The sequence below is a fragment of the Vitis riparia genome, chromosome 8, assembly GCF_004353265.1.
Source record: "Vitis riparia cultivar Riparia Gloire de Montpellier isolate 1030 chromosome 8, EGFV_Vit.rip_1.0, whole genome shotgun sequence".
NCBI lineage: Eukaryota > Viridiplantae > Streptophyta > Magnoliopsida > Vitales > Vitaceae > Vitis > Vitis riparia.
The window spans coordinates 11,098,623-11,220,518 of NC_048438.1; the positions used below are offsets into that span (position 1 = coordinate 11,098,623).

Here is a 121,896-nt window from a genome sequence, read left to right on the forward strand (position 1 = left end):
CGGTCGACTCAGGGTTCTCTTACTTGGTTAGGCTCCATATGTGCGAGGTTTTTGATAATTTCACCAAGATTAATCAAAGGGTTTTTGATATCTTCCTCAATAATCAAACTGCATTTGGAGGTGCAGATGTGTTTGCCTGGGCAGGTTCAAATGGAATTCCCATATACAAGGATTTCGTGGTTGTTGTTCCAGTGGGAAGTGGACAGCAGGACCTGTGGCTTGCGCTTCATCCAAACACGACTTCGGATTCCAATTATTATGATGCATTCTTAAATGGGGTGGAGATATTGAAATTAAGTAATTCAGATTATAATCTTGCTGGTCCTAATCCAGTTCCTCCTCCTAAACAGAAAGTTATTGATCCAGAACGGGTTAGACCGTCATCAAAATCTGGCAATTCAAAGAACCAGACAGCAATCATTGGTGGGGGTGTTGGCGGTGGGATCTTTATTTTAGCCCTTCTAGTTGGTCTCTTTGTTTGTGTTGCTTCCCGTCGCCGTAGGCAAGGAAAGGAATCAAGTGCAAGTGATGGACCATCTGGTTGGCTTCCTCTTTCTTTGTATGGAAATTCACATTCTGCAGGTTCTGCGAAAACAAACACTACTGGAAGTTATGCATCCTCCCTTCCTTCAAATCTTTGCCGCCACTTCTCATTTGCTGAGATCAAATCTGCAACCAAGAACTTTGACGAGGCTCTACTCCTTGGGGTTGGAGGTTTTGGCAAAGTTTACAAGGGAGAAATCGATGGCGGAGCAACTATGGTTGCAATCAAGCGTGGGAACCCTCTCTCCGAGCAAGGTGTGCATGAGTTCCAAAATGAGATTGAAATGCTCTCAAAACTTCGACACCGCCACCTTGTTTCACTGATTGGGTATTGTGAAGAGAACTGTGAAATGATCCTTGTTTATGACTACATGGCTCATGGTACCCTCAGGGAGCATCTATACAAAACACAAAAGCCACCTCTACCATGGAAACAAAGGCTTGAGATAGGCATTGGAGCTGCCCGTGGTTTACATTATCTGCATACTGGTGCAAAACACACTATTATCCATCGAGATGTGAAGACAACTAACATTCTCTTGGATGAGAAGTGGGTTGCGAAGGTTTCTGATTTTGGGTTGTCTAAGACTGGCCCTGCATTGGATCACACACATGTTAGCACTGTTGTGAAGGGCAGTTTTGGGTACTTGGACCCAGAGTATTTCAGGCGGCAACAACTGACAGAAAAATCTGATGTATATTCATTTGGGGTTGTCCTTTTCGAGATCCTGTGTGCTCGGCCAGCTTTGAATCCAACACTTCCAAAGGAGCAAGTGAGCTTGGCAGAGTGGGCGTTGCATTGCCAAAAGAAGGGCATTCTGGATCAGATTATCGACCCATATCTGAAGGGGAAAATTGCACCAGAATGTTTTAAGAAGATTGCTGAAACTGCAGTGAAGTGTGTGTCAGATCAGGGTATTGACAGGCCATCAATGGGTGATGTGCTGTGGAACCTTGAGTTTGCTCTTCAGCTGCAAGAGAGTGCAGAGGAGGCTGGCACAGCCATGGGTGGAATGGAGATTGAAGATGGTTCATTTGACATAGCCTGTGGAGGAAAGAAGGATCCAAATTCATCCCCTGGATTTGACGGCAATGTTACTGATTCAAGGAGTAGTGGGATGACCATGAGCATAGGCGGGCGGAGCCTTGCTAGCGAGGATTCCGATGGGTTGACACCAAGTGCAGTGTTCTCACAGATCATGAACCCAAAAGGACGTTGAGATCTGAAGTAATTGTTTTTGCCACAGCCTTCCAGAACCCAGCAATCAGATAAGCTTTTCGCTATTACTAATCAGGTAATCAAATTTAAATGTTCTTTACATTATTCATTTATTTACCACTATTTTCTTTCTTCCCCTTTTTTTGAGTTGTGTTATGTTTTCGATCAAAGTAAGTTGTAATTTGTATCTACAATCTCAAGAAACAGTGTAAAATAATGTGTTTGTACTTGTATTTGCTCCCAGATGAGAAGTATTGATTTGGCTTTCCTTAATGCTTCATGCTACAGTTCATACAACCCTTGTTTATCTATCACAGATGGATTGGATGAAACAGTGGTCAATATCCTTATATGCTTTCAATAACCAAAAACAATAATACTACTGTATGCATTACTATGAAATTTGGTCTGCGACACTTGTGGGTGGTGTCTAACTTGATTGTTCAAATTATTTGCATATCCTAGAAAATGGGCAACACATAGGAAAGACTTAAAAGTGCGTTTGATAGTGATTTTCAGAAGTGTTTTTAGTATTTCTAATACTTAAAAAATAAAAAATTTCAAATGTTAGAAGATCAAAAACACTTTTCAGAATTATTGTCAAATGCATTCTAAGTGAATGGAGCTGTTTGCTACTTCATTTATGCAGCTCCTTAGGCTCTTTAATGATTGACCCCAGAGAGATACAGATAGGGAATATGTACAAGATGACAACATAGATTAAGAAGTTTCAATTTTTCACCTAACATGTATTATTCTTGTCATTGTATGTATGTCCCAGTTAAGTCATTGACGTGCGATCCTCAAATGGGTTGCTGGTTGGTCCGGGTCTCACTCAATAACGTCGAAAGTGACCAATAATAGATTTTAAAATTGGCAAGCATATGTTGTGCTGGTTCTCAGTAGAGAGCGAAAATTTCATGAGATCTAAAGGCCATATCAAGTAATGACAAGTTCTTGCAACTCCCTTGGCTACTAACTTTGTGCCCCAAAAAAATGATAGAGATTGGACAACTGTTGTGCTTTATCTTGGTGGTAGGGCTCTTCTATGATCTTCTGTGAAAGATGAGGAATGAGAAATTGGTGAAGCTCCTTCCATCATTTGACCATGGATATGAAAGCTGTTCCGCGGAATCTTTTGGGAATACATGGGGAACCATGATCTGGAATAAATAGACTTTGGCCAGGTCTATTTCGTGGAATAATGCTTCCGTTGCCTAAATTCATACGGTACATGATCTTCCTTTCCAGCCCATGAATGATATTAATTGTGGCACCAGCTAAGAGGAAAGCAAGGGTCCACACGGATTCACAATGGAGGGTTGCACAAGGACCATTTAAACAGAGCCAAAAGGGAATAGGCAACATGGCCTCCCACCGATCTGTGCTTTGTCCCTTCAACTCTAGTTGGGCAAAAGCCCCACGAAAACATAAATAAAAGGAAAAAAAATAAACATAGGAAGATATGGAAAAAATAAAAGGAAAAAAAAATAAACATAGAAAGATATGGAAAAAAGTGCAGACAGCAGCACATGTTGGTTAACTAGGATGGGCCAGTCCATCAAGTGGTGGTGGGGGGGACCATGTGATATTTTCCTTTTCCATTCTGGTGCACCAACCCTGCCATCCTATCCTATCTCCTATGGTGTTTCTACTCCTTTCTCTTATATACTCTTTGATAGAACTTTGGGCTAACTCATGTGAGCCAGTGCTGTGGACGACTCATCAACAATTAGAAGATAGTCTTAACCGCTCCAGGGGCATTTGCCTCATTACCATCCATCCCTATACTATGAAACCTAGCCATGAGCCATGCACAAGGGCTCTCATGGTTTTATTACTTTTGCGGATGTAACGGTGGATGATAATTCAACTCAAGTGTAATCTCGAGTACCAAAGATACAGAGAAATTGGAGAACAGGTCATGCTCTTATTTGATGGAGTAAATGGCCAACAACCAGGGGGAAAATAATTGATGCCGACACACATCGTCCACTAGTGAACCTGCCTACTAGGTTGGGTAAAAATTGGTTGAGTTGTCTATCATTTATGAGTCCTGCCAAATCAGTATATTCCGAGAAACACAGACTAATAAGATGATAATATGATAATATATATATATATATATATATATATATATGTAACTATGTACATAAGATTCAATCACATTGCTTTGCACATTAAGTCTCATTATTTATACCTTAATACAACTTAAATTTTATCATGCATTTTCAATGATTCAGATTCCATGTTCCATGTTATATAGGTATCACCCTAGAATTTTCCATCGTTTATTTGGTGATAATAAGCCAAGTAGGCTACCTTGGCTTCTGTTGTACGTCCATAATCAGCCTAAACATACGTTCAGAAGCAGGAAGAATTGGGAGAGCTACATATTGAGACCAGCATGATAGAAAGAATGCCTAACATTTCTGAATCTACAATTTTTTTTTTTTCCAAACAAGAGAGTTGCTGTCATTTCCCAGGCTTTAGATCTTAAGATTTTCAAAACAGAACACTCATGTCCTCAGTCAAATTTTTACATGCCAACGCAAAATATACACTCAAAAGCTCTAAATACAGCATCTGGAATACTCACAACGAAAGACTTTTTAGTGCCCTCTCAACCAACATGGATCATCTTAGCAGTCATTTATTACACTGGGTCATGGAATCTAAAATAGCAGTTATCTTCTTCTGTAGCTCAGGTTTGTTCGCCCCCACAAGCTTGTCTACCTGTTGCCCATCTCTGAGGAAGAAAAAGGTTGGAGTGGCTTTGATATCCCATGAAGAACTGAATTCCTGCATTATACCATAAACCATTTCAATATTTTTTCTAGATATTTGGTTGATATTTTTCATTTTTCTTTTATCTTTTCCAGGGCATGTTGATTATGCTGCTGAAACCTATGAGTTGCAGGCCGGATCAAACCATTAACATCCATTGGGCATTGCCCAAGATAATGAGACTCAGTAGAAAGCCATGTAGCTAAATTTTATTTAACTCAGGCAAATGGTCAGAGCCAAGGTTTTTGCCAAAGAGCTAGCTTAATGTGTCTGAGATGAAACCTTTTGTTCTTCAGTTCAAAGCTTCCAATATGATTTATTACTTACACTTAGTTCATCAACATCAACAGTTAGAAACATCAGAGAAGGGTGTGCCTCAGATAGTTCGCAGTAGAATGGTGCAATCATTTTACAAGGACCACACCATGTTGCACTAAAATTTGCAACCACCTGTCGAATATGCAGCTCCAATTAGTGAAAATTGGAAAAAGATTGTACAACTGAACTCACCAGATAAATCAAATTGCAATGAAGAGCAATTCCTCAAGCAAACAAGTATGTTATAGGCTAATAATAGCTGGACTGCCTGATTCCCATTTGTGCATATGTGTGCATGCAAGTGCATGCGTGAAGAGAGAATGGGAGTGATACCATATGACATGGCCCACTTCTTCCACCAGAACAAAACAGGATTGAAGAACTTACAATCTTTCCATCTTTGCTTGCTTCTGCCAACTTCTCCTCCCAATTTTCTTTGGTAGTGATAAGGTGTACATTTCCACTAGCAAATGCAGCATTGTGATCGGAATCATCATCATCATTGTGATGCTGCACCATGCATGTTATACCTTCTTGTCAAATGCCTTAGCAAGTTAAGAATATAAAACTGACGCTATAGTAAGAGTTTTGAAATCATCATGTCAAGGCAATATCATAGTTGACAAAACTGATTAATTGATGTGGACGAGAGTATTCTCTTTTCCCGCTACGTGGATAAATACTAAAGGGTTACAAAATAAAAATGTATCATTATAGTTTTAGGCCATGGTTTGACTTCCCATGGAAAACTGGATAGGTGTTTATTAGCTAGTAAAAAAAACCAGTCACTAAAATGGGTCCCCTTCCCAGAAAGAGAATGAATTGAAGGGAGTCTCCATAACATATGACATGGAAATGAATGGGGACAAAATAAGAGAAGAAAAAAGAAAAGGACACTCTTTTAAAGGAAACATTCATTTTTCTTAGATATCATATGATCAAAATAACTGCCTCACTGTTGGTGGATTCCTGCTATCAATAAATAAATAAAGAAAGAATACAACTGATTTTTGAAGAAAAGCATCATAAAAAGGGAAATACTGGTGTTTCTTAGAAATTATATGAAAGAAATACAAAAGGATTTGTCATAAATTTTCCTCAAAAATCATATATCTCTCTTTTCTCATTAACTTCCAATCTGAGTCATGAAATAGCAAGCAAAAGACAACATCTATATCATGGCTGTTTGTCTCTCTATTTTGGAAAAAATTAAATCAAATTATTTTAGTAGCCAGTTATTCACAAATGCACACATTTCTAGCCGTGTTATGTAATAGTACAGGCACAACATGTTTCAAGTTTTAACGAGTAAAAAAAAAAAACAAATTGAAACCACCTGCAGCGATCCAGTTTGGGAAGATACATGGTAAGGATCAAGGGGAAAACCTTTTGCAAATTTTTTCTTTTCTGCCTTTCCATTTTTCCCTTTTTATAAGAGGGAATCCACCTGATAGAGAGCCAAGACTCAAACTTGGGACTTCTGGTTTGTTGCCAGAAGGCACTACCTTGGAGCTACATCCTAGAGGTTCTTCATTGCAATATTGCTATTCATCCTAAAACTGGAAGTGGAGCTTTCTTTGACAGAGTTCTCCACCTCCTGGCACCCAATCTCCTGTCAATAAATAAATTCCCCTAATCTAAGTTTATGCTTGCTATAAGTATATACTCATGTATAAACACACAGTAGCACAGATCTAATTGAGTAACGTATTCCAATCTACTTGGAATTAGTTAAATAAATCTTTTTCACTATTTCCCTCTAAATATGTCCACACAATAGTGGGTGGGAGATGGTGTGCAAGTGACCATGTTCTGGGATTATAATTCCAGAGGGTTCGAAGGTGGTGCGTTCAGGGAGGGCTATGAAGAGGGGCTATGGCAGTTTTCCCAAGGGTTAGCTATGCCTGGGGCTTTTTGTTTAGTTAGGCTGTAGGGTGAAGCTTTTAATTAGGGAGGCTGGTTTGTTGTTTCTCTTCTTTTTCGCTTGTATTCGACTACTTCTTGTATACTCCATGTGTACTCTTAGGGCCTGTTCCAAGTGCTTTTAATATATTTGCTTTATTTACCTATCAAAAAAGAAAAAAGAAAAAAAAAAAAGTCCACACAATAGTCAAAAGATGAGGCACCATAATTTCTTTCACAGACTTGACCAATGTTGCTTTTGGTTTACCTTGTCCTTGATTCTTCATAGCACCTTCAACTTGAACCACATACATATATGATATGTGGAAATACAGAGAGTCCAGAGAACTTTAGTTTCAGGCACTTAGTCCTCATTTTAATCATTTATGACATAAAAGGAAAATTTAGAATTGGGAAATGGAAAAAGACAACACAACCATTGCAGAACTACTCTTCAAGAAAATAAAATGGGAAAAAAAAAAAAATAGATGTCTATCTGAAAACACTTGCCTTCATAAAGCACTGTCCCATTTGATGTTTAGTCTGTGAACAGCAATATGAATACAGATGTACCCTGAAATTTCAAAACCCATCCCATTAACCAGATAATTTACATAATGCATGCCAAGTAGTCATCCCAACAGAAGAAAGATCCAATAAATTCTGGTTTGGAGAACCAATAAAACTTTCCATACAACCAATTATTCATTCAAAACCTCAATTGGCAAATTTAAACAGTAAATCAATTACTTTAACTTTGTTTGATGATACAAACTAGTAAATGTGATCAATGCATATGCAGGTAAAATTACATATTCCCCCAGATGAAAACAAATGAGAAATAAAACAGCATCACTACAGCCAACATGTAATTGAAAGTGACCGTAATATCAATACTTAGAACAAGTACCCTTGAGAGTAGAATCAACAAAAAAAGAAAAAGGAAAAAAAGAAAACAGCATAAATTGCACTTTAAGGAACACAAGAATATTAAAAACAGATTCCATGATGTCTATTGTCTAATTGAATTATAGTCCCATATGGGTCTTTCCATCAATTTCCCCCAAATGGGCATTGGGTATTATTACCTCAAACAGAATCCAAGAAAGGAAGCATATACAAATTGATTCATAACCTTTAATTTTTTTCTTTTGATAGGAAATTCATAACCTTTAATGTACTCCCAAGACTTCATAAAAATGGTTATACCAATCTTCCATTTGGTTTCGATTGTTCACCTTAAACAGAATCCTAAACAGGAAGCACGTACTCATTGATTCATAACCAATAATTTACTTCCAGAGCTTCAATAAACAAAATTATACAATTGTTCCATCCGGTTGCCATTGTTCACCTCAATAAAGCCAAATAGCTGTACGAAACTCAATTAAACTGAGGGTTTTGTTTTCTCCCAACCCAAACAACTAAAAAAATCTAAAACCCAAAATTCCAATTTCTTCTCTTTCCCCACATTTTCTTACTAGAGAATACCAAATTCCCCACAACATCAGCTCAGAAGTCATACCCGAACAAACTACTCTAAATTAGAGAAATTCTCCGCAGAAATTCAAAACAAATTTCAGAATTTAAGCAACAAGACTAAAACCAAAAGAACAGCAGAACCATTAAAGTAGAAAAAGAGGAGCAAGATTACCTTTGGTGGGGAGGGATTTGATCAATCCGAAGGTGAATGCACCACCACAAGACCCAATACCAGAACGATCGCCGGAAGGAGAAACCCTAGAAACGGAACGTTGCCGCTTTGAGGAGATCGAAGACGAAGACAAAGTGGCCGATTTCCTATGTGGGAATTGATATATAATAATAAAAATAATAATTAAAAGGAGGCAAAAGAAGACTAATACGAAGTATGAACCACCCAAAATCCTGATTCAATCTTGATTCTTCCTCTCAGCGATAGTGTTTTCCTGTTCTCTCACGTGTCGGATTATTAAAATACCCCTGCTATACTCCCCAAATTCCCTCGGCGTTTCGTCCATTTAAAGGAAAAAGCGTAGGGCTATTTTGGGGAACGAGAGTGGTAAAGGTGGAAGAAACAGCCCTCGAGTACATTTTTCTGGAAGTCCGACCTGGACACCCATTCAAGAGAAGCGAATTTCGTTTTATTTTCCTTTTATTTTAATAATTATATTATAATTTAATTAATTTTTCTTTTTTTAAATAGAAATTATAGTTGCCACGTTTCGGTACAATTTATTTCTTTAGTTGTCTGTAAAATGATTATTGCGAGTACAAGGTTGTTTTCTGGTTGGCTCAATGCGAACTAAAATAATATAAATATGGTAATTTAAGAGAAAATAGTTGGCAATTCAAGCCATAGTGAAAGTCTCCATTGTGTTAAAGTTAATTATAATAATTCAAATATGACATGGCCTCTACTTTTCTACTTTGCTGGTCAAATTTGGATTTGTTTTTTTTAATGTTTTATTTTTCTAATGGATAAAAAAATATTTTTAAACTTCAAAAATTTATTCCTTTATATTTAGTCAAAACCTTTAAAAATATGAATAAAATTAACCTTATTATTTACACGTGAAGAAAGAAATATTAAAAGAAAAAATGGACTGGACTTTCAATGGATAAAATCCTTTAAAAAAATAAGAGAAAAAAGAAAATTGGACTTTTAATGGATAAAATCCTTTACAAAAATTATATTTTTTGTTAACCAAATTTTTATAAGCTTTATGAGAAAATAATTATTTTAAAAAACAATTTTAAATGCATAAAACAAAATAAATATAAGTGCTAAAATAATGATCATATTTTTACCTTGATTTATGATACCAATAATACTTTTGAAGTGAGATTTAGTTACCTTATGAATTTGATTGTCAAGTCTTCGACTCATTACTCTCATATAGTGAATGAGTCACTTGTGTGGTGTATGTTGTTAAAATTAAAACAATAAAAAGACATAAGAATGAGAGTGCGACTTGGGATCTCAACTTATAAAAAAAAACCCATTATGTACAAATTAATGTGTAATAGTGGGTTATGAATTTGAATACATCTCTATAATTGCATAGGTTATACTTTTTCATTTTTTTCCACTACTCATAAATATAATGTACCAAATAAATTTCATAATGATGGGGTTACAAAAGTTGTAACACCACATTCATATGAAGTAAATTTTCTAATTCTCCATTTATAATTTGAATCTTCTATACATAAGACTTTGGATGCCCAATTAATTAATTCACTTACCTATCAATTGATATCCTTAAATAATATCCATATAAATATAATTATATATGACCACACGTTATAGGAAAAAAGCTAACATATTTATTCTAATAATTAAAAATATAAAAAAAATACAAGAAAAGCAATCGATAAACTTTGCTACTTGTAAATACATTTAAAAGTGTATTTGGTAATGATTTTAGAAAGTATTTATAATCCTTTTAATATTTGAATTTTTTTATTTTTTAAATATTAGAAATATTATAATCGTTTCCTAAAATTACTATCAAACGCATCCTTAAAAATCCTAAGATCATCTCGTAATTATATTTATAAGGTGAGTTCTTTTATTTTTCGGTGTCTTTGGGAAATTAAGGATAAATAACCATAAATTTTAGTTATATGTTAAAACCATTGTCCCAATGGTGAGCTGCCTCCAATGCTTTTGATGTTTGATTTCGTGGGCATTTCCCTTCGCCACTTTACTTTTGAATATGGTAACACCTTACCATCAAGTGGGATCGATTGTCTCCAAAGTGGGGTGTGCAAATCGATACGATACCGATATTATATAATATTATATTTTAGTGTAGTACGCTATTTATATTAAGTTATAATATTGTTTTATTTATTTTTCACACGGGTTGTTATATGATGTAGAAGATATAAAGTGAATTTCTGAAAATTAGGAATCAAATTGATTTGGAAAGAATGTTAAATTAGAATTTTTTTAAGAAAATTTTGAAATCTTCCAAGAAATTTAAAAGGGGAAATCTTTTAATGAATTATAACTTTGCGGTCTTTAACTTACGATTTTTATATCTATAAAGTTTTAAGGAGGCTTTATGGATGGTTTCCGCATATATCGCATATCACTATATGCAATTAAAATTATTATCTTAATTAACAATCTCAATCTAATTAAAAAATTCATAAAAAAAATTAAAAATTAATGAACTTTGGGCTAGATTGAATATGACTACATATTCATAACCTTTTACATAGTTCCGTGAAACAAGATCGTATTTACTATATATACTCATAATAATTTCTATATAATAGTATTCTTGAATGTGCAGAGAAAGTAAAAATACAAAAATGATGTGAGAAAAATAGAAGATATGTTTGTCTACAACAAATTAACATTTGTATGCAAAATAAGGAAACCAACCATTTTTGTTACTCAGTAGTTGTCTCAAGATTAACAAGTTAATTAGATCTATAATCATTATAGGAAATGGACCAAATCGACGAGGGAATAATAGGTAAACCAACTATTGTGATTAAAGATTCTATGAAGAAGGTTTAGTGAGCGGAAACATTTCATATTTTGTGACTTGTAAGTAACACTAATTTTGATGAGAGAGTTTCTTTCCCATCCTAATGATGATAGTGTTATCAATGTGATGCTAGTAGGTGCAAGTCACACATTCTTTTATGGCAAGAGTTGTCACGAGGCCATAACTAAAGTATTGAGCCATTCTCTAGTAATTCGTAAGAAATAAGAAACCAACTTATGACAATTAATATTGTTAACACGTTTAAAACAAAGTCTAATATTAATAGTATATGTTTGATTTTGGTTCAATGACAACATTGTTTAGTATCAATTATCATATGGAAAATATTAACGCTAAATGTAGGTTAAAACAAGAAAAACATTCATACCGATTACATAGTATAAAACTAACACAATTTTTTTTCATTTCTATATTTATTTATTTATATTTATGTATGATTTATGTATGCAAACAAATATAAATAAAATTATTTTCTATAAATTAAGATCAAAATAATTAAGATATGTTTAATTTTTAAGAAAAGTAGGATTTTTTTTTTTAATTTCATAACGTGGTATGGAAAATTTAAAAAAAATAATGAAATGTATGCACTAAGTAATTCAAATCATGATTTATAAATTTATGTAAAAACTCTCTTGACAAATATGATTTTCCATTGAAAAGACTTTAAGGAAAAATAAGAAAAGCTTAAAATAACATAAGAATAATATTTCAAGGAAAAAAATACACAAAAACCAATCATACTTTTCATATAGCATAATGTAATGACTAATGATCATCTTCCAAGAAAAGAAAAATATTAAAAATACAAAAAAGTAAATTGGAAATATAATTTTTAATTAAATATTTGAAAAGGAAAAATAGAAAGAGAAAGAACAATTAAAATTGAAAGTAGCTTGGGCATGGAAATTAGGGTTATAATTTGGGTCGATCGGTTGATTTGATAGCTAATCCAAATCCAATCAAATTAAGAAACAATCAATTTGTCTTAATCCAATCTGAATTTTAATTTGAGGTATTTAACTTAAATCCAACTCAACTTCATTTTTCTAAACTCGGATTAGATTTGAGTTGGCTCCATTAATTTCTAGTTGATTGAGTTGCATAATTCAAAATTCATTTGTAGTATTTTTTTTAAAAAGCTTTTTTAATGTATTTATATGAAAAATTAAATAGTAAATAGAAAAAAAATTCAAGATAAAAAGAAAAAAAAAAACAAACATAAATTCATATATTTTTTTTAAATGAAAAGCATATGATATAATATAATTTGCTTTTTCCCTTAAAAAAAATGAAGATTATTATAATAATATAGATTATAAACATAATAAAAACATTAAATTAAATAATTAGGTTAGGTTAGGCTAAAAAAAACCTCACTCAAACCCAACCCGGGGTAGTTAAAATGATTGCTTAGACCCATCCACAGGTCGTGTTAGGTCAGGTCGAATCAGGTCAACTTCCACACCTAATAGAAGTAGTCTACTCCTTTCAATAAAAATTTTAGAACCTCAAATTAAGAACTTTTTTAATTTTCCACTTCCTACAATTAAAGGAAAGACCCATTCAATAATGGGTTGGATAATTAAAACTAATACTTCAAGATTTCCTAAATTTAAATCTTAAGACCTCACATGAGCGATTTGGAAAAAATTCAAATAATTAAAGTTCATTTTAAAATAATAAAAAAATTATCATGATATAAATAATAATAAAAATATGACTGCAAAATTATTGTTATTTTGTGGACGGAATTAACCCTTTATCCACTGTAAACTTATAAATGACATAGTAGGTAATTTTAATAGATCAAACATCTATGAATGAGGATCTTTCCGACAATTTAATGAATTGTATAGGCTAATAGGTATAATAGAAATTATTCAACTTATATAGTAATACAATATAGCAATTTTTATTTTATTTTAAATATGAAATTATTATTAAAAATAAATTTTAAAAATCATTGTTTAATATATAAGATAGTTTTTCCAAAAGAAATGTCAAATATGAGAAGAAGATATATTCTCACTTATTTAATATCACATTCCATTAAATAAAACTAATAACTAATATCATTTAGAATGTATTGGATAGTAATTTTAAAAAACATTTCTCACATTTCCAATACTTGAAAGTATTTATATTTTCGACCTATTGAAAATAATAACTAATTTAATTTAAAGTGTGCTTAACAATGATTTTACAAAGCATTTATATTATTTCTAATAATTTCTAACATTCTTAATACTTAAAAACATTTCTAATATTTCTAATAACGTTTCCTAAAATTACTATCAAACACACTCTTACACATTTTTCATTTAAAAACTAAAACTAAACAAATACCGAGATGTTTCAACATCATCTAAAAATTTTATGAATTATGAAACATGAGAACTTTTATTGGACCCACCGGGTCACACAAAAAAAAACCTTCACCATGAAATATCAATACATGATACCAAAGTAATAATATCCCTAACATCTTTCTTCCTTTTCAAACCCCAAAATATAGTTTCACAAAGCAGGCAAGATGGTTCATTACAGAACCCATACATATATATATAAATTTTTCCTACCGCAAGTCTGTAATAGACCAACAAACCCATGGTTTAACACATCATCATACGGCAACATAATATATATTCACAAAGGAGCTTGTACATTATCCCATCGCATACTTCTGTGTCCAGCTCCGAGCAGTTGTTTCATACTTGGCTCGGTCGGTCTTGTACATGTGGGCAATCTCTGGTACGAGAGGGTCGTCAGGATTTGGATCGGTCAGCAATGAGCAGATGGAGAGCAGCACCTGATTTGCATGCAAGTACAGTTAATTATCCAATAATAATTGGCCATGTTAAATTTTCTTTTCTTTTATAAGAAAGGATGAAATGTGAGCATCAGCAGCAAACGAATTTTGAATGGAGTTCACAAACGTTGGATGAGAACTTCCAAGCTCAAATATAAGTTTTAAAGCATCATGTGTACCAGCAGCAAAGCACATGCAAACCCAACTCAACCATATCACTGACCTGGTGAGCTCAATCTGATGCTTGAGAGTGGGTGGCTTCCAAGCTCAAATATAAGTTTTAAAGCATCATGTGTACCAGCAGCAAAGCACATGCAAACCCAACTCAACCATATCACTGACCTGGTGAGCTCAATCTGATGCTTGAGAGTGGGTGGCTTGGGCCGACTTGACCAAGTTGAACCCTACATACATACTAAAGATGATACTGAAGTTCTAAAAGTTACGAGGTAAAGAGGAAGAGGAGGGGGAGAGTGGATCGCCCAGTGTGTCTACTGAAGGACCAAGCCTTGCCCCAATACTTGGGGTCAGCTTTACAGATTGAAGTATGATCCATCAAGGTTTGAGATTATGACTGATGTCTTACTTCCGACTCGACATCAACACTTTAAAAGTTGATGCCAAATCCCAAAGAGGCCTGTTGGTGGTGCGGGGGGCTGGGGGTTGTTCCTAAAAAGCAGTTGATCGGGTGGGGGAATCAGCCTTACTGATTATGCATTTTAAATTCAAGCAACCCTCCCTTATTTCCCTAGACTAGGAAAGGGTGCCTAGATTTCAATCAAGAGAACTAATTATTAAGCCAACATGATAATTTACAGTCCTATATGCGCAGGTGATAACCAATTATGGAAACATGGAAGTGTTCTAGAAATTGAATATCAAGGCAAAACTGTGGCACGATATATTGCTAGAGACAAGTCATGGAATTGGCGACATAACAGTTTATGATATGTATTCCTAGCACAAATATTGAAGAAGTTTGGATCAAATCATGTGCCAGGATGAACGATTGTAATCAGGGAGCTATCTTTTGAAATCATTATTGCGTCATTAACCTGCAGATTGTTGATCAGGATAAACATGCATCCAAGCACATGGTAGCTTGAGACCTTCCACCAGACCATATATCAAGTAAACCACATACCAAGGTAATGTGGTAGTCTCAAGTCCTACCAGAGCTCACATTTGGGTAACATTCAATAGATGACAGTGTTGAGAATAGCTTATTGTTCTATAGATTGATACATTATAATAGTTTCAATTGCCACCAGGCCACATCTTTGGGCAACCATCAATAGATGAGTATGGCGTTGAGAATAATGGACCTACAGACCAATGAATCAGGGAAGTTTACAGCTTATCCAACCATACATAGTGGAGGGCCCAGACAACCATGTATTGAAGCAATTCAATAATTTTAGGTACTACATGACCATGATACTGAGGTAACATTATGGTCCTAAATCCTACACAATCACTGGTGCAGCATGGTAAACGTATTACTCACACGCATATACATACATCAACACATAGATAACTATGCCATTGTGAGATGAAATAACAAGAATCAGGAACATACACCATGTAATAACAAAAATTTAAGGGGAGCAAAGGCAAACCTTAGAGATGGTAAGTGCAGGGCTCCACTGTTCTTTAAGAATATCAAGACAAATACTTCCATTGCTGTTGATATTTGGGTGGAAGACCTTGGTCCTAAAAGCAACCTGCAAAATGAAATACCATTAGCATTGTCCAACATATAAAACATCGAGCCAAAAAATTAGACTGAAAATTTTTACATTTAATTGCATATCTTAAGCACCATCTACAAAATTCCATCCCATGCATGTACTACCACATATTAATTGACATGGTGCAATAGCTTATAATGTTGCTTTATCTTTTCTTTATCACATGCATTAAATGTGTCAATTCCACATTGGAAATTAAACCATAAGGAGCCTTCATGAGGCTTGTGGAACTGGATGCTTACTAAAAAGCCGAGATACTCAAAGTTGGAGCCAGTTAGTTCTTTCAAGGACTGGCTTCATAGTGTGAACCTCAGGGTTACAGCTGATTACCTAACAGTGCGAAGCTTGGAGACTGAACATTGTTTCATGGTCAAGGAGCTGTCTCAAGGAGGAGGGGATTTTCTGAAAAAGGAGATATCAAGCACTTTAGCCCCTCAAAGGCAACCCCTTCCAAGTTGACAACAGGGCGGTAAAGGCTTTGAAAAAATGATTATTTATTATTATTATTTTAGAAGAGGGAATGTGTGGCAAATTGGTATACTATTTTTTTCCTGTTAAAAGAAAAATAAATTGGTGTATTATTTTTTAGAGGCGAATAAAGGCCACTGAGCAATGCAGCAAATCATCTTCTGCTGCATTGCTCAGTGGCCTGGGAACTAGGGGCCTTAGTTTAGTTGTTGCTTTATTTGAGGTCTTTTGAGTTCTCCATTAGTCTATAAAAGTTTAATAACAAGTTGGGAAAGGAATTTCCCCGTGAAGTGGAAGACAGGAAGAATATGGAAGATTGCTCCCTTTGTGTAGCACGGTGCACCAGAAGAGCATGCAATACAAGAACTTTAAAAAAAGCTTTAGTCTCATTCTTTAAACTCAAGAAATCTGCCCTAGGTCCCCAATGGCTCAATCTGTCTAGGAGGGCAAAATTTTCCTGTTCTTCCTTACGGAGTTTTTAGATTGTGTTGTTATGGTGGTGAGGTTGACTGTTGAGGCATCAACCTTTTTTGTCCTTGTACCCTCGTATAATTACCAAGTTTCACCTCTTTTGCGATTTTATACTCATAAAAAGCTGTCATATTGGTATATCACTTTGGACATTCGTTCAAATGAATAAGAAAAACTTACTAAAATTAATGAAAAAGATTTGAGGCACCAGTCAACTATTTACATACAAATATCAAAATTATCATGTTGGATGAACTAATATACCTTGTATCCTGTATTATCTTCTTGCCCCATAATTATTTTTAGCTATTATATCCCTCTCATAGTTTTAAGAATAAAATGCACTTGAAATCAGAACCAACAACTTACTTTAGGGGGCTTGAAAGGATAATCAGGAGGAAAATGAATAGTAACTAGGAATACACCTCCTGCATATGGGCTATCAGGGGGTCCCATAATTGTTGCTTGCCAGTGGAACATGTCTTCAGCTACAGGTCCTATTACATTCAAACCAAGCTTCAAAAGGTTACATATGCTTGTGGGATTTGAGCTCAATTATACGCATGTTAGCACATATCAAGTAATTGTCATGCCATGAGAACAAGAACAAATACAATTTCATCATCAATTCATTGTGTCAGATTTTAATTTAACCAGAGGGTTTTTTTTTGACAAGTAGAAAAAAAAATTTGAAAAAATGTCTCAAAGGGAAGTGTTACTTTGGCATAGAGAATCTACACAAAGTAACACTTGACACATGAAAGAAAAGAAAAGAAAAGAAAATAAGAGGCAAGGGCCAATAAAATGACCAAAATAAAGCTTTAGACTACCCCTAAGGGTTAAAGAACAAATTTTCCATGGCCAGCCAAATCTCTGAAAATTTCACAAATCCACTCCTTCCATACACATAAAAGTAAATTCAATTGAGCTTTTCTCTATAGTTACCCTCCTCTTTTTTTCCCTACACAAATTAAATAAATATCCTTCATTGTTTAAGATGCTGCCCCAGAGGCACCAAAGGTGGAAAACATCAAAGACCATAGGCTACAGACCATCACAATGGATAATAAGGGGATTAGGTTATCCTCATTATTTTGCACAAACTATACTAAAACAAACTCATCTTAGAGAGTTTCCAAGATAATTTATCTTCTGTCCCATCTCTGACTTAAATGGCATAGCAGGTAGATATTGAAGTCTCCACAACTGCAACATGCAGTAATGGAACCTCCTAATGAATATGGGATTACCATATTCCGATAAGCACTTCCTCCCTCCAAGCACCACTCAGTAACCAAACCTTCTTTATCTTCTGTGAAGGGAAACAGTCCTTTGGAGGGACTTCTGCACATATTCTCCATATCCAAACCAACGGCATCCCCTACCCACACTAGAGCACCAACACCAACCCAACCCACCACCCACTCCTACCTCACACAAACAAACCCAACAACTCCTCTATGAATTAACCTGCTCCTGTTTTATAACTTCAGGAGAAACCACACCACTATAATTTTCAAGGAGATGTCTCGCAACATCTAAATGCGGCAAATTGTAAAGTAAAAGGACAATTCAATACCGGGTATCAAAAACCCAGATATTCAGGTCAAACACAATCACCAATATAAACACCATTTTCACATCCAACATCAATATGATATCAATACATGAAGAACCCGATCAAAGAAAATAAACAAGAAGAAAAAAAACCCACACACCAGCACTGCATGAAGTAGGAGGATCTTTCTGCAAATCCTTCAGTTCCTTCAAAATACGCTTCGAAGCCATTGACGCTCCAACAAGTCAAGGAGTTGAAGCCCGTACCTGCAGAACCCCATTCCCCCATACAAACAAAATTTAGCACAAGAGACCCAAGCATCACACAATCCCAGAAATTCACACACAAAACAAAACATCAACCCTAAGTTTGAGTTTGATTGCCGAGAAAACATGGAAAAAAACACAAACGTATCAAACGCATGTAATCTATTGTTCTATTTGACCAAAAAAAAGTAAAAATTTGGAGCTTCATAAACAAATTAATTTCTTTTCTTTTTCCCCACCTTTTCTCGGCAACCAAACAAGCAAAAATGAGAAAATTAGAGAGAAAATTACAAGTAGAGATTGAAGAAATGGAGAAATTTAGGGTATAGCGGAAAAAGGAGACGGCTTTTAAGGCGATCCACAGCCGCCCCCCAATACCGCCCTTTTTATCCCTCTCGCTTTGCCTTTCCTCTTCCAGCTTTCCCCTGTAGACTTTTATGCCGACTGAGAATGAGATTTCCCCTACTTTTTTTATTCCGCTTTTGACCTCTCCGTCTTTTTCTTATTCTCATTTTTGTCCCCTCTCACGCCGTTAAATTTAAAACTCTAAAGTATTATAGAATTCTCATTTTTGTTCCTTCTCACGCCGTTAAATTTAAAACTCTAGAGTATCGTAGAGGGATTTTTGATAAAAGTACGACACTTTTAAAAAATAATTTATAAACTATACTAGCCAGAAAAATAATTATAAATCTATCATAATTTTTACTATAAAAAATAAAATAAAAAATCATCTTTTTAAGACACAATTTCTAAAATTCCCTTTTTTAGCAATAAGAAATCAACTCTTAAATATACAATTTTGGTAAAAAAAAAAAAAAAAAAAAGAAGTAAGAATTGTCTCTTAAATATATGATTTTCACAAAAACAAAAACAAAAAAATCAAATATTCATTTTGTCATTCCATACTATACTTATACAATAATACAATTATTATAAATATATATTATAAAATTAATTAATTTTATTTGCTAAATTTAATATATAAATAATATACTAAATTTAATATAAGGTAAATAATATTTACCTATTATTTTTTTCTTTCACTTTGGAATTAAAAAAAAAAAAACTATTATCAATTTTGTATGAAAATTGAGTTTAAAAAAACAAATTTGTTATTAATTTATTAAATAATTATTTACAAAATATATAATTTTGTTTTGTTTTTAAAATTTAAATTAATTTTATTATTTAAATTTTAAAATTGAAAATATTAATTTTAAGTTAAAATTTCACTGTAAAATGAATAAAATATAAAAAATAAATTCAATTTCAAAAAAAAATTCAACATTAAAAGATATTTTTTTTTTTTAGTATTAATCAATTTAAAAAGAAATAGTAATCATTTGTATATTAAAATATTTTATTTAGTAATTATAAATGATAAACAACTAAAGTAATTTGAACAAATAATAAAATATTTCTTTAAAAATAATTTAATACACTTAAAATTAGAAATGATTAACTATTTTTTATTAAGAAATATTTTTGAAAAATAAAATATTTTTTTGTTACATAACTTTTTTTATCTTTTTTCAAATTTTAATGTCATAGGTTCCAAGAAAATCAATCAAATAAAAAAGAATTAAAAAAATCATTTTTTTTTCAAAAGTTATATATCCAAATAAAAGCCTTGAAATTCAAATACACTATATTATAATTTTTTATTTATTTTTATAAGTAATAGCAATTGCATAAAGAAAGCCTGAAAGTATACACGAAGTATACAAGGCAACAAGGCCAAAGGGGGAAGAAAAAAAAAAAAAACCTTACTTACAACCCAACCAATCAACGAAATCGAAAATGGACCATGAAGCACAATCTACATGCACCCTAACCCAATCCAAAAACATATACAAAAAATATCGTAAAATAGTTTGATCAGCTAATTCAGTATTTTCAAAGATTCTTCTATTTCTTTCATTCCATAAAGTTCAAAATAAGCATAAAGGGGTTGCATTCCATGCATTTTTTATTTTCTTTCCAACAAAGGTGTCGTTCCAATCAAGAATGGTTTTCTTGATAGAATTGGGCAAAACCCAATGAACACCAAAAAAAGCACAAATAAGGTGTCAAATCATAGCTGCCTTAGGACAATGAATAAACACATGATTTGCTGATTCTTCATCCGCTTTACACAAATAGCACCTACTTGGTAAGGCCCAACCCCTCCTTTTTAATTGATCCCTAGTTAGAATTCTTCCCCAGATAGCCTCCCAAGAAAAAAAACGAACTCTCTTTGGAACCCAAGGATTCCAAACTAAGCTTGAAGGGAACTCTCTACCGATGCATGGAGCTAGGGATGAGAAGAAAGACTTAACTGTAAAGAAATCTTTCTTTGAAACCCTCCAAGACATGACATCCTCATTCCCCCTTCTAAGTGCATGACCATGTAACCTACTGAAAAAAGTTTTCACCTCTTCCATCTCCCAATCATTGTTAAGTCTTGTGAATACAGGGTTCCAATAACCCAAATTCCTGGACTGATCCCATAACTGAGCTACCCAAGCATCCTTGGAGGAGGCAAGAGAGTACAATCTTGGAAAAGCCTCTTCCAAAGAAACCTCTCCATACCACCTATCCTTCCAAAACCACACTCTTCTACCATCCCCCACCTTAAAAGCCACCCTTTTGCTAAACTCCATCCACCCGTTTCTAATTGCCTTCCAAAGCCCTACTCCATGACTCTCCCTTGAATCGCCATAGCATCAACGTTCATTTTCTTCTCCATATTTCCTTACAATCACTTGTTTCCATAAAGAGTCTTGTTCTAAGCAAATCTCCAACACCATTTTCCAAGAAGAGCCTTATTCAGCCTAGAAAGGTTTCTGATACCTAAGCCCCCATCATTTTTCTCAATGCAAACAATAGACCAATTCACCAAATGTGGCTTAATTTGAGAAGTTCTTCCTCCCCAAATGAAGTCTCTTTAAATCTTTTCCAACCTTAGGCTCACCTTGCGAGGAATGATAAATAAGGGCATAAAGTAAATTGGGAGGCTAGAAAGAGTGCATTTTACCAAAGTCAACCTTCCTCATTTGGACAAATACCGTCTCTTCCACAAAACGAGCCGTTTTTTAAATCTCTTCTCCACTACATCCCAAACCCGAGATGATTTGAAAGCAGCTCCTAAAGGAAAACCTAAATAACAAGAAGGAAGAGAACCCACTTTATAGCCTAACACCCTAGCCAAGTCCTCAAAATTAGGAACCACCCCCACTGGAATCAGCTTGCTTTTGTGAAGATTGATTTTTAGCCCAGAAATCGCTTCGAACCACATAAAAGTCCAACTTAAGACCTCCACATGCTCCTTGCTTGCATCACAAAAAACTAGTGTGCCATCAACAAATAAAATATGAGAAACAACCACACCCTGACTTCCTCTCCCACCAACCATGAAACCCTCAAGAAAGTCTCATTGTAAAGCCCTCTTCAATATAGAAGACAACGCCTTCATTGCTAAAATGAAAAGGAAATGAGAAAGAGAATCTCCCTATTTTAGGCCTCTAGAACTTTGGAAAAAGCCTACAGAAGAACCATTAAGCAAGATTAAGAAATGGATTGAAGAAATACACCACCTCATCCAATTCACCCATTTAGTCTCAAACCCCATCTTATCCAAGATTGCTAATAAAAAACCTCAATTCATATGATCATACGCTTTTTCAATATCCATGTTGCAAATGCTTCCACCATTTGCACTTTTTAGTCTTGAATCTAAGGCCTCATTTGCTATAAGGATAGCATCCAAAATTTGTCTACCTTTCACAAAGGCATGTTGGGAGTTCAAAATCACATTTCCCATCACTCTTTTCAATCTATTAGCCATAACTTTAGCTAGAATCTTGTAAAGACTCCCCACCAAGCTTATAGAACGAAAATCCTTCAAATCATCTATGCCCCCTTTCTTAGGAATGAGAACAATAAAGGTGGAGTTTAAGCTTCTCTCAAAATGGCCAGAACTGTGAAATTCAGCAAAAAAGCCCATTACTTCGTGTTTGACTATGTCCCAACAAAATTGTCAAAAAGCCAAAGTAAACCCATTCGGTTTAGGAACCTTATCCTCATTCAAACCAAAGACTGCAATCTGGACCTCTTCCATAGAAAAAGCATCCTCAAGGAGCCCCGCCTAAACACTATCCAAGGAAAAAAAAGGCAGCCTCGAAATACTTGGTCTCCAATCCCCATTTTTTGACAAAATATTGAAAATAAGGTCTATTAATATGAGAATGCAATAGCTCTTAGATGAATGATGTCCTAACATCTTCCTGTATCACTTCCTCATCAATGGATGAAATTGATGAAAGAGGTAGTGACTGATCAAGTGGTGTAGAAAAGTGAAGGCAGTATATTGAAGAAGCAATGATGATGGAAAATCTAGTGATGGATCATCGATAGGGAAGTGTGGACCATCATAAATTTTCCCTTCACGCGTTCGTACACCTCCACCTCTAGTTTGTACACCTTCACATCTAGTCCGTACCCCACCACTTCTAGTTCGTACCCTACCACCTCTAGTTCACACCCCACCACCTATGGTTCGTACTCCTCTTCGTCTCATCACTACCTTTTCATCTGATGATTGTCTCTTTGTATTAATGACATTGGGGAGAATAAGCAATCTATCAGCTTCGTATATAGCCCCTAAAGTGGTTGCACATAATTGATGAATTTCATCGCGATGACCTATATTCGGAGTATCTGGACCAGTCCACAGATGTATCATTGCAAACTACAATTTTGTAAGAATTAAGAATAAAAAGTTAGATGTTTTCCAAATTAGAAGAAATTGGAATAATAAAATAAAATAAAAAAACATTGTAATTACCACTATCTCCCATGAAAATCCATGTGGAGTAACAAAAAGACAAGTGATAGAATGATACAACACCATATATGGATGGTTATACTCGAAAGAAGTAGACTTTGCCTCAACTCTAGCAAGATAATCGTACCTAGCATCCTACCTTTGAATATAGTGGTGATGAATAGTTATTCAATCCAAATCATGTTGACCCCTCAAATCATATTTATGTAATCCCAACTTTGCATCGCACTGCTCAAGAATATCCTGTAGTAACTCGAACTGCCTCAAAACACAATCAGGTCTATGCCACTCCACTATGTGGAAATAGATAAGGGGTGAAATAGTCAGCCACAAGTCAGAGGCAATAGTACAGTAATCTGGGAGTCTAGAAATGACATCATCAGTATATGGTTCCCATATAATCTGCAATTAAATTTGAAATATAACTCACATTATTTAATAATATTTTGATTACAAATTGTTTAAAAAATTATTCAAAATAATGGTGGGTTCCATCAAACACTAGGATCCCTAACAACGGATTGTATTCCTACATGATGATCAGAAATGAAACATATGTCTTCTCTTTGCTTGACTTGACTCCTTAATGTATAAAGAAACCAAGACCAACTATTCGGTGATTCCTCTTTAACTATTGCAAATGCAAGAGGAAAGATATGACCATCAACATCGATTGATGTTGCAATCAAAAGATTCCCATGTATTTTTTATATAAAAAAGTGTCATCTATTTGTATTATTGGTCTACAGTGCTTAAATCCTTCAACACATGTCCCAAAAACCTAAAACACACACATAAAACATACATTTCCATTGCAACCTGCTAGTATTGATGTCTTTCAAACAACCTTAGTCCCAAAGTTAGTTAGTTTAATGATATTCATCCACCTAGGTAAAGATTGGTAAGATTCATCCAATCACCAAATATCCTTATGATTGTTTTCCTTTTTGTTTCACAAATTCTTTTGTAATGAACATTATAACCAAATTTATCTTTCATTATTTGATGTAATGTAACAATTAAAATTGTGTGATCACTTTGGACTACATTTTGAACTTCTCATGCAATCAATGTGGAGTCTAATTGTGAGTGGTCTTGTGATAGTTTAAGGTAAACGCAAGTATGAGGATTAGTTTACTTTGTTATCTCAAACAAACCATGAGATTTACAACGACATGCACGAAGCCTCCAATTACAGCCTTTAGACCACTTTTTACACTTTACGGTCCACATATCTGGCTCAGATTCAATAACAATCAAATGTTGATTCCTACATATGGAATAATGTTTAACAACATATTGTAAGTTTACCTTACTCTCAAACTGTAAACCCTTAAACAATTCATCCGATTCATTTCATAATCTAGTACGTGCTATCAAATCCTGTCGGCCATGAAGTTAATTACATCTCAATCCAATTCTCTAAATATTGGGGAAGGGACATCATGTTCACCACCACTTAGCAATAATGCATCGTTTTCTATATTTTCATTATCCTCCATGTCCATAATATCCTCATTACTATCATCTTCATCAAATAACTCCACATTGTCATCATCATTTCTAGGTAAAATATCAACATAATTTTCAACTGTCATTACAATTGAATCAGTGACCCCTGCCAAATCTACCCTAACTTTAAATTTCATGTCATTATCATAACTTTGCATATATATAGAGGAAGAGGTGTTCTCTTATACCATTTGTTGACTTGGACCTACACCTTCAATATGCATTAGAGTAGTAAAGTTACTTAGTATGGAGTGATGATCAATTGAAAAAGTTTGGTAATACATTTCAATAGTATTTAGAAGAGGAGATTGTGCGACAACATTAAACATTATACTCACATCACCATTATCTCAAATAAGTAAAGGGACATAATAGTATCACTTCCATTTGGAAGAGGAACTGGATATCTGAACATCATATTTAACTTGGTGTAAGTACAATTAAATTCATAACATAACACAATTTTGTTTCTAACTCGTTAAATATTATCATACTATTGATTGAAACACCTTTCTCATAAAGACGATTATAACATAACCCAAATTCACAATCAATAATTTCACTACTAGTATAACACCACACTGTGGTGTAACCGTCCATTATCAAACCTATTCAAAAAATCAATAAAGAAGTATCATCATCAATAAACTTTATGATAACGATTGATATACCATCTAACAAATATGTATTTTGAAAATCTATTTTACTAATATTATGGTGCATTGTCCATTACTAAATCTATTTTTAAAAAATCGTATTTTTCAAAAATAATAATACACACTATTTTTATTGTTATAATATATACATTCAAATAAATTAAATAAAATTTTAGTTTTATTTCTATTTTTATTTTGAGTTCTAAATATGTACCAGAAATTTTTCAACAATTTAAGACTAATATTAATTTTTTTTAAAAAATTTATAAGATAAATTCATAGGATAATGTTCTATTTATATGTCTTAGATTTTAATATTTTTTAAATAATATTATATCCAAAAAAATAATTTAATACTAACAACCATTACTAAATTCACTTTTTATTTTATTTTATTATATATTCTAATGTTCTAAAAGTCATATTTTTTTTTCAAAATAATAATACACAATTACTATTTTTATTATTATATTATATACATTCAAATAAATTAAATAACAATTTAGTTTTATTTCTACTTTTATTTATATTTTTATTTTGAGCTCTCAATATGTTACAAGAATTTTTTCAACAATCTAAGACTAATATTGATTTTTTTTAAATATATAATATAAATTCATAATTTCGGATAATGTTCTATTTATATTTCTTAGATTTTTAATATTTTTGAAATAATATTATATGCAAAAAAAAAAAATTAATACTAACAACCATTACTTAATTCAATTTTTTATTTTATTATATATTCTAACATTTTACAACTATATCTTTCTTTTGTTTTTAAAATGGATATTTAAATGTATATAATGTAATATTTTAAATGTAAATTTATATATTATATACATTTAAACATACGGTTACTATTTAATATTTTAAATGTACATTTACATATTATATACATTTAATACTCACAGTTACTATTTTATATTATATACAATTACTTTTTTTATCATGTATATTTAAATATTCATTTAAATAAATCAAATAACATTTTACCTTTATTTCTACTTTTATTTATATTTTTATCTTTACATCTCAATGTTTTACAACTATTTTTTCAATGATTTAAGACTAACATTAATTTTAAAAAATATATAGGATAAATTCATAATTTTGGATGATGTTGTATTTCTATTTTTTAGATTTTAATATTTTTAAAATCATGTTTTATGCAAATATATAGATATATAATTATTCTATTATTATTATTTTCCATTCTCATTTTACTAATATTTTTAATTTTTAATTTTAATATTTTATAAAACATATTATTTGATTGATAAACATAAACAATAATCATACTATTTCATATTAATTAAATAAATTAATATCACTTTTATTTTTTGAATGATTTAATCCATTCATCTTTATAAAACAATAATTTACAAAAATAATATCCTAACAAAATTAGCATAAATCCAATAAATTAAAAAAAAAAATATAACAATAAATATCTATCATGTATTACAAAATAAATATGAAACAAAGGCAAAAATATTACCTAGGAATAAAATAATATAACTTTTATTTTTTTGAATGATTTAATCTATTTAAAATAATAATTTCTAATAAATATTATTCAAACAAATATTGCATAATCCAAATAAATTTTAAAACTTGTATAATAATAAAAATTTAAAAACTTATATAATAATAAAAATCAAACATTACAAAATAACTTAAAATAAAAATAAAGTAAAATTATTACCTATCAAGGTAAGCAGTGTGAGTGTCGAATAAAAAAGATGAGATATGCAGAGAAGTTCCATAAAGAGAAATGAGGGATATGAATTGAAGCGATTGAAAGTGAAAAACTGGGTTTTAAATGGGGAATAAGAAGAAAACGAAGATGAAAAAAATTTGAAACCGATTTATATTATAAGTGAAGTTAGTAAGAAGTAAGATGGGTGTAGTGTGTAGGATAGGGGGAGTGTTTAATATATATAACATTTGAATGTTTTAGAAGAAATGTCAATACTTGAAATGGTCAAATTAGTGGAGTGTTTAAACATTTCAAAAGAAATGACAACACCTCAAACGATCGTGAAATTGGTTGAGTGATGCAATAAAATTGTAGTGTAATAGTGTGTGAAGTTATGAAATGGAGTGTTGTAGGTAAGATTCTTCTACGAGTGTAGTGCATTGTTGGCCTAGAAAAAATGATGCGTGTAGTGGAGGTCTTGTGGTAAGTAAAATTCTCCTAAAAATATATGAAATTATTCATTTTACAGTGAAATTTTTACTTAAGGATTAATATTTTAAATTTTAAATTTTATATAATAAAATTAATTTTAAATTTAAAACAAAACATAATTATTTATTTTGTAAATAATTATTTAATAAATTAATAACAAAATTGTTTTTTAAACTCATTTTTTACATAATTTGATAATAGTTTTTCTTTTAATTCCAAAGTGAAAGAAAAAAAATTATTTATTTTATATTAAATTTAGTATATTATTTATATATTAAATTTAGTAAATAAAATTAATTAATTTTACAATATATATTTATAATAATTGTATTATTGTCTAAGTATAATTGGGAATGAAAAAATGGATTTTTGAAGGTTTTTTTTGTTGTAAAAATCATCTATTCAAGAGATATATTATTTATATATTAAATTTAATAAATAAAATTAATTAATTTTATAATATATATTTATAATAATTGTATTATTTTATAAGTATAGTAGGGAATGAAAAAAAATAGATTTTTGAAGTTTTTTTTTTTTTTTTTGTGAAAATCGTCTTTTCAAGATATGAATTCTCATTTTTTGTTTTTTTTTTTTTTTTTTTTGTGAATTTCACCTTGAAGAGACGATTTCTCACTTTTTTTTATAAATAAATTAATAACAAATTTGTTTTTTTTTTAAACTCATTTTTCACATAAAATTGATAATAACTTTTTTTTTTAATTCCAAAGTGAAAGAAAAAAATAATAGATAAATATTATTTATCTTATATTAAATTTAGTATATTATTGATATATTAAATTTAGTAAATAAAATTAATTAATTTTATAATATATATTTATAATAATTGTATTATTATATAAGTATAGTAGAAAATGGAAAAATGGATTTTTGAAGTTTTTTTTTTATTTTATAAAAATCGTCTCTTTAAGAGATGATTTCTCACTTTTCAATTTTATATATATATATATATATATATATATATATAAAAGAATTTTAAAAATCATATCTTGGAAAGACAAGTTTTTTTTATAATTTTTTTAAAAGGTTATAAATCATCTTTACAATTTTTTTTTTAATTATCTCTTTCCTACCTAGTAAAAACTAGGTTAGATTTGAAATTATTTTTTTCGTTAGTTTAAAAATTATTTTTTAAAACTATCACACTCTTATAAAAGATCTAATTAAAGAGTGAGAGGTGTTTTAAAAATAGAAGACTGATGTCATTTAAGTAAATAATAATAAATAAATAATAAAATGGTATGGGTTGAGTCGGTTGACGGGGTCTCGATAAGATACACGGCTTCTCGACAGGAACTCGGTCGGTGATCTCGTGACTTTCACTCGGAAGCCCGCCAAGTCAACCTCCACCTTCAATCTTAATTTCTCGGAAAATGGTTTTCGTGAGAAATTGGGAAATCCGGACCACTGTTCCCCGATTCGCAATTCTCCCGTGCCTAAAGATGGCCAATGAAATATTGCCACCTCAAAAGGTCGGACCCACGCAACGTTGGTCCCACTCACTATATAATTGTCGCGATCAGATCAACTGTGACTGTGCGATTGGCATAATCCCTACCTAAACGTTCTGGACTGAAAGGCCTTGGACAAAATTGAAGCCGTTACACAGCTTTCTGTTTGTTTCTCGCGAAAGGCTTTTTTTATTTATTTATTATTATTATTTTATTTTTTACTTTTCATTTCTTTTCTTTTTGTCCATCTGAGTCGTGCGTATCTGGATTCGACTGCAAATTATTTGGATCTGCCCGTAAGTGTCTAAGCTCCTGCAACGCAATTTCAAGATTCTGAAGTGGATTTGGAGGTTTTTCAATTTTTTTTCCCGATTAGGATAGGTTTGTTTGCAAGGTTAGGGTTTCGGATTTGTTGAAGAATGTGCCGATCTGAATAAATGTGGTGGCAGGTGAAACATTTGGGGTGAATCGAGCGGCTTTGAGCTGATCAAATGGAGGATGAAAAGAAGAAGAAGAAAAACAAGAAAAAGAAGAACAAGCAACATAAAGCAAGTGAAGGTCCGGCGGTTGGGGTTGGAGAAGAAATAGCGTCTCTGGATGAGAATCATTTGAGTACGCAGACTCATGGGAACCAAGATTCGATTGCCGATGTTCAAAATGGTGATGTTCAGAAAGAGAATGTAGATCTGAATGGACATTGCGCCAATGGTACTGATAGTGTAAGTGCGGCTTTAATCAATATCATTATATGTCATTTTCGTATGTGGATAAATTGTCGATATTATCTGTGTCGATCTTATTGCATCTGATAAAAAAATGATTGCATTTATAGTTGCGGGGGTTTAAAGTTATCCAGTTTCCTTCTTCATGTGTTTTTAGGAAATATAAATTAGCATCACATTTGCGGTGCATTTGACATTGATGCTAGCTATGTCCTACAGCAGATCCTGCAAATCCTCAAATACACACTCGCTTCTAATGCATTGGCATTGAATTAATCATACATACTCATGGAATCATATATTTGTTTGTTAATTCACATTTAAACCAATTATTTATGTGTATCAAATGAAACTGTTTTAATTCATACCCATGGAATCAAATTTATTAGATGCTATGATGTAAGGTTACCCATGTTAGGTTGACAAAAGTTATATAATCAGTTTATAAAATCATAGGACATGCGCTGGATGACCATTAAACAGAAAATAATTGAAAATAACTGTATAGGGAAAGCAAGAAGTGAGTTTTAAAGTGAATCTAGTAAGGTTTTTGATTAGAAAGATTGGAAATTTAGGTCAGTATACCTTAACAGATATGGCTATCAGTATCAAATTTCCATTATTTTTTCATTCTTATGTATGTATTATTCCATTTGCATTTTACAAAAATATGTCATAGTTGACAAGTACGATCATAACCTAGTTTTTCCATGGAATTAATTGATTCTCATATTGGAAAAAAAATGCTGTGAACCTCCATATTTTTCCCTGTTGCATTTAATGCTTTATTTAGAAACACGCAGTGGAGTCAAGAGCAGAGAATGTTTCCCCATGTGACAAAGCCCAAATACGTCTAGTATGACAAACCATGGAATTCATAATATTCACAATGCTCTGCTGAAGTTGGTGCATGTATATCACACAACATAGATTGGTCAAAATTTTGTTGTCACCAAAGATAGGTGGTTCCCAAAGTTTAAAAGGTTGAGCTTAGCAAAGGAGAAAGTCCAAATATCATTATCTTCTTGGCTGATGAAGTGAGATTGTTATTTTGGATTCATGCTATGCACATCAGCATCATCTTTTCAGTTTCTTGTTCCTTTAACTGGGCCAGATCGAAGTGTAAATGCAATTACTATTGATTCTTTTTTGCACAGACCTGTTGAGTTTATGAGTAATGGATACATTACTCAGATATATCTTAAGAGATATCATGTTTTCATGATGGCAATTATGAATAACTGACTCCTTGTTTACCTGGCATTTAAGAATCTGGTAAAGTAGTTTAACCAGGAATCTGGAATTAGAAATTAGCATTTCCTGGGGTTGGTTTGAGATGCTATTATAATGGTATATGCAGATTGATCTGAACCTCTTTGAGTTTTGTTTTCCATATGTATTATATTGACCAAGTATTTTTTCTTTTGTGAGGAATTTTCAATTTTGGTGCATTTTTGCACTTTTTTTTTTCTTGTTGCCTTATGCTAATATTCTGTCCCTTATCTTAAACCATACAGTCCATTTTAGTTGAAGCAGAGAAACAAAAGTGGTTGCAAAGAGAGGTGAGGATAGATTTGTTAATTCAGCCATGTGTTTTGTGGTGTTCATATTGTGATTACATGAGTTCTATCTTGCATTCCTAACATGATTTTAGGCCTAGAGTAACTGACCATATTTTTCACAGGCTAGCTTACAAGAGAGAATCAAACAGTTAGAAAATGAAAAGGAGTTGCACACACAAAAAGAGGTAGTATGAATTTGTTTATTATTTGTGCTTGTGTGTGTATTTTTCTTTTGTTGGGGTGAGGTTGTCATGGGGGTTGTAGATAATAGACTCACAATCGTTTGAATGATTTTTTCACATGTGGTTCCTTTCATTGCCCTGTGCTAATGCCTTCCACTCATTTTCAAATTTGGTTGTACAGTCCATTTTAGCTGAAGCTGACAAAAAGCAATGGTCAAAAAGAGAGGTGAGCGTGGTTTTGGTTAACCCAGTTGCCTGTTTTCTACTTTCCATATTGTGATTATGTGATTTTCATCTTGCATTAATTGTCTGGCATATTGTAACTAACTGGGCTTTTGCAGGCTACCTTAGAAGAGAGAATCAAACAATTACAAGATGAAAATGACTTGCACATGCAAAAGGAGGTACCGTAAAGTTTTTCCCCTTTTTGGTGGGATGAGTTTTGGTTTGTCTTCTTGTTGTGTAGACTGGCAGTGGTTTTGATGAACTTTTTAGATGCAAGTCATTTACTTTTCATACTGCAATGGTATAACTGTTCTACTTGTTTTTACAGGCTGGTCTGGAGATGAGAATTGTACAATTGCAAACTGAAAAGCATTCCTGGATTCAAAAAGAGGTGATCCGAATTGGGTGACAGGTTTATAATTGTAGATTTTTTAGCTCAGGCATCCACATAAATATTGGAAATAATCTTTTAGTAACAATTTCCTCACCAAGATTCTGCCTATTGTGTTTTTGGGTTGGACCCTGGTATATACAGGTTTTCTAGGAACTTTCAGATGTATTGGTAATCTAATGAGTTATTGACTTCTGAGATGCAGGCTACCTTGGAAGGGAAAATCCAGCAGTTGCTAGATGAAAACTCTACTTTGAGTGTGAAATGGGTAATTATTTTTCACTTCATGAGTTCTCTTGCTTTAACAAAGGCAATCTCCTCCTCTCGCAATAAATTTTCTCGTCACTTGCAGAAAAATATAATTCATGACTTTGCAGTTTGCAACCCTTGTTTAGCATTATAATTTTTTTCCCCCTTCCTTTTAGGTGGCTGTATGGCTTTATGTCGTGTGCATTCTTCTAAGTTATTTTTGGGGAGGAAAAAAAATGTGGGTTGCATTACTAAATTAAGTTTAAAATGGTTTATAGGCAAGTTTAGAGGAAAAGGTTGGACATCAAGAAAGAGAAAGAAATTCCTGGGTTCTAAAGGAGGTAATCACTTATTATTATTATTATTGTTTTTGTTGTTGTTGTTGATATCGTTGTTGCCTTCACCAATTACTTTTAAGAATAGTTACTAATGAGAACAAATGTTGTTTGTAAACTCATTGTTATAATAATAAAAATAAAATAAAATAAATTTGGATTACCCTTGTCCCCAAATACAAAGAGAGTAAGGAAGGAACAGAACCTGAAATTGATTTATAATTCCCACACATATGAAGATATCAATGAATAAACACTATGGATGTACATGCCCTGGCACATGTCCCCAAATATAATAGAGTAAAAAAATGGAACAGCACCTGAAACTGATTTATTATCTCCATGCATATGAAGACATCAATAAATAAACACCCACGGATGTACATGCCCTGGAACATCATTTGATTGGATGACTAATTATGTACTGAAGGATTTGGGTGGATAACTAACACATCATAAGAGTGCCCTAAAAATTTAGGGATCACAAGCCTGATGGTAAATTATGTACTGAAGGATTTGGGTGGATAACTAACACATCATAAGAGTACCCTAAAAATTTTGGGATCACAAGCCTGATGGTAAACCCCTTCGTTTGCATCCAGCAATACTTTTTATGAGCTTCTTCCCTCTCATTTTCGTATCGAAATTGTATTTATATTTTACTTTATCTTTTCTTTTTTTTTTTTCATTTATAATTTTCCACTTTCACCCTCTTCATTTATGTGTAGACACTGAAAATTAAAGGCACGAGTATATGTTTTTTCTAATTTTAAATCTCTCTTCTTTGACAGAATTCAAGCAGAGAAATAACTTCTAGCCTGAATGATGAAAACAGAAAACTACAGGGGCAGGTATATAGCTTATTAACCTAAATATTTTGTATCAAGGATTTACTTCATATGATTTGTAGAACTTAGGGTATCAGTCAACCATCAACATGGATATCTCTACCTACTGGAGTCTGCAAGGATACTTGTATGTGTTTATGTCAGTTGTGCACCTAGTTTAGAGATTCTTGTTACCTTGAGTTATTTCTATCTTTTCAGAAACTGACACCTTTTAAACTTAAGTTTTAGCTGAACCAGACAGTCCCAAGCTGTATGTGGCGTGTGAAGAACCCACAGTTTTCTGGAGAAAATACTCTTGATAAATGCATGTTGTGTAATTTTTACCAGCAATGATTTATTAAGTAGGTAGCATGTGGTGGCATTCTTGTGTTTGGACTTGCTAAACCTGTCTGATAGAGGCGCTAGGAATAGTATTCTGACCATAGGAGCACATAAGGGCAAAGATAAGTTGCATATTCGGTTGCTTTACTTTAAAGTTCTATACGATGAAACAGTTCTGGGTGGATGATGTAACAATTTGTTGTATTAGACATCTTTTCTTTTGCATTATCAAATATTTCTTCCTGTAGAAGGCATTTGATAAGGTTATGTATGGGGATTCATGGAAACCTTCATTTTCATATTCTGTTTCCATCCTTTCTTCCATGGTTTGTTTATTTGTTTATTTATTTATTTATTTTTCCTATTTTACCAGTAAATGACGGTCCTTAGTATTCCATGCATGTCTTATTCATTGCTCAAGACCCCTCAATAAGAAGCCTCTATTTTTGTTCTGATATGGAAATTAAAAACAAAGCCTGGCAGGTAATGGAGTTGGAAGAATTCAGGATCAATATCCTACAAGAAAACCAACTACTGAAGGAAAAAGTATCTAGTCTTCACTTGCAGATTAAGGAGCTTGAGGAGAGTGTTTCCTCTGCTCATGCATCAACTGAAATCACAAAGGTTTGTTTCCTGCACCCACTTTTCCCTGGGCATGTATTGATTCTTGTGCATTGTTAGGAATGTGAGCTATCTTGCCCCCAACATGTTTACAATAGTGCAAGATGTACTTACTGCATGTGATTTAACTATTAACATTAAGAGGACTCTTATCTAGTCATGGAAATTAAAAACAACGCCTGGCAGGTAATGGAGTTGGAAGAATTCAGGATCAATATCCTACAAGAAAACCAACTACTGAAGGAAAAAGTATCTAGTCTTCACTTGCAGATTAAGGAGCTTGAGGAGAGTGTTTCCTCTGCTCATGCATCAACTGAAATCACAAAGGTTTGTTTCCTGCACCCGCTTTTCCCTGGGCATGTATTGATTCTTGTGCATTGTTAGGAATGTGAGCTATCCTGCCCCCAACATGTTTACAATAGTGCAAGATGTACTTTCTGCATGTGATTTAACTATTAACATTAAGAGGACTCTTATCCAGTCCTGAAGTTTGTGACAAAATTGTATGTCTAATGCAGCATGCTTCTAAACATGTGGACTTGAACCCTCAGACGGAAGCAGCCACTGTGTTGATTGAGAAATTGACCTCTGAAAATGCAGATCTCGTGGAGAAGGTAATAAACTACCTCTCTTGGGATATTCTGTCCATTCAGTTTATTGACGCCTTTTCCAAAAGGAAAAAAAATGAATGAATCTAAAAGTTTCTTCTATATGGGTTGCTGCTGTTCATGTAGATTGTCTTTATGCATATGCACATTTATTTTCTGTTTTCTACAACATGGGAGGGTTCATTTTACCGGAAACAAGTAGAGTCAAATAGCATAACCAGATTTGTGTGGTTGACTCCAAGTAGTAGTTGGGTGACAAAGGCTTAAAAAATTATTAGTTCACTGAAATGCTTTTTCCAGATTGCGGCTCCAACAGTTTGTGACATGTCATGTAACTCTGTCATGGAATTTAGCTGTTGGCTGAAATTCTTTGAAGCATTATTCTATTCTAGATGGTTTGTTGCTAGTAGTATCCAAGAGCATGTTTGGGAACTTTTTTTAAAAACAATTTTTTGTCCTTAAAAATAGGAAATTGTTTTTGACAGAAAACAGTTTTTTGAGAACTTGTTTTAAAGATAAGACTGTTTTCCAATAACACATTTTAATTTTTTTTCAATTGTTTTCATTTATTTTCTGATGTGGTTTTAAAAAATAATTGTAGATAAAAGTTATTTTTAAAAAATATTTGAATATATAGAAAACAAATTGAAAACATTTCAAATTTCTAAATAAATTTTTGTTCTAAAAAACATAAAGAAAGCTATTTTCAAAAACTACTTTTTAAGAAATGTTTTGAAAATATTCCCAAATGGACCCTAATTTTTTCATCAGATTTCATGCTCATGCTATATGGTTCCTCAGGTGAATGAGTTGTACATTGAGCTTGATCAATTAAGAGTAGCAGCTGGCCTTTCTTCAGCAATTGGACTCGACAAAAAGATTGGTACTTTGCAAAATTCCAGTGTTGCTGATCACATGTCTGAACCCACTGACAACAGTTCTGCATCAAGTGAGAGGATGGAGTCTGTAGAAGCCGTTCCAATCCATGGTCAGAGCTCCCAAGAAGCTGTTCCAATGCAAGATGAGAACTCCCAAGAAGCTGTTCCAATCCATGACCAGAGGTCCCTAGAAGCCGTTCCAATGCTTTACAAGAGCTCCCAAGAAGCTGTTCCAATCCATGACCCGAGGTCCATAGAAGCTGTTCCAATCAATGACAAGAGCCCCCTAGAAGCTGTTCCGATGAATGATGAGAGGATCAGTGCTGATATCGAGGGCGTTGAACAAACTGCAGTAATTCCAAACTCTTCAGAAACAGACGATTCTGGAGAAATTGTGCAAATTCCATTGGATGAAAATGAAGCTCGGGAGCTGGAGTTGCAGGCTGCTGAGAACGACAGAAACACCACAGTGCCAATCACAGATGCTCCTCTGATCGGTGCTCCATTCCGGTTTATATCTTTTGTTGCTAAATATGTCAGCGGCGCTGATTTGGTCGGGAAAAGCTCTACAAACCCGACAGTGCAGCCGTAATTCACCATTTTAATCTCTACTTCAATATGGAGGTATACAAGTGACCACATTTGTATCAAAGGAATGATATATCCTTTTTAACTTGTGACTACAGATGAATCTTAATAGGGCCATTTATACATCCTTTTACATGATAGTACACAATGTAAGCTAATCAAGAGATGAAATGCTGACCTTTTACATACCATTCAATTTTTTTAGGTGCCCTGCTGCAATTGTGCAATGGGTCTATATGGATCGGTCTGGTGGCCATTGAATGACTAAATACGAGGTAATCCATTTAGAAAATCATGAATGCATTTACTTAATAGTTTGGAAACACCAACACCAAACATTAATCAAGTCAGAACGGTTCACAAACATCTTTGTTACAACAATCATGGGAAGGGGAAAAAAATGATACAGTTAAATTTGGTGACACGCTAAAACCCTAAAAGGAAATTGCACAATTGAACACATTCTGCACAGCCTGAATGAGATTTAAGGAATGGAATGAGAAGTTGGGGCAGCTAGGCTAAATCCATCATGGGGTTTGTGCGGTGGAGCCCTTGGATTGGTTGTCGGAGGATGGCCGGTTTTCTGAGTCTGATGGCCGGATTTCTTCCATCAGCCTAACAACTTCCTCCATCTTAGGCCTCATGTCTGGCATCTTTGCTACACAGGCCATTGCGATCTGAAGCATTTGCACCATCTCTTCTTCATAACTTTGATCCTTCATCAGCTCTACATCAAACACCTCAGCCGTCCATTCCTCTCGAACAACAGACTGGACCCATCTTGGGAGATCAACCACATCATCACGCCCAGGTGACTGTACTGGTGCTTTGCCTGTAAGCATCTCAAGGAGGAGCACACCATAACTGTAAACATCGGACTTTTGAGTAGATTTCCGAGTTTCAATCACCTCAGGAGCTCGGTAACCAAGGCTTCTAGATGTGACCAAAGGGTAGTTCATCAGAGGTGTCAGGCCAAAATCTGAGATTTGGCCATCAAGGTCTTGGGTGAGGAGGACATTGGAGGACTTGACATTGCCATGGGTGAATTTCCCACCATTGGCAGAGTGGATATGAACAATACCCTTTGCAGTTCCAAGGGCAATCTTTACTCTGGATTCCCAGTTCAGCGGTGTTTTCTCAGGATCCCTGTTCCCTGTAATCAATTAGAATAAGAGAGATGTGATGAATGAGGAATTATTTTGGGAGAAGAGTCACTTTTCTTATGTAGGTAGTAAGAGCATTTACGTGTTTCTCTATTTCTATATTCAGGGGAATGAAAGAACAGAAAAAAACAGAAGGATATTGGATAGAGCATACCATGCAATAGTGCAAACAAGCTGCCGCTCGTTATGTAGTCATAAACCAGGAGCTTCTCATCCTTTGAGTAGTAGTAAGCACGAAGAGGCACGACATTTGGGTGGCAACTGACCCTCCCCACAATCTCCATGTGTTGTTCAAACTCTCTTTTGCCCGCTGCCACTTCTTTCAACCTCTTCACAACCACAATTGTTCCCTCCTCCAAGATGGCCTTGTAGGCCGTCCCATAGCTTCCCTTTCCCAGTACTTCTGCAGAGGCCCTCAACAAATCCTCAAGATCAAAATTATAGGAGGAGCCTTCGAAGAAAGCTAACTTGTTCTTCTCGGGCTCTTGCACCCCACTCCCAAAGTCCTCCTTAGGCTTTTCACTCTTTCCACTGCTCAGGGACTTTCCTTTCTGTAAGACAGTACCTTCACCATCTTTTTTCTTCAGACAGCATAGCAGTATCGCCACAAATAGGAGACACAACACTGCAGAACCCCCAATTGCAATGGCAATAATAGCCCCTATGCTTAGTTTCTTCTTGTTGCTATCTCTTGGCTCTGGAGAAACTGTTGCTGGGGATGGTATGGAAGATGGGGAAGGAGAAGGCGAGGGAGTGACTGAAGAGCAATGGTTTAGTGGCTGTCCACATAACAGAGAGTTCCCTTCAAAAGAGGAAGCAGGGAACTTGTGGAAGAAATATGGAATTGAACCGTTAAGGTCGTTATAGCTCAAATTCACATGGTTAAGCCTTGGGAGGTTGATAACAGGGATGGGCCCAGTTAGGGAATTGTTTTGGAGGTTTAATCCAGTGAGATGCGTTAAGTTCTGAATTGTGGCTGGAATGTTGCCCACAATGGAATTGAAGGAGATATCAAGCAAGATGAGCAGGGGTGGGAGAGAGGAAGGAATATTACCTGAAAAATTGTTATGTTGGAGGTACATGTACTGCAGAGAAGGGAGGGACAGAACATCAGATGGAAGATTCCCATTGAGGTGGTTGGAACGGAGGCTGAGGGTCTTAAGAGCATCCAGCTTCCCAAGTGTGTTGGCTGGAATGGGACCATAGAGGCCAACACCAGGTAGCCGGAGGGCAACTACACGGTTACCATCGCATTTGATGCCAACCCAAGAGATGCAGATTGCAGTAGCCGGACTCCAGTTGATTGTGCGAACATGAGGGACAACAGAGGCAAACTCAAGGAGTGCTTGTTTGTCTGACTCCAGATCAGCAATAGTTTGATGGAGAAACAATAGTACGGAAAAAAGTAATGCTGCAAAAGAGTGTAGCTTCATAGAGAATCGTCTGTTATGGAGACTATGGAGTTGATTTTGGAAGTGAGATTTCAGCAATTCTTCCTGGCCCCTGTTATTGTAACAAAGACCACTGAACATTACTAACAGATCATATTCCCCCCTGTAAACACATACAACACAGAAAAAATTAGAATTGCATAGAACACTAATCACAATAGTAGAAACATAGTGTTTTTCCCGCTCTGATTCAGTAAGTACTAAGACACCCACATGATCTAATACTTCTTTGGAACAAAATAAGTCAAAGAAGTCCTGCAGAAGATATGCACACAATGAAAAAATATTCAAGGAAAAGATAGAAAAGAATGTACTTGTTCCTCCTAAAACCAAGTTATGATTTTTCAACCAGAAAACTAAATCTTTTTTTATTACTGATACAAATCAGTTTGACATCAGAAATATGTAGGAACATATTAATCTGTCCTCTTCATAATATATTCTGCATAATGATTTACTCCTTCAAAATCTTTAAGAAATAGGGATCTTTGACATGTATGTATTAGAGCCTCTATATTTTGATTATGTTCTGTGATCAAGTACGCTTGGAGATCCAGATACACCATACTTCTACAACTTTCAACAATCAGCGAACAACAAAAACAAATGGTAACAGCTTGCCCACTCAACCTTCAATCACTGGAGAAAAATAAGAGCAGTGGCACTGTTCTCGCCTCTGCTCCATCCAAGTCAAACAAGTGGGATATGCGAGGACTATAGAAGCACAAATTAAAATAGCTCCAGAAGACACAACTTATTTCTTGTGCAGCTATGGAGCAGAGGGGGTGTTTAAACCATTTGATGTTCAATTTGGCTCCTGTCAACTGTCACATATTGAACCATAGACAGGTTTAACACAAAATGCAGTAGAGTTAAATCATTTTTTTCCTAATTGAAAGCATATTCTGTTCAAACTTTCTAAAGTGCTCGTTTCTTTTCTATTGCCTTTGATAAAACAGAGCAAGTAGCAAAGAAAATCTATTTTGCTTTCTAATACAAAGTTGACATGGCTGGGCTAAAGACCCAAATGGCATTGTTGTTGTCTTGGTTGCCTTGCTTCTTATTATAATTTGCCAATGCAACTCCAACACTAAGAAGTATAAAAGTATAGTTTAGATTAATTGACAATATCTAAAAGTAAAGTCATCACAAAGAAAAAAGCAAAAGCATAATCTTTTTCCTACTAAAGGAGAAGCAAAAGCATTAAAGCAAGCAATAGTAGATGCCAAAAGAAACAGCTTTTTTCAGACTTTATTCTCTCTGTCATGGCCTCAAGGAGATGGATACAATTATCCATGCCCCAAAGCCCTAAAGATGGAATAAGAATTAAAAAAAAAAAAAATGAAGAAAATTTCAAAAAGGAAAATTCATTAACATTCCAATGATGCTGTGTGGTCATTAGTAAAAAGAATCAAAATTTTAAAATTTTAAAGAAAAATTAATCTTATTGCCACTTTATGTATGGTCTTGGAATAAAATCAGTTGTTGAACGCAGGAAGGCCTACTGTCCTTTTTCACAGTTCAATGACTCAATCAACCAGTCCAACCAATTTTCTAAACAGATACAGGAATGGGGAAAACAATTTCTTTAGTTAATATTTCACCCATTGGAGGCAGTTGCTTTTTTCACCACTTCTACATGATAGAGACCAGACCACCCATTTTTCAGACTCATGCCTAGTGGCATAAAATTTGAAAAATTCAGATTGTTATAGGGTGCATAATTGAATTGAGGTTAAATATAGGCTGGAAAAACTGGCTGTAAATCTGGAATTTTAGTGCAAAGCACACATCCACACACAAAAGATGAAAAAAGATTACAGAAAATATTCAAATATTTAAGTTCTGTTGGGTCTCATCAAGTACTAAGGAAAGAAATAGAAAAATATCAAATTCAATAGTCGAATTCTCTAAAGAAAATCGAAAGGAGAATTAAATATAATAGTAATTATTTGAAAATTTATACATTTTCAAATTCATGACTTTGTATTTAAAAAGGGAATAAATTTGAAGAGGGATTGAGGGAAAATTTTATTGACCTAAAGCTTATCTTTTATATGTTTATTTTTTTCTTCCCTTTGCCACACATTTTCCAAGAATGGAGCATTAGTCCTTTCTGTGAATTCCTAAAGAAATTTAGACAAAATATTGGAAAAATAGATTGGAGAAGCCAGCACAAGTTCAATTTAGCTGCACATTTAAATGTTTAAACAAATTAAGCATCGAATTCCAACAAAAGAAAACCACCCATTGGCAACTGAGAAGCTACAGGCGTACCAGAGTTATATTTGAAGGATTGAGTCTCAGCATCGACTACTCCTTTCAGGACCATCCATTACAGCTCAAAGTCTCTCTGCAATCAGTCAAAAAGCAACAAATTTTCAGCACCGAGATAATTAGCTCTTAACAGATCTAACTATATTGAAAATTGAAAACAACTCTAATACTGGCCTAATTTTATTGTTCTCAAAAACATGGAAATAATTCAAAGATTCAAACACAACTCCTGCAAATGCTCAGCATTGCCTTGCCTTGCCTTGCCTTGTCTAGACAATTGCTGATCTTAAAACCTAAAAACATAATGAGCTACAAACAAAATTCTCCCCTCAAATTCACAAAAGCAACACTTATACCTCCATTTGGCTGCTAACACACACACACACACACAACCTTTTCCCTCATTTTCACTTCCCAAAGAAAATGTAAAACTCAACTTCAAACAACAGACAAGACTTTCAGTTTCCACAATTCCCTCAAAAAAATAAAAAATAAAAACTCCAATTCATCTCCTTCCTGCCACATTCTCAGCAACCAAACACCGCAGCTCACAATTTCAACACCAAATCACCGAAAAACGAGTCACTCCAGCTCCCGCAGCCCTCTCGATCTGCCTTCACTCAGATCTCGACACCACAATCACCACACCAAAAAAACTAATAAAAGAAAAAAAAAAACAAAGCAAAACAAAAGTAGCAAGCCACAAAACAGAGAGAAGTAAAGAAGAAGAAAGAAAAAAACAAAAACCTGATAGCAGAAGCTAGTGCCACTGAAATCAAGAATGCGGAGGCCCTATAAATGGAGTAGGTCAGAGCATCAACGTCATTTATGAGTCCAAATGCGTAGTAGAAGTAGTAGTTGAGAGTTGAGAGAGAGAGAGAGAGCTTAGAGAAAGTGAGTAAAAGGCTTAGGATTCGGAGAACTTGGGAGTCTTCATTTTCACTGCTTTCAGTTAAAGCTGAAAAAATGAAAACACAGAGAGGAAGCTTCTCCGTCAAGCCTACGGCAACCCAAATCCACACAGATCTCGATGCTCCCTCACATCACATTGCCACTCCCACTCCCCCTCCCCTCTCTGCGATTTTTTCTCCTCCCCGCTTTCCATCGACAGCATTTACTTTTTCTCCGCAAAGCCCCTTTGGGTGTCTTTTTTACCAATAATAATTTAATTTAATTTATATTTAAATTTTAGCAATAATAATAATAATACATACTAAGTTTTAAAATTTATTGAACAGTTGGAAGAAGAAAATAACGGTATTAACGGAATATGAGTAACGGTTTAAATGTTGTTGACCCCTTCAACAACGATTGATACAAACAAATGCATAATAAAGACAGATGTAAAGTGATACAAATGAGTGGATAATAAAAACCGCTAGACAAGGAAGTGGCAAAAGCGTAAATTCATTTTTTTTATACACATTTAATAGAGACCTTAGATTAGTATTAATCCAACACCTCAATTTTTCTAAAAGAATGTCTTACGTTCGGTCGTGTCGAAAATAGTTGTCACTACTACAAAAATAATGTTTATTTTTCTTTATCTATTTTGCTTTTAATATAAGGTCGGTCCATTCGGAGGATCGATATTTGTTCATATTTGAAAAGATATTTATTGTCACATAGTAAAGAATGTCTTATCAGGGCAATGATAATTATGTTCAACTTGTAGTGGTATTTATTATACTTGTATTTATTGCCTCTTTTTTAGTTGTTTCGAGTGTGTTAGTGAGTCATCTTGTCATTACAATTTATGAATATCATGAAGTGTTTTAATAGTTAGGAAATCGGTAATTGAATAATAATTGAGATTTTTAATTGTGCTTGATTGCTAAATGAAATGTTTGAAATTTTATGGATTAACATTTGTTTTTAGATTTATGAATTTGTGATTGAAATATTTGTTTTATTATTGAGATTAATTTATTAATTTTTAAATTTTAAATTCTAAAAAGAGTTAATTTTTCAAAATTATTTAGAATTGTTGATTCTGTATAAGTGTGAATTAGATTTTTGGAGTTTTGATTTTTTTTTTTAAATCGTTGGAATTGATGATATTTTATTTAGTTTTTTTACGGTGAGAGAATAAATTTTAAAATTTTGTAATAAATTCATTTCTAATCCAAATTTTATTATTTTACCATTATTTATTTTTATTTTTATTTTTGAATAAGGAGTCTTTAAAATTTTTTAAATTTAATTTTGTTGAGAATTGGATAAATTATAAAAGCAAAATCATTAGTGGTAAATTTCGGTTTCAATTTTGGAATTTTTTGGATTTATTTTAAATTTATTTCTTATACAAATTAAATGGTTTTTATGTTGTTAGATCTAAATTAAAATTGACAAAAACAAAACCTATTTTAATCATATTTAGTTTTTTTAATAACTTTATTAATTTCTAATAAATTCATTTCTAGACAAAGTTGAGATAGTTTAATTTATTTTTAAGATAGGAGTTATCCAAAAATTTTGAAAACAAAATTGATTTTTATTTGACTTGAAAATTTAAATTTGGGTTATTGACAAGGTTTAAAGATGAAAGGAGGAAAAAAAGAAAAAGAAAGAAAGAGTGGTTTTTTTATTAAGATGAAAAAAAAATCACTTTTTCTATTAAGAATATCTTAGAAAATGTAATAAGTAAAAAAAAAAAAAACTTTAAGAATGACTTGAATCTTAAGATAAATTACTTTAGGAATTGAATAAAATTAAATAAATAAGCAACCCCTTAATTTTTTTTATTAGTTACTATGTCACAACACCTTTTCTTTTCTTTTTCTTTTTTGTTTTTTTTTTGTTTTTTTCTTTTCTTTTTTTGAACTTAAATTTTAATGTAAGCCTTCATGCTTTTGGTGTTGCATGGATGAGAAATATTGAAATCAATTAAATACTAGGTTGCAACATTTTGATAGCAACTTTGAAAAAATGGTTTTTGAAAAAGGCTCTTAAAAATAATTATTAATTATTTTATGAAAAATGACTAATTAAATTAAGATAATTATATGAGATGAGGGTGAATCAGGTATTAAAACTTTTTCGAAAACAATCAACTATACGTAAAATATAGGTGAAATGTTTACCATAACAAAGAGGAATATAAAGAAGTCAAAGGAAGAAAATTACAAATTCTTTTATTATGGTTCCACAAGCAATTGAAGTTCACTCTCCTTAAACTTCCAATAGAGTGAGGGTTCATTATCTTTAAGACTTTTATAAACTTTTTACATTTAAATTTCAAGATTTTAATAAACCTTTATAACTTCCTTAGACAATCAATCTTCTTAAATAACTTCTCTTATAAATAGTAGGTAAGAAAGAATTTAAGAATTCTAAACCTAGTAGCAAGTTAGGCTATCAATACAAGAAAAAACTATAATGAATTTGAAAATGTACGATAATATTTGTTAGTTGAGAATTTAATGCACTTATAGAAGAGTTTGAATGAAAAAAAAAAGTTTATTAATTGAATCAATTATTCTCACACCAATAAATATTTTAAAATTCTTCAATATATTGTATTTCAACTCAAAGATCCCAACAACTAAAAGTAAGCCTTGACCGGTGAAGCAATCGAGTTGATGAGTCAACTAGTTGTTATGCCTTTAATCCATTGACAGATGACCATTGGGGCTCAAACCATCTACTGATGCTTGACCAATCAATGCTCTCCTCAACCAACTACATCATAGCTAGTGGAACTGTGGAAGAGAGAAGATAACACATGCCCCCTGACCGGTTAAGCTCATCACATTCTTTGCTAGAAGTAATCTTTTTGAGTTCAAGAATAAATGAAATTAATATTTTAAGTACATAAAAATGATTTAGATTTCTATATTATATAGGGTGTTAGCTTACTTTTAAGTCTTTAAAGATCGTAAGTCATCACGATAATGATCTTCTTTCATGTTTATTTGACCTTCTTTGAAATTTCACGAGGTGAAAAACTTAACTTAATTTAAATAATTAATAACTTTAATTTTTTTATAATTATCAATACCCGATTAGGAGAACTCTTGACCTAATGTATTTTAAAAAACAAAAAATAACTTCTTTTTTTATTATTTTTTGTGAAGACACACACCATGACCACTTAAACACAAATAATAATAATAATAATATCCAAAAAAGCATGAAATTATTAAATTTATTGAAATATTTTTATAGCATTTGGAATTAAAAAATATTAAATCATTCAAAATTTTAAAATAAGCTTTTTATATAAAATATTTTATATGGAAATTCATCTTAGAACCCTCTTTAAAATTTTGTTGGAGAATTTTCTGTTATTAGTTTGTAATTTTCTTATTGTTGTTTATTTTGATTATTAAATTTGTATTTTTAATTTACCTTATCAAATTAATTTATATTTTATAAAATATTAAACAATTATTTTATTTTATTTTTTTATATTTTAGATGCTTGTCAAAAATCTTATGTCTTTTAATTTCTTTAAAATTAAAATTAAAATAATTAAAGTGCTCCGTAATTTTTGTAATTTTTTTAAAAGAAAAACTAAAGTAAGATAATATAAATAAAAGCAAACCAATACGGTTTAAGCTTACATATATCAAATAAAAATTAAACTTTAAAAAAGTAAGACTGGAAAAACTTAAAGCTTTCAGACATGAGAGAAGGGACCCTTAAAGCTTAATGGCCTTTAAGCCAACTGGTAATGACAAGCCCCCAACCCTAATGGGTTTTCAAAGACTTTTAAGCCTTTCATAACTTCAACCACTAGACTTTGTTGACTCTTTTCATTTTCCCCCTTTTTTTTAGGGGCCACGACTTGTCACCAACAAACCAAGAAACTTTTCGTTGGGAGGCAACTTAGGATTCTATTGCTGTTTCAATGGGAAAGAGGGCATCCTATCTTATCTTCAAATGCTTCGTCAAGGGCTATGACTTTAATGCCCACAATGATGGAGAATTTTCCAAGGCAACCACCTAACAATGATGGAGAGCTAAAGGGTTTTTCATTTTGATTTGGTGCACAAATTAAAGGGAAGATAACAAAATTAGTGAAAACTTCAATCTCGAATCAATGTCGGTATCGATATCAATACCCACCTAAAAGTAGCAATCATAATATAGTTTCCTTATCGTGCTTATTCACTTGTTTCTTTTATATTTACTTCGATCTCATTTGTTTGTATTTTAATATCATATATTTAAAACATCATCCCATTACTTGGATTTTATCACATATTTTCAATGACCAAAACCACAAATTTAACAAGTACCAAATTAGTACCCTAAATTATTCTCGGAGCTCGATAAAAGAGTTTGGCTTTGGATTCATGACTCTATCAAATGCATAATTTTTTATTTTTTTGTCATACTTTGATCCTATTTGTTTGTTTATATGCAGTCTCATTTGTTCATACATGATCTTGAATATTTATACCCTCATCCATTCCTTGAGGGCCTATTTGAAAAGTGTTTTCAAAAATAGTTCTAAAAAATAACTTTTAAAAGTAGTTTTTAAAAACAGTATATAGTGTTTTTCAAAATAAAACTGCGTTTAGATTCTGAATTCTAAACAATAGTTTTTTGTTCTTAAAAACAAAAAAAAAAAACATGTTTGTTTGAATTAATAAAAACATTGTTATAAAATAAATAAAATAAAAAACTTATTTGAAAGTTGTTTTTTCAAATTAAGTGTTTTTTTCCATTAACTTGATTTTATAAATATAAATCATTTTTAGATTTACACTTTCAAGGTGTGACAAATTATTCAAAGTTGTGATCTTGACGATTAAGTCAAAGGCTTTTGAGGTATATCAATGTTTATGTCTCGATGCAACATAAAATTTGATAATTAAAAAGTTCAAAAAATTGTAAAAATATTATTAAAATTATTTTAAAAATATTTACAATAAAATAAGTTTAAATCATTAAATTTATATCATATTATTAAGTCTATTAAATCCATATTATTTGATAATATTATGCCATTAGAATATAAAATAATACATCATTACTATATAAAATAATATATTATCAAATCTTATTCAAATCAGACAATGTCATTAGAATTTATATTATACACCATAAATGTTACCGTTATCATAAATAATACATTCTGTGATCTGATTTGGTTCAACATTCTTATTACACAAATAAAATAATAAACTATTATTGTCTAAAATAATATTGCCAAATGTGCTTCTCATTTCCAATGCCCAAACACCATCGAGCATAACATGCTCAGATGACTCACGAGATGCAAAACAGAGACATGTTCAGATGACTCACGAGATGCAAAACAGAGACAAGACGCCAGTGACCCATACCAAAAGCAGAGAGAAAGAAGGACAACTGTCGATCCCACAATGACATCGTTGGGGCCAAGGCTTGATCAAGGTTTCTTCCATCTTCATCTTCATCATCTTCATCTCAGGTCTGGATTTTCCTTTTGAGAAATTCTCTGATTTTTTTGAAGATTTTTATATTTTTTTCATAAATTTTTGTCAGTTTTTCAAAGATATATTTTTTTTTGGGGGGGTATTTTTAAAGATTTTTTTTCTATATTTTCAAAGATTTTTTCTTGTAGCGATGGAGACCTTCACAAGGAAGGGATGCACTTGAGAACACAGAAGATGAATAACAAGCCTAATGAAAACACGGAGAACAACCCTTTTGTTTTTGTTCCGCAAATAGTGAAAAAACAGGCGAAACAGGTCTAAGATGTTCACCAAGAATAAAACAATACTAGATCACTAAACATGTTTTCTAATGATTTTGTTTCGGAAAACAGAAAACAGTTTTAAGAAATACTTCCCAAACAGACCCTTATATTAAGTTCGATGGACACCAAATCAGTACCCAAAGATTTTCCAAAACCTTGTTAAAAGAGTTAGGCTTTGGGTTCACCATATTTGTTCTCCTGAAGGACCTCATGCTTTCTGAAAAGATCACACAAAATGTAGGCATCAAAACCTTGGATAAATAGACATGGCAGTGCATATCTCCCTCAGCTATAAGAGTTACAAACCAAAACCCAGAAGCCATGTAGCACATTGGTCATAGCACTAATAGAATATGGAACGAGATAGCAAAACCATGTGCCATGTACATAACTCAATACGTCCATACATACAAAACCTGGGTTTCCTAGGTAGCTACTAGAGTTATAAACAAAAATATAGAAGCCATGTAGCATATACAACAGGGAGTTAATAGACATGAGACCCGGAAACAAAATAGGGAAACCACATAGTATAGCCGTTGGTATGTACATCGGATGTCAAAGTAGTCTAGTCAGACTTTACAGAACACAGGTTTCCCTAGGAAGAAGCTGCTAGTACCATCTTCCTTCACAAGTGTGTAATAATATATAGACAGAGTAGTTAAGAGGCATTGCTGGAAATAAGCTGCCTACCAAAAACCCTTGATAACAGTGTATTAGTCTGGACTTTCACAAAAAAGATCAGCAAAAGAACATAGAACTGCAAACCTTTTCATGCAACCTGGGGAGTTCGGGGACAGGGGGACCTCCAACAGAAGTCAAACTTCCATGGCTCGAAGATGTCTCCGAGGAGTCATCGAACTTCATGAACTGTGAAACCTGTGTAGCCGCCAGGTGTGCATAGCGAACTGGGGCGACTACAGGAAACACAACAATGGCAAATTTTAGACTCCAATAAAATAACTAGGTGTAACAATGCACTCCATTTTCATCAATGTTTCAAGATCAGGAAAATAGTCGGTTTCATGACATCTACAAGACTACAAAATGGTTTCATTGGCATAAAACTGATAACCTTCCAAACTACTTCCTCGCTTTTGGCAGGATGCAGGAAGAGAGTCAGTTGTTCAGTGTTGAAAGCATCATTTTAAATATCTAGCTATCAATAAAACGATACTCATTTCTCAGTAAAATTATTAAACTACCCAGGAACCTAAAAATTACTAGAATTTTAGCTCGTTGTTAGATAAGATGCCGAGGTGAGACAAACTAGATTACAAGATATTCAGGAACTGAATAGCTTTGGTTTTAACCAATTGAAATGTAAAGGAATATGCATTACCGATGGATATGGCAGTAGTGCTTCTCTGATACCTGCAAAATATAAAAGAGTTAGGTATCATAACAGCCCTAAATACTTTATAACAATACAGTATGATTAAGAATACTTACACATAGGACAGAGAATGGATGAGTTCTTGCATATCATCAGCTGAAAAGCCTATCTCGTCTAGAAGAACATGGTAATGTGTTGGTCTTGTTGTCCCCTACAAAATATAGATATTAAAAATAGAAATTAGTCAGATAAAAGCATGTATCCAACTCCAATAAGGAAAACATTTGCAAATCTCTGTTCAGGGTTGGCCCTGAAATATCACTTCGTCAAATCTTTCTGTTTGTTTAGGGGGTGGGAAGATGCCCATGTTTCTATCTTCATTAACTGTCAGCATGGTTGGATTGATCTCTTGGATATGTGCAAGGTCTTCTGCCCAAACCAACACAGGGTGCTTTGAATGGTGTAAAAACAACTCTCATGAGTGAAGCTGTGAAATGGAGAGAAGTTGCACTATGGAAATCCAAGCAACTGCCCAGAGGTATTACTAATGCTGTTTACATTGAAAAAGACCGATTTGCAAAATTCCCAACTGCCAAGTAGGGCATGGCTTATTTTTGTCCCAGTAAAAACACCAGCTTTATGTAAAAACTCACTATCATCCCTGCATGTGCGCACATGTAGAAATCGTTGTGCGTTGGATGACAGACTTTGCTGTCAATTACAGTTCCTGCAAATGACGAAGATGGAGTACACTTTGTCATCAGATGATATAACTCGTTTTTCACCAGAAGATGGGTTTTAAAGAAGCTAACCAGGAGGCACATTATCTTGAGACCCAGCTTGGAAGAATTTTGTGTGGTGATTTTTCTGGGCAATAATTATTGTGAATTTAGGAGTCCACTTCTCATCGAGGAACTTGCAAGCCTGCAAAAGAACAGGGAGGAAAACAAAAACATAACGTTTAAGACTGCAAGTGCCTGAGAGAAAAAAAAAATTAAAAAAATAACTTCAGCGCATGGGAGTATCCCAGGAAAACCTCAATAATTTGATCTAGCTCAATGTTCAAGACTTGGTTGAACTGCGATTCACTGACTCCATCCCTAAGTCCAACACATTAATACTCATCATAAATGGTTTTGAGCAATGTTAGAAGAAATTAATTTAACAAAAAAGGAAAAAAAAAAAAAAAAGTCATCAGATGGAAAGCAGTGATTCTTTTCAATTATCAACTTCTGAATGCTTCAGATTAAAACATCAAGACATAAACACAATAGAAAAATAAGGATTATATGGCGATGATGCTGTGGACAATAGTGATGACAATGCCGACAATGATGATGATGCAAAATTCAAATCCCAACCAAATGGGATGGACAAAAGCAATATAAGTAACTTTTGATTTTAGGAATATCATGCTGCTTTAATTAAGTATATTTAATTAATATAATAACTAAATGGTTACATATTAGGAATAGAACTCAATTTATCATTCTGATTTTAATTCATTATAGATGAATATTTAATTAATAATATGACTAATTGCTTACATATTATGAATACTTATTTTTTAATAGGCAAAGTTGAAATATAATTACCACCTAACAAAAGGGCATACAAAAGCATACACACTACATACGAAGGCACCAAAAGCCCAACAAAGCAAACGAATACACAAAAAACCAATGTTTTCAGAACTAGACCGAGCATTAAATCAAAAAAGTTATTGATTCACAGTTTACTAGTCGAATCGATGGTCGAACCAATGACGTCATATATATATATTTTATATGTTATTAGAATTAAAAATTATTACAAGAAATTAATATATATATATATATATATATATATATATATAATTAAATTTTTTAATAATATTTCATTTTTTTATATTTGATATATCAAATTAAATGATAAAGATAAATATAAATATATTAATATACTAAATTTTATTAAACGGAATAGGTATAATATTTAAACATAAAGGTGAAAAGAAAATTATAATATTAAATTTGATTACATATCTATATATTTTGTTATTTTAAAATTTTAAAAATTATTATATTAATTAATTTATATTAATTTCACATTATTATTAATAATTATTATAAAATAAATGTAGATATAAATATTTCTATTTGTTTAAATGGTTTATATGATAAAAATTTAAAACAAGGATATATACAATATATATATATATATATATTTACCCTCTCATGTAGTAATGTAGGTAAGTAGTTGAGTGGTCTCTTAGTCATTTTGATAGCCATAGCTCTCAAGATCAAATCTCCACAATGGTTAGTTTTCAAGTTTTCTTTTAATACAACCAAAACACTTGTCCCACATCGGAAGCTAACAGGTTCCAACTGTGATATAAATACCCGGGACATGTTTGCCATATTGTGAAAAACGTAGTTGGCTTGCAAGGAAGGGTGTTGGGCAAACAGCCCACCAGAATTCTGGTCAACCAGAAGTTGACCGGTTCATCCAAAACCGGACAATCAGTCCAGTTCGATGGTCCGACCGCCAGTTCAAAGCCAGTCTGACCTTGAATGGTCCAATTCGCAAGACCGAACCAAAGAGATCGCCGATCGATGGTCAGACCAATTAGACCGGCCAATCCGATCCGATTTTCAAAACAATACAAAAAACAACTCCCTCCTCGACTTACTTAGAGTTCAGTCAATCCATAAAGTCTATCATAGACAATGAACAAGCTCTATGCACACTCTAACCTTCTACAAAAAATTAAACATAAAAGATTATCAAATTGCCTGATTCAATTCTTCGTTGTTATATCAAATGCTCTCCCATTACTCTCCTTCCACATGGCCCATATAAGTATAAAGAAGTAGCTCTCTAGGCTTTCTTCCTCTTCTTCCCAACAAAGGATCCATGTCATCTCAAAAGGAGATCTTCACTAAGGAGTGCATCACCTACTCTATTTCAAATATAACATAAATTAGCTACCACAACATGACTACTTTCAAGTGGTGTAGGGATATATATATAGATACCTTCCAGCATATCAAAAAATTTGCGTTTATGTGTGTTGTAATTATAAGAAATATCTTGGTTATTATTTACTTGTAATGGTGATCCATAAATATATGAGTCATTCTTATCTTCATAATTAATATATTTATATGATAAAAGGTCATATCTATAGTGTTTTTTAAAATTTTCTTTTTGATTCGTTAATGAGTCTGCTTCATAATCATTTTGTTTGTTGTAATGAATTAATTGATCTTTTTGAGATAAATCCCATTTGCTTAAATCTTTATTTTGATTTTGAGCCACACAATGTTGATTTACTCTATTTCGCCACTTTTGTGGTACTAATCTAGACCATATAATCGGAGATAAATATTTATATTGATAATGACCTCTTAACCAGTTCTTCCATTGATTCATTCCAGAATTACGAAGTTTCTTATGTCTTAATTCGTAATGAAATATTTCGTGTGCTCCAAAACCAAAATAATCTTTTCTTTCGTTCTTAAGAAAAAGAGATGTTCCGTTATATTGAAGGACAGATCTTAACTTATACAAGTTAATAACTTGGGTTTGTGATAATTTGTAAAATACATATGCTTGTGACAAGGAGGATAAGTCACAAAAAATCTGTGAACTCTTATTACTAATACTAGAAACTGACCTTTATATACTCCACAAATCGACCATGCTTGCAATTTCCTAAAAAAGGTCTCCACTTCTCCCATTACTCCCCCCTTCCAAATGGTCCAAAAAATATGAATCTATTTTGTGAACCTAAAGTTCCCAACAATCCCCCTCCCCTCCCTACTCACACACCTAGGCTACTCGCATCTTTGGTGGTGGTTATTGAGAACAATGTAGAAAAAACCACTCCCAAGGGTAAGTCATCGCACCAACTATTCTTCCAAAATTTCACCTTTTGTCCATCTACCACCCTAAAACTAGCTCTACTATTGAAGGCCTCCCACCTCTTTTGATTGCTTTCCACACACTCACCCCCCGCCCTTCCCTCACTCTTATAGAGCACCATTCCTCATGCTTCCCTATAATCATCCACTTTGAGAGGGATTCACTCACATTACCGAATCTTCAACACTATTTGCAAAAAAAGCGCTATTAAAAATTGACAAACTTCTAATACCCAAGCCACCCTCCTCATATCCATGCAAATTGTCAACTAATTCACCAAATGTCATTTTCTCTAAAGAGCTCCTCCCCTTGAATCAAAATTTCTTTGGATCCTTTCCAACCTTAAAACTACTTTTATCGATATGACAAATAAAGACATAAGGTAAATTGGTAAGCTAGATAGAGTGTTTTTTTATAAGGGTTAACATTCCTCCTTTTGATAGGTATCTTATCTTCCACATAGTGAGATGATTCTAAAATCTTTCTTCCACCACATTCCAAACCCAGATTGATCTAAAAAGTGCTCTCAGTGAAAGACCTAAATAAAGTAAGGAGGATACCCACTTTACAACCTAGAACCTTAGCTAAGGTATGTACATTAGCAACCTCCCTAGCTAGGATAAACTTGATTTTCTCTAGATTGATTTTTAACTCTAAGGCTAAAATTGCCTTAAACCACATGAATACCAAGCTCAAATACTTCATATGCTTCTTATTAGCATTATAGAGAATAAAAGTATCATTGACAAATAATAGGTGGGACACCTCCATTCCCTCTCCTCTACCATTAACTAAAGACCCTATGATGAAGCCCCCTTCCTTTGCCTAATTCAAAATAAAGGAGAACCCTTGACATGATCATACCCCTTCTCAATCTCTAGCTTATATATGACCTAACTATCGGTGCTTGGAATTGAATCCCATTCTTTTCCAAGACCACCAGTAAGATGCCTCATTTGACATGATCATACACCTTCTCAATATCCAACTTATATATGACCCCAGTGTTGGTGCTTTTCAACCTTGAGTTAATGGCTTATTTACTATGCAAACAGTATCAAAAATTTGTTTGCCTCCACAAACACATGCAGCAAAACCACTTTTCCATTACTTTATATAGTTTCCCACCAAATTGATGGGTTTAAAATCTCTTAAATCTTTTGCACCCCCTTTTTTGGAACTAACATTATAAACATGGCATTTAAGCTTCTTTTGAAAGAGCCTAACTCATAGAACTTTGCAAAAAAACTTTATTACCTCACTTTCCATAAAGTCTCAACAAAATTACCAAAATGCCATGGAGAAGCATTAGCCCAAGGGGTTTATCCCCACACAAACTAGAGGACTGAAAAAACCTCAAAAAATGGTATCTCTAGGGAACTTGAATCCTCTCTACCCAAAGTTTCATAAGTAATTCCATTGATGTTCGGTCTCTACTCCCCCAACTGAAAAAGAAGGCTATGCAAAGCATTTGTCACCCCCTCCTTTATGTTTATATCCTGAGATAACATTAGTTTCTTCTTCTACAAGCATTGGACATTTTATGAAATAACTTTACGTGTTTATCACCTTCTTTAAGCCATAATTATCTTTATTTTTGCCTACACAAGACTTCTTCCATTGTCGCCCACTTTCTAAAAGAGAGGCTTCCTTTTCCTTAGCATCCTAGAACCCAATTCGAATGAGAGTTGCAACTTTATTTAGTACTGACATTCTTAAAGCCACATCAATGCATAAGGGTGATTCAGGTTTTTTACTCATTTCACACCTTATCAAGGTGATACAACTCATCCAAGTCATACTGATCTCAACAAAGTCATATCTGACTCGGCCATTACTTTGAACACTACCTCCAAGGTACAACAATCAACTGCCAACAACGATGCACTTCAATAACTACAGCAACACAACTCTTCCAAAGTGTTTCTACAAATAGAAGTCACACAAAGTGATCAATAAAGAGTGACACATTGCTATCTAAGGTCTTCATTACTGCAATATGGGGGCTCTTTTTTTCCCCCTCTCAAATCAAATTGGCATACTCTAAATGGAAAAAAAAAAAAAAAAAAGATGATGATGTCTAGGGATAGAAATTAGTAACTAAGAACTCTTCTCAAACTAATCCAACTGGAAAAATAATAATAAAAGAAACCCAAAATAGGTTTAAAAAAATGGAACAAAAAGTCGGACTCCAAGGAGGTTCCCCCCTAGGTGTTTGATGGATGCAAACGTGTCCTGTTAGATGGTTTACAACCTAGGCCTCCCTAAAATCTCACTAGATGGGCTTCAACATGGCGCATGTGTGGACCTCCAATTTCTCTCAATAACAAACCCATAAGGCATAAAAAGTGAGTTTCAATATAAACCACCTTTTGGTTCCCATCTTTTCCCACGTGGAACAAGGGGACTTCAAGCAATCTTCCTATATATTATTAGTTGCAAAGAGCACTTTTCAAGTTCCAAATGGATTCCAATATATTGACAATTTTTTCTTGGTGAGGGACAATTTCTTCCTTCTTTTTGGGTTCTTTTGAACATTATGATTGACAGACTAGAATAACAAATGTCAAGATTGTTCATCATCTCATTCAATCAAGTTCAATACCATTCAAGAAGGTCCCTTACTGTCAAGGCAATGTGCAGAAACAAATACCATTAGAACATACAAGCGTTATGCCATAAAGCTGTTCCAGAGAGCTTCTTGTTGTTTATGAATCAAATAGTCTATTTAGAAACAAAAAATATAAAAGAAATCATATAATGCTGACATAAGAAGATTTGCATGGTTGGGAAATATTTTCATCTCCCCTGTGGACATGAAAAATTTGTCATCTTTGAAAACACATCACAATGCTTCTTTTGCCTCACCACTCCTAACAATCTGAAATTAGTTTACGCCTTCTGCCCAGAGAATATATCTCTATACATAAACCTTATAATTGTTAGACTACCAATTTCCCCAACAGCCTAAATTTATTAAGGAGTTCGTGAGCTGTAAACTCATTGGTTTTTGTTAGTGAGGCTCATAATTCATGAGTTTTACGCTTATCTGGTCAAGCCAAGGCAAGTTCCAGTGCCTCTTCATAAACAAGATTACAAAAAATATCCAAGCCAAAATGATAAAGGATGAAGAAACTTCCTGTTTGGAAATAAAATAATAATTAATTGGTTGGGTTCTTACTGAGGGAGGGAGTCATCTTTTGTTCTCCTTGTCCTTTTTTGGTGCCTTTTGGCAACCGTTGCATATATCCTATGTACCTTGGTGTGCCGATTTGGTGCTTTATTAATATTATTTGCATTTACCTATTCAAAAATATTAATAATAATAAACAATAATAATAATATACCTGAAAATGATTATTTGAGTGGGCTTTGTTTGCCCTGAACTCACATAAAAGTCCAACAGTAGCTCCCTGAAATTAAAGGCAGAGACGTTCAGCAATCCATAATATCTAGCAGGATAAGAAACTTAGAACGCTCAGTTCAAATCAAAATAGGAAATAAGGATCGAACCTGACAATGCCTAAATCTTTATCATCTGATACTGGCTTAAAAAGCGAATCTATCATTTCAACTTTCGGTGACTGTGTACGAACAGAAGCTCTGTAACGAGAGATCAGTGGCCAACACCTAGAACTCACAACCTAAGAATTAAAAACAAATATGTTATCACAAAATTCAAAACAACCACAGATTGATAAGTAAATAATTAAATAACTATCACTCCTGGAAACATAAGACTACAATTTCTGGAAGGAAAAAATTGGGGGATAGAAGCTACATGTAAGACCATAAGACTACAAAGAGAAGGTGTCGTACAGCAGCAACAGATGGAATATCAGATTGGCCAGGGGAGCCATGTGACACATCCATTCCAAAGATTATGGTAGGAACCTTGGAAACCAAGGGTATATTTCTTGATGGTTCAATGGCTAACAGAGAATTCAAACCACCAAGCTGTAGAGACATGAAAAAAGAGGAAGTTAAACAAATAGGAAGATAAGCAGAAGAACAAATGCAAAGAAAATAAGAAACTAGAACAGCACAAATGCGAGGCAAACACATTACTTTGGCATTGATCTTCAAAAGTACATTCATGATATACTGATCATTAACTCTAGTAGGTGCAAGGCATTGATTAAAAATTCCAAATTCTGCAAGGCACTTCCTTTTCCATGGACCTTAAGATCAAACTAAATAAATTATTAAATATATTAATAAAATACAACAGTATGAATTAAAAATAAATTATAATTAGCCAACCATATATGTCAGAGTTCTTCCTATCAGGAAGAAGGCAGACAATAAAATGGGGAGGACCATCAGGCAATTGTGGCTTCATTTGTTCAAACATCTTCTCCACGCGAACCATAGGTGGAGCTCGTCTAAATTGAGGATTCTCTTCAAAAACATCTATTGGGGGATCTATGAACTACAAGAGAGAGAGAAAAACATAATGAAATCATAAACCACATGGCTTAGGCACTGGATTCCATGGTGAAGTCAGCATACAGGACATTGATAGAACTTACAATTCCTTTCGTTTCTCCAAACCTGGCTATATCTCTACATAGACCCTTTGTATCACAGCGAGCAGAGAAGTTTACAGCAGCCCAATTCTTGATTTTTGAAGGTTCAGCAAGTTTCTATACAACAAACAAATTTCAGTCAGAATTCTAGTAGTATCAAGATTTAAATGAGCAGAAATTATCCATAGCACCTTATTGTTGAAGCTCCACCGCCCATTTCTAGCAATAAGATCTTCTCCATTTCCTGCCTTTAACTGCCAAATACGACAATTATGGAGAAGTTTATAACCATGGACCTTTATAAGGCACAACAATTAACATTATGGAAAACAAAGAAAATTACATGAAAACCATAAAGAAAAAAAGGTAAAAAAAAAATGAATTGACTTATTGAGAAATGCAATACCCTTGGGGCTGAAAGAACGCGACCTTCAACTTGAGTAAATTGAGTACTGATTGAAATGCCACAAGAACGCAGCAATGAATCAGCCTCGTAATTGTTGCTTTTCATGACCTGCCACAAACCCCAGAGGTAAATCCCAGACACAGAACATATATATAAATTCAGTTCAAAATACTGGGGATAAACCTACATCAGTTAAGATCGTCATCTTCTCTTGGGGCTTTTGTCTTGATCTTTCTACCAAGGTGGACCTTTGATGAACAGTTAATGCCTTCGTATAGCGTTGTAAAGAAACCAAAAAACAAAGCTGGATACAAACCAGAACCAAGCTCACTGACCATATACCACCAAGCAAGCTCACAAGAAGCTGCATGACCATATTAAAATTCTAATTCAAAAATTATGTCACCTCAATAGGCAAGTAAGTAGGCCTTTTTGGTTTCCCAACATTGATGCAAGGTAAGTCTCCAGAATACCGCAACTCTATCTGGCGATAGTTAACAAAATAATCATAAACCGTCACTTCTATACTTTCAGCATCATCATTTCCATTTTTTCCCCTATTTTTTAGGGTGAACCTACAACAAGGCAAAGAAAAAAGAAGAGCAATAAAAAACCCTAAAATACATCAACAGGAAAACTAAAGCAGTTTATCAGCTTAACCATAGTAAAAGAGAGGATAACATGAAGAGAGAAATGACTTACATCTGCTCTTTGCAAGGACTTTCACTCAGTCCAACAATTCTGTACTCTGAATTAGAAGGTTTTACCTTTATCCTTAAATTTTTGAGAGTCCGTTTAGCCTGTCAAGGAAAAACTATGGCATTCAGAAAATCTGGAAGAGATCTCACAGGTTTGGTAATAGTTTACTACCACAATGCCACAGAGCACAGAATTTGATACCTTTGACCAGTCGAGCTGGAATGGATCTCGTGCATTTTGGTTTGCAATGAGAAAATCAACAAGCGGTCCAGGCTGTATGATTGTAGTAGTGGACCCATCTGCAGTTAACAAAAAAATGGTGATAGGTAAAATGTTATGCAGTTGGGGGAAAAAAACCTTGTATATAAATTAGGTAGCATACTTACCAACATTTAGAGATAAACCACCTTGTGTGGCTCGAAAACTGGAATGAAACCCTCTGCATCCAAGGACACCGCCTCCCAAGTCTGTAAAATTCCTTGAGTTATCATGAAAGAATGATTGACGGACAAGAAGGCAGCCCCTGTAGGAAAAAATCCAATTAGAATGGCCAATAACAGAAAAATAAGCTAGAAAGAAACAAGGATAATTTTGAAGTTACTGTTTTGCTGCATGCTGCCTCAAAATTATGTCTAAGACTCTGATGGCTTCTTGAGAATTCTCTGATTCTTGACCACGTAATGCGCTTGCAATGGCCTGCATTGGGATTTTGGCAGCAAAACTTATCTCTACTTTAAATGTTTTAGACTGGGATGCACGCCTTGGCCTCTTTCGGTCACCCCCATTTGGACTTCCATTGACATCAGGGCTGCCATTTCTAGTATTTCTAGATACAACATTGCTCCCACCAAGTTAATGTCCCATGCCAAGTGATACTGTAAATCACATGCACTATTGTTTAAAGAACCCATGCAAATTACCTATTTGAAGAGACGCTATCGAGCACAACAGTGAATTCCAGTTTGTTGTGTGGGAGGGCCCCAACCGTGAATAAGCTCTTCTCCCCATCATAAGCAAAATCCTTCCCAGACAGCTCAGTGTCATAAGTCTCGTGAACTTTATCCATTATTTTTCTTCCAACACCCTTCATTTCAACAGGCCGGCCATCTTCATATGACAAGGCTACCTGTCCCAGCAAAGGAGAAATCCATCAGTATTACAAAAAAAAAAAACACCCGTGAAAAGACACAAACAAACAGAAAGACTTACGCTGTAGTGAAAGAAGTGGCCACTAGCATTAGTAACACCAACTTTAAAATGGTTCGTTAGGAGTGATATTTTTTGTCCTTTAGATCCAAAACCACGCCTAGACATCGGGAAACGCTTTGGCTTTGTTGTTTTCTTCACCGACTCAGATGCATGTTCTGGTTTTACTTGTATGCCAACTCCATCATGAGGAATCACAGATGGAGGTGGTGGCAGAACCTCCTCTGTGACCTCCGTTGTGTCCGAAGGCTCCATTTCAAATGCCTAAAGCAAAGATAAATAAGTAACAATAATAAACTAGCAAAGCTAAGATCACAAGACCACCTTGTTAAAACTAAAATCCCGTAGCAACCAAATTGTTCTAGTGAATCCTTTACCTATAGGCTATAAGAGGCAACAAACATAACCAAACCATAAACTAAACAATAAAACAATGCTACTCATCAATTATGCCAGAAATCTATTTTAATTGGGTACTCAAAATCACCCATTAAGCTGTTTTTTCTTTTCAAGAAAGAAATAACGATAAAATACAGCACTCAAAAACAATGAGGCCAACCAACTCCAAGTTCTCCATCAAGTCATCAAGAGGCTCAAGCCAAAAACACACACAAGCACATGAAAAGAAGAGCCCATTTGAGAGTTATTTTAAAAAGGGTGTAAAAACATTTCCTAATGCTTGAAAGCACTTTTTAAAATTACTTTTCAAAATTGGAGAATCATTGGACAATCACTTGATCCATGATTCTTCCAAAAATCACCTTTTTTTTTATTTAATAATATTACCAAAAAAATTATCAAAGCAATTTTTTTAGTGTATATCCATTCTCTTTGATTTCAAAAGCATTTTAAAAACATTTTCAAAAGCATGAAAATGTTTTAAACATAATGACTCCCAAATGGGCTTAAAATTTCACATACAATATTCATTTGAGGTTGAAATTTGGTACACAACATTCACTAGTTGCAAATTCAACATAGCATGCAAAAAGCACTGAGGATGGTTTGTTCTAGAACAGAAGAATAACCACAAACAACCTCCTGGAATATTCCTGAAATATCTAGGATGACTAGGAATAGGTTCAGGATGGCAAAACTGTGATTTCTTTAAAAGAAAGGGGTCATTTGATAATCCAGCCAGTATAGCAACTCCAAATAAATGAAAAGGGAAATCTTATTTGCACTCGCCTTCCCTCCATTCCACATCTCATTTTTTTTATTTTTAAAGACAAACCCATTTGTGAAATTACCATTTTTACCCTCTTCATCCTCACGAAGAGGCAAAACAAAAACAAAAACAACGAATGACCCATGCGGGCTTTTTAGTTTTTTCTAAATTGAAGTAGACGATGGGTTTAGGGTTGGGAAGGGCAGGAACTGAGACATGGAAGGAGAAGGAATTAGGGCTTTTGGAAAGGGGTGGGTGGGGTTGAAGAAGAGGGCAATTTGGTAAAGTCACATATCCTTCTTTCTTCTTTTTTTTAAGGAGAGTTTATGTTATGTTTGTTTAGTCCAAAAGGGTTCTGGAACTCCCCAAACCCCGTTGACCATGTGTACGGACACACAAATGCCCTTAAGATCTAACACATGATTAAGAATAATTAATTAATTAATTATAATTTTAAAAAAATTCAAAACCCCACGATTGCAGAGAATTATAGCAACATTGTACAGGGCTCAATCAGACCCAACTGCTCAAGCACCGTTTGGTTCTCGGGAAAAAAGAAACCTAGAAACAGTAAAGGAAAATGCCTCAAAAAGTCTCCCCATGCAGCATTTTCCTTTCCCCTCACTGTCCCAGACCCAAAAACGAAATGGACAAAAAAGGAAAGTAACACGCACCTAGCCGAGGAACGCTCACCAGAAAATCAGGGAGAACCAGTCAAACCCCACTCCACCTTCTTCTTCTTCTCCTCCTTCTCGGCTTGAAAAGTAGAGAGAGAATTGAAGAAACCCTAGAAGGGAAAGAGCAGTTTTAAATGTTCAAAACACCTGTATGGCCCGCAGTGAAGAGAGAGAAGAAGAGATAAAAATAAATAAAGACTCCTCTTCTTTTAGTTTTTTTGAGAGAATGGAAAAGACAGCGGTTATTATAATAAGGTCACATGCTCACTCTCTCCAACACAAGACCAAGAGAGACGAGAAGGCGCCGGCTGTCCCACGTCCGACATTGGATAATTACGTGCGGACCATTAAATCCTATTGTGGGCGAAGTGGCAAACTCCCTAACTTCTCCACTCGGGCAGTTAACAATGTTTCATTTCCTTTGCCTCCAAACACCTCGTTTTCTCTACCTCCAAACACCCGCCTCCCCCCACACATTACTTACAATGGTCATTGTCAATGCATTAGCACTGCACCATTTTCAATGCATTAATATCAATGGTCATTGTCAGAGTCACTATGGTCACAACAATCCCCTGAGAGCCTCCATTAATTCACTGGAATCAACTACTTTCATCTCTATGTCTCTACGGTTTCCACTCTTTGAGTTGAAAAATAGCACCCTCTTTGACATCCCCTCTTTTAAATTTTTTTTTTAATTTTATTAAAAATAAATATATTTTATAAATAAAAAATTATAAATATTTATAATTTATTTTTATGAAAATTAATATTTTATTTATATTTAAAATTTTGAAAATGAAAAAAAAAATCAAATAAAATAAGTTTTTATTTGAAATTACTAGTTAAAAATCATGTTCATGTGAACAGATAAATTTTTATTTTTGAACGAATTTTTTATAAATATTAAAAGTTTAAAAAAGATAAATTTTATTTTAAATTTATGATGTTTTGATACCGATGCTTATTATCATAATATATTCAATTATTTTTTAAAAAATAATAATTCTCTACGTTCTCTTATTTGATTACGTAATAATAATACTTAATTTTGTTAAATTCATATATTTGTGATAATAAATAATTATATATAATATCTAATTTTTTTAATATTTAATGAATCTTTGAATGGATTAAAAAATATATGTTTTATTTCAAAATTCATGACTTTTATTTGTTCAAATAATACTAATATTTATAAAAGATATTAATAAAGTGAGAAAAAATTAATATTCTTGTACTTTGATAATAATTAAATTAGTTGTAAATTTATATTTAAAATATATTTTTAAAAATATATTATAAAAAATTGAAATTAAAAGACTAACTCTTGGTATTACAATAAATTCATATTCATGTTTTGTTCAATAAATAAATTTATATTTATATGTATTTATAATTAAAAAATTAATAATAAATTTCTATTTATATATTTTTTATACTAAATGGATTAATAATACATTCATATTCATGCATTTTTTTAATAGTTTTAAAAATATAAATTCTATTTTAATTTTATGATTTTCATTGACTACATAATATTAATACTTATTAATTCACATATGATAAAGTTACAAAAAAACATGTGACAAAGGCATAAAATATGTGACTAAAGTATATAAAATGTGACCAAAGTATTGAGGTACAAAAAAAAGTGACTTAAGTATTAAAATATGAAAAATGTTATATAGATACAAATGATGTAATTAAGATATAAAAAATATTCTCAATATGTTAAAATACGAAAAATATCACCTAGATACAAAGAATATTACTAGTATATAAAAAGTACAACTAAAATGAGAAATACGTGACTAAATAACTAAGATATGAATAATATAACTCATATGCAAACAAGTTTACTAAGATGAAAATTTTTTCCCGAGATATGCAAAATATGACTGAGCTACTAAGATATAAATAATGTGATCAAAATCAATATAGGTACAAAAAATATGACTTAGGTATGTAGAATGTAATTAAATTATAAAAAAATATGATCAAAGCATGAAAAAATATGTCAAAGGTATAAGGAATGTGACAATGGTGCATAGATACATAATTTGTGATTTGGTATCAAAGTATAACTAAAGTATATAAGTATGAAGAATATAAAAGAAAAAAATTATTATTATCTAATATAATTTTTTTTTGACATATACATATATATTCACATAAAATAAATAAAAAATGTTACATCAAGCTAATGAAACCTTCACCTTTGTTATATTTTCTTCAATACCGAAATGAAAGTCCTCTTTAGCAAACTAATTACGTTACAAAAATCTTTGAATTTTCACTCTCCTTAGAAAAATATTCAATAAAAAAGATAAATAAATAAATTTTGGTGTTTGCTCTAATCTATTAAGTTTTGATAAATGTTAGATATATTTAATTATTTTCATCTTAATTATTTTTTATTTATCAAGTTATAAAAATATATAAAAAATCCTCATCAAAAATAATAATTAACCAATTAAAAAAAAGTTGTAAAGTTTTTATAAGCCAAACTCATTTAAACTTTTTCTTGTTGCATTTAGTTTTTTAATTGGTTTTTATTTTATCTTTTCATATACACGTACAGATTATTAGGGCAATCATGTGGTATGGAACTTAAGAATTAACTTCGATACCCAAGTTTGACCCCTTTAAAATATCAAAAAACCATCCAAATATAATGTTTATAATCTCTATAAGAATTAACTTCATATTTAAAGCTCTCAAGATGAATTAAGAGTTAGAGGGGAGCTCTCAAAAGAATATCCAAAACTTCTTCAAATCTTCGAGTAAGACTTTAACAAATCTTCAATTTTTTCACAATGTCTCTAAATTGTCAATATATTCAAAGTCTTAAGTTTTAAACTTTAAGATCAAAATCTATAAAATACCTCCTCAAACTAAGATTAAGTTGCTCAAGCCCTCTATTAATATTGTTGCAATTAAGTTAAAACCTAAGTCACATCATAGCTCAAGTCATACCAAGGCCCAAATCACACCAAGGTCAAAGTCGAACTAAGGTCCAAAGCACCCTGAAAGCACTTGAAGCATAAGTTGTGCCAAGGTCCAAATTATGCCAAGAGCCAAGTCAAATAATAATATAAAAAAATCAAACTAAATGAAGAAAAGACCCAAATTAATATCAACCCTTTTAAGATCGAGCTTCTTTAAACCCTTTATTAATAACTAGAAAATAAGAAAGTTAAAAAAAAAAATGAAGATTGTACATGCACCATTTTTCAAATCAATAAAAGTATCGTTTGATCACATATAATTTTTTATAAGATAAATCAATATATACAAATTTTTAGCATGCTTGATGGGACAATCTTTACCTGTCATCTCTCCATTCATCAAATCAAAGATCTAAACTATATAAAGTTTAAGAAAAGTTTATTTATAAAGTAAAAGAGTTAAATCTACTTTATTTGCTTCTAGTAAGGTCATCACCTTCAAAATAAGTTTTGGTTTTATAGTCCCGAGAATAATAAACATTACTTTTCAATATCAAAACCTTCTTTCGAAGTTAACTACATGTTTTGAAATGACTTTGCTAAAAAAAATTGTTGCTTTCTTTAACCTTGTCGGGAAAGGAGTAATAGGAATGCAAGAGTATGGCCCTCTCCAACCATCTTTTCTCAAAAAAAATATAAATAAATAAATAAAAATCTTCAAGTCACATACACTTGCCCAACTGAGAAGAAAATAAGCATGATATCATATCCATATCTGCATCTTCACTTAGATCTACACAATCATATTTTATTGATTCAATAATATTTTATTGAATAATATTATTATTTTACAATAATATTTTATTGAAAAGCAAGTTACGAGATTGATTAGGGTTATTAAAGAATTTTAAAAACACAATCATAGCAGAATGTCAGGACCACTGCATTTTTTTATGAGGGTCAAACTTGTATTAGTAGAACCAACAAATGACACCACACATTCATCTCAAGATGATTTCCCACGACAACCTTAATGGAAGACAGTCTTTTTGAAAATTTATTATGAAAACAATTTACTTTTTAAAATAAATTTTGAATGTTTTCGATTGCTTTTGGTATAGTGTTTGAAGAACAATAAAAAATGCTTTAAAACTTTTATATTATGAGTAAGTGGATAGTGCATTCATGAAGAAAAAACCAAAAAAAAAAAAATGAACAAAATTTTGTTGTTTCAAAAAATTGAGAACCATTTTGAAAACCTGTTATTAAAAATTGTTTTTTTAAAACATTCTCAAACAACCCTCAAATTCCCAAAAAGCTAAATTCCCACAGCTCATTTTCAATGTCAACCATAATCAAGTCATAAACATCTCAATAAATATGAAGGTATGGGATTGTGGAAGAATTTCATCTAATTTTGTTGTCAAGAATTTTTCAACTTTCTTCCTAAATTGAACATTTAAATTAAAGTTTTTTTTTATTGGACATGTAAATGAGATTAAGAGTATATTTAAGGGTGATTTTAGAAAACATTTCTAATATTTTTAATATTTGAACGATAAATTTTTTCAAATATTAGAAATATTAAAAACGTTTCATAGAATTACTGTCAAACAAACTCTAAAAGTTCATTTTATAGTGATTTTAGGAAATGTTTTTTTTAAAAAAAATTATTTTCTAAAAAAAAAAAATAATGTTAGCCCAATTAAGGAAATAATTTTAAACATCTGAAAAATCATTTGTAATATTGAAAAATCACTTATAATGTTTTTTGAAGAAACATATGACAAAACACTACTTAATGTACTCTAAGAGTATGTTTAAGAGTGTTTTTATTCAAAATACTATAAATAAAAGGGTTTTCCCTTTAAGTGTTTTTACGATAATTATCTATCAAGTTATTTTTTTTAAAAAACACTTCATGTGATTTTTCATATTTTTAAAGTGTTTCCTAAATTTTACTAGGCATTTTTTTTTTTTAAATAACACTTTTTAAAAGTATTTCTTAGAATCATCATCTTATTTAATTTTGAACTCAATGAACTTAAAGTGACTTAAACTAATCTTGACACCTCATGTGATAAAATTAACTATGAAAACTAAGCATCAAAACGCGAGACCAAAAATCCTCGAACAAAGAAGTTTTGATCCCCATATAGCTACTATTGCAAGTGAAAAATTCAAATTAAAGTTATTAGGGTAGTTGAAAGAAGACATAACCTTGGATAGAATTCTTCGTATTCTTTGATGATGTTGTTGCTCCTATTACTATCATCTTCAAGTTCCTTAATTTATCTAGATTTGTTTTTTATACCCAACCATATATCATGTTCTAACGTAGTATTGATTTTTAAATTAGTGTTTCATATCCACATGGGCATCACAGAGTGTAAGGTTTTTTTATGTGATAAAATTAATTTTAATTTTTTTTTTTATTTTAAATTATCAAAGTCATAATCACTAACAATATTTTTAAAATTTAAGTTCAAAATTACATTTAAGCCTAAGATGATGGCATTTACAAGTGATGTGAGAGAAGATTTCATTGTTTATATTTTTTATTATGAACAAATCATCCCATATTTAAACTAAAATTATTATAAATTTTAACCTTAAATTGGAGTTACATATGTCCATATTATATACCACTTATATTATAGTATTTAAATAATTAATACAATAATTTTATAATGCCAATTTTTTTAATAAAATTAAATCTAAATAATTTTATATAAAATTAAGAAAAAAAAAAAGCAAACCTTATAAAAAGACTAAAAGTTAAAAAAAAAAATGCTTAAAATTATTATACTATATATGTAAAACAAAATTATTCAATTTCATATTTTATTTTTTAAAAATAATAACATAAATTTGATAACCACTTACATATTAATAATAGAAAATAATTAATTAATATAATAAATTTATGATACTAAAATTGTTTGAAAAAAAATAAATTAAAATATTTTCAAATAAAATAACAAAATTTTATATATAAAGCAAATTAAAGAAAAATATTTTAAATTTAAGCATAAAATCATAATTGATAACTATAGTTATACACATAAATACTACATTTATTTGACCAAAAATAAATTAAAATATTTTCAAATAATTTAAAATGTAAAATTTGATCTACCATTTTTGTAATTTACCCTAGATTGTATTAGATACCTAAAATTTGTTAAGATTGGAAAATATTTTGGATCAACTTCAAAGTCTTGGATACCAAACAATTATTATTATTATTTTTTACACATTTTTCACAAACATTCAGGACAGAGTGCAATATAAATGATTGAAAACAGCAACATAACTTGTTGCTGATCTGCCTCTCAAGCACTAGAAGGACTGTAAGCATGAGGAGCTGGATACTGTATTTGAAAATATAATTACAAATGGATTACAAGATTTATACAAAAGCATGGTTTAAAACTGCTGCTACATCAACAACAATATCACAGGACAATGCCAACATCTGGGGCTCTCCCTATTTTGAACCACACATTGGCTCCAGTTCCAGAGGTGCTGCTCTCTGCTCAGATCCCCCATCTTCTTGCTCTTTGAACTCTATTTCCAAGTTGAATCCAAACACACCATCATTCCCATACATGTCTCGATCCCACCGATCGATGAAACCATGCTTCGGGTCAGGTTTTGGTGGATTGAGGGGAGGATTGCAACCATGGTCAGGTTTTGGTGGATCGAGGGGAGGATTGCAATCATGTGTCATCCCATCGTCGACCTTCTGTTTCTTCCGAGGAGACGAGGACCCAATAGAGGCATCAGGAAGTGGCTTTGACTGAGATGGATTTTGCTTATCATCAACCAATGGTACCGCCTCAGAGGCTTTCAATGCACCCCCTAGTTTCTGCTGCTCCTCTATGATCTTCTGCAAGTACTTCCCTTGTGCTTCTATTCTCATCTGTAACTGCCTTTGCACCTACAATATATCCATTTAGTTGGATAATTATAGCAAATCAGGGATAATCAAACTCAAGAAAAGCACAGGACCTATTCTCATCAAACCTGAAAGCTTCAAACTGTAGATTTGCTAACCGTTTTTTATTTTTTACATTAAATGTGTTTGTTACTACAGAAGAGATCAGGAGATCATTCCAGACAAGTCTAAGCATGAGAAGGGATGTGAATGCATGAAGGACCAGTATAAAAAGCTTATAGAGGAGCCAATATAAAATGCTGATTTGCAAGGAAGTTATCTTCCTCAATTCTGCTAATGAGTTTGATCTCCACAAGGTATATATAAAACTTCTTCCACGTCAAACAGTGAGTAGTATAAGAATTCTGGAAGTATTAACTGGATGCAGTTTTCATTTGCCAAACTCAGCCTTGGTAAAACTGATGACCATACATGTCCACAACATAAGAGCAACTCACCATGTGCAACATGCTAATGACAGACCATGAGCTGGTTAAACTTCAAGTTCTTGGTTAAAAATAAACCTATGGTGCATGTGGACTTATTCTCACCTTTTTATCTTCTTCTTCTTGTGTGTGTGTGTAAATCCTAATCTGACCATTGCTGGTTTCAGCCTATGCACTTGAAATAGCAACACAAACCAAATACAGACTACACCAAAGCCACTATACCCCCTCCCATCCACTGACAGCAAAACTATGAGAAACATATAAAGTAAGAATAACCTATTAAAGAGATGATATTATAGATCACATTGTCCTCTTTCAGCAATCAATAACAATGAGAGAAGTTAAGACCAAACCTCGAGCTGTTCATGAAGACGCTTCTGGACCTCCATTTGCAGCCTCAGTGCCTCATTAATTTGCACTCCCCTGGAGGATAAATGGTTTTGACAAATGTCATAAATAAGAGTCATACCTTGTAAAATTCTTACTTCTTCAATAAAAAACACGTCATGGGAAACAGAGGGATAGATATGCATATAAATAAATATAGGATTGGAAGAAATAAAGGTACTCACGGGGCAGAATCCATGCTAGAGCCGCTGTCTCCAGATCCTTTCTTTTCATCTTTAGAACCTAAAAGTCAGCCAGGTTTTCTCCAACTTCAGATTCATATATGCCTAGAAGGTGAAACAAAATGCTGCTATTAAATTGGGGAAGGGAATGCATATGTACCATCAGCAGGAGATTCTGGCAGGTATTTCGCAAGGCGATACTTCTACATAAAAGAATGATGCAGATAAATTGCATTAGTTCCGCAAATGCAGATCCATAAGTGTGTATTCATGTATTGGCATGTGCATAAGAAAATGGTATTAGTTAAGATAATCATACCTGTAAATGGCTTTTCACGTGATAAATGGTAAGTCCAGGTACACCCATCACTCTTAGCACACCTTTTGGTGTTGCCCCTGAAAACAAAAATGGAAAGGAAGAAAAAGGTATAAATGAAAATAATTCTAGAAAAATCCATTAAAGTCATAGGAGCAAGAATAATTGAGGAAGAAGATAGGAATTGCTATGAGTACACCATTGCACAATCTCAAGTAACTTTCTAATCAATCCAACCTCAAACATAAGATTCATTAATCCATAAAAAAGCTATGATCGATTAAACTTCTGCAACTTCCGTTGCATGCAGAGGACATCTAAAGTTGAATTCCAAACTCCAAATCATAAATTTTATGTTACTGATGCATGTTGACATGCAAGGTGCAATTATCTGCGTGTGACCGACAGTGATTTGCTCGATATATGACAAAACAGGCCATGTACACTTAGAAACATATTTTGAAAAATAACGAAATAAACAGACATAAAAAGTGATCACAAGCACTGGCTTAACTTATAATTCTGAATCAATAATCTTCCACAATGAACCACATTGCAATCACAAGCAGCACATCATATGCAATCTAAGGCAACAAACGTGCTTTGATCCATACGCTCCCAAAAGTACCCCTATTGGAGAATTTTATTCCTATAAATTCCATATCTCATCTACAAATAACCACATTCTTAAGTTTAAGCTCTCCCAAGACTACCAAATTCCTCACAAAAACCTATGAAGCACAAGGGAAAAGCTTGGGAAGAATTGCCAAATTTTAGAGAGAATGGAAAGGGAAGAACAAACAAAGTAATTCCTCTACCCTAGCTTTTTAAACTCAAAAGTCTTACTTCCAACTGTCTTTCCCTCCCTCCTAAATTTATCCTTCAAGTATGATGTACTCTTGCCCTATCTCCAAAGGTATACAAGGATTAATACTTACAATGCAGTCAGGAAGAGGTTGTCCCTGAATTAAATGAGTACGAAAGAACATTCCTAAACCACCAAAAGTGCATATTGAAATCCTTATCCTCTAGGTTTAGACCCTTTTATTTTCAAAAAGATTTTCTTCTTTTCTTTTTTCTTCTTTTTAAAAAAGACCTCATTTATCATTTGTCTAAAATGCTTCTCATAGGCAAAGGGGATCAGTCCTCCACAGCTTCTTTCTATTCTGCCCAATGAAGTTGCCATGTGATCTAGAAAACACTTTTCTGCTTGTTCATTGGAGTACCCAAAGGACTCCAAATAATGGGAAAACCTTGGATGATGCGTCTCAGGCTATTGAACAGTGAATTAAAAGATCTATATTCATCCTTTTTTCTTCTTCACATGATTTGTTCATGAAATGCTTATTAGTTAAGATAGGACTCCTCCATACCGGTGGATCATTAAAATTCCCTGATACTGGCCAAGAGATAATCGACAATAATTTGAGCTCAGCTAATCAAAACAAGTCAATAGAAACTAATAACCACACACTCACCATGCTAAAACTTCAAGGCAAGCCTATCCCCAACTGAAAGAACAGGATATTCTGGAAAAATCTCTCACATCCTAAATGTCTTTCCACATGGTAAAAGCTCTCAAGCAAACCCTTACTCCAGGCCAATGAACCACCCCCTCCTTTTCTCCCCTAGCACAAACACACCACCACCACCTCAACCCCACCACAAGGAGATCTTATCCACACACTTCACAAGGACCTTATGCTAAACCATTCAAAACCATGCCAAAAATATGTTCCTTCATATGAATTTTCCTTAAATGTTTTCTAACATATTTCCTTTTTTTTGACATGATTTGGTTACTTTCATGGACAAAAGCATGCAAAATTTAGGCCAAAAAAGAGAGCTCTCCACTTGTTTGATTTTGAAATGGACTTAAAACTTTATAAAATGGCTCGACATGTTTTAAACTTTTCTATAGAACCGGATTATAAAAATAAAATAAAACAAAAAATCCTGCCAACTACTAAATATTGCCCTTTTTTATGCTTCTTTAAACATGTTTGTTTCATTTTAGTATTTCATAACACTAATTGAATTTGGTTGTCATTGAAAGCTTTTCCTAAATTCACTTTGGATAGTTCGTAAGCCGAAATCAGTCAAGAAATTTTATTATAAAACAAGTCAGTTTCATTATTCCTATCAAATTTGGTCTTGATTCTCCTAGGAATGTCATTGGAAAATCCCTTTTGGCCATTTGCTTTCTATTCCTATGCCATGTCCCAAATTTTACAGTGAATAACAACCCCATTTCAAGTTTTCTATCAAACTTGATTCGATTCTCTCTAAGATGCTCTTCCCAAAATGGAGACTAATCTCTGGGCTAAGAACATGCCAAAGTTTCTCATGAAGAGAGACCATTTGCTCTTTACCATGCTTAATACCCCCAAATGTTCCCCCTATTCCCTTGTTTCTCTTACCTTCTCTCCTAATTTGGTAAATAAACACCACAAACAAGGGATTTTTAAATTCCCCCTGCTCTATGCCTCTCTTGTCCCCTACCAAATGCAATGCAAGCATTACCAAGTAAACAGAACACCAGAATTTGGTAGGATGAATAAAATTGTTACAAAAAAAAAAAAAACTAGGTCTTGCCAATTTGCCACCCGCCATCTTTTAGAACTCACATATAAACCTCACAAGCTCAAATATCCTTTAGAGATTAAAATAAGCAACTACATCTGTCTACCACCTCCCATTCTAACAACAATCAAGAAAAACACAATATAAAAGCCAACAAAAACTAAAATATAATCTAAAAATATAGAAATTCAATTACACGGTTTTACCAATGAAAGAGTCATGACATCCATAAATTCATTACTTAAAAGAAAATACCCACTATCTGGTCCACCGAGCTGAGTTATGGCATCCACAAAGCGGTCATGAAGATCCGAAGTCCATCGCAGCCGCTGCTTTCCACTTCCCCCAGTCGGATTTGAATTTTTAACAGATGATCCACCCAAGGCCCCAACAGTAGCAAGTGGTTCACTACCTTGAGCTTTATGCGGCACTAAACTTGCAGTTGAAAATTTTTTGGGATGATACATATTGAACAGTCTGCAATTTCAGAAATAAAATAAGACCCACAAATTTTCACTCTGAGTTTAAGGATGTCTAACCATTCCACACACAAACAGTCAAGAAAACATACATTCAAGATCTCCTCACTTGTCTATGTGACATTAAAAATAAAACTTCTCCAATTCTCACGAGACAAAACCATTACAACTAGTATTTTCTAGAACTATACTTCATCTGAAACAACCAAATCAGCCATCAATACACCCGGTTAACGACAAAACCACATATCCATTCAAGGTGAAAGAAAGAGCAGTGTCCCTTAACAAACTTAATATTTATGATCCAACACAAACACACACCAAGAGAAAGCATTCCACTTTCTATTAGCAACCCAGACATCAGAATTGCACAAAACTACACAAGTATCCACAATTTAAAGGAATAACAACTTGAAACCCCATTTTTAGCGAAAAGGGTACACGCAAAATTTTCAAAATTGAAATTATAATTTTTTTATTTTGACAGGAAAAAAATTCAAGTTGAATTACAGAACTCTTGAATTCATTATATACTGGACCCAATATTGAAAACAAAATTAGCAAAAAAAAACAAAATTCACCACGCGAAAAAGAAAGAGGGGGGAGGATTACCTCCTAAGAGTTAAAAAGGCCGAGAAGCAGGTAAGAGAGCCTAGAATTTATGAGGTCATTCAGCTCCAGGGAAATCAAGAACGGCCTCATATCTCATTTTCAACATCCAAAAAGAGCGCCCCAAATTCACAGGGGCATTGAATTCACAACACAAAACTTTGAAAAATGGGGAGATTTTGGTGGCACAACCAAATTGGGAAAGAATTGAAATCGGAGAAAGAGGAGAGGGGGTGGAAAGGGGAAAAGAGAGGGTTAAAACTTAAAAGCGTCGAGAAGGGGGGTAGTTAGAGACGTCGAGGAAGGGAAAAGGCAGGAGAATCTCTGGAGTTTGGTAGAGTAAAATTTGGGGGAGGGGGAAATTAGGGTTTAGGATTGGCTGGTGTGGCAGCAGTTTCAGGAGAGACCTTCCATATTTTTTATTTTCTGTGGGAAAGAGACTGGGAAATAGAGAGAAACAGGAGATAGCGTAGGAAGGACGGCGGCATTTATATGGACGTTTTTGGTTGGTGTAGGGTTTCGATGTGGGACCTGGTTTTAGTTTTTTATAAATATCATTGGCCGGTTAGGGTTTGGAGTAGGTCCCACGCCTTCCATTCTAGTATTCTACAGCCATCGATTGTTTTGAAAATGATAAAAGCTTATTGTAGTGATGTCTTTTATGGCCATTTGAAGATGCATTTCCATAAACAAATCTAATCACATCTAATACCTTTTCACACTTTTATTATATTATCTTGGTGAAAATCTTATTATCCATATCGTGCTCACAAGTACATGCAAGTGAAAAAAAAAAGATTGTCATGCTTGAAGATTTTATTTTTCTTTTAAATGAGGAACTTTCCATGGTCCCAATTCTCGGGTGTTAACTACCTCACAATAATTAATATTTAGTAAATTTAAAATATCATTAGTTATAAGATTCAATTTCAAAACCAAAACTACTTAAAATGTGTTTGAAAGTGATTTTAGAAAACATTTTTAATCTTTCATGCACTTAAATGATTAAAATTTTATTATATTCGCTTTTTAAAATGATTGTGAAACGAACTCTTACTAAATTCACACTTACCAATATTCATCTTAACTAATCTACTCATTGTCATGCTTGAAAATCAAAGTGAAATTTTTTATAAAAAAACATGAAATCATATTTTAAGAAATGTTTTTAAAACTAATTTTCTATTTTTAAAAACAAAAAAAAACATTCAAATTGAATCTTTTATGAAAATATGATGTGTTTAAAAAAATAATAATATAAATATAAAAATGATTGAAAATAAACCACAGTAAAAAGAAAGTGATTTAAAAAATATCTACAAATAAAAATTATGTTTAAAAAATATTTTCAAGTAAAATTAGTTTAAGAAATATTTATGAGATATTCTTAATAAACAGATTTTCATATTAGAAATAATCATAAAATTATTTTTCAAAAACTGTTTATTGAGATGATCATTTTTGTCACTATTTTATGAAAACATTTTCAAAGACCCGTTTATTTTTTTTATTTTTTTTTATTTTTTAATATTTGGGGATTTTACATAGATGTGACCCATTTGTACTAAAACTTTTGACCTATTCAACGTTAGGTACAAAGACAAGAAAAACGACAGGGGCAGTGAGAGGCGACCAACCCAATAGTGGAAGATCCCCCACACAGGCATGATGAGTAGCGACCAAAACCATGAGCAATTCCATCATATTAATGGACTTATGCACCCAAACGAGGAAGTGTTCCCACGCGGACAGACTGGCCCCATCTCCCATCTTCAGTTTTCCCTTTCGCGAATGTGAAAAAGAGTTAAAAGCTTAAATTTCTTTACCTGCCAAGCATTTATATCAATGGAGCTTTCACTGACCGACTCTGAGCTACAAGGTCCACCAAGGAAGGAATACCTGCTAGCTAATACCCAATTCTCCATTCTCAGTCATTAACAAAGCTTCCAACTCTCTTCTGAATCAGAACAAGAATTCTTGCCTATGGTCAACCTTTGAGATTTGCTTTCATTTAATTGTTTCACTGGATGACAGACCCTTCTATCACTGAACCCGTCTGGCTCCATGTCAGTGATGTCACAACATTGATTTACTCTGTGTGCGTGTGACAAGAGAGAGAGCAGGCTCGGCCATTTGTGTTCCTGAGAAAACGGGGGAGGAAAAGAACAAGCTGGAAATAAGAGTAAAGACACTTGCCAGAGTGCAACGAAACAATAATCTACTTGTATTAATCTGCGTTGGAATTTTGATTTACAGTTGTTCACTGGCTTGAACTGAGTTTATATTATAATACATCAGCTTAATTGTATGGAAAAAGAGTATTTTATCCAATAAAATATGCGAGAGCTAATAAATATATAACAGGTAGAAGGACCATTTTGTAGAGCATGTGGTTTACTTGGGTCAAAGACAGTTCTCAACCTTCGCTTTTGGGACTCCGTGCTGCTGCTCTTGATCTGATGGGAGGAAAGCATACAATGAAAATCATGGATAGCCCCTTTTACATGTCATCTTTATGTGCTTTTGCCTTCCCAATGGACTCCATGGCTTCGTCAAATGATTTCTGGACCCAAAAAAAAAAAACCCCACTTAAAGTCATCTGGATCGTTGCAACCAAAGAGCAAAGAAGCAGACAAAAAAGGATAAATACTCAGTGTGAAACTAATATTGCATTTGGGGCATAATAATGAAGGCCAAGAAAATGATCCGCATGCTCTAACACCCTATTACCGTCATGTGGTATTATTTTATATGCCCCTTTAATGGATTCATGAGATTTCTGATATCTCGAGCAATCCTATGTCAGCTGTTATTAAATGCAGCAATGCAATCACCTTCTCAAATTTTATGCAAGGGTTTATAACATAAATTCCACTTAAGAGTTAGAATCTCATCATATGTTCTAACCGCTTGATGCTTCCACATAGTTCATGTAATCATACTAATATAAACCATGGGAAATCATCCTGAATATGTCTTGTGAGCTAATCTATAATCTTTGCAAAACAAGACGGGCTAAAAGTCGATCTTTGATCTTTACGTATAATGACCTAGAATAGGCCGGTCCATTCTCCAACTGATGTCACTCTAGTTAGTATGTGACTTCACATGGCATCAATGTATATGATTGAGACTCTTTTCTTTTAAAAATCTGCCACTCCCTAGGGGCCTTATCTTATGCTTCTCAAGCTAGATAAGAGTCACATATCTTGCACTCTTTTTGGATTGAAATCTTCAACTAATGTGAAAATTGTGGCAGCACAAATCAGCTTTTGGGGGATATCGGGCTACTGCTTTGTTCTTTATGAATGAAATTACCTTAGCCAACAGCACTCAACCGGAAAAAAGGATCTTATATAATAGATGACTTGACACTATCTAATTGGCTATAAAAACTAGCTACATACATAGCATTGTGACAATGTCTGCCACAAAAAACAAAAAAGGAAAAAAAAAAAAAAGAAGAAGCAAAATTAGATATACAGAACGCAAATTGATGGCATGTGGCATTATCTCAAGCATGCAGTTTCTCAAGTATTTAGTTTCCACGGTCAAATTAGCTTGACCTCAGGGAAAATTTATCCATAATAAAAAATGTAAAGGCAGTTAATTATTAGGGGCCATGAACTACCATGCTATGCCAAAGCCATCAAAGCATGGTGACAAAGGATTCTGTAAAACCCCCAGACAAACCTCCTCCTCCTCCTCCTCCTCCTCCCCCTCCCCTTCCCCCACCCCCACTTTTTTGTTTAAGGTGCTGAGGTGTTTGCAGTGGGGCAATGTGTTGGTTATGCATAGGGGATCAGTAACTGTAACAGTCAGACATAATGGAAAAATTAAGTGCAAGTATCTCAAGCTAAGAGATCTAAACAGGGAAGAAAAATCAGACACGTACCCCAGAATTGTTCATCTTCCATAGTGTCTCCCCACTCCTATCAATTATCGCCATACCACCTAATAAAGCACTGCAGAAAGTTCGGCATCAGCAAATTCATTTCCAACCAAGAACTATCCAACAAGCTTACTATATCTATTGCGGCAGATACTTTAATCAAGATCAAGTAATAGCAGGATGTCATGCGACTTGACATAATTCTAAACCATTCAAGAATGTAAAGAAAATAAATGTTATTTGATTAAAAGAGATAAAACAATCACACATTCAAAAGAATAATCTTCATCTTTTAGAAACATGAAATATAATCTTTTTTAGACAAAAATACCTTTCATCAATTTTTTTTATCCCCATCTCACATTCAGGCGTGTTTTGAAAAAAAGTGTATGGGTAAAAGTGTAAACTGAGATTATATTTACAATTTTCAATAGGTGGAGATCGTTTTTCCAAATGTGGGGATTATCTTGTCCCTTTGACACAAATATTTCAAAAAAAACCCACTGGTTTTTTTCGACTAGAGAAAATCAGGTCAAGTACCCAAAAATTGAACAGATCTTATCTGAGTCTAGGATATTCATTGATAAGCAATTGATTTCCTTTTCCTTTTTCTTTTCCTTCATTATTGTCATACATAAAAATAGACATCAAATTCAAATTCTAGAGCCCGCACCCCTTTACCACATGAACCAAGGCCTAGGTGCAGCACTCACCCATCCCTGAGGCCAACTCATATTTCTGTCCATTTTTAGCTGGAGTAATTTCAAATTATAAATCGTTATGTAAGCAGAAAAAGGTATCAATTTACCAACCTCCTCACGCCAACTCAGAATTCTGTCCGTTGTTCATTAATTCATGTTGCCTAAACCACCATCAATCTTCTTTTTGCTTGCCTTTTGGCAAGCCAATTGTATACATTATGCGTACTTACGTGTGCTTGTTTACTAGGCACTGTTGATATATTTTCTAATTGCCTAAAAAATAAATAAATAAATAAGAAAGAAACCACCCTCAATCTTTGGATGACATATTAGAGCCATGCATGGCAAACCTTAAACAACAAGAAATAAGTGGCCTAGGTGCCAATAAAACTGGATAAGCGTAATCAGACCCTAAAGAAAGACACACCTTTTCATGCATCAGGATGTTTGGTGACCTCTTGAATGAGAACTAAAACTCATCTGCTCTCAAATTGCCACCTAATTTGAGGCACAATTTTTTTTTTTGATAGGCAATAAAAGTTGTATACATACAAAAAGGGAAAGATGTATACCAAAGTACATAGGCCATATACAATGGGCACAAAGTGGCAAAGCCAAAAAAGAGAGACAAAAAATAACTCTCTCTCTCTCTTTCTCTCAAATCCCAATCAATCAAAGGCATTAAGTATTCTTTTATATACATACCAACCCAAGCTAACAAATTACATAAGAACAACCATTTCACTTACACTCAGACTACTCATTTCCAAACACTCTTCAAATTCTCTCCTTCCACAATGTTCAAAAAATGCATAGAGGAGCCGCTTGCTAAACCTTGTTCCTTTTTCTCCCTACAAAAGAGTAATGCCAACTTAAAAGAGTGTCTCTAACTATGGAATATAGCACTCAAAATACACCAAACAAGGAGAACAACAACTATCATAGAGCCCTTGATTTAGTGCATCGAAGAAGAATATGATCAATTGATTCCCCTTCGGTTTTACATAGATAACATTTGTTTGTCAACAACCACCCTCATCTTTGAATCTAATCTAATGTCAATACTTTCTGCAATTGACTCCTCAAGCAAAAAAACTCGCTTTAGTTAGAACCTATGAATTCCAAATGATGTCTTATGGGAAGGGGATTGACCTCCTTGGTTCCACAGCAGAGTAAGGGGATTTCATTGCAATGAACTCCATTCTTCAACTCATTCGAAATCATATTATCGATATCTTCCCTTCCCATCTACTTATCTTGTAATCTTGAGATAAAAATCTCAATACTACTCAACTCTCAATCATTTAAGTGCCTAAAGAAACACAAATCCCAAAAAACTCACTACACTTGTCTCATCTCATAAATTTGTCACCTAAACATCTTTGAACGAAGCTAAAGCATACAAAGAAAGAAAGGACGCACACAAGGACTCCTTCCCACAACATGTGTCCTTCCAAAACTTCACCACCATTTTGTTACCCACTTCAAATGCAACTCTACTATTAAAGAGGTCCTAACCCTTCCTGATATCTTTCCAAACTCCAACCCCATACCCATCTCTCACTTTACACAATTGCTAACCCCTTTCCTCCTTCTCATACTTCCTATTTTCCAAAAACCGTCCTTTTCATAAGCAAATCTCCAACTCCACTTTCCAAGAAGAGCCCAATTAAGAGATGAAAGACTTTCAATGCCCTATCCCTCCTTACTCCTATCCATGCAAACAATTGACCATCCTATAAGAAGCAACTTTTTCTCTAAAGTCCCACCTCCACATAAAAAATCTCTTTGAATCTTCTCTAGTTTTAACCTTGCCTTTCTAGGAATAGAAAATAAGGGCATGTTGTAAATAGACATACCAAATAATATGTTTCAAATCAACGCGAGGCTCTCTCCTTTGGAGACATATTGCCTCTTCCATGTTGAGAATCTTTTGTGAAACCTCTGTCCCACCTTATCTCATACTGAAACTAAGCCAAAAGAAGCATCCAAAGGCATACCAAACTCAATCATCAACTTCTCCACAATAGCTACCCCCACTATTGGGATCAATTCTCATTTTTCCAAGTTTATTTTCAGCCCCAAAATTTATTCAAATCACATGAGCAGCCAACATAAATAAACCATTTGATCTTGAGAATCCTTACAAAAGATTCAAAAGGTATTTGAAAATCTCCTCAAACATCATACCTAGATCCTTCATAACAATGTTAAAATTCAAAATCAAAATTTTTGATGAATTTCTTCTTTGTTCCTTGTAAGCCACTCTTTATTAATTGCCTGCCTCCACCCATTATTTTTAACTTCTTTAAAAATATTCTCCTCAGCCCACAGTCTTCTTTCAAGTTAGATCTCTATGACCTCATTACTTCCCAATGAGATTCTGCCTTCGAGAGCAACCAAATTTTCTGTGTTTCAAAATTCTTGCTTCTCACCCCCCTAAGATTGTCAAATGTAATGCTATTCGTAAAATGTAATTCCACAAAAGGACTCCTCAAGATGGAACTTGATACAAATAGCCAACAGGCCCAATCTAGGTTCAGCAGCACCTGTAAGGTGGAGTTCTCCCCGATTTTTCTATTTCCAAACTAGAAAATCCTTATGGAATGAATATTTTGTTGCTCCATAACTTCAATCGCCAACTTACCCCTTTACAGGGGCAATACCAAGCTGGAGGAAGTAGGAGGGTAATGTTACATCGCTAGCCAACATAAAACTTTTGAACCTAACCTTTAAACATTTATGACTCACACTATTTTCCAATTTGTTTCCGAAAGTTACAGATTTCCAAGAAGGTCACTTGGGCCCAGTAAAAACACCTATCTGTTATCTGAACAGAGTCATGAGCCTGCAATGAGGCACTGTCATTTTAGGGTTTTTAGTGAGTTCAGTGCTTGTGAAACAAGCATATACCTTCCTTGTGCAAAAAAGTGGGGATGTACAGTTCAACAAGCTAGTGTGCCCCTTACCTTAAGTTTCAGGCAAGGCATTTTCACAAAGTGTACTAAAACAAAAACAGGCTCCTATTAACGGGGTAAAGAGTACTGCTTTTATAGGAAAAGCGATACTCTAATTCAATGAACTCTCCAAATAGAATGAAGAGCAGACGCAATGACATACACCAGAGCCTTGTTGGACAATCCATTAAAAAAATAAGCAGAATTACTCTTTCAGGGAAGCATGTTCTCAACCAATATCAGCACCAATGTTTTGTAAAACAAGCTTGATATCAAAATCTTCTTGCAAACAAAAAATCACACCCTCAATCGTCTCCGCGAGAAAAAAAAACGCATCGGATACGCATAAAACATACCAAACTCAACCTCAATCCAAAAAACCCTAACAAACACAAACCAAAAGAAAGAGAGGGAAAGCAGTACCCAGCAAAGGCCACGTTGAGTAGAAACGCGCGAGTGGTCAGGAAGCGAAGAACCACCTCAAATTTGGAAACAAAGGCATCGGCATTGGGCCTAGATGAATACCTAGGTCTTTCATTATTATAATGATAGGAGTGGGCGTAGCCACCTGAAAATCCGGGTGGGGCGGTGGAGGATCGGAGATTGTAGAGGGAGCGCTTGCGATCGTCGGAAAGGACCTCGTAGGCCTCGGAAACCTGCTTGAATCGGAGAGTTGCGCCGTCTCTCACGGCCTTGGGCGACTGTGCGTGCTTGTCTGGATGATATTTCAGAGCCAACTTCCGAAACGCTTCTTTTATTTCTCCTTTGCTGGCGTTTCGGCCGATCCCCAAGGCCTCGTAGTGATCCATAATCGCATAATCTCCCTCTTTTGTATCTTTAAATAAATCATCAACGCAAGCAACGAAGGCGCACAGGATACTACGTGGCAGCATCGTATCCGCTCCGTTGGCGCCTCAATTCAATAATTAACGAACTTTCTTAGCTAAAATCTTTTCATTAGAGTGAAACTTGGGCGGCTTGCGAGGCAAACTCACCTAACTGTTTTGGGCGACTTGGGGCGTTTGATAAATAAATTTAATGGCTTAATAATTTCTTTTTATTTAAGTTATTAAATAAATTAAATATATTTAATAAAATGAAATAATATCACATTATAAAATTAAAAATAACTTTAAATATTAAATCAAAATAATTAATTTATTCATATTTTTAAATATTTTTTCTCTCATTTCCTGACACCTAACGAAGATATATTTTATATTCATGACTTCAAATTTAAAAATAATCTCAATTTTTTTCTCATCTAATCAGTATATGATAATACATAGTCTTACGATGTTATGGAGACATGTTTTTGGTAAATAGTCGACTAAGCTTAGTAATTGTAACTCCTTTTATGATGAGGCATCCTTTCTCTTGAAATTACGAGACTATTTTTTTAAGTTCTTTAAAAGAGAGTTGTCTAACGCCTTTAAGGATTCTTTACTTCCACTTCCTTCAGTTTCAAGTACAAGTATCTTTTTATTAAAGGTCGTTCAAGTTTTTCATAGGAGTATGACATGAGTTATTATAGCACCATAGCACTGGGTACACGAACATTGATTCAGGACATTTTCTCTACCCCTTCTTACCTTGAAAAAGTAGGTATAATAATAACTTGGTTATAATTTATTTTTTGTAATAAATATATTAGTGATTATTTTTTGTATTTATTGTATTTTCATGTGAATATTTAATAAATAAATTTATTATTTAAGATTAATGAAAGTAAATACTAATCAAGTTTAATGGTAATAAACATTAATTAAAACCAATAAAAGTAAATATATTAAATTAATTTTATAAAACAATTTTAATATTTAAAATAAAAATCAAATAATGAATTTTAAGTTGATAAATTAAAATTAATTTAATTTTAAATCATTAAATAGTAACCTTTAAGGCTAGCCAAAAATGCAACAATGCATATTGCAAAGGGACCCACAGAGTTTTGGGTCTTGACAATACTACATGGTATTAAATAAATAAAAACAAAAAAAAATATTTTAATAAATAAGGCAATTATTTCAATGCCATGAAATATGAATGATGAGTATCTTGACAGTATAAGTTGTCAGGTTATTTGCCCACCATCTGTCATTCATTTATGTACCACACATTACTTCTTACGAGGAAAATGTGTCCTTTTCCCATAATCTTTACCTACTCTTCACCCTTGTGCTTGATAACTTGCCACACTGAACTAGCAAAATATGTAAGTCATGTTTCAATGATTTTTTTCACCTTTTGGGATCCCGCACCAATTTTCGCCTCTTTGAACATCAGCACAAGGCAGGAAGAGTTTTTGGTTAACGCCGTTGGAACTCCATTTTGCTTGTATCCAATTATTAGACAAAAATAGCATGTTGAATCATATGAAAAAATTATGTCAAATATTTCTATAAAAAGAAAACATACAGAATCTGAACTAACCTGATTCCATTTTGAGTGTTGAATGAACAAGGTATGAATCCTCTAAGGTCGTGAAGGACACCACTCTTTTTGGATTCTCTCTGACGATGGGAGCGAGAAATAAAACAAGTCTGTTCTTATTTCAAAAATGTGATTAGACTGAACAGATACTTAACCTTTGGTTTTATACCCTCCTACCTTAGGGACCATACCCTTTGGCTATTGGGTCTCACGAGTCTTAGGCCCATCATTTAAAGTCCATGATGGCAATGGGCTCTACACATAAGGTGACTCATATTATGGAAATTGATACAGAATAAATATCAAAAGGCGAATAGCTTAGTCATGTATCATTATTAAATATGTGTGAGTCCATATTTTAACAAACGCTAGCAAGGTTTGATATGATTCGTAAATATGGTTTAAATTTGATATATTTTTTGTATTATGAGTTTGATTTGAATTGACTAATTTAATCATCATGTTAATTAACCTAATTATAACTCTAAAACTATTTAGCTCATTTTAACTTTATTTTTTAATAAATAGATCAATTGAATTATAAAACATGCATAATAATTGAGATCTTTATTATATAGAATTATATAGAACTTAACTCGATGTGATTATTAAATGGATTAAATGAGTTATATGACATACTACTTATTTAATAATTAGACCTATTCAAATTTATGTTTTCGATTATTCCGAGTGTTTTAATATGACATGAACCCCACCCACTGGCTCGAATTGCGACCTCAATCCTTAACCATTGAAGAATGGCCTAGGCCTAGGCCTAGGATCTTGATACTTGTCCAACAAGAAACCCTGTAAAATACCAGGTTGGGCTCATCTTAATTGGACTGGACCAGGTCAACCCAGAAAAAAACCATCCTAAGCCCAGCTCAATGACTCACCAAGGTCCAAAGCTCCTTTTTCTCTTCATGGATGAGTGCATCCATCATTGCTCTATCCAGACCCGCTTTTTTCTTCGAAGTTTTTTAGCTGAGGTGGGTATATATATATTTCCTTGACTCAGAGTCCTGACGAGACAAGAATATAAGCAGATCATGTAGCTCATCAATTGCTATCTGGGGAAGGTCCACTTGTCCTACAGTACCAATCCCATGGTGACAGCACCATCTTTTTCCTTTTTGCTGCCTTTTCTTCTGGACAGCTGATTTCAAGTGTTGTTATCGTCCAGTTGATTAAAGAGCATGAGATTCTCAACTATACACAAGAAAACAGGGACCATCTATCACATACGCAATGCCCTTATCCATAGTTTCCCTTCAACACATGGAACAAGGTTCCCTTGTCAGTGGCATATAGCCTATTAATTCGGGTGCCTCTAACCCACCACTGTTTCTGCAACTTGACGCCCCGCCCCCCTATATGGCCGCCTTACCAATTATCTTTCTTTTCCACCCTTTTTTCTTTCTCTCTTTTCATTAATCTTTCCAACTTGCTTTCTAATTGTTTTCATGCCTCCTATCAACTGACAATATAAGAAGTAATCAGACAATAATTTTAATAACTTAGAACTATCAATCTGGAATATATTCCCAACCGAGTTGGCTGGAGTTGAAGAAATGATTCAAGTACCACACCCCATCTCTCTCTCCCTCCCTCTCTCTTTATATATATATATATGTTAATTAATACAGCTAGGAACCAAGGTGTATAGCAATTTTCAGAAGTCATCTCTGTCAAAAGCAACCGTGTTATAAGCCAGACTCTTTCATTATCTTATGAAGTCATCTTCATTAGAAGCAACACTGTTACCATCCTTAAAGCAAACTCTTTCATTTTTTTTTTTCATAATATTTTCAAACATGTATATGTATTTGTAGAAATACATACTATAATTTATGTATACGGGCTATGGATATATCTGAAGAATGAATAATTGGACAAGCAGATCACATTATGCTGCATGCATGAACATTATCATCACTGAAAATATGCGCAGTTTGATCATCGATGAGTATTGGGTAAGGCGGGTCTGGGAAATATCCATGGACACTTTCGTTGTAACCATGCATGTAGTAGTTGTAGCTTGAAGTATATGTAGATTCATCCAAGTACTGTGCCGCATATGGGTAGTACTCGCTATCATAAGGGTATGGCCAAAACTCAGCTTTCCTTCCCGTTCTTCTCACTACCTTTAGTACCTGTCTCTGATCCACGTACCCAGTTACAGTCACTTTCTGTTTGTCCATGTCGATATCCAAATGATCAACGCCTGCAAAACCGTATGAATTCAATATATGAACAACATAATAATTAAGATTTGACCTGTGATCATGATGGGCTGATGGGTGTTTTCGTGTATTACCAGATAATTTAGAGATGGCTCTTCGTATTCTCTTTTCGCATCCTTCACAATCCATATGAACCAGAAGCTCCACAATCTGCCAGACAATTGAGAGATAAATTAATGCAGACAATTAGAACTTCTAGGGTTGAATGAATAGCTAGCCATTGAAAAATCGCTACTTACAGACATGGCATTGGACAATCTATGTGTCCCTGAACGCCAACCAAACATGATGGATTTCCAAGTGAAATGCTTGTATATAGGCAAAGAAGAAGAAGAAGAAGAAGAAGAAGAAGAGGAAGAAGAGAAGAAAGGTGAGAAAGATGATGTCTATATGATATAATTTGAAGTGGCTTGGGCGGCCCTCATGGGATGGGATTATTTATAGAGAAAAGCTAGCCAGCTAGCTAGCTTGTGGCAGAAGCTGACCATGAGGGCAAAAGGCAGCTGGCTGATGTCTCAATCTATTTGAACCATGTTTTTCAATTTGCGTACGTATCTTTCAAAATGTAGTTCTGGGCCTTCTGGCACGAAACCAAAGTTTATGTTTGGCTATTTTCAACCCTTGCTTTGGTGTTATCTCTCGTATCCTGCTGTACTTTCGAGGATTTCTAATATATTCTGAACTACTTTTGGACAAAATTTTATACTGTGGAAATTAAAAGAAAAGAAGTGGGCACATTCTCCAAAAACCACTGGATTGTTAATTTCTCCATCCTATATAATATCTGGGTCAATTTGATATGACTGTTAATGATACACCTCTCTCTTTCTCTCTCTTTCTCTCTCTGCAAATTGCAGAAGTTTGATTCTAGCTAGCTAGAACTTTTTATCCTTTTTTTTTTGTGTGTTATATTCCTTGACGCGAGAATTATGGCACATATAAGATGACACGGGCTCAGCAAATTGCAAGTTTACATTTCTTCTTCTTCTTCTTTCTTCTTCTTCTGTGATATGACATCATATTATACTTGTAATAACAATGGGAGCTAGCTCAGGTAGGGCTGCACTTTGTTTTTTTTAGGCTATGGTTGTTTGTTTTGTGTTTTTACGTACATTAATTGTTTGTTTATGGGTCTAGGTCTTGCCATTTGAGGGGATCATGTTGAGATGGGGAATATTGGAGGAAAGCAACGGTAGCATGTTATTTTGACGTAACAAATTGATGTGGGTTTTGGCATATGCCCATATATTATCTGTAGCTTTCACACCCCATTTCATATTATACATGAGAGAGAGAGAGAGAGAGAGAGAGAGAGAGTTTTGTTGGGTGGGACTTGCCCAACTTGGACCCCATCAGCCAAGCAATTCTGTCTTAGAATCTTGTTAAATCTTGCTCTGCTAAATTCAACCATCGATAAGCTGACATGTAGCAACATGATTTTGCTTTTGTCGTGTGGTTGTGGTTCAAATTTAAACCGCAATTAACTGATTTCATAATATATTTGAACGTCCACAATCACATGTACAAGCTAAGGGAGATCCATTACAATCTATTAATTAACATTCTAATAAGGTTAAATACACTTCATCCCTTAATTGTCTTACATTTTGTTCTATTGCATCCAAAACTTGATACTTTACCTTTTAAATTAACTTCTTGAAGAATAATATTTTGTTCCTCAAAACTTGAGTAACCCGTTAACCCTAGAAATAAGATTGAAATGTGACAAAAAAAAAACACATCGTTTAAATTTGAAACTATCACATTTGTTCGATGGAAACCAAAATCATGAGTAATCATGAAAATTAAAACTTGATTAAAAATTAGTTTTACCCAAGTTCATATCAAAATTCGAACCATGATCTTAAAAAGAACAATTTATCTTATAGTTTCACAAAGGATTTGTAAATTGTAATTGAAGGTTTCCGTTCATTTTTAATAAGTTTGATGGGTAGAATGTTGAGTTTTGAATATGAGAAAATAAAACATAAAACATGGGAATGAAATATATTTTACTTATTTAATAACATTTGAAAAACTCTTGAAGTTTGTAATGATTATTAATATTAGAATCTGTTTGGTAATAATTTTACAAAACACTTTTGATATTTTTAATACTTTAAATTTTTTATTATTCAAGTGTTAAAAATATTATAAATACTTTTTAAAATTACTTCCAAAGACACTGTGAAAATATCCTCCATGATAGGTCAGACTAAAGTGATCATGATGTATAAGTGAAAATATGTCTCAAATCAAAAGCATAACACACATCAACGCAAGATATGCAAAACATACTCGTTAGAAAAGAGAATAACACATACTCAAAGTAAAAAGATCATATCACTAAATGAACCAAATGAGTACATCATGTGTGAAGCGATAGAGGACTACAAAAGACTAGACTCTCAGCATGAACTACAAACAACGACTCTGGACCAAACTGGACTCGACAAAGCAACTCTAATGAGCTAAGGACTGGACCCGACAGAACGGGAACGGCTCTGATGACGACCATAAATCAAAGTGAAAGGTGCTCTGAGCTAAATCGCTGCAAAATGATGTACCCATGTCAACTGAAACAAAGTCCCCAACCCGAGGTGTCCCAAAATACCATGCGACCATCAATACCATCAACATCCAAATCAATCTACTGAAGACTAGGAGGAGGAGGAACCGCATGTATAGAATGCGTAGGCAGAGGATTGGTGGTCACACTTGGCCCAGCCAAGTTGACCAACCCCGAATCGATCAAGTCCTGTATCGCATGATGGAGTGCCGAACAACGCTCAGTATCATGTCCCTGAATCTGATGATACAAGCAATGCTCATGAGAGCGAAAATGTAGAGGAATAGGATGTGGTAAAGGGCGTGGCGCCAAAGGAACGATCAAACCACCATCTCTGAGCTTCTCAAAAGCTCTAGTCAAAGTCATGCCCAAGGGAGTGAACTATCTCGCTGGCCTCTGTGTATATGGTCTAGGTGGCGGGTGAGTAGCGGCTCTCGGATGCGGTGGTCGTGGGTGCATGCTAGTCTCAGCAATGTAAGGCTCTTGAACATAATCCGGCTGATACTGATACTGTGGATGAGATAAATGAGCCCTGACTGGAGGAGGTCTGTAAGGCGAGTGATGTGCGGGCCTCCGATACTGATAGCTAATAGCGCCAACCTCTCCAGATCTACCAAATGATCCAATCGGCTTCTTCCCCTTACTGTCAGGGGAAGGAGCAGCATCCGTCCATAATCCTCAAGCGATGGCCTCCTCAACACTGAAAGTTGCCTGAACCAGACTCTTGAGGTCCTGAAATGGGACGCCCACAAGACGTCTCGCGAACCTCGGCTGTAGGTTCCGAAGAACCGTATCAATCTGATCCTGCTCCTTAGGCCGGTCTATCATACTAGCCACCTTTGCCCTCCAACGAGTGACAAAGGAAGAAATAGACTCATCTAGCCTCTGCCTGGTGGCCTCCTACTCTCGTCTAGATACATCAATATCGGCACTGAAAGCAAACTGAGTCAGGAACTCATGAGCCACATCCCCCCAAGTGCGGAGTCTCGAAGGCTCAACCGAAGCAAACCACCTCTGAGCTGCTCCACTAAGTGACATAGGGAAGAGGACCACCAACTGTGCATCATCTATACCATGTGCCCTCATGACTGTGCTGTATAGTCTCAAGTGGATCTTGGGACAACCAATCCCACTGTAACGCTTGATGTCTGGAATGCGAAACTTGGCGAGCAAGCTAGCCGCCGGTATGCCGTCTCTGTCATCCCAAGTCAAACCTCCGTCCCACAATCTGATCTACCTCACCTTGGACTCAAGCCTCTCAACCCTGGCCTCCTGCTCGGTTAATCGAGTATCTTCAATAGTAGGAACCATGGGAGGTGGCACTGTGACAGTAGGTGGTGGAATGGTCTCATAATGATCTGTCAGATGGAATGGAGTACCAAGTGAAACCCCAGGTGGACGAGTCTGTGCTGTCTGAGATGCATGAGGAATCGTCTCGTCAGTGACCATGCTAGCTGGATGAGGATCCTGGCGAGAACTCTTTATCTGATCCAAGCGTCTACTGACTCCGACCATGAACTCTTGAATGGAAGCAAGTGTGGAAGCTAGCTCGTCCGACATCTCAACTGAACTGTCTGAACTCGGATATGAATCTGCCCTGATCAATCGACCTCCTACTCTCCTCCAAGAATGTGACTCCAGACTCAACCGACTCCTAAACTGACTCCCCATAATGCAAACAAAACGGATGAAGGACACGAGATAAAACTCTAAAAGACGAGAATACAACATGCAAGCACATGGTCCTGAGATGGCAATCCGAAATCTGGATACATGACGAAAACTCCAGAGTCATAAAGATATCCAATGCGAGATGGCTACAAATGTGACCAGAGAAATCTCCATCAATAATCCGAGATAAAAGGGGTGTGAAAAACGCACTATCACGAGATCGGTACTCCATCAATAAACATATATCTTTAACTCAACTTTCGACTCGAGCTCCATAAGAGAAAAAATGGTAAGGTGATCAAGACAACTCTCTAAAAAAAGTGTGAATATGAAAATGCGTCTTTCACCTTTCTATAATGAACATATGAGCATCAAGTCGAAAATTAAATCAAAGATCAAACAAAGAATGAGGTATCGGGCTCGTGATAGGTGTACAGTGTGAAAAGATGATCATGATCGATAAACATATCTCGAAGCATCGAGTGAGTGTCAACAAAATGAAAGGATGCGTCGAGCTAAGAAAGAAAAACGAAAGCCCTATGGAGAAAACATGACAAACTCATTGAGTGAAAAACATAATCCAAGGTGACATGATAAAGGTGATCCAACCGATACTCAAACTCACACTGGTCTCCGAGCACTCCCAACTAGAGACTAAAAAGAGGGAGTGTCGAATCTGAACTATGACCACAGAGGCTCTGAAAGCCCTCAGATGCACCCACGTGTAGGGAAGGGAGTCCTAATAGAAGGATTTACGACTCAATCTACGAGGTCAAGGTGGCTCTAAATGGATATAGGTGGACTTTAAAAGATCAATAGTAGAAGCGATCGTACCCTCCAGTGGTACGCAACCCTCTGCACGCCTCCGAAGAGACGGGGAGCTTCCATGCAAGGTGGATATCACCTCCACACATGCACTACCTCGACATCCCAGGGGGGTTCTTATGGTGAAATCTCTCGAAACTCTCAATGCTCAGTAATCGACTAAAGTGCACAGTGAGTGGTGTGGGTGCATCCGAAAACCCTATGAAACTAAAAGAAAACACACTGACCACACAAATATCCTAAAATCTAGCTCTGGGCTATACAGGTCTTCAAAGTTCGGACTCCAATCAGCATCAATATGTCGACCACCTCCAGAATGCTCCCGTGCATCGATATAGCCCTTCGCTAAACCCTACTCCTAGTCACTAGCTCAGTTGAAGAGCAAATAAAGCAACAAGTCTATTATCAAATATGAGATCAAGGAAAACAATGTCGACCGAGGCTAGGGACTTGGAAATAAGGGGATAAGTGTGTGTCCCACATAGACACGCAACTCATGCAATCACATCAGGATGAGAGGAGTCATGCAACAGATAGTCATGCAAAACAGGTATATATCATCCAAATCTACACACAAGCTAATCGAGAAGAAATCCGGTAACGATAGCATGCTCCATGATAATCAAGATCATATACAACCAAGAGAATCAATCATGTTAAATCAAATGATATACAATGGTGAGTCTATACATGTGAAGTGATCAGAACAAAACATGGCAAAAACAGGGTCACTATGCTAAGCAAGGTAATATGAGCAATCAACATAATCTGCCTATCAATGTCTCAAACAAATATAGCAATGAAGCACGGGAAAAATTGCCACAATCGAAATCCTCAATCAAGATAAACAATCATCATAATCAACATGTCAATGTCCTAAGTAAAAACAAACACCCAAGCATGCATCCAATGATATCAGGAACTCTCAATATGCAATCAAGAAATAGGTATCCATTGATCGACTCATCAAACGCCACATTTGCTTCATCTTAGGTTCAAGCTTGACCCTCTAAATTTCCCAGTGGAGTCGCCATTTTGTGGACCCTGCATTTCGGCTTATGCGTTTTCCACTCGATGGCGAGCTGCTTTTTGATTTCGAAAAATGATTTTATTGATTAAGAAAAATTGACTTGGAGTCACCACTTATTTTTGTTTTATTTTTACAAGGGTAAACAAAATAAGAAAGAAAAACCCTAAGTGTGACTCCTTATTTGGAAAAGGTAATCTATGAAAAACTGGATCGGGTTTGGGGGTCAGGTTACTCATCGGGAAGGTATGGTAAGGATCGTAGCACCCTTCTAAGTCCTTAAAGTCGGGTCTCTACTAATAAAATGAAGCAATCATGACAATTGATGAGGGAATCAATGTATACTTAGAGTGATTATGCACATGTGAGAATCTAAACATGCATACAGAAAATGACCCGAGCGGATGCGGATGCGTACCTGGGCAGTGATCCATAAAGCGCTATCAAGAAGTGAGGTTAGTGCACAATTAAGGAATAGTTTCGAGCATGTCATAGAGCAGAATAAAATCAATCATGCATGACAATTAAATCAAACAAACAATCGATCAATCATAAGGAAATCACATATGTTGGGCCCTACCAAAGCCCGATTTATATTGCATGAATTAAACCCATTATTCGGAATTACGGAAAATTCGTTCCTGCTTATTAAAGTCAAGGGGAGCAGAAGATTGTTTGAAAGCCAAAGCGGAATAAAAACTATTTGGGAGAAAATTAGATTTTTGAAATTTAATTAAAAATTTGGAATCTCGAAGATCACTAGAAAATTGGAGTTTTAGAGTTTATTTGGAGATTAGACTTTTAAAGATTGAATGTGAGAATGAGAATTTTTAGAAAATGAATTTGAAAGAGGTTAGAATTTCAGAGAACTAAATTTGGGAATCGGAATTTTGAAGAATTATTTAAAGATGGAATGTCAAAAAATTAAATTTCGAAAAGTGGAAACCCGAAAAATTATTTTAAGGATGGAACGCCGGAAAATTAAATTTTGAAAAGACCCGAAAAATTATTTTAAGGATGGAATATCGGAAAATTAAATTTCGAAAATTGGAAACCCGAAAAATTATTAAGGATGGAAGGTCGGAAAATTAAATTTCGAAAACCCGGAATATTTAGAGAATTACTTTGATATCCAAAACGTGAAGAAATAATAAAGAAATATGAATTGTGGTGATCTTTAAGTGCACATCTCCAGTGTCATGCCCATAAACCCATTTTACATATTTTATTTTATTTTTTACCACCTGAGCAAACAGCTTTTGCATGAAGATTGATGAGTGGGTATTGAAGAATGATGACATGGGCAAGGTAATGGAATCAGCCACTAGCAGGAAATAAATAAAAAATGAAAATCCTACAGACCCATTTAATTCGGCATCAAACCAGAAAGCAAAACCATGCATTAAACCCCATGATCCAAGTGCCACAGCAGGTGCTACACGAAATCTAGCATAGACCTGCCCATCATCAGCATGCTTCTTCACCATGCTTTCTAGAATGTCACCATCTCCAAGAGTTGCAGCGCCCGACATTCCTCCCGGCAGCAAAATGAGATCGAAATCAGCACCAGCGCAGTCAGAAATTGGGGCATCCGCAACAATATCCACGCCTTGGCACGCGTCAACTTGAAGCTGCTTCCTCACAGGGACGACGGTCACATTGACGCCAGCTCGCCGGAGCTTATCAATGGTGATCACTACTTCCATCAACTTCGAGCCATAGGCGTTTGAAACCAAACCTTATGGGAAGATGCAACCATTGATGATGGGAACTTAGTGGAGGACTTGGTGAGTGGATGTAGGAAATTTTCTCTTGTTACCCACTTAATAATCTCAGAGATGGACAAGAGATGACTCAGATATATATCACTGTCCGATAGAAGGTATCACAATACGAGTAGTGAAAGATCTATAGATAAAGGCCAAACAGAAAGAAGGCTTCTTTTCAATACCTAAGGCCACCAGTGATGAGTGGAAGTTCTCATTTCTATGCATGTTACCCTTGCCTTTACCTATCTCATTATATATATGCAGACTACGCACTCCTTATGTGACTGGAAAGGTAGGTGTTGAATGCAACTCTATAGCTTCTAAGGAGGAAATGGAGTACCAGAAGAGTGGTTTCAACATATAAAGAGATAACGCAAGCATCATGTAACTTTCATGGGAATAAACAGAGATCAAACAAACAAAAATGAAGAACCAGCTTAACGTCTTAGACAATAAAAAATGAGCATCCTGAACATCAGAAATGAGTAAAATATGACTGTAAAAGTGAAGAACCTCAAGTGGGAGATGATCAAACCTGAATGCCTCCCTTAGAGCAAAATCACTTGGTTCTCAGTGAGCTGTAAAACTCCCACCTCTGCCCCCCTCGAAAGCACCCGAAAAACCCTTGCCTCCCTCTGGTTTTTCTCCTCCTCTTTTCTTTTCTCTGTTTCTATCTTCTTTGGCAAGTCACTACTTGCTTTACTGTTCCTCCGCTCAGTAAGCATGGCGTCCCTAACCACCAGCATGGTCCGCCCATGTCTCTTTGCCATGTCTTTGAAGCTACTCTCCTTGCAAAAAGGGGTCCCCCCACTCCTCACTGAATTCCACTCCCGGATCCTTCTTGAAATGCCACCTTGCTTCAACTTATAAAAATTATAAAAGAAGGTAATAATAATAAAAATCATATCATTGAACCAATACACTTGGTTTAAAACAGGGTCTACAATAAGGTAAATTTATATAGAAGTTTTTAGTGTATCGCGTATTGATTAGTTTTATATATATATATAAATAACCACATTTCATTTTTTATTTTTAAACAATTTTGTTTTTGTTTTTGTTTTGGTGTTTTTTTTTTTTTTGTATTTTAGTTTTTTATGGTTATGAAATTTGAATATTTATCAATTATTTTAAATTTTATGTTAAAGTTTTCAGAACTTTTAAAAACAACTTTTGTTGATAATGCTTTGTTTTCATTTATTCTTCATATTTATATAATTATTTTTAAGAAAACCTCCCAAAAATAGATGAAAATAACTAAAATGTGTTTTGAAAAAACAATATGTTTTAAGAATAAGAGCCCGCTTCAAATATGAGCTCTAATTTTTAAAAAATTGTCAAACATGTTTTTAAGTCTGGCCCTTAAACATGTTCTTATTATTTTTAAATAAAAAACAAGTTTGGTGGTATGATTTAAAAGCATATTTCAATTTTTAAAATAAAAAAATTGTGTTTGAAATTTTGTGGACCATTTTATTGTTGTTCTTTTGAAAACAATTTTAAAAAATTGAGTTAAAAGGAAAATATTTGAAATAAATAAAAATTGTTTTCAAGTATTTTTTAAAGACAAAATTTCGCTCCCTAGTGGTTTAAAAAAAAAATTAAAACTCGAAAATCAATCCCATTAGTATTAAAAAGTCACAAAACTCAAAATCGATATAATAATTTCAAATCAATAATAATTTTTATTTAAAAATAGTTTAAAACTCAAAGAATATCTCAATCAATATAAAAAATTTATAACAAGAATTAGTTCGAATCAACTTTAGTATTTATTTTCTACGATCGTATTTTTTCAAAATTATCGTTAGATAATACCAAATAAAACAAAACTAATGTGTTGGACTTGATGATAATTCTATAAACTATCAAGTTTTTGAAAAATAATTTTGAACTCAAAAAATAACAAAACTACTACTAGAAATCTAAAAATTAAAAAAATCTAAAGATTAAAATTGGTCTAGAACGAATTAAGGTTTTCTCTTGTACATAATTATAATTTTATGAAAATTTTCACTAAAAGTAAAACTTCAAATCAAATAAAACTTATATTTTGAATTTATTAATGAATAAAATAAAATTTAAAAATAATTTAGAAATTAAAAATATATTCAATCATTGTAAGAAATGATATACTAAAACCATTATTTAATGAGTTATAATTTTTTTTTTATACATATAACTATATTTTTTTAAATCATCTTTCTAAATACACATATTCCAAATCAAATGAAATTTAAATGCTTTAATTTTTAAGAATAATTTGAAAATTTAAAATTTGACAAACTTAATTAAAAATTAAATCAAAATTAGTTCAAATGATTTTCTATTTAGTATTTTACTTATGTTTTTCCTTTCAAATGTGATATGACACTTTCCAACATGATCATCAATAAAAATACCCACCACCATGAGCAAGTACGTATGGTAACCGACTCACCCATGAAATGTAGAAATACTAACCAATTTGATTGAACTTATATAAGAGTAAGGTAACTTCACTTTTCTCTCATCGTCATCAGGTTGACATAACTTTCTTACGTATATGTAAAATAAAAATAAATAAACATTGTTTTAAAATTCATTTAAATAGAATATTATTAATATTTATTCTTAATAATAAAAAATTATGTAGATATTATTATTATTATTATTTTGATATTTTTTCATAGGGGTATCATTAATGGTAGAATTCAAACCCACGATTATGTGTCACTTATTGAGACTACACTTTCTTATGTTCATCATAATCAATCGAATTACTTTAATCCATACTTTTGTAATATAAAGTAAAAATAACTTATTAAACATCCCTTATTTTTAGAAAATACTATAAAATAATATATTTTTTTTAAACAAGCATTAGAAAAATCTCTAAACCCGTTCTAATACTTATGATTTTAAATTGTTCGCTAGATGTGTTTTTATTATAATTTTTTATTTTATTAGAAAAAAACAAAAAAGAAGGAAAGGTTTTGTATTTCAGCTGCCGACAGTAGTTTAATACTTGAATTTAATGCACACCTATATATATAAGATTGAAGGGTGAGGCTTCCCATTTCGAAGCTGGAGGAAGCAAACTGAAGGATAACAAATTTCTAGGGTTTCTGCAATTCATCCGTTCTTCCAAGATTCTTCACTGACGGTACGATTCATGCTATAAGCCTAATTTTGCACGTCTTCGGTTTCAATTTCTTTGTTCTTGATGGTTTTTGACCTTCTCTCGTGGCCGATGGTTTAGGGTTTACACCATTCTAATTATTGAATCAGAACTCCGAATGTCGCTAGGGCTATTTGTGTCCGTTCCATGTTCATAGATTACTTGGTGGATCTGCGGTAGCACTTTTAATTGTGTGTTGGTTGCACTTCCGATCGCAGAACTATGGGCTATTGTTTTTCATTACTATTCGTTAAGTTGATAGCCAATAATCCCTAATATATGATCTGTCTATATACCTGAAAATCGTTTGGAAAAAGTTGGTGCTGAAGCAGGGTCCTATTAGTTTTTGTAGGCTGTGGCGTGTTTGTAGAAATAAGAATAGAAAGAATAAGGAAAAAGGGAAAGGAAGGGGAATGGAAAGGAAAATAGAAGTAGGGCTTGATCTGAATTAGGGTTCAACTTGGGGGTTGGACCAACCCAACCCAACTTTTGGGTGGGTTTGGCTATCACTTTTAACACTTGGATCAGGCTTGAGTTACTTTATTTTATTTTTTTCAATCCTAACTCAATTCAGGTTGGGTTGGGCCAAGGTTTCGAACAACTTGAGTCTAACTCAAACCCTTTTTAATAATATTCATAGTTTATATTATCCTATATAAAATATTCATTTGATTTTTTCTCTGTTTAGATTTTTAAGCAAAATTTCATATTACAATTGTATTATATACCTTTCATTTTTCAATTTAAAATTTGTCCTTTTTACTATCATATATATATATATTTCAGTTTTAAATAACATAATGCCAGGATTTTAAATTATACAACCTGATCAAACCAACTAACCTGATCTCAACCCTTGCTTAGAGAAATGAGGTCAGGTTGGTCTTGGGGTGAATATCCTAGGTTAGATGTTGTGTTGGATTGCACTCAAATCTATTATTTCTTAATTTGGGTTAGCTACCAATCTCGATGTGACCTGCCCAAGTTGCGGCCCTAACCTAAATATATTTTCCCCCTTAGGCTTTGTTTAGATGCACTTCTTGTTTTCTGTTTTTAAAAATGGAAACTTTTAAATTAAAAATAGGAACTCATACCAAAAGTATAAAGCTACCTTATGTCCTTAAAAATTACTTTAAATTTGAGGCGCCAAAATTTTTTAATGCCTCAATTTTTTAAACAGTTTAAAAAAAAAGCTTACATTTTCAATATAAGTCTCAAAGATTTCTTGTATGTTATATAAAAGGTACTATTATTTTCTATTTTTTAAAACAACGGAAGTGTGTCCAAACGAACACTTAAGCTTTGTTTGGGACTTGTTTTTTTAAAACTGACCTGAAAAACAGTTTTTAAAAACTGTTATATGATGTTTTGTAGAATAAAAGTCTATTTGGGAGCCTAAAATGTTTTTAACTTAATTTTTATGTTTTAAAAATAACTTCTACATGTAGTGGTTTATTTTGAATCATTTTCCACATTTGTATAATTATTTTTTAAAACAACTGTCAGAAAACAAGTGAAAACAACTAATAAAGTACTCTGTTTTTTGTTTTCAGGAACAAAAGATTGTTTTTTTTTTGTTTTTTTTTAATATGTCTCATTTGCAATTTGCAGATGAGACCATCTTCTTCTCTAGAGCTTGCTCGTAAGAATTGCAGACTCTTAAGATTATTTTGTTAGCGTTTAGGCAAATATTTGGACTTAAGGTTAATCTTGACAGGAGTACCCTCTCTGGCATCAACATTAATGAGGTTCAACCCATTAGATTGACATTGTTGCTTGATTGCAAGGCTTCTGACTAGCCTCTTCGATATCTAGGTCTCCCATTGGGAGGAGGAGGGAAGACCCCAAGCCTTGTATTTTTTGGGATCCGATGGTTGAGAGAATTTCATGGAGATTGGATGGGTGGAAAAAAGGCTATTTGTCATTAGATGGAAGGATAACTTTGATCCAATTATGTCTTTCCCATATTCCTAGCTATTTTCTCTCCCTATTCAAGATCCCCTCTTCAATGGGTGGAAAATTTGAGAAATTGCAAAGGAATTTTCTTTAGTCAGGGACTAGGGAGGGCAAGAAAGACCATCTTATTAGTTGGGATTTAGTGTGTAAGTCTAAGGTGGAAGAGGGTCTGGGGTTTGGGAAGGTCTCCTTAAAGAGTCGTGCTCTATTAGGGAAATGGTTGTGGAGGTTTCCTAAAGAAAATTTTGCTTTGTGGCATTAGGTTATTCTAAGCATTTATGAGACATATACCAATGGGTGGGATGCCAACACTATAGTTAGGTGGTCACATAGTTGCCCATGAAAGGCCATTGCACAGGTCTTTTAGGATTCTACCAAGTACACTTAGTTTGTGGTGGGAGATTCAGCAAGAATCCGTTTTTGGGAAGACTTATGGTGGGTGGATCAACCTTTGGGTTCTTAATTCTAGGTATATTAAGAATTTTCATAATTAAGAACCTTCCTATCTCATCAATTCTTGGGTCTTTTTATGCTTTCTCTTGGAACTTTAACTTTTGTCATAATCTCTCCAATTTTAAGATAGAAGATCTAAAAAGGCTTATGTTCTCTGTTACTTGCATTTATCTCCATTAACTCCAAATGTGATAGCTTGGTCTTTATTTTCTTCAAGTTTATTTATAGTAAAGTCTTTCTTTGTAGCCTTGTCTGATCATTTTGCCCCAATTCCTTTCCTCCTTACTAATTTTATTTGGAAATCTCAAGTCTTTCTCAAGGTTAAGTCCTTTGCTTGGTAAGTAACACACAAGAAGGTGAATATCAACAACATGCTACAGTAGAGGAGATCCTACAAAGCCCTCAATCCTAATATTTGTATGTTGTGTATGAAGCATGGTGAATCAATAGATCATTTGTTTTTTCATTGCTCTTTGACTATGGGGTTGTGGCATAGATTATTTGGATTGGGTAAGTTGGACTGTCCTCCTAAAAGTATTTGTGATATGATGACCATTACATATAAGCGAGTGGGAAACTCCAATAAAGGATTGGTACTATGGCAATATGCTTGTTTAGCATTGATTTGGGTTGTGTAGTAGGAAATAAATGCCATAATTTTTTAGGATAAGGCGAGAACTTTAGAGGCTCTTTGGGATACCATTCATTTCCTTGCATCTTGCACTACAGCTTTCAAGGGCTTTCCCCTTAATGTGATTCAACTTGATTGATTGTTGGTGTGTTGGTCCAAAGGAGTGGGCTATAAGGGGAGGTTGTTTTGTGCACTTGCCTTACGGTGTATAGGTTTATTTAGTATTTTTGAGGTGCCATTTGTTTGGTTCTTTTTTTTTTTTAAAGAGAATTTCTTACTTTATACCTTTTAATCCTTATTTAATATATTACTATGTTGTTTCTCATCCGAAAAAAACTGTTTGTTTTATGATTGTTAAACGTGATTTTCTGTTTTTTGTTTTGGAGAACCGAAAACTATTTTAAAAAATAGTTACCAAACAGGGCTGTGGTTTTCCAATCTTACTCATTCTTTATAGAGCTTATAGAATAGTTGAAAGTTGTTTGGCTACAAAATGAAACTGTTTTTTTTTTTCCCCGAAAATGAAAACAATGATATTACATTTTAACCATTTTGAATCTTTAAATTTTGCTTTTTTGAAGTCATATAAACAATATATTAACATATTCCAAAAACAGAATATTCTGGGAAAATGTTTCCAGAAACAGATCATGCAAGCATTTTACCAGTGTTTTTCCTGTTATATTTACTTAAAAGTAAAAAATGTATGTCTGTTAGTCCACAGATGAGCATATATCAATGCACCTTTTTGTTTGGTGATTATAATCTAATATCAAGAAATCAAGTGTAACGTCTGAGAAGAATTTCTTTATTCACTTATACACCTAAATTGGCAAACTGTCATTTGGTGAGTATCTATATATATGTATATATGTGCATATTATGTCTGTATGTATGTATATGTATTTTTTGATGTTTTCTATTTCACTTTATTTGTTTCCTTGTTAAGTTATAATGTTATACAGTAGGCATGGACATGTGGTGCTTGGTCTAGATTTGAAGGTTCACATATTCTTCCAATGTCAATCTACAGGATTTAATTCTCATATTATTGTTTCTGAATGCTCAGGACAGGATACCGCTGGAGTGTTCAAAAGAAAACTGGGGGAGGTGCATACTATTTATTTGATAAAGAAAGATGAAAGGACAAGGCAGTTATGTACCACCCCCTTATATTCCTTTGGGACAGTCAGATTCAGAAGTAGAGATTGTTCCTCATGACAGTGACCTTCCTGTTCATCGTCACACCAGTGATAGCCCATCTCAGTGGTCTTCTGGAATCTGTGCTTGTTGCGATGATATGCAGAGCTGTATGCCACTTTCTGCCTTGTGACCTTGATTTATCAGAGGAAAAATTTAATAAAGGTGCATCTTGAGTATTAAAAAAAAAGTGAATGGTTGTTCATGTTCAATTATCATCTTATTAAATGGAAATCTCCATGTTCGGATACATTAGTCACTGGCAGTGGAAAAGGCTGATAGAATGTATTCACTGGGCAGTTGCTAAATTATCTGATCAAAGTCATTACTTGTAGATCAATACTTGATCAACTAGAGATTTAAACTGCTAATAAATGTACCTGTTAGCTGGCTGATAAGCAAGTATAACAATCATAGAAAGTGTTTCTAGCTTTTCTTCGTTCTTCTGCTCTGTCTGCATAGTCAGAGTTGGAAAATAGAGTTCAATGGATAGTAGGTGTATCTCCACCCCTTCCTTCCTCTCTCCCCCCTCTCCCCACCACAGTTATTTGGGTATTTATTTTTTTCTTTAATATTTGGATCTTGAGTTTTGCTTCAAATTTCAGTAAGATTCATTTAATTTAAATTAATGCAAGTGGGAAAAAAATCATTTTTTCTATCCAAATATTCTACTGCTTTTACCTGAATATTAACAGAGAATTTTTGCTGATACCATTTTTGAAGTAGAAGCTAATATAATAATTGAGCTCAATTAAAATGTCATGTGATTCTGGACAGTAACAAATGCTTACTGATTGCAATGACTTCTTGTTTCTATGAAGTAAATGTACAACAGGAAAATGTCTCATTTTCCTTCTGTTATTTAAATCATAAACGACTTTGAGAAGGAAGAAGTCCTATAAGGAATCACCCATTAAGGAAACACAAGAAAACAATCAAACTCTTATTCGTGCTCTGTGATATGTTGTATTCTCATATACATATATATTGTGAGATTGTAGATTAAGTAATGAATATACTGCTTATGAACATATTTCAACCACTTGGGTTTCTTTTATTTTCAGGTTGTATAGGTTTCTTTTGCCCTTGCTTTCTGTTTGCGAAGAATGCAGAATTTTTGGGGTCTGGAACTTTGGCGGGATCATGCATGACTCATTTGATTTTTTGGGCTCTTGTCAATACTGTCTGCTGCTTGTTGAGTGATGGAACTCTTTTGGGGTTACCTGGATGCTTTGTTGCATGTTATGCTTGCGGCTACCGGAGGGCACTGAGATCAAAGTATAACCTGCAGGTATGTAGTTGACATCTTGTTGATCTCTCTCTCTCTCTTTTTTTTTTTTTTGTTGATAAAGAGAAAATATATTAAAAAGGGCTACCAGAATAGCAGCCCAAAGTATACAAAAAGTATACAGCTACCAACAAACACCACCACAATAAACCAAAGTTACAAAGGAAAGGAGGAAAACCAACCCACCCTCACCAAGGGCCCAACCAATCTAGAAAGCTAAAAAGAGTTAGAGGAACATCATCTACACACCCCTTTGCTTCCAACCAAAGACAAGAAACAAAAGAACTCTTTAGCCTTTGGATAGAGAACTCTTTCCCCTCAAAGGCAATTCTATTTCTTGCCTTCCACACTATCCAAAACAAACATAATGGTCCCGCTTTCCACACTTGTTGATCTCATTAGTATTAAACATGTTCATTTCTTGTTTCTGTTATTGGGATAAAAGTTCTGTTTGTCTACTTGATGCCCCAGTGAATAAGTGGTCCACCCATATATCAGCCTAAGCTTGATCCAGAGTTTGTAATCTTGTAAAATAAGTTATTTCATCTTCCTGAAGTACTAGAAAATTTAATTTAAAATAAGCAAATTGCATTAAGGTTACCTTACAAAAAGAAAGCTATAGAAACTATATGTGGAGTACATAGTTCTGAAAGGCCCAAGGCACCCTCAAGGTGCAGAAGCATTCCGAGGCATGAGCACAAAGTGCAACCAAGGGATGCACTTGAGTGAAATGAGGTGCACCTTAAGGTGTTTGTGTGTATGTATGGGTATGCAAATATTTTCCATATACTCATATGAGAGGGAGTTGAGAAAGGTTGAGTACACAGTCAATTTTTGTGGCGCAGGAGGGAACTGTGGAGATGGTGTTTCAGGGTCCAAATGAATTTACAAATTCTTTCTAGGAATGTAAGAGGGGCAAATGATAGGGAAAAAAGGATGATTATTGAAGCCTTGATCAAGTCTCAAAGGGTGGACTTAGTGTGTTTACAGTAAACAAAGATCCAAGAGATGTCTATTGGGATAGTGTGGAGTCTCGATGTGGGTAGATGTTTAGAGTGGGGTGCTGTGAACTTGAGGGCTGCCGCAAGTGGAATTATGGTGTTTTGTGATAATAGGGTGCTCCATTTTGTTGGGATTGAAGTGGGTAATTTCTCGATCTCATGCAGGTTTAAAAAATGTGAGGATGACTTTTGTTGGAATTTTATGGGGGTGTATGGATTTTTACTAATATATAATATTATATTTACATTGGATTATAGTTATGGTATTAATACACAATGTCAAAAAAGTCCACATTGAGCACCTTCAAATTGGGGAAAAAAAAATCAAAAAACAAATTTCAGTTTAGAAGTTGCTGAAATAAATGTCAAATTCAAACAAGTAAACATTGAAAGAAAGCAAAACAACGACTATATTTTTTTCTTGTAAATAGTATTCTAGGGGAATTTTTGTTGTATATGTATATATATATTTGGATGTTTGTATATAATAAGGTCAAAGTCATGGATGACTATACCACACCAATTCGTTATTTATGGATGATGAGATTCCATTGATACAGAGTTAATTCCAATAAATCATGAGCATGGTCTGAAGTAATAAGTGCCCAAGTTGTAAGCTGGGGAGAACCATTTGAATCACTACATTACTTGATTCAAATGGTTCTTACAAATGTCAAGTGTATTCAATTCATTTTTTTTTACTTAAAACTCAGGAGGAAAAAATGAAAGTTATATGGAGCGAGTAGAGAAAAAGAATTCTGGGGCATTTGCTTTTAGAGTTCAGCCTGTATAAGCCATTCTTCACGAACCCTAGCAAGAAGAGAATGGCTTGCTGAGTTTGTGGGGACCAGGGTGAGAACTCCACAAGCCCTAGCAGAAGAAATGCCTCATTGGGTTTGCAAGGCCAGACTGAAAAATGGTTCTTAGGTTTGCCGGTGAGAAGCTTCTTTGAATTCTTCTTCTTTTGCTTTCTCTTCTCGCTTGAATGTGAATGGGGCTAGGTAGGGTTAAATGAAATGGCTCCATTTTGCATTCAGATTTTAAGAAAAACAGAGGCAAAATGACAATCTTTCGCTTTTTTTCTTTTTGGTTTAAATTGAGGCTCTAAACAATGTAGTTGTGGCCTGGGTGACAGGCAGAAAAAGGGACACGGGCTCTAGACATGCTCCTGAGTGCGTAAAGTGGTGACTTATTGAAGCCACGACACCTGGCTCCAGCTGTGGTGCTATGGCAGACATATCACAATGCCTTCAGGATGCCTTTTAGAATTATGGTGGAGTAAAACACCTAAGATCATTATTTTCCCCTCTTGTACATAGATTTACCTGAATTTTGCAAATCTATGTATAAAATGTTGAGCTGTGGAAAGTGAAAAAAAAAATAGAAAAGATTATTGAAATTGGACATATAAACTAAAGAATGTGAAACAAAGTGCATGGAGAAAAATTAAATTTAATTGGCCTAATGAAAGTATACATACCCTGCATTTGCTCTCTTCTACCATAAAATTATTGTCATTTGATTTTGCTATGGTCTAATGTTTTTTGGTAACATCATATGCAGGAAGCCCCATGTGGAGACTTTACAACTCATTTCTTTTGCCATTTGTGTGCCATTTGCCAAGAGTACAGGGAGATCCGAGAAAGGTCTGGCCCTGAAACCCCTGATCTTAGACTGTCAGTAGTCACAGCCCCACCAGTCCAGACAATGGAAACAGCTTCAAAGGAATAATATGCTTTTGCCTCTCCCCTTGGAGTTTGTCTGTATCCTGCAATTCCCCACCCCCCGTCATCCCCAAGCTCTCGTATGAGCATGTTGTCCCTGAGACTATTTCCTGTATGTTGAGGTGTTTTAGGTTTGTAGTAGTGGATTTCAGATCTTCAATACCTGTATTTCTTACATGATAAATTTTATCGGATAAAGTAAAACTTTATGGTTGCAGTAGCTCATAGAAAAGAAAAGGAGGGCATTGTAAAGAGGATTTGCACAACTGGGCTATTACTGGGAAGAACAATCCTTTTATTTCCCAGTTGCTTCTCAGACGCACCATGTGGGAAAGGAAAAGGATTATTCGATCATCTCATTAGTGGAGTCTGGACCAATAATGTTATGCATGGACGGTGGAAATAAATTCAAGGATAACATTCAAATTTTGAGGATTGAGAATAGAGTAGAAGCAATCAAGGGTCTTTCTGCCTCTTTGCATGCCATTATTGTTTTCTACTACTAGGCCTAAAGGAAAAGAAACCTAAAATAAATTTGTTGTGAATTCTGAAAAAATTAAATAAAATTCCATTGGTAAGATTTTGGTTATTTATGACCTATTATGTAGAAGACGTTATTATTATCTTGATTCTTTATTTACTTTTAATCTAGCTGATATGAAGGTGGCTGGATGGCGAGGTTGTTATATTGGGTCCCAGCGGCGACGGGTTCGGCAAACTGGTAAAGTGGCAACTGTATTTGTATTTTGTAAGCATTAAGCATCACATGTGAAGTGACCTTAGTTACCAGAAGAAACGGGAAAAGCGCACCTCCTTTCTCTTTTTTTGTGCAAAGTTGGGTTTCGAAAATGTTATTATTTTGGGATGGGAAGCCCAAAGCATAACTTTCCCTTTCTTTTCTAAAACTATATCTATTTTAATATAATTAAAATAATAAAAAAAGAAAAATAATTATTACCCCTTCTAACTATTAATGTAGTTTCATTTTTTAATTATAAATACAAATAGGAGATACAAAAATTTAACCTTTCCATCAAAACTCTTTCATCAAACATTTTATCAATTAGATAAGACTTTATAAATGAGTAGTTAGCATCAAATTTATCTCCTATTATGCTTATAATCTCTAACAAAGCCCCAAGAAGTAGGGTTCAAAACAATTATATTCCCTATAGAAAAAATATAATTTATCTAAAATTACAAATTTGATGTCCATAATAAATACTTTATGTTAATATTAATATTTATTATTATTATTATTATTATTCAATTTTAATTTGACTAAATTGTTTTAAAAAAATTTAATTTACATAACATCCTTATTCCCAAAGTTTGTTCCTAAAATTCTTTCCTATCTATTTATTTGCTAACATAAATTTTTCCAAAATTTATTCCTTTTATTTAAATAAATATCTTTCATATTATTATTATTATAATATTATTATATTTACCTCTCTAAATTCAATCCCGTGACGTGGCCGTGCTCTCTCATCCTCCTTACCTTTCCTGTTCCATTTTTTTCTCTTGAGACACCTACCCCCTACTCATTTTTACGGACTCCACGCACATCTTCATTTCCTTCCCCCGTGGCAAGAGTGTACGTCCTTCACATCTACTCCCTACACGTGTTTAAATACTCCATACACACTTTTCTTTTTTTTCCTTTTTTTAAGGCAAAACCTAATCTAAATTCAGATTTTTTTTAAAAGAATGTTGAAATGGTTAAAAATTACTTAATAAATATAAAATACAATTAAAATCTTATCTGAAAAATCGATCTCCCAAACTTTCAAACAAAAAATTCTAATTTATATTTAAAACTTTGAAATACTAAAAAGTCTTTATATCTTCCTTTAATTTATTTAATTTATTTTTAATTTATGATTTTACCCTATAATTTAATTTGGGGCATTACAAAACAAATATGATTATCTATTTTTATTTTTATTTATTAAGGGTATTTAAATTAAATAAAGATGATCACTATTAATTTAAAATTTTATTAAATGACTCATTTATTTTGAGTGAAAAAAAAAAAGGTAAGTTGAAGTAAAGTATTGATGAAATTTCAAATGGGAAGGAAAGAAGATTTACCTTTTTAAATTTGTATTTAAGACACGTGGAGCATGCCACGTCTCAAGAAGAGTGAGAAAGGAAAGACACGTGGCGTTTGAATTGTACCCGTCTTCCCTCCTTTATTAATCCAAAAAGTGGAGTCTGAAGACTGTGTTTCACCAAAACGTTGCGTTTTGGTGGTGTGAGAAAAACGATGTAAAGGACGACGGCACACGGAGGAAATAAAACGCTGCGTTTTGACAATAGGGAAAACAGAAACGGAGAATGCGAGACGCCGCTTCTCACACTGAGACCAGGAAACGGAAAAGTGGCCACCATAAGAACGGACTGCTGGCTCACTCAACACCGAAGACGACGCTCAGGAGCAAAATCCTCGAGACTTTTTCTCTCTCTCGCGTCCCTGGAATATCCCAGAAGAAAGCTCATAGAAGCTCTCCTTTTCTCTGGAGGTCATCGTTTTTCTAGTACTTTTCTTTCATAATTCATACGTGATTGATTCCTACAAATCTTTGTTTTCTTGGTTATCTGTTTGGAAAAGGAAGGAGTTGTGATGGGATTTTGAATTTCGTCAAGAAATGATTGGAGTTTCTATCACTTAAAAAAACAATTCTACCTCTAAATTTCTTCCCAGTACCAGATCGGCAGTAAAATTTCATATTCTTTCCGGTGATTATTGTATTGACTCCAAATATGGTATTGGAAATGCATTTTAATTTTCTTTGTTAAAAAGGAAGTTAATCTTCTTTCTACTACCACATAATGGGGAGAGAGAATTTCATATTTCTTTTGCATTGATTATTGATTCCAAATATGGCGTTTGAAATGTATACTTCTATGATAAAGAGGGCAAAAGAAAAAGGGGTTCCAAGACGGTGGTTTTGTGTTTTTTTCCATCTGGTCTGTAGTGTATGTTGTGAGTTTCCAGTCCAGTCTGTTAGCATGATTGGGTAAAATTTGCTAATTTTTATGGAGAATGTTGTGAATCTTGATGGTTTCTTTTTAAACTTTGTGAAATATGATATTGTTTAGATTTGTTTTCCTAAGCTAAAATCCCCAAACCCCTGTTTTTTTCCCCCTTTATTTTTTTTTCTTGCCTGATAAAAAGCACTGTATCTAATTATGGGGTTTAAGGATTTCCTTGGGTTTTTATATATATTTTTTATTTCTTTAATGAGTTTTGATGATGATAGCTATGTAATTTTGATGTTTTGAACTTTGGGTTCTTTTTGTCTCTTTCAGTTATCTAGGCTTGAAAAGCTAAAACCCCAAAGCCCTGTTTTTTTTCTTTTTTGTTTTATTTTTTTCTTGCCTAATAAAAAGCACTGTATCTAATGATTGGGTTTAAGGATTTCCTTGGGTTCTTTTATTTTTTTATTTCTTAAATGAGTTTTGATGACTATGTAAGTTTGATGTTTTGAATTTCTGGGTTCTTTTTGTCTCTCAGTTATCTACGCTTGAAGACCTTCCAGGTTCAGTCAAATATTTCTTTTGTTTCTTCTGAAGTTTGGTTTAGTGATTCTTCTTTTGATTTAAGACTGCTTTTTGTTGGCATTTTGGAAGTAAGACGAAAAACAATTCTTCTAATGGAAAAGTACTTGCAATATAAGATCTGAACAATGCTTTATTAATTATTACCTCTTTTTTATATATAAGATCTGAGAAATGCTTTTCTTTATGTGCAAACCACAAGAAAAGTGTTTTATCTGGTAATGATTTGCTTGGGATGTCATTTTCTACTCTTTTCTCCAATATTGTTTGTTAAGAGCCTGAAAGAATAATGAAGAAAAATAAATTTTAAGAGCTCATGTTAAAGATAATCTGAAAAGTAATCAAAATGAGATAGCACAAATCAGGGACAAGATTAAGAGAGAATCACTTTAGGTGGTTTTGACACGTGCCATAGAGACCATTGAATGTGCCAATAGGGAGGAGTTTTGATTTGAGTTGAAGGGTTATTAAAATATGAAGGCAATCTTGAATTTGGGTTGAGGATTTGAGAAAAGATGTGATGATCTTCAGTTTAACCAAGGACATGACAGTAGAAGGAATTGAGTGATGACAAGGATTCATGTAGCTGACACTCAGAGTAGGGATGGAAGACTTATTGTTGTTGCTGTTGTTCTTGAAAGTCTCTGATCTTTTTCTTTTTCTTCCTACAGTTTTGAGCACACATTTTCTTGGATGCAATGGAACTCTTCGAAAGCTCTTTGCCCCTGTGCCCTAGACATCAACATTGCTCACTGTGGGCTTGGAGATTTATGAAATTTTGTCTTTGTAGTGTGAAGGATGAAATTTCTTTAACGCTTGGTGTGATTAGTGTTATCAGTTGGGCCATTGCTGAGATACCTCAAATTATTACAAATTACAAGGAAAAATCCTCAGAGGGCCTCTCTATTGCTTTTCTCATGACATGGATAGTAGGGTAAATATTTGTATCTCTTTCTCACTGTGTCAAATTGTAGTTTGTTTTATCCTAGGAAAGGAACGGTAAATAAAAGCATTCTAGCCATGTTCTAATAATCTGAGAAGCTAGCCAGTCTAGGTAGTAAATTTTTTCATAAGGCAGTTGTTTAATGAGTTGTGAAATACACTATAGCCAGGATGCAGAGCAGATTTCAATTGATTCATCTGAGTTTGAATTCCTTAGTTATATATCTTAGTTATCAGAATTCATGTTGTCCACTAATTTAGTTATTGTTCCTTTATTTATTCTAAAATTTGTTGCTAGTACCCCCGGTGTACTCTTGTACACTTTATGCTTTTTAATACAATCTCTTAATTATAAAAAAAAAATAAAGAATTTGTTGCTAATGCTAGTAATTGATATCTTATTGAAATAAATTTACATTTTATTTTACCCTGAAAAAACACTCTTAGGTGGGAATCAACCTCTATCGGTATTTATTGCTCTTAATGCATATTATTTAGCCTTTCATGGGATGTCAATTGCATGCAAACCACAATGTGGTGAATTAGTTTGCATGGGATGTCCAGATGCTCACTTAGACCAATCTTCTTAGTTTCACTTAAAAGTCATACTATATTTGAAATCGTCAAAGAGTTGTCATTTGAACTCTTATGAGATTCTTGACGAAACAATTTCTTTGTGCCTTATGAGATTCTAAGATAGTTTCATAGTCCTAATCATTTCTTACTTGCTCAACTTTTTGAATTTTTGTGTTTATGCTTTCATTACAGAGATCTTTTCAACGTTTTAGGCTGCTTTCTGGAACCTGCTACTGTGAGTAGTTCTTGTATTTCTCATACTTCTACTTTTACTAAATTTGTGCGCCCATTCACTTGTGTGTGGTCAATAGGAAAATGTTGACAAATAATAAAAGCAATCAGGTGGAATGATTTCAGGAATTAATAAAAATTATTTCATTCAATTTAGCATACTTGAGTTCATTCAGAATGATTCACTGCATCCACACCTATGTAATATCAAATTTTTAACATACAAAAGCAAGTGACCATACTTCATAATAGAAAATACTTTTGAAAGAAGATCAGCGAGATTGTAGCTGAACACTATAGGAGCCCAATGGTGCTCAGTTGATGAATGGCATCCACATTTTGAGGGGTTCAATGCTCATCTTTACAAGGTAGCAATGAGATTAAATGAATTTGTAATCCAATACCAACTAATAAATCCAATTGTTAAAAATGCTTAGTTTTCTTAGTAGGGTATATTTTGATTGAGACTAAATCATTTCTGCTTGTTTTTGCAGCTTCCAACCCAATTCTATATGGCGGTGGTGAGCATTCCAATATCTTGCATTTTTTCATATTTTAAATTTAATGTCTCTATTTTTGTACATTGTTTTAAATCTGTGCATGTTATTAATTTATCGATTCATCTAATTCACCAGCTTTGTGATCTGCAGTTATATACAATAACTACTCTGATTCTTGCTGCACAATCCATATACTATGGTCACATCTATCATCGATTGAAATCCAGTAGATGGTACCACAAGGTTAGAATTGTATGCAATTTTTCTTCACTTAATATAGTTTGATTTAAATTTTCTTGCCTTCCATGTTTTCTTGAAATGAATTACTAAACCCTGTTTGGGAAAAGAAAACTTCCCACCTGAGAAATCTTTGCAAATTATTGAAAATATGGGAATTTGCTTTTGTTGTGAAAGATGAAAGATGTAGCCAAAGTGTTTTGTGTGGAGAACTTGATGCAGATTCAGAAGGATCAAATTAGAATGCAAATGCATTTGAGGATCCAAGTTCAAATGAGAACCTAGTTAATACGGCACATACAGTTGCTGCTTGTGCTCTCCTGAAATCAATACAATCCAGCCTGATACTACGAGTTGAGATAAAAATTGAATCCCTACCACAGAAGAAACTGTGATTTCTGTCCTTTAAGGTCATGTGCAAATTAAGCAATTGTACTGCTAATAACTATTTAAACCTTCCCAATTTAGCATTAATAGAAGAATTCATTATAAGCATCAAGTAAAAGAGAAACGTCATTGGGTGAATACAAATGTTTGTTGCAAGTACGTGTTCATTGAAGACATTCTTAAAAAGAATTCTTTGAGAATGCCCAGTAAAATATACACAAGGAACCTAGCCTAGATCAAATGTAGCACTTCTACCATTTGTATAATCACTTGACTATAGTATATACTATGAACAAATTGTATCGAGAACCCTTCAGATCTAGTTCACAAGAATAGGGTATATATATATATTTACAAATACATGCATACAGATGAAAGATTTGCACATGCAAATATGTAAAGCTTGTGATATTGGCAATCAGGAAATTCCGCATCTCTCATCTATTATTTTCACAGTTATAAGCATATAGCTTAAAGATTTTTTTATAATTACAGAACAGATAAATTCTATTGTTTGATACTCTGAGAGGCACCCCTATCTGTCTAAAGAATATGTATTCAAGAAATGCATTCTTGGTACTATCCCATATGAAAGAGCTTGAAGAGGCATATAAATGTGACAAAGGCATAGATCTTTTATAGATATATGGAAAAAAATGTTGCAGTGGATTCAACCCTTGTGGAACCATCCTGAGAGATTCATAATCAAGTTCAATCCTTTCCTATTCTCTGTAATTGCTTCACCAATAAATCACAGGTGCTAGTTGTCTTCCTTCCTCTGATGATTTTGAACCACTGAGAGAAGTACTTCCAGTTCTTTTCTCTAACTTGCTGAATCCTGTTTGAGTCCTATTATTAGTAATGTTCCTCATCAGTGAATTTAAAAGTTGTTTTGTATTAGGCCAGATTAACAGTTTCCTTATGACCAATTGAGACATTAGATGAGGAATATGTTTGGTTATAGGTTATAGCTGCTGATATTACAATCAATGACATGGAGTTTGATTCTTGCTTTCTTACCACATATCCATAATACGCCGTTATTCTTTTGTTTGCAATGCAGGAGATCAAGCCTAACCAGACTGGGACAATCAATAAGAATAGAGAGGACAATAACAGTGCTGGTGGGAGACAAGTTTCTGATGGACTAAAAAATGAGTCTAATGTTTTTGGAGAAGTTCCTCTGAGTTCACCAATCCCCGTCAATCTTCCGGCCAGTCCTAGAAATATCTCTCCTTCAAGAGAATTATACTACATGTAATTGATTTCCCTCCTTGATTTAAGTATCATAGTTTGGGTCCTGGTTTGTGAATCAATAGGCAAAACCTCATTATTTTGATACTAATTATGATTAAAAACATCTAATGGTTCTCATAACTTGTTATTGAAGTTGATGCATCCATTTTAGGCCCTATAGCATCATCAAGAAATCAGGTAAACCAATGGCTTTGAAAGTGTCACAGTTTGCTCCGAGTAAATCTGGTTAATGTAGTGTATTTGTTTTAAAATGAAATCACAAGAGCCGTCCTCTCACTTCCCCAATATGAATCATGTCATCCACTTGTTCATTTCTCTGTGCTTTTCATCTGCTACATGTTGATTCATTTAATCAAAAGTGTATTTGGAGGGAGTTCAACTCCTAGTAAGCTCCTTTTACTGATTGACAACACTTAAAGCATGCTGCAAACTAGTGCTTAGTTACTTGTCTTGATCTATAGGATAAGTTGTGCTTAAATACGGTAAATATTTCCCATGAATGTAGTATCTGGTAGGAGGAAATTTCTTCATGTCCCAGGTACCTATCAAATTTTGATTCAGTGGATCTCACTTTGTACCTTTCTGGTTCCAGAAATCACCACAGTTATTAATATAACCATCTGATCAGTGGATCTTAAAATTGCTTTTGGGAAGTGCTTGCATTTTCATCCGATTGTTCTTTGAATCTAAAATTTCTTAAATATGCTCTTTTTTTGCTTTAATTTAAAGAATAATATTTTGGTTTGTGACTTTATCAGGTCTGCAAGATCTCTATCAAAGAGTCATGCCCCTGCAATGGGATCTTTTTTAGCACAGAGAAAAACATCTCCCTCAGTTCATGATTCGAATTCCCTTGAAGAGCCCTTACTCAGTAGTGTAGTTCTGTCACAATCTGCACCGGCATCAACCACTAAATCCATGCTTTCTATGGTGAGCTTTAGCTGAATTTTATGAATATTTATTTATGGGAATCTCTTTTCATTTTAATCTATGAGACAATCTTGTGAGTTCTCTATGGCTGCAGCTCTCAGCAACAATGTTCTTCCTCGGCTGTTTTAATTTCCTTCCATCTGAAAACAACAGAGATGACATTGTTGCAGAGAAACCAAACCAAGGAGGCATTGCGCTAAAAGTAGGAAGAACACTTCTGCAGGTAGGACAAAAGTGATATAATTTCCTCTATTCACTGTTAGAAAATTATACTCATAGCTACACACAGTTGATGGTTTCTGCTTCTGATATTCCCCTTTTGATTATCCAGACACTATAATCCTGTACTAGCCAATCAAAATGCTACATGTTCAGTAATATATGCAAAAGCTTTTCCTATTAAATCCCACTCAGGTTCTATTTATTCTTTATTTTTCTCTCAATTACTTTCCTAGAAATCATCAAGTTGATGTGGTCCTTGGGTTGCAGCTTGTGTTCTGATTTCAGGAAGAAATGTTGCATATCTAGAACTGTCACTCATTATATGTTTCTAATGTATTTAGTCTTCTTCCTTCAAGATTGGCATTAAAGTTTCTATTGCAAAACTAAAAGAAAATAACTTTCTGGAAAATTTAGCATTAATAAATTGAAAATTGCACTTCAGCTAAGTGAAGGTGGAGGGAACAGTGGGATTGGGACCTTTCTCGGATGGTCAATGACAGCTATTTACTTGGGCGGACGGCTTCCCCAAATTATTTTAAATGTGAGATTTCCTTAGCAATTATAGTAATATATTCATACTTTCCAATGGATGATTCATTTTTCTTGGACACAAATAAAGAGAGATTGCAATTTTCTATCATTAAGAACGGCCTATTATTCACATTGTAGAAGCATTGTAATTTCCATTAATTGACTATTCTTTTTTAAACCTCCTTTGTTTGTTGACTCTGTATTTTAGGCCAACTTTATGTTTTTTCTGCTAATAATCAGTTCTGATATGTGTTTGTGGTTGAAGTTTACCTTACTATGGTTTGAATTCATTTTTGCAGATCAGAAGGGGCACAATTGAGGTAAGCACTTCCTCTTGAGGAAATTTTGTCCTAAAGGCCCTTCTATCTTGCAAAACTGTTTATTGTCTCAAATTCTACTGAATTGTCATGCAAAAACACTTGTGAAAGACTACCCTCTAATTGTGAATTATCATGTTCTGTTCTATACTTGTGCAGACATACCCTCTACCTTTTGAAAACTCTTCGTTTGTGCATCTATTTTAAGTCTATCTTCAGCAGTTGTGCATATCCTCTTGACAAGAAGCTGTCCTTGAGGCCCAACTCAAGTAGCAGGGGATAGAAGTGAGGATGTATCAAAGAAAAGAAAAAAATCCTCTCAATAAGAGACTATTTGTACATCCTCACAAAATGCTCCTATATAATCCAATTTTACCTTAGTATCAATGTCAAAGGAAAGAGATATTTTCAGCTATCAAGTCAACAGGGCAGATAAGCCCAGATATGGCATGATAATAATTCATTGAACTTGCACAATGTTATTGTGTTGGTTGCTTTGCCTGGTCCTCACGGTGGTCTCCATTTCCCAACACATATTTCCCTCTCCTCCCCAACCACCCTCTCCCCCCACCCCCACACACAAACAAAGGTGAAAAGAGAGGACTTAGCACATTCTAACTTTTTCGGTCTTGACATACAGGGGCTTAATCCACTAATGTTCCTCTTTGCTTTAACTGGAAATGCTACATATGTAGGAAGGTAAATGACCTATCATTACATTTATTCTTCCTAGCTCAATTGTAATTTAGTTGATACTCTATAAAACTGTGTTGTAATGATGTGTGTCAGTTTCATTTTGTTTTTCTAAAGAAGAATACTTAACCAATTTCCCAAGCCATGTATGATGTATCTTAAGAAGAAACTTTAGTTCCATTTAGTAATTTGGGTTGCTTCAGTGTGATGTTATAGGATATTTGGTCTCATGGACAAATTAAATGTTGATCCTTTTTGTAGCATTCTGGTGAGCAGCTTGGATTGGTCAAAAATCAAACCAAATCTACCGTGGTTGGTGGATGCAGGAGGATGTGTGCTTCTTGATGCTTTCGTATCCATGCTTATGTGTAATTTTTTCATTATTTGAACTTATTATGTTAGATTTTTCAGCATTGGGTGGTTTCATTTCTCTAGGATAACTGAAACCACTCCCCGTTGAGTAGCAGTTTCTTGTGTAGTCTAGTTAAGGAGTGAGAAGAATCAACCATTCATCCACATTTATGACCGTCTTTTCAAACCCTCTTGGATGAGGGTTAAAAGAGTCTCAGTCCCCAAATGAGTTCTCCACAGAAGACAATGCATGATGCCCTTCATTTTTTATAAATTCATAAGGCACGCCATTAGATTTGTTGGAGAAGCAATTTGGAGAATCTATTTGACAAACTATCATTTTCCAAACTTAACTATCATACCATGAGCTCAGCAATTTTCCAACTGTATATGACCTTAATATCTTGTCCAGATTTTAACTCAGTTCATCTATTTCCACTCTCGAACTCCAGAAGACCAAGAGAATAAGGATGGAAACTTCAATGCAGCTTAGCTGGTGACAAAATTGTCATCATGTTTATCATGTTATCTGTCTTATGCGCACAGGTTGCACTGAGCATCATGGAACAGATTACCTACGGGTGAGGCATTAATTGCACAGAATGGGGGTTCCCTTTGGTCTGCAGGTGCTACTCATAGTGTTTTTCTTCTACCATCCTGGTTTGATCTGCAGATGCTACTCTTAGTTGAATACAGAACCCCATGATAAAAGAATAATTGGCATACTGGGGTTGTACAGATCTCACTAGCCTTTTCTTTTTCCTGGTCTTCTTCAGTACAATTTTCAATTCTAGCAATCGCAACAGTGACTTGGTAGTTTTATCCAAGTGATAACACTTCTTTTACCATTAATTCACGTTTGCAGCTAAATTTTCAATGGTGTTTATCACTTATGAAAACAAATTGTCAATTGTCTTATCTTTCTGCTCATATGCTTGGCTTGTGTTTGTATATATGTGTCCTTGAATGAGATAATCATAAGATTAACTATAGAAATACAATAATTATGTTTCATTATGGGCCATGTTTCAGTTATTTTGGGGTTGGCAAACAAAATTTTGGGTGACCATTGTCAAGAATATAGTGCTACGCTCGGCAGAAAATACTGTTTCTGGAAAGCGTATCATGGAGAAAATATATCAGCTTTGTATGGAATATAACATCTACAATCTTTAGGTTTAGCAAGCATACTTCAATGGTACTATTGTTATAGGAGATATTGGCATAAAGTTTCAACAGTGCAATAAAATTGACCCGAGTTTCTTTAAAGCAGTCTAGTTCTGTAGTTGAGAAAATCTGAAGGTAAGCTCAAAATTCTTTTGTCTGAAAGATGCATGTCAACAAAATAAAAGGGCACATTCATCTACAAATAGGGTGTTTTCCTTCAAAAAATAAATTGGTTGCTTGAATATTGTATTCTTCTAAAATTGATGCTCAGGCATGATACTTATTTCTCTTTGTTCTGTAAATGTCCTGACCAATTGTAGATTACTATACTAATTTTTATTTGTTCTGGAATTGTTTTAAAAATTGCATATTACTATTCAAGGTGTGTAATATAAGCTAAGATTATGTATACATGTGCTGTTACAATGAAAAATGAACATATATGCATATTTATGGAGGAAACCATGAAAACTGTGAATGGATAAATGAATATACTATGTTGAGATATGGAATATTTTAGTGCGATAAATCATAGATGTGAGCCACTCTGGACGAATGCTTAAGATCATATCTGGGATCAAGGATGATCTAACAACTGTCATGACTATTTGTGCTATTTCCAATGAATCATAGAAATCTTCAAATCTAGGGATCATATCAGTCCTCTTTCTATTTAGATTCATATGTTGTAATGGCCAGTAGTTGAGCTGTGATTTGTCCTAGAAGTGTATTCCTATTTGTATCTACAATGATCTGTGTTTCTTATAAGATTTTCTGATTATTTTGCTTAAAGGGCTGTATCTACTTGATAGCCATAATTTTTGTAGTATTTGTGTCTATACATGAAAGCTTAAAAACCCAAGTAGAGAATGGTATAAGACAGAAGTATATGGAGTAAAAAGAAACCCCACCCCCAAAAAAAATACAAAATGGTTGCTTTAGACAGTCAGTTATAACCAGAGGCCATGAGATATTCTTCAGTTGCATTAAGGATTGGAAGTTTTACCCTTCTTGGTGTCTCACCAGTGCCTTGAGACCTCTCAGGGGAGAACACAATGTACACAATTTCATTTGGGTCGCCCTCCAAGTGGTAGAGACGCTGTCCAGCGCCATAGCCTCCAAGAAGTTGGTATGATCTCTCTGATTGATCCATTGCTATGCAGAAATCATCAGTACCTATTGGAACAACCCCAAGAAAATTTGATCAAAGAATGAGTTAGTATCTTACATTTTAGATTCCCAGTCCAGTGCAGAAATGTCGTATATGTGTTTTGCAGGGGAGAAATCCCTGTAACCCAATGAAGATACAAGCTTATACTAGTCGGACAATGGAAAATGAAGAGCAACCTACTCCAAATACCCCAAAGTAAACACTCACAAGCAGCTAGTTCCAGCTGAGTTTGATAGATGAACTCCAGAACTGCAGAAATCTCCTGCTCAAACTGAAGAAAGGGTCCAGTCTCAAAGTTCATCTTCCTTAGCTTACACAGGCCCTCTCCCAGTTCCATCATAGCCCCTCTATGGTTCTGAACAAATTAATTTAAGATGCCCATCATTGAAAAACCACACCACTGATCTTCAAATATAGCCAGGGAAAAAGAACACAGACCTGGTTGAACAGGTGATGAAGTCCTACAGCACACTGCAGAATTCCGTGGACTAAGGTCCTCACAGGATCCTCAGCTCTGTTCCAAATCTCCTCCAGGAAGTCATGGCATCTGTAGTAGTCCCTGCTGTTGAAGAGGGCGACCGCATCATCAAAGTTGCATTCATCCTCATCCTCGTCCTCTACTGCAGAGAATCGATATGATATGGGAAGGAGGTGGAAAGTAGAGGTGTGCTTCAACAAGTTGGGTTGAGTCTTGGGGTTGGGAAACGGTGAGAAAGGAGAAGAAGTGTAGGGAGAAATGTGAGGAAATGATGAGGATGAGGATGAAGATGAAGATGAACAGAGAAAGGGGAGTTTGAGGAGGGCTGAGGAAGCAGCCATTGATGGATGCATTATATGAATGTGTGGTGGAGGCTATATATATATATAGTTATGTATGTATTTAAAAAGATGAATTATTATTTTGAAAATATTCTATTCATGTGATTTGGTAACTTCATAAAAAAGTAAAAAGATGAAAATTAATTAAATATATTATATTAAATATTTATCAAAATTTAATATATTTTATATTATTTGCTTTTACAAATAAGTGAATAAAATTATTTATAATATTATACTTTTAATTTATTTTATATTATATATATTCTTCTTTAACTTAATATTTTTATCACATTCTTTGTGCGTTGTCTTGTTTATTTTTTAAAACATTTAACACATCCACTTTTAAATTTTTACAATGTTAGAATAAGATTCAAATAATAGGTATCAACTTGCTTCCTTTGAAAAAAATAATAATAATACAAAAGTTATAAAAATAAAAATATTAATAACAATAAAATTAAAATAAAAAATAAAAAAAAATTATTTTTAGATTTTTGAAAAATTATTGAGGTGTGTTTTTTCAAGTTTGTTTGTATTCATAGGGTGTATCTTACAGAGTGTTCTCTACGGTAACTCTTTTATTCACTCTATTAAGTTATCAGAAGTACTATTCAAAGGTAAAGTCCTTATTCTATTCCTTCCTTCGAGGAAGGAATAACAGACTTGCTTAATAAAAGGACTATTATCTATACTTGTCATAAGTACTATATTAAGGAAAAGTCCTTATTCTATTCTTGACTAGGAGTCAGGAATAGGGAACTTTGATACTATTAGAAGGTAAAGTCCTTATTTTATTCGTTCCTCGGAGGAAGGAATAGTGGACTTATATGACTAAGGTCAAGTCCTTATTCTATTCCTTACTAGGAGTCAGGAATAGTGGACTTGCTTGTTACAATACTATAATTGTATAACTAATATAACTACTGACCGTTCGTGCCCCTTATCAGGGTCACTCTCTAACTAGAAAAACAAACAGAAGGAACTTCCTTTAGCTTTTTTGCCAGGGGAGTTCCCCTGGACCCCCATATGTCACCGGGCTCCCATATGAAAACTAACTCAGGAAAAATTGGAAGATCCGTTCCTGCCTCTTTTCAGATAATCTTAAGATAAAAAGGATGGCCAGGCCCTGGTTCCCGAGGTTAGAGTATTCCCTATTATGAGCCTACTCAGATCAGAACTAAACTAGTTGATTCTCTTTTGCCTATCGGTCAGTCGGCTTTAAGCAACCTTCGCATTTCCTGCTAAGATCCCAAGTCTCCAAGTGGGCCCTCTAGGCCACCCGCGACCTTGGCTTTTTAGAGAATCCCGCTCCTGTGTTGTATATTTTTTTATCATTTTTTTATTTAAAAAATCATCCCATCTCAATTGGAAAAGCAAATATCTTTTTAGGAATAAATCAAGTTCTACTTCTGTGTGATTCTTGAATTGAATTTGGAGAATCAAATAATATGGAAAATATAAATTGTATAAGAAAAATGAAAATTAACAAGATCATGGAGTAGCATTAAATCCTTGACAAGAATATCTGAAATGGTATAAAGTTATGATAATCCTCTAATTTTTCTTGGTTATGGTTATTATGTTACCAGGACAATAAAAAATCTCAGTTAGACTTGAAAAAACATTCTTAGATCTATAAATTTAATATATGAAGATATTAGACTATGTAATGGAAATGATGAAGGTATTTTATTTTGGGTGAATAAATAAGCTCTTTTGACAAATCAATTTTAAAGCTGAGCCCCCATACTCATGGAAAATGTTGGATTGGAATCTTAGTACTATCCAACATGGAGAAACCCAAAAATCTTGAAGGTGGTGAGCAAGCCAATATTATTAGTCATATCTTTATCTCGAGAGATATGATGGAAAGGATGAGATGGACTGGGGGCATGATTGTAACGGTAATTACAAAATTAAATCCACAACTTTGACTGCATAAGAGTCAAAATATCAAAATTACATCTTCGATCAAGTTTGGTTCTTAATTTGCAATAATTGTCAAAAAAATTCTTTGGCAAATTTGGCATGGTAGAAATATAGAAATTGTTCATTTTTGTTCTTCAAAGTTGTAGATATTAAAAAAAAATGGTTTGGTGTTAGTTCAAAGGTTAGGATGTAGAAATATCGAGATTGAAAATCAATGATCAAATGTCTATTTAGTGAGAATATTGTTCTATGAAAAATGTAAAATATAATAAAGTTATTAAAAAATTATTCAAGAAAGTATTATAATTACTCCATTTATCATATCTTCAAGATCCTTACAGTTTCACACTGAGAAGGTAATCCTAATCATTC

The 121,896-nt window shown here is 33.9% G+C and overlaps 12 protein-coding genes across 27 annotated transcripts in view; 4 read left to right on the forward strand and 8 right to left on the reverse strand.

Moving 5' to 3' along the window:
- LOC117919965 (receptor-like protein kinase FERONIA) overlaps positions 1-2,059 on the forward strand; it is a 3,434-nt gene extending 1,375 nt beyond the window's left edge. The window contains exon 1 of the mRNA XM_034837285.1: positions 1-2,059. This exon is cut by the window's left edge and continues 1,375 nt beyond it. Within this exon, the coding sequence (XP_034693176.1) occupies positions 1-1,763 (1,763 nt within the window). The 3' untranslated portion in view covers positions 1,764-2,059.
- A 2,111-nt stretch (positions 2,060-4,170) lies between these two features.
- LOC117919972 (thioredoxin H9-like) lies at positions 4,171-8,805 on the reverse strand. The gene is made up of 5 exons (XM_034837299.1): positions 8,424-8,805; positions 7,280-7,343; positions 5,255-5,377; positions 4,877-4,999; positions 4,171-4,564 (listed from the first exon to the last, which is right to left on the reverse strand). Exons 2-5 carry the CDS (start codon positions 7,298-7,300, stop codon positions 4,412-4,414), a joined length of 420 nt encoding a protein of 139 aa, XP_034693190.1. The 5' UTR covers positions 7,301-7,343; positions 8,424-8,805; the 3' UTR covers positions 4,171-4,411.
- Positions 8,806-13,704: 4,899 nt separating this feature from the next.
- Positions 13,705-19,006, reverse strand: LOC117919971 (ubiquitin-conjugating enzyme E2-17 kDa). Its single transcript, XM_034837298.1, has 5 exons — positions 18,895-19,006; positions 18,498-18,603; positions 17,149-17,276; positions 15,709-15,813; positions 13,705-14,089 (listed from the first exon to the last, which is right to left on the reverse strand). The coding sequence occupies exons 2-5, from the start codon at positions 18,565-18,567 to the stop codon at positions 13,946-13,948; spliced, it is 447 nt and encodes a 148-aa protein (XP_034693189.1). The 5' UTR covers positions 18,568-18,603; positions 18,895-19,006; the 3' UTR covers positions 13,705-13,945.
- A 10,340-nt stretch (positions 19,007-29,346) lies between these two features.
- Positions 29,347-36,986, forward strand: LOC117919968 (flagellar attachment zone protein 1-like). 2 transcript variants are annotated; one of them, XM_034837293.1, is made up of 14 exons: positions 29,347-29,615; positions 29,715-29,984; positions 31,505-31,549; positions 31,672-31,734; positions 31,913-31,957; positions 32,073-32,135; positions 32,285-32,347; positions 32,553-32,615; positions 32,875-32,937; positions 33,723-33,782; positions 34,584-34,724; positions 34,908-35,048; positions 35,240-35,335; positions 36,131-36,986. In XM_034837293.1, the coding sequence occupies exons 2-14, from the start codon at positions 29,757-29,759 to the stop codon at positions 36,797-36,799; spliced, it is 1,740 nt and encodes a 579-aa protein (XP_034693184.1). In that variant the 5' UTR covers positions 29,347-29,615; positions 29,715-29,756; the 3' UTR covers positions 36,800-36,986. The 2 variants fall into 2 exon arrangements, with proteins under 2 accessions (XP_034693184.1, XP_034693185.1); XM_034837294.1 differs by having other exon boundaries at positions 29,347-29,561.
- Positions 36,987-37,078: 92 nt separating this feature from the next.
- On the reverse strand, positions 37,079-42,755 carry LOC117919966 (probable inactive receptor kinase At5g58300). 5 transcript variants are annotated; one of them, XM_034837287.1, is made up of 5 exons: positions 42,434-42,755; positions 41,687-41,762; positions 40,040-40,233; positions 38,113-39,512; positions 37,079-37,948 (listed from the first exon to the last, which is right to left on the reverse strand). In XM_034837287.1, exons 4-5 carry the CDS (start codon positions 39,488-39,490, stop codon positions 37,323-37,325), a joined length of 2,004 nt encoding a protein of 667 aa, XP_034693178.1. In that variant the 5' UTR covers positions 39,491-39,512; positions 40,040-40,233; positions 41,687-41,762; positions 42,434-42,755; the 3' UTR covers positions 37,079-37,322. The 5 variants fall into 5 exon arrangements, with proteins under 5 accessions (XP_034693178.1, XP_034693181.1, XP_034693182.1 ...); XM_034837290.1 differs by lacking the exon at positions 42,434-42,755 and adding an exon at positions 42,043-42,354; XM_034837291.1 differs by lacking the exon at positions 40,040-40,233 and having other exon boundaries at positions 38,113-39,461; positions 42,434-42,754.
- A 5,976-nt stretch (positions 42,756-48,731) lies between these two features.
- On the reverse strand, positions 48,732-62,517 carry LOC117920255 (protein argonaute 4A-like). 3 transcript variants are annotated; one of them, XM_034837686.1, is made up of 23 exons: positions 62,318-62,515; positions 60,460-60,720; positions 60,171-60,376; positions 59,852-60,076; positions 59,637-59,773; positions 59,452-59,549; positions 59,254-59,351; positions 58,958-59,126; positions 58,739-58,855; positions 58,552-58,659; positions 58,337-58,399; positions 58,149-58,262; positions 57,880-58,048; positions 57,685-57,797; positions 57,436-57,573; positions 57,130-57,260; positions 56,964-57,029; positions 50,750-50,813; positions 50,526-50,637; positions 50,367-50,440; positions 49,830-49,924; positions 49,720-49,751; positions 48,732-49,294 (listed from the first exon to the last, which is right to left on the reverse strand). In XM_034837686.1, the coding sequence occupies exons 2-23, from the start codon at positions 60,709-60,711 to the stop codon at positions 49,119-49,121; spliced, it is 2,757 nt and encodes a 918-aa protein (XP_034693577.1). In that variant the 5' UTR covers positions 60,712-60,720; positions 62,318-62,515; the 3' UTR covers positions 48,732-49,118. The 3 variants fall into 3 exon arrangements, 2 of the variants coding, with proteins under 2 accessions (XP_034693577.1, XP_034693576.1); XM_034837685.1 differs by having other exon boundaries at positions 62,299-62,514; XR_004652225.1 differs by lacking the exons at positions 48,732-49,294; positions 49,720-49,751; positions 49,830-49,924; positions 50,750-50,813 and having other exon boundaries at positions 50,416-50,440; positions 62,299-62,517.
- Positions 62,518-68,533: 6,016 nt separating this feature from the next.
- Positions 68,534-74,658, reverse strand: LOC117920915 (myb family transcription factor PHL7-like). Its single transcript, XM_034838611.1, has 7 exons — positions 74,201-74,658; positions 73,369-73,586; positions 70,530-70,606; positions 70,371-70,413; positions 70,214-70,271; positions 69,995-70,064; positions 68,534-69,195 (listed from the first exon to the last, which is right to left on the reverse strand). The coding sequence occupies exons 2-7, from the start codon at positions 73,574-73,576 to the stop codon at positions 68,743-68,745; spliced, it is 909 nt and encodes a 302-aa protein (XP_034694502.1). The 5' UTR covers positions 73,577-73,586; positions 74,201-74,658; the 3' UTR covers positions 68,534-68,742.
- Positions 74,659-75,885: 1,227 nt separating this feature from the next.
- LOC117921357 (chaperone protein dnaJ 72) lies at positions 75,886-82,645 on the reverse strand. Of its 5 annotated transcripts, XR_004652319.1 has the most exons (4): positions 82,171-82,645; positions 78,093-78,162; positions 76,619-76,760; positions 75,886-76,338 (listed from the first exon to the last, which is right to left on the reverse strand). XR_004652319.1 is itself a non-coding variant. In XM_034839233.1 (3 exons), exons 1-2 carry the CDS (start codon positions 82,638-82,640, stop codon positions 78,133-78,135), a joined length of 489 nt encoding a protein of 162 aa, XP_034695124.1. In that variant the 5' UTR covers positions 82,641-82,645; the 3' UTR covers positions 76,399-76,760; positions 78,093-78,132. The 5 variants fall into 5 exon arrangements, 4 of the variants coding, with proteins under 4 accessions (XP_034695124.1, XP_034695122.1, XP_034695125.1 ...); XM_034839233.1 differs by lacking the exon at positions 75,886-76,338 and having other exon boundaries at positions 76,399-76,760; positions 78,093-78,151; XM_034839231.1 differs by lacking the exon at positions 75,886-76,338 and having other exon boundaries at positions 76,399-76,760.
- Positions 82,646-85,950: 3,305 nt separating this feature from the next.
- Positions 85,951-86,765, reverse strand: LOC117921207 (heavy metal-associated isoprenylated plant protein 45). The gene is made up of 3 exons (XM_034839040.1): positions 86,663-86,765; positions 86,498-86,573; positions 85,951-86,404 (listed from the first exon to the last, which is right to left on the reverse strand). The coding sequence occupies exons 1-3, from the start codon at positions 86,708-86,710 to the stop codon at positions 86,082-86,084; spliced, it is 447 nt and encodes a 148-aa protein (XP_034694931.1). The 5' UTR covers positions 86,711-86,765; the 3' UTR covers positions 85,951-86,081.
- A 10,558-nt stretch (positions 86,766-97,323) lies between these two features.
- On the forward strand, positions 97,324-105,920 carry LOC117921087 (protein PLANT CADMIUM RESISTANCE 10). 2 transcript variants are annotated; one of them, XM_034838880.1, is made up of 4 exons: positions 97,324-97,429; positions 101,554-101,794; positions 102,749-102,975; positions 105,537-105,920. In XM_034838880.1, the coding sequence occupies exons 2-4, from the start codon at positions 101,623-101,625 to the stop codon at positions 105,702-105,704; spliced, it is 567 nt and encodes a 188-aa protein (XP_034694771.1). In that variant the 5' UTR covers positions 97,324-97,429; positions 101,554-101,622; the 3' UTR covers positions 105,705-105,920. The 2 variants fall into 2 exon arrangements, with proteins under 2 accessions (XP_034694771.1, XP_034694772.1); XM_034838881.1 differs by lacking the exon at positions 97,324-97,429 and having other exon boundaries at positions 101,614-101,849.
- A 2,032-nt stretch (positions 105,921-107,952) lies between these two features.
- Positions 107,953-117,312, forward strand: LOC117921352. Of its 4 annotated transcripts, XM_034839222.1 has the most exons (13): positions 107,956-108,222; positions 109,933-110,195; positions 110,972-111,014; positions 111,505-111,531; positions 111,661-111,753; positions 113,198-113,391; positions 114,150-114,321; positions 114,416-114,544; positions 114,986-115,084; positions 115,374-115,394; positions 116,032-116,090; positions 116,346-116,436; positions 116,848-117,312. In XM_034839222.1, the coding sequence occupies exons 2-13, from the start codon at positions 109,960-109,962 to the stop codon at positions 116,926-116,928; spliced, it is 1,245 nt and encodes a 414-aa protein (XP_034695113.1). In that variant the 5' UTR covers positions 107,956-108,222; positions 109,933-109,959; the 3' UTR covers positions 116,929-117,312. The 4 variants fall into 4 exon arrangements, with proteins under 4 accessions (XP_034695116.1, XP_034695115.1, XP_034695113.1 ...); XM_034839224.1 differs by lacking the exon at positions 114,986-115,084 and having other exon boundaries at positions 107,954-108,222; XM_034839223.1 differs by lacking the exon at positions 107,956-108,222 and having other exon boundaries at positions 108,249-110,195.
- An 846-nt stretch (positions 117,313-118,158) lies between these two features.
- LOC117921353 lies at positions 118,159-119,592 on the reverse strand. The gene is made up of 3 exons (XM_034839227.1): positions 119,212-119,592; positions 118,981-119,128; positions 118,159-118,778 (listed from the first exon to the last, which is right to left on the reverse strand). The coding sequence occupies exons 1-3, from the start codon at positions 119,590-119,592 to the stop codon at positions 118,549-118,551; spliced, it is 759 nt and encodes a 252-aa protein (XP_034695118.1). The 3' UTR covers positions 118,159-118,548.
- Positions 119,593-121,896: the final 2,304 nt, after the last annotated feature.

Coding starts and splice junctions, on each gene's coding strand:
- LOC117919971 (XM_034837298.1), bottom strand. CDS start 18,567: ATGGCTTCGAAGCGTATTTTGAAGGAACTGAAGGATTTGCAGAAAGAT. Junction 17,277..18,497: donor TCCTACTTCATGCAGTGCTG/GTGTGTGGGTTT, acceptor TGAATGTAATAG/GACCTGTAGCTGAAGACATG. Junction 15,814..17,148: donor ATCCTTTCAAGCCCCCTAAA/GTAAGTTGTTGG, acceptor TTCATTTTGCAG/GTTGCTTTTAGGACCAAGGT.
- LOC117921357 (XM_034839231.1), bottom strand. CDS start 82,640: ATGCTGCCACGTAGTATCCTGTGCGCCTTCGTTGCTTGCGTTGATGAT. Junction 78,163..82,170: donor CTCAACGTGGCCTTTGCTGG/GTACTGCTTTCC, acceptor AACTTTCTGCAG/TGCTTTATTAGGTGGTATGG. Junction 76,761..78,092: donor GGAAGATGAACAATTCTGGG/GTACGTGTCTGA, acceptor TTTTGGGTCCAG/AAATCATTTGACGAAGCCAT.
- LOC117921353 (XM_034839227.1), bottom strand. CDS start 119,592: ATGGCTGCTTCCTCAGCCCTCCTCAAACTCCCCTTTCTCTGTTCATCT. Junction 119,129..119,211: donor TTCATCACCTGTTCAACCAG/GTCTGTGTTCTT, acceptor TAATTTGTTCAG/AACCATAGAGGGGCTATGAT. Junction 118,779..118,980: donor TCAGCTGGAACTAGCTGCTT/GTGAGTGTTTAC, acceptor TTGTTCCAATAG/GTACTGATGATTTCTGCATA.
- LOC117921207 (XM_034839040.1), bottom strand. CDS start 86,710: ATGTTTGGTTGGCGTTCAGGGACACATAGATTGTCCAATGCCATGTCT. Junction 86,574..86,662: donor GATTGTCCAATGCCATGTCT/GTAAGTAGCGAT, acceptor ATTGTCTGGCAG/ATTGTGGAGCTTCTGGTTCA. Junction 86,405..86,497: donor AGCCATCTCTAAATTATCTG/GTAATACACGAA, acceptor ACGGTTTTGCAG/GCGTTGATCATTTGGATATC.
- LOC117920915 (XM_034838611.1), bottom strand. CDS start 73,576: ATGTATCATCCCAAAAAATTTTCAACTGCAAGTTTAGTGCCGCATAAA. Junction 70,272..70,370: donor GCCAGAATCTCCTGCTGATG/GTACATATGCAT, acceptor GCTGACTTTTAG/GTTCTAAAGATGAAAAGAAA. Junction 70,065..70,213: donor TCTAGCATGGATTCTGCCCC/GTGAGTACCTTT, acceptor TTTATCCTCCAG/GGGAGTGCAAATTAATGAGG.
- LOC117920255 (XM_034837686.1), bottom strand. CDS start 60,711: ATGGAGCCTTCGGACACAACGGAGGTCACAGAGGAGGTTCTGCCACCA. Junction 60,077..60,170: donor GATAGCGTCTCTTCAAATAG/GTAATTTGCATG, acceptor TGTTGTATCTAG/AAATACTAGAAATGGCAGCC. Junction 59,774..59,851: donor AGGCAGCATGCAGCAAAACA/GTAACTTCAAAA, acceptor TTTTTCCTACAG/GGGCTGCCTTCTTGTCCGTC.
- LOC117919968 (XM_034837293.1), top strand. CDS start 29,757: ATGGAGGATGAAAAGAAGAAGAAGAAAAACAAGAAAAAGAAGAACAAG. Junction 32,136..32,284: donor ACTTGCACATGCAAAAGGAG/GTACCGTAAAGT, acceptor TTGTTTTTACAG/GCTGGTCTGGAGATGAGAAT. Junction 35,336..36,130: donor ATGCAGATCTCGTGGAGAAG/GTAATAAACTAC, acceptor ATGGTTCCTCAG/GTGAATGAGTTGTACATTGA.
- LOC117921352 (XM_034839222.1), top strand. CDS start 109,960: ATGGAACTCTTCGAAAGCTCTTTGCCCCTGTGCCCTAGACATCAACAT. Junction 110,196..110,971: donor CTCATGACATGGATAGTAGG/GTAAATATTTGT, acceptor CTTTCATTACAG/AGATCTTTTCAACGTTTTAG. Junction 115,085..115,373: donor TTCCCCAAATTATTTTAAAT/GTGAGATTTCCT, acceptor TCATTTTTGCAG/ATCAGAAGGGGCACAATTGA.
- LOC117921087 (XM_034838880.1), top strand. CDS start 101,623: ATGAAAGGACAAGGCAGTTATGTACCACCCCCTTATATTCCTTTGGGA. Junction 101,795..102,748: donor TTGCGATGATATGCAGAGCT/GTATGCCACTTT, acceptor TTTTATTTTCAG/GTTGTATAGGTTTCTTTTGC. Junction 102,976..105,536: donor GATCAAAGTATAACCTGCAG/GTATGTAGTTGA, acceptor CATCATATGCAG/GAAGCCCCATGTGGAGACTT.
- LOC117919966 (XM_034837287.1), bottom strand. CDS start 39,490: ATGTTCAGTGGTCTTTGTTACAATAACAGGGGCCAGGAAGAATTGCTG. Junction 37,949..38,112: donor CTTGTTTGCACTATTGCATG/GTATGCTCTATC, acceptor AATTGATTACAG/GGAACAGGGATCCTGAGAAA.
- LOC117919972 (XM_034837299.1), bottom strand. CDS start 7,300: ATGGGACAGTGCTTTATGAAG. Junction 5,378..7,279: donor TGGGACAGTGCTTTATGAAG/GCAAGTGTTTTC, acceptor TGCATGGTGCAG/CATCACAATGATGATGATGA. Junction 5,000..5,254: donor CAAGCAAAGATGGAAAGATT/GTAAGTTCTTCA, acceptor CATATTCGACAG/GTGGTTGCAAATTTTAGTGC.